The sequence below is a fragment of the Otolemur garnettii genome, unplaced genomic scaffold (assembly GCF_000181295.1).
Source record: "Otolemur garnettii isolate 467f Iridium unplaced genomic scaffold, OtoGar3 scaffold00001, whole genome shotgun sequence".
Taxonomy (NCBI): domain Eukaryota; kingdom Metazoa; phylum Chordata; class Mammalia; order Primates; family Galagidae; genus Otolemur; species Otolemur garnettii.
In genome coordinates this window covers 34,756,515-34,869,538 of record NW_003852396.1, presented here as the reverse complement: position 1 = coordinate 34,869,538, position 113,024 = coordinate 34,756,515, and the positions used below count along the sequence as shown (strand labels likewise).

At 42.4% G+C, this 113,024-nt stretch overlaps 6 protein-coding genes across 7 annotated transcripts; 2 read left to right on the top strand and 4 right to left on the bottom strand.

The window, feature by feature from the left end:
• Positions 1–16,192: 16,192 nt before the first annotated feature.
• Positions 16,193–26,881, bottom strand: CCKBR (cholecystokinin B receptor). 2 transcript variants are annotated; one of them, XM_012801736.1, is made up of 5 exons: positions 26,634–26,881; positions 17,797–18,048; positions 17,398–17,647; positions 16,930–17,084; positions 16,193–16,731 (listed from the first exon to the last, which is right to left on the bottom strand). In XM_012801736.1, the coding sequence occupies exons 1-5, from the start codon at positions 26,782–26,784 to the stop codon at positions 16,193–16,195; spliced, it is 1,347 nt and encodes a 448-aa protein (XP_012657190.1). In that variant the 5' UTR covers positions 26,785–26,881. The 2 variants fall into 2 exon arrangements, with proteins under 2 accessions (XP_012657190.1, XP_023366309.1); XM_023510541.1 differs by lacking the exon at positions 17,797–18,048 and having other exon boundaries at positions 26,634–26,784.
• Positions 26,882–39,827: 12,946 nt separating this feature from the next.
• Positions 39,828–45,049, bottom strand: CNGA4 (cyclic nucleotide gated channel alpha 4). Its single transcript, XM_003781029.1, has 6 exons — positions 44,877–45,049; positions 44,637–44,738; positions 44,328–44,434; positions 43,421–44,066; positions 42,328–42,677; positions 39,828–40,353 (listed from the first exon to the last, which is right to left on the bottom strand). Exons 1-6 carry the CDS (start codon positions 44,936–44,938, stop codon positions 39,893–39,895), a joined length of 1,728 nt encoding a protein of 575 aa, XP_003781077.1. The 5' UTR covers positions 44,939–45,049; the 3' UTR covers positions 39,828–39,892.
• Positions 45,050–49,315: 4,266 nt separating this feature from the next.
• On the top strand, positions 49,316–74,505 carry FAM160A2 (family with sequence similarity 160 member A2). Its single transcript, XM_012803860.2, has 12 exons — positions 49,316–49,483; positions 59,703–60,030; positions 60,143–60,772; positions 61,128–61,286; positions 61,479–61,565; positions 61,760–61,927; positions 66,415–66,494; positions 66,709–66,872; positions 67,591–68,370; positions 70,897–71,075; positions 71,234–71,396; positions 73,980–74,505. The coding sequence occupies exons 2-12, from the start codon at positions 59,893–59,895 to the stop codon at positions 74,336–74,338; spliced, it is 2,907 nt and encodes a 968-aa protein (XP_012659314.1). The 5' UTR covers positions 49,316–49,483; positions 59,703–59,892; the 3' UTR covers positions 74,339–74,505.
• A 218-nt stretch (positions 74,506–74,723) lies between these two features.
• CUNH11orf42 (chromosome unknown C11orf42 homolog) lies at positions 74,724–79,828 on the bottom strand. The gene is made up of 3 exons (XM_003781026.3): positions 79,410–79,828; positions 75,214–76,009; positions 74,724–74,944 (listed from the first exon to the last, which is right to left on the bottom strand). Exons 1-3 carry the CDS (start codon positions 79,479–79,481, stop codon positions 74,814–74,816), a joined length of 999 nt encoding a protein of 332 aa, XP_003781074.1. The 5' UTR covers positions 79,482–79,828; the 3' UTR covers positions 74,724–74,813.
• Positions 79,829–84,577: 4,749 nt separating this feature from the next.
• Positions 84,578–85,622, bottom strand: LOC100953707 (olfactory receptor 52W1). Its single transcript, XM_003781025.2, has one exon. The coding sequence runs from the start codon at positions 85,548–85,550 to the stop codon at positions 84,588–84,590; it is 963 nt and encodes a 320-aa protein (XP_003781073.1). The 5' UTR covers positions 85,551–85,622; the 3' UTR covers positions 84,578–84,587.
• A 25,805-nt stretch (positions 85,623–111,427) lies between these two features.
• On the top strand, positions 111,428–112,396 carry LOC100953386 (olfactory receptor 52B2). The gene has a single exon (XM_003781024.1). The coding sequence runs from the start codon at positions 111,428–111,430 to the stop codon at positions 112,394–112,396; it is 969 nt and encodes a 322-aa protein (XP_003781072.1).
• The last annotated feature ends 628 nt before the right edge of the window (positions 112,397–113,024 follow it).

Sequence of the window (113,024 nt, the reverse complement as noted above, 5' to 3'; positions counted from 1 at the left end):
ATCCCTCCAAACCCCCTCCCTCCACCCATTCCCCCCTCCCTTCTCCCTTCCCCGGTCTTTGACCTCTTAAAACTGGATAAGAGATGCAAGGAATTCTAAAATCTTAAAAGGCTGTTCTTTCTATTTTGTGAGACTTATACATCCCAGGAAGCATGACAAAGATCTTCCAAGAGAAACCTAGAGACTCTGAACCTTGAGTTGCAAGTGGGCACCAGCTAGAGCTCTTCTCCACCTCTCTGCTGAGAGTATTAAACGTCCTTAAACTTATCTCTGATACAAGTTACAAGATGAGGAAAGAATTATCTTCAAGGACCATGTGCATGCACAATTTCAATGTAAGCTGTGTCTTTTATTACTAAGCACAGTGAATATATGGATTTGTTTACAAAGTAGATACATTATAATCATTTTCCCCTCTGCAATACACTGAAATATCTTAAAGCATATTTGAAAAAGAGGGCACATGGAGTTACTGGCATATATGATGCCAACATTCCTTCCAAATGAATAGATGTGAAGCTGTTCAAATGGAATCCCTGGGCCCACCAGCCAAAGAGTCCTTGCTGACAATGAAGAATGTGGGCGCATAGGTGCAGCTGTGGTATCTGAAACTGAGCTTGAATAAGATTAACTAGGATGGGAGAATCTCAAAGTTCTGTCATATGTATCAGTACTTCTCAAACTATAATGTGCATAGGAATTATATGCGGAATCTTAATAATGTGCAGGTTCTGATTCAGAAGACATCCTTCTATAAATGAAGACCTAACATCCTTCATTTATAACCACCTCCCAGGGGACCTCCCTACTGGATTATACTTTTAGGAAGGGATTAAATTGTAGAAAAGGTGGAAAAAGAAAGAAAAATGGAATGAAGGTAGAATGGAGGATTGTAAACCCCATTGCTCTTCCACAGTCATGTTCTAGGACCACTTCCAGGATAGAACCTTTACATTCTTCAGCAACCAAATCACCTTACAGAAGTCCATTGTAGAATCCCCTCACACGAGCTGCACCACCCTACTTCTCTTGAATCTCTGTGGTTCCGTGTCTGTGTGCTGGGGGTGGGGGATGGGGTATTGTCTTTACATTTGGAGGAAAACATCATGGCTCCAGTGTAGTGAAAACCTGGTGACAAAGTCAGTAGGATAGTAGAAGTACTACAAGGAGTAGAACAAAGAAAACAAAGGCAAGAGCTTCTAGGGAGCTCATGGAGAATGTACATGAAATGTCATTGGGGATTCCTAGGAATAAACTTCTGGTCGGGATTTTAAGGGGCATGGTAAAAATCAGAAAAATATGTGATCTCCAATGAACCACATGTGTGCTCCAGAAGAGTCAGTATCTGGACACCTGCCTCAGAGAGGCCACCATGCCAGTCTTTGTTAATCAGAGAAATGGTAACCATTCACAGAGAAGGGAGCACAGTGTCACCTGACCAACAAAGGGGACACTTGTCTTTTTGCTTTCCTTCTTCTCCAACACTAATGGGAAGAATTCCAAGAGGGAAGTTATGGGAGTACCTGAGAGCCAGACTATGTCCTTATCTCTCCTTCTCTCTACTCAGATGATATATATTAAACATTTTAGAACATATTTCTTTCTGTGATTTTGCATATTTATAACATCTGCCCATTTTCCTATTGTGGTTGTATTTTCTTATTGATGTATAAGAACTCTTTATATATGATAATGAAATGAGAGCTTTCTTGTGGAAATAAAGACAAATAGCTTTGTCTTTATTTAGACAAATGACTCTGAGAGGTCATCAGTTATTAATAACACAATAATGGCAGCTAATCTTCATCAACCTCTATTTTCCAGGTACTCCAGGTACTTTATTAGCTGTTTTACAATTGGATTCTCTCATAATCCTCTTAACAATCTGACAAGTTAGAAACTATTATTACCACTTCAATTTAATAGGAAAAGGAAACTGCAGTTTAAGTAGTATAGATGATTCATCCAGGGCGACATAGCTAGTGAATAGTGCTGCAGCACAGCCAGTGCACTGGCATTTGAACTCAGCACACAGTCAGGAGGTCTTGAAAATGCTAAGCATTCTGGAGAAGGGGCTGTGCTAAAGCCGTGGTCACCAGACCCTCTTCTTCTTCTTCTTCTTCTTTTTTTTTTTTTGTTTTTCTTTTTAATTGATACACCATAATTACATGTATTTAAGGGATATACAATGATGTTTCAATACATGTAACGTATAGTATTCAGATTAGGGTAATTAGCACATTCATCATCTCAAACATTTATCATTTGTTTGTGTTGGGGATATTCAATATCCTTCTCCTAGCTATTTGAACTTCTCTTTTTTAAACAAACATTAATAATGAGAGCAAGCTCTGGGCTATACACTAAGTAAAGAGTGGAGAGGGACACAGGTCATGGGGCTTGCTGTATGAAGGGAGAAAGCCACAAACAAAAATACGTGTGTAGTGTTATATATTTCACATGCTATGATGAAAAATCAAAAGGGTATATAAAACCTAATGGGTGGAGAACAATTTAGACTAAAGGAGTAGAAAGACTTCTGTAAGAAATATTTGTACAGGCTCCGCGCCTATAGCTCAACGGGCTAGGGCGCCAGCCACGTACACTTAAGGTGGCAGGTTCGAATCCCCAGCCCGGACCCGCCAAACAACAATGACGGCTGCAACCAAAAAATAGCCGGGCGTTGTGGCGGGCGCCTGTGGTCCCAGCTACTTGGGAGGCGGAGGCAGGAGACTCGCTTGAGCCCAGGAGTTGGAGGTTGCTGTGAGCTGTAATGCCATGGCACTCTGCCCAGGGGGACAGCTTGAGGCTCTGTCTCAAAAAAAAAAAAGAAATATTTGTACAGAGACCTGACAGATGAGTATAACAAGTGTGTCAAATGAGGAGGAGGGGGAAACATTTTGGGCAGAAGAAATTGCTAATAAATAAAAAATTATTCCTGATGTAGGAAAAAACAGGACTTTTGAACAAATGGAAGATGCTGGATCAGTAGTCAGGGAAGTGTTCAAAGTCTCAGGAGAATCACAGGGTCCCTACCTATTATTAGGGTAGATTAGCAGAGAATTTTGGCATTTGGGGGCAAAGTCTCAGAATTTGCTGGTCAGCTATAGAGTCAGAGAGCGACCCTTGAAAGTGTGGGTATGGGGCATCCTGAGGCAGAAACTAATCTTGGGCATCTCTGTCTCAGGGTCTCCTGGTCTCAAAGTAGATTTTTCAGGTTTCTGTTCCCTCTTTCTACCTATTCCCTCCCCTAATTTGATCAGACCTCAGCAGTTGGTTTTCAAACTGTCTACTTATTCCCGTCCTCTTAGCACAGCATTTTCCCTGCGAGTACGGAAGAATCTTGCTTTTATTCAAACCGACTCTGGCATTTCCAGAGTACCTTATTTCTTTTGCTCAATACTACTTTCCATTTCCTAGAAGTCCGCTTTCTTTTCATACGTACCAAAAAGAATTCTAGAGCTCTAGAGAGCAGTCTATGTCAGAGAGTACTTTCTTCATAAAGTTTTCTCAGATTCCCCACCACCATAATCAAACCCCCTATTTTGCTCATCATTGCTTATTCAAGGCCAGCATGGTTTGCTTGCCTTAAAATAATTCACCTGTGTCTTACAAAAGTTTAAGTGAGCCCATCTAGGTATAGACCATGTTACATCCACTTTCACAGAAACTTCAGCCCCTTGCCTGAAGTTTCTCCTCTCCTTTCCTGTAGTGAGAAATATTTGTCCACTCAAACTGATCAGTGGCTTGGCCAATTTTGTAATTCTCACCTCCTAATAGTCCCAGTATCCATGAAGAATCACCTGAATGTTTCTTAAAACATCAGATTCTTGGGCAGTGCCTGTGGCTCAAAGGAGTAGGGTGCCAACCCCATAAGCCAGAGGTGGTGGGTTCAAACCCAGGCCCAGACAAAATCTGAAAAAAAAAAAAAAACCAAAAAAAAACAACCAAACAAAAAACCCCCCATCAGATTCCGGGGGGTTGCCCTAAACCTAAAGAATCAAATTATTCAGGGGAAGAGAACCAAAAAGTAAAACTTGTTATTACTAACAAGTGCCCTAGTTAATTTTTATCAAGGTGAAACTTTTGAAAATAAGGCTGAGTACATTTTAGGTCAGAGAATTATCAGGTGCACCCTAAGCTAGATGTTTATTCAGTGACCGTTTTTCCCTCTGTGGCAGAGCAGGTGTTATTGCAATAGGATTGCGTTTTTTCTACAGCTTCCTGCTTTTTATAATGGAAGCAAATATGTTTTAGATATGAGAAGTATTTCAAGATGGATGTTTGGAGCTGGGAAGAAAGCCTGGGCTGGAAACCTAGATTAGTGAGTAAATTTGCATAGAACAGAACAGAAGCCCAAGTTTGAAAGAGAATCTGCAAAGATCAAGAGTGCCTAATATGTACTAGGAATATTTAGGTCCTTTAGGTATAATCCAATACAAAAGTAATCCTCACAATTGTCCTTATAAAGGAGGCTTTTTATCTGCAATTTGCAGTTTAAGAGATTGACTTTCCAAGAGGTCAAGTGACACAAGTCATGGGGCGAGTAAACAGAAAAACTCCTAACTGTAGTGATTATTTACTCATTTAACAAATATTTATTGAGTACTCCCAGGTACCATTTATTTTAAAACATTATCTAACTTTTCTCTAGCAGCTCGAAAGCTTTTCTCTTTTTCCTGTTTTTCTACAGTTTCACTCTGATGGCTCCAGCTGTGTATTTTCTTTGTATTTGCTCAGAGTCATAGAGTTTATTGAATCTGTAGCTTTAATCTCTTGCTAAAAGCTTCCCTGAGTTTCTTGCCATGTGGGCTTCTCCAACAAGGTCACTTACTTTATGACTGTTTACTCCTTCAAAGCTAGCAATGGAAAGAGACGGTGTCTGTTAACAAGACCTAGTCTTTTACAACATAACCATCTTGGGGGTGACATCCTATCATTTTGTCATACTCACTGGTCCCTTCCCCCACACCTAGGGCAGGGGACCTTAGAGCCTGTCCACTACATTCTCTTACTAGACTACTATATCTTCCCATTTACAGTGTGCATCTTTTGCCCAAATTTTGGAGGAAAAAATAAGGATGTACATTATACATGGGTAGTACTATTTATTACCAATACATAAAATTTCTTGCAACTTGTTATCTGTTCTTGTGTTTTGTAATCATTTGTTACATAAAATTTCTTATACTGTGTGGTAAAAAAATAAATGTTAAAATTCCCTGATAATACCAAAAAAAAAAAAAAAACCCAAATACCTAAATGTAAACAAATAACAATTTCTATTAAAAAGAAGGATTTTTTTCCCCTGGAAGTTTGGGTCAAAAACGTGGATGCGCATTATACACAGGAATGTACAGTACTTACCTTGCCACTGAGATCAGTGGTGCTGTCAAGGATTAGAATTGGGAGAATATACAAGTCCCCGGATGGCAAAAGTGGCTTGCTTGCCTTCTTTACATTCTAAATTTTCCCTTTAATTTTTGATATAATTCCTTATTGTTTTGTCATCAATTCACTGACTTTAAGGAAATATTTCTTATGCTTTGCCTAGTTTTTATTTTTGAAGTTATTTTCAGCAGAAGGATTAATTCAAATCACCTAGTCTGCAATTACTGGGAAAAAGTATTGATTTTAGGACTTTAGACATTCTGAAACGTGGTTAGAAGTTTTCAGAAGATTCACTCAGGCTGCTTTTTGGGGAATAGCCTCTGAGGATGTGAGGAGAAAGAGAAGTCAGTTATCTCAGTAATCTAAATGAGAGATGATGTTGGCTTTGTCTAAGGTGGACACAGTACAGAACACCATACAGAAAGGGTAAATAATTTGAAAATAAGCCCTTTGAAAACAATCATCACTTTCACTTTTCTCTAAAGTCTCAAATTCAGGTCAGAGTTGTATACAAACTCATCAAGACTCTGAAATCTATGGTGTGGTTTTATCTTCCAGTAGCTTTTTTTTTTTTTTTTTTTTATCTCTTAGGACTTTATCCTCTATTGTAACCATCACACCATCTTGTTAAAACCATACATATGTGTGTGTATATATATGTTTTTATATAGAGAGAGAGAATATATATAAACATATATATATGTATATATACATACACATATTCTACCTATAAGTTTTTTTTTGTTGTTTGTTTGTTTTTGGGACAGAGCCTCAAGCTATCCCCCTGGGTAGAGTGCCATGGCATCACAGCTCACAGCATCCTCCAAGTCCTGGGCTCAAGCGAGTCTCCTGCCTCAGCCTCCGAAGTAGCTGGGAACACAGGCATCCACCACAACACCCGGCTATTTTTTCTGTTGTTGTTGTTGCAGCCATCATTATTGTTTTGTGGGCCTGGGCTGGATTCGAACCCACCACCTTAGGTGTATATGGCTGGCACCTTAGCCACTTGAGCCACAGGTGTGGAGCCTCTAGCTATAAGTTTTTAGGGGACAAATCTTGAGCTAGTGCATAATAAAATTCCACATACTGCCACCAATAAAATAAAAGGTTTCCCATTTATGTAGAGAGGACAATGGGAAGGTACATCTTCATCATCAGAGGAATCCTCTAGAGGAATCACTTAAGACAGTTTGCAGCTTTGAATTGAGTTTGTGTTGCAAACCACCTCCATTTTCTGAGTTTGAGAAGCTGGTGTGCCTCTTAAAGTTCTTTAGGCCACTTGCTCTTTGTGTTACAAGCTGGTAGTCTGTGTTCCCTTCCTACCATCCCACTTCATTTCTACCAGCCTTCTTCATTTAGGCAACTCAGCTAGGTTGAAATGAGTTTCCCCAGTCTCACCTCCTCTGCTATCTGCATAATTTAATTGGGGAGTCTAAAGGGGACATTCCTATCTCTTCCAGCAGCCTGTCTCTGCCTAGATTTCACATTCCAGCCTGCAAGACCCCTGTGGTTGAACCCTGCCTTTCTCTTGGACTTTGTATCCTGCACTCTCCCCCTGCCCATTGTGTTTCAGCTTTGCAAGGACATCTATTTCCTGAACTTGCTAAAAATCATTCCTATCCTAGAAGCTTTCCATTCCTATTTCATGTGCCTGGAAAACTCTTCCCCAAGACCTTCTGGTTGCTTGCTCTTACCCTCCAATCCAAAGTCCCCAGATCTTCCCTGAGGTTCAGCATCAATAGATTAAATGACCACCTAAGTTATATGGATTCTGCACGCCAATCAGCAGAAAAGGCTAACCACAATCTGAAATAATAAGGAGGGGAGGCAAGTCAGTCAGAGATAAGATAGAGGCCTGAAAGACTGCCAATCTCCTGACGAACAAAGGAGCGATAATTTCACCTGAGCGTATCTGACATCAACAAAGTCAGTGAGCCCTTTATGGCTCCTAATTACTAGATTGATAACTGTTTTCAGTAACGGCATGTCTGATATAGGGCTGAGGCATCACAGTGATGCTACAGGAGTGCCCAAACTTCATTTTCTCTGCTATACATGCGAAGAGTAAGAGTTGTCTTGGGCCACACAGTAAATACACAAACTCTAACGAAAAGCTGATTAGCACAAAAAAGGTCCATGCATACTTTAATGATACCCAACACCACACAGATAAGAAAAAAAGTCTTCACAAAATCAGCATGTGGCCTGTGGACTACAGGTTGGACAACCCCACCAAAGTGACCTGGAGACCTGAGGCCCTGGGCTTTGTGGCTGAAGAAGGAAGATTTTTGTGTGGGGGACATTTTTTGTGGGCTCAGCTAGTCATCACCTGTGTGTTACCTCTTGTCAGTGAGTCACATCCTGCTATAATCATTTTTCCTCTAGACCAGCCAACACTGGTTTTAATAAGGTCACCACCAAACTGTTGTGTCTATTTAGCCATTTACTTGATCTATGACTCTGGGCAAGTCGTTTTACCTGAGTCTTAACTTCTTACCCTGTAAAGTGGGGATAATGAGGCCATCCCATCATGCTCCCAGTAATTTAGGGACTGAATTAGAACTAGGGAAAGCACTTTGAAAGGGTTAAGTATTACAGACTAGGAGGAAGGATTATCATAGTTATTTGTGTTTGCCAGATTTGCAGGCAACCTAACAGTTACAGTAGTGTATGCAGGTCCTGTTGAGTGAGAGCCCTGCCTGGTCCCAGAACATGTTAGCCTCAAGGCTTACCCAGGCAGCAACTTCTGGGCTTCACAGCAACATGTGTCTTTCCTGTTCCTGGAAAGGGCCCTCACTGCTGGAGTAAGTGAGCACACTGGCTTTCCTCCAAAGTATTTTCTTTTCCCCCAAGATAAATTTCACCCTCTATTTCATTTTCCTCTTTGTCCTCTTTGCTCATCTCTTACCCTATCCCTGTGGATCCTTTCACTCAAATCACTCCTCTCCCTCAGCCTGGCCGGCTGTCATTACTCCCCCTTTGTCCCTTTCACCTGTCTGACTCCTCAGCCCTTCCTGCTCCTGATCTAGATGCTCTTCCTCTTCCTCTCTGGAATGTTCCTTTCAGATTGCTGCTCTCCTGTGCCACAGCCTGTTTTCTTCCTCTCAGTGGTGCTGGCCTCATGGTTTCTGTGTGTTGCTCCATTCTTACCACCAGGCCTTGGAAAGCAGAGCTGTAGGCATCTCTCAGCATGGGTAGGGGCCCAGAGGCATCATGAGGTGAGGGTTGGGCCATAGCACCTGGGAAGGTGCAGACTCAGCCTTCCTGCGGCTTGCCAAAGAAAGGCAACCTATCCTGGCATCGTTGCATCGTCTCCTGAGCCAGCTTGGGTAGGTCCTTCCTTCAGGCCCTGCCCTAAAGACAACTTACCAGAAGGCAAGGACCAGGCAGGCAAGCCCAGTATCCATCTGTAGTATCATCTTTTATTGTACAAAGATGTGGCCATGTTGTCTATTCTCTCTATATAAAGTAACTGCTTTTATAATTGTGTTTTGTAGTTGTTAAATTTTAATTGTTATAATTAAGAAAGTTATTTGAAGAATACACTGAACTACCAATAGTGAAATTGTACTCTGTGAACGCCCAATAAGATCCCTTAAGGGCCTAAACTTTTAACTTCCAAAGCAGCCCAGCCAGTATTCTATAATTCAATCAAAAACTAAGTAGAGGCCTAGGGTACTTCCCAGTAAAGACAGCACCTTGAACACAGTCAAAAATTTTTGCTTTCTTCTTAAATTCCACTAAAACCACCCATAGTGAAGGGATTTTTCCCCTCTCTTAATGCATTTATTTGCAATATGAGTGAAAGTGAAAAAAAATTGGGGACTCAAAATTCCTTGTATATCCTAGGCCAAAATATGTTACATGTCCTCCTTTTCTATGCTTGGTATCCCTTCTAACACCACGCCGAGGATTGCCTTGATCCCCTAAAAAAAAGGGATCCTTTTTTAGAGGTATAAATCCTCCGCATAAGAAAAAGAGGAGATATACAAAATTTTGGGAACTGAGAAATAGATGGACAGGTGGCTAGTGACTTTGTAGGCAGAATCCTAATACCATAGGGTGATGAAGGAACTGCCATGATTAAATAATAGAACTCTCAAGAGGCCTAGGAATTGGTGGTTCAAAATATATCTAGAAGTCGAGGGAAAAAATAAATGACTGCTTGAAAGCTGTTGAGAAGGTATATTTCTAGAACTCCTTCCTAAATCTACTATTCCTCTCCATAGACAAAAGATTGATGATCTCCTGGCTGGAGAAGGTAAAATAGAGTGCCCTCAGGCACAGTTGAAAGCGGGGATACCATAAGCCAACTGGAAGCATATACATCCATATGCACATTAAATGCGTAGCCAGCCAACCCCACTCCTCAGTGTGCTTCTCCTACTGGTTTCCAAATGCCAGGTCACCCTATAATGAACTTGCAAGTTGACAAGCTCCATTCACTGTTCAGAATTTCTAATAAGCTCTTAGTCTTTCACTGTTAAACTAGTCCATACCATTTTAAATAGGGCTAACCTATACATATATAACAAACAAAATTTCAAAGTTGACAATGAAGGCATACTAGTAATTAAGTTAAGCAAAAGATCAGAAGTCAAATATTTCTGGATCTCACTAGAGTAACATCTTCAAAATATTGGGAAAAAATTCCAAAGTAGAATTCTATACCCAGACAAACTATGAATCTAGAGTGAAGGTAGAATTAGACATATTCAGTCATGCAAGGTATCAAAAACTTACCTTTGATGCATCTTTTCTCAAGAAGCTGCTAGAATTTGTTAGCATTGAGACTAAGGCAAAGTAAGTAAGATGCTTCCCTTGGGGGCACAATTTAATGGACATTAAAAAACAGTAATCAAGTTTAAAAATATTTTAATGAATATCTTAAGAATCAGAATCAATGTAAATAATCTATGATAAAGTATCAAGATGTTAAAGACAGGATATTATAGGGGTGGGGTTAAGGGTAAGGTGAGTGAGGTCAAATTGTGCAAGTGTAGGGTTAGATCCTGTCTTTTTTTAATTTTGTTTTTTGTGGTAGAGTCCCATCTGTGGTCTTGGGTGGAGTGCAGTGGCATCAAACTCCTGTCTCAAGCAGTCCTCCTGCCTCAGCCTCCCAAGTAGATAGGACTTCAGGCATGCTTTATAACACCTGGATAATTTTTCTATTTTTAGTAGTGACAGGGTCTTGTTCTTGTTTGAGACTCAGACTGGTCTCAAACTTCTGAGTTCAACAATCCTTTTGCTTTGGCCTCCCAGGTGCTAGGATTACAGGCATGAGCCACCCTGGCTGCCTAAATCATATCTTTATTAAAAATTTGAATATTTTGTTGGTTATACAGGTCAGTTGTATTTAAAGTGGGGTGGAACTACATGGAAGCATGAATATAAGGAGGTGAGAGAGTGGGATTAGTAATCTTCTTGGAGCTTGGTCATCACGTTACAAAACAGAAGTTATGACATAATTATATTGGGAGGAATTGGGGAATAGGGATGTGTGTCTGGTGGTCTGGTGTTAGAAATGAAAGTGAAACCGTCATCTTCTATGGTGGGTAGTCAATATCATTTTCACTTTTGATTACACAGAGGTGGGTTCCAGGACTTTTTCAATGCTAAGGTCTCCAACATTTTACTGAGCTCGTATTTCCAGTGGAGACGGCTGTCCCATCGCATGTAATCTTCACAACTACATAGGAAGCCATGAAATATCTGCAGGTGAGAGATACTGGTAGATGGGGAAACTAAGGTTAACAAAGGAAAAGTAACCAGTTAGAGCTAGTCTTTCCATAGTTAGTAAAATGGCATCTAAGTTGACTAATACCAGATCCTTCTGGAAACCAGATCAGTGTTCATACCTGGGCACTGGTATTTGCTCCACTATAGCTGTGTATTTGTCTTCTTTGGCCAGACTTTCATTTTTATTGTCTAGTTCTGGTTTGACCTGCATTACCATTCCAAGTTGGTGGGTGCAGTTATTCCCTGATATATATGAGGGCTCTCCATCTCTCTGGATGCAGTAACTAAAAGTTCCATGCATAAAGTCAGACTTGTCCTGCCTCAACCATGTCATTACTCTTAACCTTGCCTTTTCTGGACTTATAGGTACACACATGGAGGCAGCATGGGGGGGCTGACCTTCAAATGCCCTGAAGTACTTCAAATGCCCTGATTGTTTACATTGATTGTGATTTTTAAGATATTCACTAAAATATTCCTTAACTTGATTACTGTTTTTAATGTCCTCCATTATTTCAGGGAGGGCTGATACTGCTAACTTTAGAAGGATCAGGGAGTCATCTCTGGTTTGAGGCAAGAAAGGGATTTCTTTTCCCTGCCCACAAGCTGAGTTCTACCTGGAAGGCTCTGCCCCCATCTAGGCAGAGGCTTTATGCCTGCCCTGCCCTCCCACATTCAATGTTACAATCCTGTTTCTTGAATCTTAGTTGGGATCATATGTCCTGGCAGGGAATGTCTCAGGTTTCTGCCTCTCCCACATTGCCAAAAGCCTGCTTGCTTCACCTTGGGAAATTGGACAGCCTTATCACTCAAACCAGCTTTATCATTCCCACTTTTCAAGACCCCTCCATGTCTAATCTCTTACTACTTGTATGCTTTGTGAGGGTTCTGGTGCCCAAACGTGTTTAATTAGGTCAAAGTGCTACTTCATTGGGCCTAATTGGTTAACTATTTCCCGCCCAAGCTGTGGCTGGGTCAGACTTCTGTTTCCAAAAGACTGGGCCCTATCCAGAGGGAGGTGCTAATCTTTGTGTATATTGCTAGTGATGAACTAAGAATCTGGCTGACCACATGCCTCCTAAGGTTGAGAAGCGGCCAAAGGACCATAGCTGCAATCAGCAATAAGGGCTATGGTTTCCAGGAAGGCCCCACCTCTAGGCATTGTGTCTCAGCAACAAAGCTTAGACCTCAGATGGGCCTGCTTCCCTGTAGCTTCTACTTTTGTTCCTTCTCTCCTATGTGCCCCTCCCCTATTCTATACTCCCCTGCTGGGCAGGATAACAAACAAGAAGGAAGAAAGTTTTTCCATAAAGTGTCTCTTGCTTCTTACCAGTCAATCTGACTAACCAGAGTGTATAGTCATCCAAGACTGGCTGGAGATGTCTATGAGAAGAGCCAACTTCTGGCCTAAAGTCTAGCCTAAGCATGATGGTTGTAACACCTCCCTTTGTCTGGTTTACCTTTATTTCACCCCAGAGTTTCTGAGGCCATGAAACCTACTTTCTAGGGAGGTGAGGTTTTTGAGGACAGTTGCTCCCCTTCTTGTTTTGTGGAGGTCATCTCCCGGGTCTTCCCTGCAGGAATGTGAACCCTGTGCCTGGGGCTTGTGCAAGGGTCCAAGTCTGCAGAACTATAGATTTAACATTTGTTCTTCAACTTTGAGCCCTGGAAAGAGTCTTGAGTGATTCTAAATTGCTCCCAACTGGTTCATTCCTCTCCATCCCTGAATGAGCCCTCTGGAAAATCAGTCAGGATGTGTACCGAAAAGAGAGTACGGGCTTTGGGATCAGGCAGACCTGGGTTCAAATTCACTACCTTTTAATATCCTCTTATAACAGGCCCTAAGCCTCCCCTTGGACCCAGAGTTCTGTCCCTGTTAGTTATGATAGCTGTCTGTCTTTTTTTCCTGGCGTTGTTGCAACCTCAAATCAAACTCTTCTCATGCTATGTGCCTAGTACAGCAAGAAGCACTTAATAAGCCTTGTTTTACTTAATTTTCAGCATGGCAGTATGAGATTAATATAATTATTCTTATTTTACAGCTGAGAGCGAAACTCACTGAGACAACTTGCATAAAATCACATGACTTTTTAAAGGAAGGAGCAGGACTGGAAAGGTCTTCAAGACTGGAAAGAAGGGAACACAGTATAATGGAAAAAGAAAAAGCTTTCAAGTCAGATTTCTGAGCTTAGTTGTTGGCTCTTGTCTGGCTGTCCGACCCGCTATAACTCCCTTTAAGCTTTCTTTGCTTCACTTTCCTCATCTGTTGGATGAAGGGAAATGTTCTATGAATGTGTTCTGAGAATGCAATGAATCAGTGTACACAAAATGCCGGTCACAGAGCACCAAGAAACATTAGATTACATAATCCCTTCCCAACCCCCAATCACTCAAACAAGCTCTGTTATCTTCCTACTACATCATGCTGTTCCCAGCCAAATGGGAGAAATCAGGCCAGAACACAAATGAGTATGAAGGAAGAGAGAAAGCAGTGAGTACTGCCTGAGCATACAAGCTTTGCTAGAGTAACCCTGCAGGACTTCATGGGAAGAGCCCAAGATCTCACACCTGGAAACTGGATAGAGCATAGTGGTGGATGATGGAGACATACATGTTATGTAACTAAAGGCCTGAAGCATATCTGAAATGGGCTAGGCTTGTATGCTAGGTTCTGGGCTAAACCCAGGCCATTGCATGCAGGTACACACTCCAGGCTCAGAGGCTGCCCCAGCCTTTCCCTACCCAGCTCCCTGCTCCCCCGGGTGGTCATCTGGAGTGCAGGCCCTAGCTGGAGGGCCTAACAGTGGGGCAGCCTTGGTGATCCCTTCAGAGGGGACAGTGGGGAGTGCTGGGGAGCTTAAGGGCAAGCCTACTCCTACCCTGCAGAAAAGTTGGCATGCAAGAGAAAAGCCCAATATCTGCCTTCAGCTGCTCAGACCAGCTGGGATTCTATTTTTAACCAGCACTGTCGTAGGTTGACAGCTTGGAACGCCTTCTCCCTCCTTTTCTTCCTTCCTCCTGCCTCTTGCAGCCCAGAATCCTATAGAAAGGAAGGATGGGAGCAACTTTAGCCCTGGTAAACAGAAGACCCATGCTTGCTTCTGTCCTTCGCTCCATCCAGCCTTTCTCCAGGGTAATTAGTGGGTGGATTTTAGTGGCACGTTGGCTGTAAAGCTAACAAAATTTAAATTTCAGGGCTCCTCACTTGCATAGGTTTCTTCCAAGCTCATGGTCAGGGTCCTAGCAATTTTGTATCTGTAATTTTGAGTTTCTTTTTTAAAGGGCACCCACCCAAGACTTGGATCTTCCATATCTCCAGGTTAGTGTTTACTTCAGTATGATTATTTTTGTCTTTTTCTGGGTCTCAGTTTCCCTGTTTGTCACAAGATGAAGTGTCAAGACATCCTTCTTCCAGCATGTTATGCCTCTGATTATCCATGTATGTCCCCTTGGTGAGATCCTCAGTTCCTGGTTTTCCTCATCTGCTTTTCTTTGTGTGGAGAGGTAATATTGCTGGTTTCCATCTCTTTCTGAGGCTAGATTAATCTTATAGTCAAATGGGAGGCTGAGTTCTCAGACACTCACTCATTTACACTTAGATACCTCCTCCCTCCCAGTCATTGGCCTCTTTGTTGTTGTGGCTTATAGTGTACTTCCATTTGGCAGACTCTTGGCCAGGTTCTGACATAGGGGATGATTTTTTTTATTGGAGTTTGGCCGGGGCCGGGTTTGAACCTGCCACCCTTGGTATATGGGGCCGGTGTCCTACTCACTTGGCCACAGGCGCTACCCCATTTTTCTTTTCTTTTCTTTTTTTTTTGAGACAGAGCCTCAAGCTGTTGCCCTGGGTGAAGTGCTGTGGCATGACAGCTCACAGCAACCTCCAGCTCCTGGGCTTAAGTGATTCTCTTGCCTCGGCCTCCCAAGTAGCTGGGACTACAGGCGTCTGCCACAATGCCCAGCTCTTTTTTGGTTGTAGTTGTCATTGTTATTTGGCAGGCCCAGGCTGGATTTGAACCTGCCAGCTCTGGTATATGTGGCTGGTGCCTTAGCCGCTTGAGCTACAAGGTGCCAAGCCTAGGTCCCTGATGTTTCAACACACATTGAATAAACTGGTTCTTATTATACAGTGCTTACTCTTTTATCTTTTCATCAAAATTTTAATAAAAATCCATTAATATAGTAGTTTAACAATGGGACCATTTTGGGAGAATGTGATCAGGAATCATGATGTGTCATGGATATACTACCTCCTACCCCCAGTCCCTGTTATGACAGTGGAGTGTGGGTAGGTCCAGGGTGACAACCAGAAAGAATACACATTGAGCCTCAGACCATGAATTTTTTGGCAGCGGTTGTACACACATAAGAATGGGCAGCAGTGAGAAAGACCTGAGAGACACAACACCATAAAATTCCTTGCCTCCTCACCTGCCCCCCAAAAGTCCAGGAATAAATTCCAGGAGGAAGCTAAGTCATTTATTATTCCTTGAAGAGTTTGGGTAAGGAAGGAGGGGGTAGAGCCATAGTTCTTAACTGGAAAGGGATGAAGGGAGTTTTCAGTGCAACACAGCCTGCTGGTCAGGAGGGTGTGAGATTAGGTCTGATGGTATTTTCAGTGCTGGTTGAAGAAGGGCATTGTGAAGTCAAACTGGGGTCAGACTGGAGTATCCCAGGACTCAGTCCTATGCCAGGCTTTATAGCCCCTAAAGGAATCAGTGGCATTAATCTATGTTTGTTAGAGGCAGATCAGTCCTTGTTGAAGTTCCCACTGTATAGAAATAGTTCATTGCTAGGAATGCTGTGTCTGCATCTGTCCAAGGTCAGTGCCATGTTTCTCAGGGCTGGGCTCTGTCCCATATCAGAAGTATGCCTCCTTTCCTGCATAGGGCTCCATCTTGTTTCTTTTGTGTCAGATAAACTACCTTTTCCTGTGCATTGGGGTTAGTCCAGGCTGTTTGGTATCAGTAGCTTGTGTTAGCTGTGGTTGGTGTGTTTTGTGTGTATGGATGGGTCAGTGCCTTCATCTGCCCTGCCTCAGCCCTCACTCCCCCACCACCCCTCAGCCAGGCCCCAGGGTACTGATAGTAGTGTAGCTTAGCCTGGACAGGGAAGCAATGGAGGGGGTGGGAGGGTCCTCATCTGGAAGAGGCCTTGGGCGAGCTCGTGGAGGCCGGGGACAACAGCGGGCACATGTTTCGAGGCAAGCCTGGCGAAAGCGACGGTGCATGAAGCAGTAGACCAGGGGGTTGACACAGGCCGAGGCATAGCTCAGCAAGTGGATGAAGGAGATTGGAGCACCTGAGAGTGCACGGTGTGCACCTGGGCCATCAAAGGCACGCCATGTGTTGGCACTGTACACTGGCAACCAACACAGGAAAAAGAGCACAACGATCACCAGCAACATTCGCACCACACGCTTCTTAGCTAGCAGCTTGGCCTGGGTAGGCCGTGTTCCGGATCCTGACCCAGGAGTAGGTGCTGTCAGCGCTGACAACTCCAGTGCAGGCCGAGAACGTGGAAGTTGCACATAACAGCCATCACTGTCCTCTCCAGCCAGGTTGGTCTCAGGCCGGCAATGCCCATTCTGGTGGATAGGAGCTGAGTACAGAGTGGGCAGTCAGAGTAGAAGGCAGAGTCTTCCCAGTCACCAACCCAATTTCCACCTGACCAACTAGTCTCCGCATTTTCTTCCCCTACCCCCCATTCTGGCTCTCTCTTCTGTCTCACCCACTCCAGTAGGCCGTGCCCCTTCCCAAACAACTGCCTCTCCTGGATTTTGCCCACCTGGTCCAGCACCGCCTGGCAGTCCTCCTTGGCTTCGGACCCTGCTGTGGTTCTCGCTGTCACTGTCAAAGCGAAGCCCTAAGTAGAGCTCACGGGAGATAAGCCCATAGGCCACGGCCATAACCACACCAGGGACGAAGAACAAGAGCAGGAGCAGCAGTACCGACCTGGAGACGGAACACAGAAAGCCCTGTCACTTGGGTTTCTGTCCATCTCTAATCACAGATGGAGAAAGAGCCAAGGCTTGGTGTTTCTACAGCTGTGACCAGATATCTGAGGTAGGAGTATGATTTGGGGGTACTGCTGGGAAGGGCTAGGGACCCTCAAATTGGAATCCCAGGGTGGTGGAGGTGATAGATGTGGAATGGGAATTGGCGTGATAGTTCTTGGAGCAGCTGGAGGCAGGCTTTGGTGAATGGTCATAAGCATCTGATGGAGTTGGAGAAGGGAATTGCTCGGATAGGCTGTGGGTACCCTCACCAGGTCTGGCGGACCCGCGCACTGGGCCAGCGATGCACACACTGCAGCACACGAGGCCCCACTGGTTGCACGACGGTGTACACGGGGTACGGCACCATGAGCAGTCCAGACAGCAGCCAGGTGGCCACGATCACACGAGCTGCGTGAGAGCGCGTCTGCCACACGCGCGCCTGTAGTGGTCGGCAGATGGCGCTGTACCGTTCCAGGGCGATGGCTACGAGGCTTAATGTAGACACACTGACAGACACCCCTAAGCAAAGGAAGAGAAAAGAAACATCTAGAAACGTGCACTATACACTCACTATGTGACTCCCTCCATCTCTCCCTCAACTGGGAAAGACCTCTACATCCCTTAGGAGGAGAGAGGGGCAGAGGTGGTGGGGTGGTTGTGTCACTCACCCATGAGGTAGGAAACTGCCTTGCAGATGACTGTGCCAAAGATGAATGTGCCCATGAGATTGGGCAAGAGGGTGAAGGGCATGCAGGCCACAGCCAGCAGGAGGTCGCTGACAGCCAGTGAGAGGAGAAAGGCATTGGTGACTGTCCTCAGGCGACGGCTCAGTCCCAGGACCGCGATGATGAGCACATTTCCTCCCACGCTCATCAGGAAGATCACTGCATAAAGCGTGACTCTAATGGCCAGCTCCAATTCTGACAGGAAAAGGAAGAGGTGGCAGTAGGGGTCAGCCCTTCACTCAGCCAAACCTCTATCCCTCTCAACCCCAACCCTCACTACCCAGCCAGATTCCTAAATCTCGAGCCCATACCCACATCTTGACCCATTCAATAAACAAGGAGTTTGAATCCTTTACCCCTAAGGCTCAGCCAAACTGGCCTAACTCTACCCTTCCTTAAGCCATTCTGTCTCTTCTCAAGGTTTGTTCCAAATGCTTTCTTCTCTTTGCAGCCAAACTTCTTGAAAGGACTATATTTGTGTCTTCCCATTCACTCTAATGCAATGCTCTGTACACCATCACCATTTGGATACTTCTTCCCAATGACACTAATGTTTAACTACCAAATCCAAAGGTCCTTCTTAGCCTCCTCTACTTGGCATTCCTGTAGTATTTGACACAGTGGACCACCCACTCACTACCTTTTGAACCACAACAGATCATATGCTCATTCTCTAAAAAACAAAACAAAACAAAATCCCACACTCTTCACTTACTCTTTACTGTCTGTGACCCCTTAGCATGTCATCAAGATTCTCTGAGAAGGCCCTCTTTCTCCTCCCACTTCCTCCATGCACTACACCCACTTAAGCTACTGGATGACTCAGTTTTTTGAATGCATCATGTACACTTGTGACTCCCTGCATGCTCAGGTTGGTTTTCCAGCCTGGAATATTCTTTCACCAACCCTCCTCTCCACTTCCATCTCCCTATCACAAGCTTATTTTCTGTAGATGGTGAATTCCTATTCATTCCTTGTCCATCAAGACTCAAACTGACTATTATCTCTTCTGTAATGCCTTTCTGGACATTTCATTTGGTATTAAATCTCCCCTTCCTCTGACCCATGCATGTTCCTTATACAACTATTAGAGCCCTTTTTACTTTCTGCTTTATATTTTAATTATCTCCAAACTTTCATTCTCACTCAACAAACATTTATAGAGGACCCTCTTTCTGCCAGACACTGGGGATAAAGAGATAAACATGACAAACTCCTTGTCATCTGAGAGCTCACAGTGGAGAGAGAAACTCAGACACACATACATAAAGAGATAATTGGCACATGGTGTAGTAAGGAGTGAGCTTTGAGAATGTATGAGGTACTATAGGAGCTCACAGGTGGGCACTAGTTTTGCTGGGCAAGGCAGAGGGGCTTGGAGATTGACCTCATTTGTTTGTGTCATTGACTTTTGAAAGATGGATTCATCTTTGGACTTTCATATCACAGCCAAGCAGATCTGGACTGAATCACCCACACCGAGGGCCACATATGAGGGAGATTGGTGCTCAAAAGGAGAGAGGGCAGAAGCAGAGCTTCCCAAGTTGAGAAGATGGAAGGGATCAAAGCCATAGCCTTCTCTTCCACAGACTCATACACTGGTTGTCCTAGCTCCTAAATTAAAGTGCAACCAAGAGTCTTACAATGATGCCTCAGTCAAAGATAGACTGCTTATATGACAGTGTTCTCATAAGATTATAATAAAGCCAAGAATTTCCTGTTGTCTAGTGTAATGTCAAGGACAACACATTATTCGTTGAGTTTGTTTGTGTTGATGCTGGTGTAAAAAACCTACTGCACAGCCAGTCTTAAAAAAGTCTAGCACATACATTATTTTATAATTAGGTATAGTACATAATACTTGATACTGATAATGTATGACTATGTTACTGGTTTATGTATTTATCATTTACCATTATTTTAGAACATACTCCTACTTATGAAAAAGAAAAGTAAACTTTAAAACAGCTGTAGGCAGGTTCTTCAGGAGGTTATTTCAAAAGAAGGCATCATTATGATGAGAGATGCCAACTCCATGCATGTTATTTCCCTGAAGACCTTCCAGTGGGACAGGATATGGAAGTGGAAGACATTGACTGATATCGATGATCCTGACTTTCTAGGTAGGTCCAGGCTAATGTGTGTGTTTGTGTCTTAGTTTTTAACAAAAAGATTAAAAAGTAAAAAAAAAAAAAAAAAAAAGGAAAGGATAAATATAGAGAAAAGTTTATAGAATAAGAATAGAAAGAAAGTAAATTTTTTTTTTTGAGACAGAGTTTCATTATGTTGCCCTCGGTAGAGCACTGTAGCCTCACAGCTCACAGCAACCTCAAACTCTTGGGCTTAAGCGATTCTCCTGCCTTAGCCTCCCAAGTAGCTGGGACTACAGGTGCCCACCACAATGTCTGGCTATTTTTTTGTTGTAGTTGTTTAGCTGGCCCAGGCCAGGTTCGAACCCATCAGCCTTGGTGTATGTGGCGAGTGCTGTAAACACTGTGCTATGGGTGCTGAGCCAAAAGTAAATATTTTTGTACAGGTATACCACATGTTTGTGTTTTAAGCTAAGTGTTGCTACAAAAGAGTCAAAAAGTTAAAAAAAAGTTTTTAAACTCAAAAAGTAACAGTAAGCTAAGATTAATCTATTATTGAAGAAACAAAAATACTTTAAAATAAACATAATGTAGCCTAAGTGTACAGTGTTTATAAATTCTATAGTAGTGCACAGTAATGTCCTGGGTCTTCACATTCACTCACCACTCACTCATCAATTCACCCAAACCAACTTCTAGTCCTGCAAGCTCCATTCCTGGCAAATGCCCTGTATAGGTATAATATTTAAAAAAAATCTTTTACACTGTATATTGAGTGTTCCTTTTTTATGTTTAGATATGTTTAGATACACACACACTTACCACTGTCTTAATTAATGTCTATAGTATTCAGTGCAGTAACATGCTGTACACGTTTATAGCCTGCAAGCAATAGTCTATAGCCTAGATGTGAATTAAGCTGATATATCATCTGAATTTGTGCATAAGTGCACTCTATGATGTTGACACAATGGTGAAATCACCTAACAATAAATTTCACTAACAATGTATCCCTGTTGTTAGGTAATGCATGACTGTTATTTTCTCATAACAATACCAACTTATTTAGAAGTTATAGCCATCAAAGAAGTGCTATTTATATGATATCCCTGAGCTGAAGTCAGCAGTAACCATTATTTGCTTAGGACCACATAACTAATAAAGGGATGAATTCGAAAAGAAGCCAAGTCTCTGGATCTCTAAAATGCTTTTCTTCCCATTGTTCTCTGGCTACCCTGTCATTCATTATACTTCCTCCTCCTCTCAGTCCAATCTCAATCTTTCTCCCTCTCTCTGTACTCAATCATGGCATTTCTCGTTGTATTATATTTAATTTTCTATCTTCCTCATAAGAGCATGAGCTTCTTGAGGAACTCAGGAACAAGTATTTCCCTACCATTTGATAGAATGTCCATTATATAGCAGGTAGTCAACACATGCTTGTTATTGAATATTGAGTGAATTTGCCTTTCAAGTGAGAAATGCACCTGCTTCTCCCTTTCTCCCCCATCTCTCACCTCCGTGGAGATGCTCTAACATGTTCTCTTCTCTGCTTCTGTCTCTTTGGAGATGCATGTTGGAAGGCCCTTGGAGAGTCAATGAAAGGCTATGGTTTTGGATAAATAACTTTCATATGCAAACTATTTGTGTCTTTTTGTGTGTGTGTAGGGAAAAATAAAGAACATTTGGAAGACTTCTGTCAAAGAAGTACCTGGTCTCAGGACAAAAAGAGCTGGTGGTCTATCTTGTACTTTCAGTGTCCATTGTTCTCCTAACCCCACCCTCCACCTCTTTAATTTTTCTAGTTCCATCACCTCTTTCACATACTCCTCTGTATGTTTCTCTTTAATTAATTCTTGATGCAGTTGCCACATCTTAAGTTGGTACAGCACTCCGAAATGTGTAAAGTACATTTCTCATTCATCCATTCAGTTGATGTGCCCCACGTGTGCCCTTGAACTTAGCTGTGGGGGACCAAAAGATGAAGCTAAATATTACTTACAAAGTTTCTCATCTGGTTAGGGACTTCCAAAAATTACAGGACAAAATGCCAACAAAAATGACTAAAAATCGTACAGTACTTTGCAGTCTTACTGAACATTCTTAGCTATTACCTTATTCTCAGCTACTAAAATCTCTCCAGGTCTTTGCTGTTGAATAGTTAGGAGATATGAAAAATTCTAATTAAAAGAAATTTTAGAGCCTAGGGTTTAGGGAGAGGAAGGAGGGATGAATAGGCGAAGCAGAGGGGATTCTGAGGGCAACAAAATTGTTCTGTATGATACATGTCAGTATATATTTGTCAAAACCTATAGAACTGGACAAAACAAAAAGTGAATCTTAATGTGAACTATAGAATTTAGTTAATAATATGTCAATATTGGCTTGTACTACATTATGACAAATGTACTACATTGATGCAAAATGTCACTATTAAGGTTTAAACTCTGTGTGTGTGTATGTGTACGGGAACTCTCTGTACTTTCTGTTCAATTTTTCTGTAAACCCCAAACTGTTTTAAAAATAGTCTATTAATTTTAAAAATTCATAAACATACAAAGTACATCAGAATTAAGAACCGTGTGTGTGTACATCCACGTGTGTTTGTGTGTTGGAATGTGAGTGAGTGCAGTGGCTTTAGTGACTAGGAACCTAAGGCAGGGTGGAAGGATGGGAGACAGCACCTTCTGGGGTACAGCCACTTGTGCCTTGATAATCTACCTGTGGGTAACATTTTCCTGGGGATGTATTTGTTCTGTCCAGATGATGTCAGGGAAGTATGAACACAAAAATTCAGAGCATGTGGCATAAAATGAAAGCCAGATTTTGCTAAGAAAGGACTCCACAGAACACTGAAGCTGCTGATGCTTCGAATTCTACCCTGCACTAGCATGTTAGATCTGCCACCCATGCACACAGACATTAAAGTAAGACTTATATCTCTGCAGTAATCAGGGATCACATCCAATGACTATCTGTAATAGGTGGGTGAATGGGGGACATCCAAGTGTCAGTGGATACCGATTGAGGAAGCAAAAGCAAGTTGCAAGGGCATATAAAATGAGCATTAGATAACACTTTAGTCTTTGACATAATACTTGGGTGGGCAAATGTAACACTACTATGTGCAATATTTGGAGATGTGTAACATATACATGTCTTTAGGCAATATGTAATGGAGTGTGGGTTACATTTAAGTTGAGATAATATCAGAATAAGTGCTATGACATTTGAAAGGTAAGGTAGTACCCAGCTCTGGAGATAGCATCTCACTTTTTAGGTAGCATCTTCAGGAAACATGGGTTATGTTCAGAGTTCTTTATGTGAATGGGGGGATATCCAAGTGATGACACTAACAGCTGAGTGAGTAGATATAATATCTAAGTATGCATGGGCAGTATTTAAATGAGTATTGGTGTGGGATGTTACCAAGTTAAGATGATAATCCAATTGAGCAAAATAACTAAGCATCTGAGTGAATGTAGATAATATTTGAGACTTTGTGGGCAATACCTGAATATGTGAGAAAAATATCTGTGATTTTAAGGGTCATATCTAGAAAAGGTTCACTAAAGTTGGCATAGGTAATGTCTGATTGTGAGTGGATAATAACAAGATAGAAATGGGTAGAGTTTGATGGATAGGTAACTTCTAAATGATTACAGGCAAGGTTAAAGTGAGGGTGGTAATATCTGTCCTTTTGTGGATAGCATTTGTGTGAACTTGGGTAGATTCAAACTTACATAGATTATATAAACTAAAGTGATAACATCTAAATTTCTATAACATTGGAGTAAGCTTGAGTAATATGCATCTGTGGGGGTTATGCCCGAATGGGTGTGGCAAACAGGATCTCTATATGTAAGGTCTGCCTATCTGGGTAGCATCTACATGTACGTGAGCAACAGCATCCAGGCTAGTGAGGCCAGTTCTTTTATCTGTGCTCTGGATGGCTTCACATTCTGCCTTCTTGGGGGCTGCTGTTCTATTGACTAGCCACTTTCCCATCTGTACCTTTGTATTTTCTCTTTCTTGGTCCATTTTCCAAAATATAAAGTGCTTTTGCCTCTACTTAACATACACACGCATTCAAAAGACAGACCAATACTTGCATTACCTTTATCCTCAATCCCATGCTATGCTTGACCCTGTACTGTTTTTCTGCTTCTCTCTCTCTACCAAACTTCTTGAAAGTTTTGTCTACACACCTGGTTCAAGTCTCATAATCCACTCACCCCTCAACTGCCCTAGTCTTCAACCTACTATAGTTAGGCCTCAATACCTGCAACTCCTCCTAAGAACGTCTTTGTTATTGAATCCAAAGGATGCTATTCTGACTCCTGTCCTTATCTGACTTCTTTCGGAAGCATTGGACATCACTTGTTTTACCCTGCTTGAAACTGTTTCCTTGCCCTCTGGAAGGATGTAGTCCTGTCTCTGATGGTTTCATCTGAATCTCCTTCATGAACTCTCCTTCCTTTGTCTGGCTTTTAAATATTGGTCTTCTTCAGGATCCTATCCAAGGACCTCTACTCTTTTCATTCTATACAATCTTTTATGAAATTATATATTTTTATGGCTTCCACCTTCTCTAGGAAAAGACCTTTCAAATCTGTATTTCCACCTCAGACCGCTCCTGTAAGTCCCAGATCCCTCAATTAAATAGCTTCCTGGGGAATCTCACCTGGATATCTGACCAGCATTTAAACTCAGTTAGCTCAAAACTGAATATATAACTTCCTCTTCCAGCCAGCACTTCTGCTCCTTTGTTATCTTTCTCATTATCTATAGCACCTACATTCATTCAGTTGTTCAAGTCAGAAACCTGGATGTCATCCCTTGACCTCTTCTGCTTTCTACTTCTAATCAATTGCCAAGTTCTGTCAATACCTTTTCCAGAAGTAGCTCTCAAATCCATCCACTTCTCTCTATCCCCATTGCCAATACTCTAGTCTAAGCTAGCATCATCTTTCAACCCTATCAGTGTAATATAATAAACTTCTAAAGTATTCCCCTGCCTTCCATCTCATGTCCTTCAATCCATCCTCTGCACTACAGAATTAATCCTGGCCATACCACTGAATCTTTCAGTACTTCGTATTGCCTTTAGATAAAATCCATAGTCCTTAGCCAGATCTATCAGGCTCTCTGAAAACCCTCTAGGCTGGTCTCCAGCCTGTTTATTATTCCCCTCTTATGGAACATGTTCTAGCCACTCAGAGACTATGTCATATTGGACAAAAGTGTCATAGATTTAAACTTTAGGCTTTTTACACATCCTGTCTCTCTGGCTGGGATCCTGCCCCTTCACTTGGCAGCTCTCCTTCATCTTCTTGATTTCAATTTGTATCTCACCTCCTCAGGAGGCCAACCTTAATTCCCAAGGCTGGGTTAGGCTAGAGGTGCTCCTTTTATGCTTCCACATTTCCCCCCTACCAAAGCATTTCCACTTTGTGCTGCAATTCCCCGCTTACTTGTCTGTCTTACCCTCTAAACTCTGAACTCCATGAAGTAGGAATTGTATCAATTTTCTTCCTCACTGCCCAGCACAGTCTCCTGTTCAATAAATATTTGTTGAATGATAGACTCTAAGTGAGAGTGCATAATAACTGGGCTGAGAAAGCATGGATTATTTTGTGAGGTAAATAAATACTTTGGATTACAATTTATTCCAACTTTCCCTTCTTGAGTTTAGAATAATTTCCTCTGCTTAACATCATTCCCTTGCCTAGAATTTCACTTCTTCCTTTTCTGTCCACTGAACTCTAATCTAAGTTCAAGACTCAGCTCCCAGGTTCCATCCTCTGTGAAGTTCTCAGACTTCATTTTTTTCAGGTGCCAACAGTTTAGATTCTCTCATGGGACTTCCATACTGACTGATTTTTCCATCTGCTTGTTTCTCCTTTGAACTTTACTGTGGACTAATGAGGGTCCAGACTAGAGCTAGTTCAACCCTGTGTCCCCAATACCTAGCTTAGGGACTAGTAGTCTAGGGTTTGGCAGGGACTTGGAGATATAATGAGGAGACTGAATGAGAGAAGGCACAGATTGGGAACTCCAACCTGGGAGGCAGAGAGGTTTGAGCATGAGTGAAATGGAGATAGGCAGCTCTACAGTGCTCTCCCCATTGTTCAGCCTAATTCAGATTTGAGGACCGTTTTTGAGAAGGTTAGGCATTAGGATGGAGGACGCAGGAGATTATAACTCTAATTTCCCATTCAGGCCTTCCAGAGTGCTCTTTCTGTCTATCAGTTCCCTTCTTCTCCCAGTCTGGGCTTTTTCTTCCTTCCCTTGCCAATAGTGGCTCTGTGAACTGAATCTCAAAGGGAAATAGAGGGTTGGCAAGAAGAGGTCCTTGCCTCCCAACTGTCTGTACCTAGGAGGAGAATTTATATTGGGGGTGTGTGTATGCTGTGTTCTGGGGTGAACAGGAGCTCTGGATGTGACCAGGGGACCAGGATTTAAAGGAGTTCTGACTGGGTAGTATGAAGCTGTGATGAAGTTGTAAGCGGTTGTGGGGTGGAGGTAAGGGGTGAATATATGAGGGGGAGCTCTTTGGGGGCCAAGGGAATACTAATGAGGGAAATAGGGTAGGCATATGAGGAGGTAGTGTAGGGGTCGTCAGGGACCTCTGTCAGTATTATGGGGTGCAGTGAGGAGCTTGTAGAGGGGGCTAAGGGAGGTACCCACCTCGAGTCCCGGTTCCACGGATGCGAGGGGGCTCACAGCTGAGGTTGCCCGCGCTGCTGCTGTTAAGGAGAGGGCCACCTGGGCGGCACAGGGAAGCCCCCGGCCCAGGTCCGGATCCTGGCACGCTCCGGTTCAGCTTTAGCAGCTCCATGGCCCCCGCCGAGCCCGCTGCCTTACTCAGCTCGGCCCGGCTGCCACCCGCAGCGGCTCCACCTGCTCACGCGGCGATTCCGGCTCAGGCTCCCGCCCACCCAACTCCGCTCACCGCCCGGTCCCCGCCCCCAACCCCGGCCCCTGCCCCTGCCCCTTCACTCCCCCTCGGCTCGCCACGCCTTGGTTTGCGTCCCTCCTCTGCTCTGGTCTGTCTCAGTCCCCCCAGGTGACTCTCCGCCTCCTCCTCCGCTCCGGAGTTAACACGCCTCCCTGAGTAACTGTACTCCAAGCTTACCCCCTCCCCTGACCTCTCCAGTCTTCTCTTAGAGCTTTCTTTCCTGCCCTCCTCTCTTTTACCACCGCTCCTGAGTCCTGGGAAATCGTGTGTGTGTGTGTGTGTGTGTGTGTGTGCGCGCGCGCGTTGTCAGCATAGGGAGAAGGAGCGTAGGAGGGGTGCGACGGAGAGCTGCTTGCTGCTGGATCCAGCATCTTTCTCTGGTGGGTCAGGGGACATGAGGTGGCGTAGGAGAGTAGGTCTGTATGCGTCACTCGCTGCGGCCAAGGTGCCTTAGCCTATGATTAGCGCCGCGTTTACCGTACTAGGCTGCAGGGGACGAAGTGACCGTGACACTATCACTACCATAGTACTTCCCTTAAGCTTCTTGTTGCGGGGCTGGGGTAGCCACTACATCTGTCCCCGCACCTTCCACTTACGATCTGAGACCCAAAACACAGACGTCCATCTAAGGCTCCCAGGGAACCCTCAGTAGCGGGATAGGGGTTGGGGGGCGCCGTGTACCCTCAGAAAAGCCTTGGCAGGGAAAAGGACTCCCTGAAGGAAGAGTGTGACTCGGGTGTTGAGGACGGCTGAGGGTGGTGGCAAGAACTGCCCAGGACAAACCCAGATGAAGTGAGGGTGGAGTATAGTTTCAATCCTGCCCCAGAGCAGGCAAAAGAGGCGAGGAAGCAGCTGGCTTTCTCTGCGGTCTCCAGGCAGCGCCCACCTCTATGCGACACGCTGACGCTCCCTGTTTGCTCTCAGAGCACATGGAGCCGCCTGTGTAGGGTGGCCGGTTCCCACGAGAGGGGGCTGGAACAGGACTGGGTCACCGGGGTGCAGCAGGAATAAGGCTGAATGGTGCGTGTTACTGAAGTGGGTTCAGTTTGGGGCGGCAGGACTTGCTTTCTCTGCGATTTCAGCCTTGCTGTCTGTTTTCAATTCTAAACAAACTAATAGGAAGTGAAATTCCATCTTCTGGTCTCCAGCAGTAGCTGTAAGAGGTGGGGACATTGGCGGAAGAGCAGATTAAAGAATGTGGTCTGGGTTTATGGGAAATTCAGAAAGCCCTTATCCAATCTTTTGGAGAAGACCTTGTCCAGCCAGCACTGAATTTCTAGGGGCTGAAGCACTGAGGGAGGGTTTAAGCCTGGGGTGGGTCTGGATGTCATCACCTGCTCCCGTTTTCCTTTCTTCCTAGTACTCCCTGCCTGGCCCATCAGTGAACCCTGCATCAGAGGAGCTTGATTTGCTGTTTGTTCAGCACTGGCACAGGTGGAGCCTCAGATAACCTGCTGGACTTTTCTCACATTGGATGATGGGAGGATATAGGGGAGAGAAGAGTGGAAATAGGAGACAGGCATTCACTTATTCAGCAAGCTATGTGCCAGTTATAGGGCTGTGCAGTGGTTGTCCCATACAGTCTGTCCCTGAGAAGCACCTCCCACTGTGGTGGGGATTTTCCCAAGTAAGCCATTGATTGCAATTTATGGTCACTAAGGACATCCACCAAAACACACACCTCAGAAATGTAGGGATCATCCTTGATTCCTTGTTCCCTTATGCTCTTTCACCCTTGTGACACAAAGTCCATACTCTCTTTTTCAAAAATCAAGGATTTATTCTCCAGCCTCTGAGAGTGCTGCTGAAAGATGGCCTTCAACTGTCAACCCCCTGCAGGAGCTGCCTGAGCAGAAGAAAGCCAGCTCATTCAAGGTTGTGTTCCCTTTCTGGAGCTCCTGAATCTAGTGACTGATCAGCACAGAAGTATAAAGGTTTAGTCCCCTCACCCTAATGGAGGATAACTCTGAAAGATGTTCACAACCCCAGAGTTCTTCATGGGGTTGTGAACATCGTTGGGACTGAGTCACTGCTCAGCTTTCCTTTTACCCAATCCAATTCATCCTCTCTTTTGCACAGGTGTTGACTCCGAGCGCTCTCCTTAGTAAACATCCTCCACAGTAATCTTTGTTTTAGAGTCTGCTTCCTGGGGAACATAACTACCTCACTCCTGTATCCAATCAATCATGAAGTCCTGTTGATTTTAGCTACTGAGTGTTTCTTGAATCGGTCAGCTTGTTTATCCACTGACATTACCTTACTCTTGCACTCTTCTCCTAGCCTCCTAAGTGGGCCACCACATTTTACTGATGCCTCCTTACTTCCATCTCCACCTTAGAGCCAAAGTGATATCTTCAGAATATGAATCTGATTGTGCCACTATTCTGACATTTGCTTTGGGATGAAGAAGACCTTTTAACACAGGGGTCTTCAAACTTTTTAAACAGGGGGCCAGTTCACTGTCCCTCAGACTGTTAGAGGGCCAGACTGCAGGGCCCCAGGATGAGTCGGCTGCTAAGCAGGACAGGCAGTGGCAGCAAAAACACCCAGTGGGCCAGATAAATGTCCTAGGCAGGCTGCATGTGGCCCGCGGGCCGTAGTTTGAGGATGCCTGTTTAAACAGATCTATAAAGCCCACATGGCCTGACTTCTACTCACCTCTCTAGCCATCACATTTCAAGTCACTATAGTTCTTATTCTTTACACTGCAGATTCACTGGCCTTTCTTTAGCACCTCACTTTTTTTCTTTGCTATGAATCCTCCAGTTACATGGCCTTTGCACATGTTCTCTGGAAGTTTCTCCTTTCCTTCTTTACTTAATTAACTTTTATCCATCTGATCTCAACTTAGGGATGTTTTCCCTGGCTTGTTTCCTCTCCTGGGATAGGCAGAATTAAAAGATGACCCCCAATAAGTCTTACCCTTGTATAATTTTCTCTTAAGTGTGAGAAGACCTATGAATATGATGAGAAGCTACTTCCATGATTATGTTATATGACAAAGGGATTTTGCAGGTAGAATAATGTTACTAATAAGTTGACCTCAACTGCAGGATATAATCTGACTACTTTCCAAATTACAAGTTTCCTCTGTATGGCAGCAGAAGAGGAAATCAGATCCTATTTGAAGATTGAGAAGTATTCAACACACTGTTGATGGCTTGAAAATGGAGGGGATCTTGGTGACTGTAATTGGCTTAAGGATGGAGGAGGGAACCATGCAAGTACCCAAGAATACCCTCCAGCTGAGAGCAGTTCCCAGCTAACATCCAGTAAAAGAATAGGACTTCAAGCATTCTCCTCCATGTCTCTATAAGAGAATTCAGTTTAGCTGACACCTTAACTTCAACTTTGTGATATCCTGAGCATAGAACCCAGCCACACTGTGTAGACTTTGGGCTCACAGATCTGAGAGCTAATAAATGTTTGTTGTTTTACGATATTAAATTTATAGTAATTTGTTATAACAGCAATAGCGAAATAACACACCTCCCATCTCAGGAGGCAGAAAGTGAAGACCCTTGAAAGCATACAAGAAAGAAGTGAAAGCACTGGAAATGTGTTAAAATTTAGAAAGATTTAGAAAGATTGCAGTAGCAGCTAGTGTGAGGAACAACTTAAAAAGCAGAACCAATTTGGAGTCCATGACAGTAATTCAGTGAAGAGATGATAGTGTTTTAAACTAAAGTTACGGAAGTAGTGGAGAAGATGAGTCCAAAAGCTATTTAGGAGGTAGAGAGACAGAATGTAGAGATCATTTGCATATGGAGAGTGAGAGAGGAAGATGGGATACAAATGAGTAAGGTTTCTGGTAATGGAATAGAAACTGATGATCACCTAACTATGTTCCAGGCACATTAGCTTTAATTACAAAAAGCTATAAAGTTAGGTCCAATATTAGTGATCACTAAAGAACAGTAGCTCAGAGAGTGTTTAAGTAACTTGCTCAAAGCCACGAAGCTACTAGGTGAAAGAGCCAGAATTCAAGTCAGGGATTTTGGAAATAAGAATTTCCAATATTATGCTTCTTCCCAGAATAAGCAAAAGTCTTACCAAATTTCTCTGATTACCTTATTTCTTCCATTGTACACAATATTGTTTTCAAATTTTCTTGACTCATAAAATCTCTAATTTCATCTCCTTCACACACACACACACACACACACATACACACACCATCCTTCACTCTGAATAATTAATCTAGACTCAATCTTCATAGAGAAAATAGTAACTAGCAGAGAGCAACTCCCACCAGCAAATCTGTTCTGTTTTGGACATGTTAAGTTTCAGATGCCTATTAGACATCTAGATAAGTAGAAATTTCTGTAGGAAACTGAATATACAGATGGTATGTATAAGAATGAATGCAAAGCACAGAATCAGTGAGGCTGTGTCAGATAAGAAGAAATATAGGAACAGGTCAGATTTGGAGAAGGCCCTTATTTAAAGCCTAGATAAAGAAAGAGCAGCCTGCAAAAGAGATCAAGAAAGAGCAGAGAGAAAGGAGGAAAACAAGGCAGCAAAGCATCATAAATGTTAAAGTAGAAGAAATTCAGGAAGAAAGTGTTGAACTCATTCAAATGCTGTTCCTGGAGAAGAAAAATGAAGACCAAAAAATGTGCTCTGAATTTAGCAACCTGGAGGTCCTTGGCAACCTTAGAAAGAACCATTCTGGTGAAGTTGTTGAGGCAGAAGACAGGGTAGGTGTACTGAAAACTGAATGTGATAGGAGGAAGTTGAGTGAATGATTCAGGCAAGTCTTTAAGAAGTGTAATTGTTAAGGAAAGATAAGAGAATAAAATTAGAGGAGGGTGTGGAATGATTTTTTTCTAAGCATGAGAAAACAAGAATTATTTTTTGGCAGATGAAATGACTCCAATATATAGAAAAGACTGAAGATATAGGAGAGAGACAGAGTGATTAATTAATAATGCAAGGATCCTGAGAAGGCATGGAGGTATTATCTTAAATGATAAAAGGGATATGGGAATCCACAGCAGAAGTGGAGGGTTCTAGTTTTAATATGAGTAGATATTAAATCGTGAAAAGAAATTTGTAGAAGAGGACGATTATAGGTGAAATTAAGTTATGGCCAACTGGATAACAGCTATATTTCCTCACTCTCTTTTTTTTTTTTATTTTTTGAGACAGTTTCATTATGTCACCCTCGGTAAAGTGCTATGGCGTCACAGCTCACAGCAACCTTAAACTCTTGGAGCTTAAGCGATTCTCTTGTCTCAGCCTCCTGAGTAGCTGGGACTACAGGTGCCCACCACAATGCCTGGCTGTTTTTTTGTTGCAGTTGTCATTGTTGTTTAGCAGGCCCAGGCCAGGCTCAAACCTGCCAGCCTCAGTATATGTGCTGGTGTCCTACTCACTGAGCTACAGGCTCTGTAGTTAAATACAAAATGCACTTTATGACTAGAACAGTGACTATGGGTGAAAGTGATTGTATAGATTCTAGAACAAAGTCTTCAAAAAAAAAGAAATGGACCTTCTCTTCTGCATTGTTTCTTTGTGTAAGCTGAATGTGGATGTGAGAATAAGCCACCTTTGATCATCAAATGAAGGTGACAGACTAGGGATGGCAGAGTGACAAGACACAAGGAGTCTGGGTCTCCTATACACCTATTAACCCATTTTGCCATCCTGGGTACTGCTGCATGAAAAAGAAAGAAGCTACAATCATATATTGCTACAATTTTTTCTCTATTGCCATAGCAATCTACAAATCAACTGTAAGACAGTAGATTTGTAGATTTGGTGGGTAATTGCTGTCTGATAGTTTTTATTTTCTCTATAAATTAAAGATACGGTTATCAGTGAGGAGAGAGAGAGAGGGATAGAGATTAGAATTTTAGGAATCAAGAATGGTTTAACAAAACTATATATAATGGGAGAAGGAAAGTGGAGACCATAGAATGTTGTAAGATAATAGGAAAGTATCGAGGACCCATTCGAGTATTGATGACCATGTCTTTCTAGTGGTATCAGTTTCCTGATGGTTCAGTTGATCCAAAGCTGGGATTTTACCAGATAGGTGGGATGGAAAATAAAGGAATGAGGGTCAAATAATGGGTCTTTAATTCTCAGCTGGATTCAGAGAAGAGAGAGCTATAGCTAAAGTGACAAAGCTTAATGTGAGTAATAGGTAGGCACCAGAAGGTCAGTAGTGGTTGGCAATGAGAAAAGGAAGAGGGTAGTATAATGAATTATGAATTTCAAGTAGCCCTGTCTCTATTGAGAGTGAAGAGGAGGCATCAGGGAGTGCAGGACACTAACCCTGGGACATGGTTTGTGAGAGGATGAGAAACCACCCCTTTCTGCAGAGAATGTACTATCCTTACAGGACTGCTATTTTAGTTAACACGACAGTTGAGAGAATATTCAAAGAAGTTGAAAATGTAAGAGTTTGCTGATGTTAGAAAAGCATTTACAGAGAACAAAACTCTGAGAAGCTATCCTCAGTCCCACAAACCTGGATTAGGTGTCTCTCCTGTGTGCTTCTGTAATATCCTGTACTTCTCATAGTAATTCTTACAATTATATGTCTTTTTTTTTTTTTTTTTGAGACAGAGCCTCAAGCTCTGGGTAGAGTGTTGTAGCGTCACAGCTCACATCAACCTCCAACTCCTGGGCTTAAGCGATTCTCTTGCCTCAGCCTCCCAAGTAGCTGGGACTATAGGCGCCTTCCACAACACCCGGCTATTTTTTTTTTTTTTTTTTTGGTTGTAGTTGTCATTGTTTGGCAGGCCCAGGCCAGATTCAAACCTGCCAGCTCTGGTTATGTGGCTGGCGCTTTAGCCACTTGAGCTACAGGCACCACCACAATTATATGTCCTATAGTTGTCCTTTTGCTTTTGTGGCTCCTGTCCTTATGACTGGAGATAGGGCCTTTAAGAGGGCAACTGAGGTTAAATACGGTTATAACAGTGGGCCCTAGTTGGATAGGACTGGTGTCCACATCAAAAAAGAGGAAGAAACACTAGACATCTCCCCCTTGTCCTACTGCTGCCATGCATAGAAGGATGTAGTGAGAAGGCAGCTGTCTGCATGCCAGGGAAGGAGCCCTCCCCAGAATTGAATCTGCTGGTACTTCAGTATCGGAATTCTAGCCTCCAGAACTATAAGGAAATTGTTTAAACCACCCAGTCTATGATATTTTGTTATAGAAACCTAAGCTGACTAATACATGTCCCTTTCTCCAACAGTTTCTCAAAGTACTCTCCATACTACTCTCATTATTTTCTATCTTTTCTTTATTTTCATACACAGACACTGGCTCCAGGTGGATGACCATACTTGGCTTCAGTAACTTTGAATTGCTTATAGCGTCTTTATGCATGCTGTATTGCTCATTGTCTTTCTATCTTGCTCATATTCTCTCCTCAGAGAGAATGGGTGATGGGAGGTGAGGGCTGGGAGATGGCAGGTGGAGATCGTTTTCAAGAAGATGGTTTGTAAAGAGGAAAAATCCTAAGTAATAGCTACAATGAAGGAGGGGATACGATGAGCCAGGAGAGGGAGGAAGAGGATGAAAATATAGTACTAAAAGGGTACAAGCTCATTTCTCAAAATCAGAAATTTCTTGCATAACAGAGATAAGCCAGTGTTTAGGGGAGAATGGGCTTGCTCAGGGCCAGGAAATAGGGGGGTTTTAGGTCAGAGCAAGGAGGGAACTACAAAATCAATATGGGCAGCTATAGGAGAAAGACCTGGACCCTTGTCCAAGAGCAAGTCAGAAAAATAAGTGGTCAAGAAAGCAAGTACAGGAGGGCACCTGTGGCTCAAGGAGTAAGGGCGCCGGTCCCATATACCGGAGATGGCGGGTTCAAACCCATCCTGGCCAAAAACAGCAACAAAAAAAAAAAAAGAAAGAAAGAAAGAAAAAAGAAAACAAGTGTAAGATGTTCTGCTATAGGGCCAGGCTCAGTCCTGAGGGAAGCTATCTTTAACTTAAGCCTTGACCTGCTAAGGTTGTTTTTTCTTTGGTTTTTGTTGTGTTTCATTTTGTTTCTTGGAGGGTGATTCTGGACCACCTAGTTTGACACTTATAGCTAAAACAATTTAACTTCTCCTTTGGAAAGTTTCAATCACTCATGCCACTGCCCTATTAGCCAAAGTGAGGGCACATGATTCTTCTTTCAATATTCTATATCACAAGTGAGATAAGAGGGGAACATTTAAATAACACTTCAGTAAATATTCAGGGGAAACACCTACAGAGAGCAGAATATTGTGCCTAATGCACAGCCAAATAACCTGCTTTATAAGGTCCTCCTTATTTTAGGTAGCTGACGGGTCCACAAAATATTAACACTTTTGTGGACTCAGTGTTCACACACACAGGGTGAGGGTCATGTTACAGGCTCTGACTGCAGGACCCAGGCACACACCGGCAGTGGGATCCAGTACTAGGAGAGAAACCAGCCGTGGTTTGGTCCCTGAGTGTTCAGCTCAACCTTTCCCCCATTTGCACAGCCCCTCCCTCTGTGCCTGATTAGGCTACTTTCTCCGCACATCTTTCAAGGCCTTCTTTGCGTTTCTGTGATGTGCAGATATGTTTCTGTACTGAGCTCCTGCCCACGCATTCTCTGCCCACATAGGCAGCCCTTTTGGGATAATTAAACAGAGGGAGCTGGCTGAGAAGGCAGATGAGCTAGAGCCAGAGCAGGCAGGGAAAAGAAACCAGAGCAAGGATTTGCCTTCTGAGTTCCTGGGGCTTATGCTGGGGGACAGCAGAGACACACAGTCAGGGTGACTCTGGCTAGATGGTCATATTTGGCTTTAGCCACGTGCCCTCACAGGTTGGCCACAGGGGCCTGGATTTCCCAGGTCAGGGCCTTACTTGGTGATTAGAAAAGCAGAAGAAGACCGTTTGGAGAGAAGGCTGCAATGAATGCATCCAAGTTAGTAGCCTCTGAGGCCCTGTGTGACCTGCTGGTGAAAGGAAAAACTGAGGATAACAGGCCAAGGCAGCAAAACTAGAAAGGCAACCACAGATACAGAGAGGGCCCTTGGGCCTCTGGGTCCATGTGTTCTAGAAGTGAAAAGCACAGGGAATTTTCAGTCTATGCAGCAGGCAGTCCTGAATGTCCCTCGCCATTCAGTGGTGCTGCCTACAATAGGGCTGCCTTAGGCTCTGGTTTGTTATATGCTCTTCGATAATGTCTCTCAGCATCACTACTGATGTATTTTAGTCCTTGTGAGCAAATCTCAACAAGGGCTTTCACAGACCAGTTGAGATCATGATTCCCTGATATTGTTTCCTGTCCCTACCATTCTGTTTCTGCCTGAGAAGTTCTTCCAGTTTTTCCAGGACTTGCAATCCTGAGGCCTGGGAGGGAGCAGGAAGGTGGGGGAGAGAAGTGTCTTGCGCTCTCTGCTGGCAAAACCTGGCATTGTTTGCACAATCTAGAGGCTCAGCCAACAACTTGAGATAAGCAGGGACAGTGTGCCCCAGGGCCCTCAAAAACACAACAGCTAGCAGCACAGGAGTAAAAGTCATAGCCATTATTCTCTATTAAGGAATTGACATCTTCCAAGAGTCTGAAAGTCTCCTCAGCTCTGACATCTTCCAAGAGTCTGAAAGTCTCCTCAGCTCTGACTCAGCTTGATCATCCATCTCTGATCCTCACCTCAAGCCAAACCCAGCTTCGGCCTCAAATTAAAACCCACCCACCTGGCCTCCTGATCCTGTCTCTTACTGCTTGCACTGGACCTTTCCCTGGGTGAATGGCCCCACTCCCTAGGAATCTGATTTCCTCCCAAACTTGATACTTTATTTCCATCTGTCTTCTGGGGCTAGCAGCCAAGACCTAAGAAAGAAAAGGGTGGGGTGGGTTGAAGACGTTTCTGTGGAGGAGTAGCTAACTGGGAACACTGAGAACACTGAGCACGGTGTACATTCCAAGTCTCAGCCAGGCTGAGGTATCCTCAGGGTCGTGCTCCAAGGGGAGAAGTGGGTGAGGCCCTAGATCCTGTGGGAGGAAGGAGAGCTAAGCTAGAAACATCCAGGCTCTGAGCAGGAGAGACCTTGAACAGTTTTGGAAAACCCTGTACAAGTCTAGCCCTGGCTCTCAAACCTCAGCCCTTCTCTCACTGCTGTGTGCTCAAACCCTGGGGCTGGAATTAGCACCTCTTCTCCAAAGCAGGGCAGAGCCCTGTCTTTGCCTAAAAGCAGCCCTGCCAGTGATTCACAAGCTTTGCCTGCACAACTGGCTCCTTCTCCCCCAGTTACCATAGTTACTGCCCATGACGGTCATTCTCAAGAAAGGAAAGAGCTTGCCTGCCTTTAGCTTCAAGCTGATGTAGTTTCTTTCCTTATCTCTTCCTTATCTCCCTAAAAGAAACAATATGACAGACCTGGGTTTCATTCCATGTGACTTAGGAGCCCTGTGACATTGGGCAAGTTATCTACTCCCTGGTTTTCTCATTTTAAAATGGGGTAATAATAATGGCATCTTTCTCACATAATTGTAAGGATTAATTGAGGCAATCACTTAGCCCAGGCTCAGGCAAAAGTAACTTCACAATAAATCGAATCTACTATTTTTAGTTGCTCTATAGGCTTCGGTTTCCTGATCTGAAAAAATGAGCAAGATAATAATCTAACTTTCCTAACACTGTTGTAAGAACCAAATGAAATAACATATGTATAGCAAGGTGTTATCAATGACTCTAAGTTGTGTGTGAAAAACCGGACATTTCCTTGAGTCTCTAAGTCAGATATTTCTCATCTCAGATTTTAAATAGCTACTTCATGGGAGATTGAATTACATTTTGTAGCTTTCCCCCCCACTCTCTTTCCCTCAATTTAGAGACTTGCAAAAGTCTCTGGGGATTTTGTGTTGGACAAAACCTCTGGGGCTAGGCCTCTGGTCTTCACACCATGATGGCTATGCTGGTGTGTTTCTTGTACAAGGCTGCCCACCCCTAGGGGGCACTGCTTGAGGCTCTAGTCCTGCTGGAGCCATTTCTGCATCCAGGAGATGCTAGGTAGCCAGTTATCCCCTGCTTGTGCTCTAGACAAGGGCTTTGTAGAGTAGAAGGGCCACCCATTCTAGGAGATCCTTCAATGGGACAGATCCTTTCCTGGGGCTAGCAGCCAAATCCTAAGAAAAAAAGGGTGGGGTGGGGCAAAGAAGTTTCTGTGAGGGAGTAGCTAACTGGGAACATGGAGCAGGGTTTACATTCCAAGTCTCAGCCAGGCTGAGGTATTCTGAGGGTCATGATCCAAGGAGAGAAGTGGGTGAGGCCTTAGGTCTTGTGGGATGAAGGAGAGCTAAGCTAGGTGTGCATGTTTAGTGTGTCAACAAAAAGCTTATTCTGAGCCCCCTAAATCCATCAGATACCACCAAAAATGGCCTTCACAACAGACCCACCCATTCTAATTCAACGTGATTTGAGGGCAGAGATAGTAGAAAATCATATCGAGAAACTGATATACATTTTCCTCCAATATCTGGTTTCCATCTGGTTCAACTCTCTTTCTTTGGTTAGCAAATATATATTTGGATACCTACTATGTGCTAGGCACAGTTTTGGCACTGAGGACATAGAGATGAACAAGACAGATCAAGTGCCAACCTTATGGATCTTGTATTTTATGAAGAAGATATTACAAAATAACTACATATTTTAAAATGACTTAAAGTTCAAGGCCTTTATAGCTTCTCCTGAGGGTAGAAACTTTTCACAATTAACATACGCTTACAGTTAAATCCTGAGTACATTTCAAAACACCACCTGGCACAACTCAGACCTGAAGATATGCAAGGCCCTGGAGGAGCTGAAATGGTGATCCTGGGTGAAGCTGATTCAGAGAGGACATCATATTCCTCCCCATGGACTCTACGATACATCTTATGCCCTAAACACGCAGCCCTCCCTTCCATGCACACCAAAGTTACTCTAAAACTTGTGTGTGTCTTGAGACACTCATCTCTAATTGTCCCTGATCATGATATTTTACTCTACCTAGTCTCTACTCTTTCCCCTGTATTTTGGAATACCATACAAAGAATAAAGGCTGGATTTCTGCCAGCACAAAACCCAGTTCCAATAACTGGCATGATGGGACTGGACCAGGTGAGTGGTTCTGGGCGCTATTCTTCCCTTGGAATCAGCCCCAAATGCAGGGCAGTACCAGCCCCAGCCTCCAGGGCTGGGCCAGGGGGAAGAAAAGGACACAGAGGTATCTGTTCTGGTTCACTAAACTAGGTCAAGTTCCTCAGAGCTCACAAAGTTGAGAACATGCACTCTGTGTGGGATGCAATGGCCAGTGTGTATAAAGTAAATATATCACACTCAGAGCAATATGTTGCAGAAACCTGCTTTTCCTTGGTTAGTATTGATTTTCTATTCTTTGGAAACCCCAACCACTTTGAATCTAATCCACTAGCTACTAATAGGCTCCTTTCCTCTGTGACTCAGAATTTTGACAGAATTCATCCTGGCCTACCACTGGCTTTGCCTTTTTTTTCTGGCCCTATAAATGCTTAGGGAGGGGGCAAATATTTTATTGAAGTGTAACTTTCACAGTATACTTGTGAATCACCCATATGAGGGTCATTCAAAAGGAACCTTGGACCTAGAGGGCTGAGAGTGTGCTTTTGTGTTTTCACAAGTCTGTGCACACCCATGGAGAGGTATATGTGTCTATTGGTATGTGACTGTCAGCATATGTGTGTTAAGGAGGTGTGAAACATATCTGTGCTTGTGGGAAAGCATGTATACTCTCAGAATGGAAACTTCAGAGCATTTTAGATGGAATGCATAGTCTTGAGGTCAGTATGTACAACTGTATATGTGTGTGTAAGTGGAGGATGAATATGTGCCATACTCCTATACCTTGAGCTGGGCATCTATAGATCAATTTACTCTCATCTCTGTGACCTAGCAGACAGAACGGCAGAATTTCTGCAGGCAGGATTTTCTATAAATCTGGATTCACTCAGAGATGGGAATCCTGGGGATGAGAATGTAGTCACTCTGGACCTGGGGGTCCTTCCTGGCTAACCCTGCCTTCTCTATCCTTGGAAGTTCCCTCCCCAGAGTCACCCTCATCATCGGCCTCAGCCAGGTCCTCAGGCATTGGCCACTCTCGAGTCTGCCACTCTAGTCGTTCGATGCGGTAAGCAATCTTAAGTGCACTGGACTCCAGCTCAGCCAGGAGGCGAGCAAACTTGGTCTGTAGATCATCAAGCTGCTGATCTAAGCCTCGAAGGCGGGATTCTGTGGCCTCCTGTAGGGCGATCTCAGCTGCCTCAGCATTCACATCCAACTTGTTCATTTTGAGCAGGATCTCCCGTCCCTTCTCCTCCATGACAGTCTGGGCTTGTGGATATTCACTCAGCACCTCCCTCAGGTCTTCCTTGCTCAGGCAGAACAGGTCAGAATAACCCAGACTTTTGATGTTGGCTGTGCGGCGGTTTCCAGACATGTTCCCTGTGGCCCATGGGCAGATAAGAGGATGGTTAACAGCAGGGCAGGGTGGTGACATTTTACTCTTGAGTCAAGACTCCTAACTGCATTTTGGGGCTTTTGAGTCTCTTCTTCTGCCTCATTCTTTTATTTAGTAATGTAGTAGGGACCAGGCCCCGTGCTGAGTGGATATCATTCATTGACCTGCCTCAAAGAATTCACAGTCTAGAGGAGATAAGCATAGAATATGGTAGAACCTCTGTAAGTTGACCACCCAAGGGACAAATTGGTTAACATATGGAGGTAGTCAACATAAGGAACTTCCATTGAGTATATGTGGTACATGCCCAGTTTATGAAAACTAGGTCAATTTAAGGAGATGGTCAGTGTAGGGAGGTGCTTAACTACAGGGGTTCTACTGTGGTTACATAAAGTATGGCTATTATGCTGCCGAACAGGTGAATAGCCCCTCCCAAGCTGTAAGGAAGGGAATTGAGGGAAGCCTAGAGGAAGAGATGCCTGAACTGAGTAGGAAGTAACTAGGGGAAGAGGGGGAGTGGTAAGGGAGTGCAATTTAGCCCGAGGGAGGAGAATGAATAGAGCGCTAGTGATAGAGGAGATTCAGGTGGAAGGAGTAAACAGTAAGTAGTTTAGAGTGGCTGAAATGCAGGGTGTAGGGAAAGGAGAGTCAGGTCATTCTGGGTCCTGTAAGCCATGGCAATGAGTGCAAACTTTATTCAGAGGGCAGTGGAACATTAAATATTTTAAGCATGAAAGTTATATGGTATCCTTCACCTCTTAGAAAGAGGTGGGGGTGGGAAGACAGGTTAGGCTGAATGCTACAAAATCTCAGAGCTAGAAGGGTCTTAGAAAAGGGAACAGGAGCTACCATTTCCTGAACACTTACTATGTGCCAGGCACTGCACTGGGTATCTCACCCATACGCCTCCTTTACTCTTACAAATAACTCTTTGGTTTTTTTCTTTTTCTTTTTTTTTTGCAGTTTTTGGCAAGGACCAGGTTTGAACGCACAACCTCTGATATATGGGGCCAGCGCCCTACCCCTCTGAGCCACAGGCGCTGCCCAACTCCTTGGGTTTTTAGTATCATCTTCATAGGATAGGTGAGAAAAATGAGGTCTAAATAGGGAAGTAACTTGTCCAAATCAAGCAGACAGAACCAACTACAGATAGAATGTGGAACTTGGTGGTGGGTTGTTGCTGGACAGATGCGAAACCTTTAGACCTCTGAGGATGGAACCCTCAGGCTGAGAGAGTGGGGCAAGAACACATCTATCCTTAGTCAGGGACAGTGTATTCACCCCCTTTCTAGGCTTCCCCTCTTCCATGGCCTCAGTTTCTTTACCTGTGATCAGTCATAACAACTCTTACTGCATAAAGCTGAGAAAAGGGGGAAAAAATGAGCCAGTGTATATATAGTACCTGGCCTGGCCCAGAGTTGATGGTGAGTAAAGAGGAGTTTATTCTCTTCTACCATTCTATTTGGCTGTCAGAGAATTGTTCCTTCTACTAATTCCAACTGTGTGCACCTGTGTAACCAAACCTCTTTGAATTTGATTTCCTTATGTTTAAAATGGGAATAAGAATAGTATCTACCTTATGGAGGTGCTGTGAGAATTGAATCAGTTGATACATGTGAAGCACTTAGAACAGGGCATGTAGTAAGCATATAATAAATAGTAGCTATCATTATTATCTGTCACTTTCCACTTGTCTGTTGGTGTCTTGGGACAACACTCACAGAGCATATCTATTCTCTCTTCTAAGACCCACTCTGCTCACTGACCTTGGCCCAGCTCCTTCCCAGGAATCAGATCCTCCATGTCCTACTTCTCTCCTCAGCCATCTAGTGACTTAGGTAAGGGCCAGGTTTCCTTACTGTGTAGGCCCTGAAGTACCATCTGGTCCCAGCACTGGGTTCTGCTGTTCCCATCCTCCTTCCCAGCCCTGTCCTGGGAACAAACACTGGGGTGCTCACCTTTGATGTTGATGATGCTGATCTCCCCAAAGTAGAGTCCTGCACCAAGTACAGCATACTGTGTGACACCATCATCTGCCACCACAGCCAGTTGACCCTCACGGATGATGTACATCTCTCGGCCAATGTCCCCCTTGCGACATACATATTCTCCTGGTGAGTAGGTCTGTGGCTGCAGCTTCAGCACCAGCTCCTCCAGAAGGCTGGCCTCACAGTTCTGGAAGATTTGCACCCGGCTCAAAGTAGACAGGTGTACAGACACAGCCACTTCAGCCCGCAGCCGCTCAGGCAAGTGCTGTAAGATGGCTACCTCATTGGTCATCTTCTTGTTTATCTGCAGGTGCTGGTACCTGGGCATAAGGGCAGTGCATTTCCTTCAGCTCCCTGTATGCCTCCCTCTACCACTTTCCAACAGGGCTTAGCTCAGCTTCAGCCAAGACCCCAACCCTACTGAGATCTCACAGGGGCATGGAAGTACCTGAGAGTGGGCTAATCTCCTTTCCTGGTCACAGACATGTTTGACCTCTTTGACCTCACCCAGGGCACGGCAGCCTCTATCACATGACAACGAGTAAGATCTCCTTTACCTCCTACCCCACTCACCAATCTGTGATATCTTGTACAACCACCACTGATAGCTACTTCAGTCACCAAGTTCCAGTCTTCTCTAGAGACCCTCTGCTCTGGTTCTCCAACTTTATGACACTTCCTTTTGAGCAGTCCACAGTATGGATCACCATCACACACCGTCAACCATCTTGTTACAAGGCTATCTCCTGGGAGAGGGGTGGTATTGCCTTTCCCCACCCACTTCCTCCAAAGCCTTGCAGGCCCTACTAGGCAAAGGCAGGTCTCACTCCCTAGTCTCGGGGTTATCCTTGTGCAAAAGCTGCTCTCCCTATTGGTCTCTTGCCTGCTCCTCCCCCAAGTCCCTACTTCCTTAGTTGAGGGCATTCCTTTCCATGTCCAACCAAGGAATGCCATGTTTCTATTGCGTTGCCTAGCCCACAAGCGATATGAACCCAGTTCCCTCCCTCAGGCTTTCCTGTGGACACCTCTCCCTGTTCTTGGTCTGGAACTCCAGCGTTCTCACCAGTCAATAACTCGCCGCTCTAGCCGGCGGTTGACGTGATGCAGCTTCATGTACTTCTTCACCAGAGCGTGATCTGGGTAGAAAGCTGCATCCGCAGTGTTCATGTTGTAGATGACGGAGCTCATGCTGCCCATGATGGTGGCGAAACCCATGACTGCCAGCAGGAAGTCACCCACCATGAAGAGAAACTCCTCCTCCCGGGCTGGCGGCGGCGTGTCACCCACCGTAGTGAGGATTAGCGTGGAGAAATAAAAACTGTAGAGGTACTGGCGCCGCAGGCGCTCAAAGCCGGGCTGTGCGGGGTCCGGGTACACCCACACGTCGCGCCCGAAGCCGACATACTGGGACAGTGCAAAGTACAGGCAGCTGTTCCAATGGATAACGACAAAAATGTAAAGCATCAGCTTGGCGATGCGAAAGGCGTTTGGGTAAGCTGTGCGGGTCTCTGTGCGGTCAAAGGCCTCAAAGAGGCGGGGTGCACGGAGAAAGCGGTTCAGCCTCAGCGTGGGTGTGTGCGGGCCTAGCCGGACGTAGGCTACGTCGGTGGGCATCAGGGAAACCAAGTCCAACAAGAAGCTCCAGGTGTTAACATAGCGTCGGGCGATCCTACTCTTGTCTACCACCAGGATGCCCTGTTCCAAGAATCCTGGGGGTAGGGACAGAGGGACAAGTGGGGGTCAACCTTGGTTGAGGGTGGGCAGGCCAGGGAAGCACAGGGACATAGTCACAGGGACAGAGTGGAGGCAGGCAGAACCTTGCTCCAGGGTTTCTGGGGTGAGCACAGAGATTCTGTAAGCACAGAGGCATGTGAAAGTGCTATTTTGGATGGGGACTCTTTTTTGTTACTAAGAGGCTTTCTTTGGGAAGGGAACATGGAGCAAAGGGTCAGTCCTAGGAACGCACTGACCTGTGTGGAAGCGCACAATGATGTCCAGTAGGTATAGCAGGTCACTTGTGTAGTCCAGCACCATCCAGGCCACCAGATAACCGTGCTGTAAGTCAGGAAAGCAGGCCCTGCAGGGCGAGGACATTACGGATTGGCTGGAGGTTACTCTCTGTGTGTGAGGCGGTCCCCCCAAGCCCCTGAGCACTCTGCCTTGGGCCCTCCCAAGGGCACCATCCCATTTTTGAGTGCCACCCAAGGGCGGGCCCCTCTCCACTGCCTCACTTTTTAGCCCTCTTTTGGGTTTAAGGCCCTTCAGTGCCCCAGCCAAACCTGCACACGACAATGATGAGGTTATACATTACTGGGAAGACCATAGTGTTCAGCCACCAGTAGTAATAATCCCCAGATGGGTCCAGGACAGGTAGCCACTTCCTGTGAGTAAGAAGGGAGGTCTTGCTTTATTTACTCACCAAACATTCCATGCTACTGTTGTGACTGAGGGCACCGAGAGGAATGATACTCTATGGAGTGAGGTGGATAGATTCAACCCAGGGGACCATGAGTTCTCACCTGACCTTGGACGGTGCAGGGGGGCTGGATTCTGTTGTCTTCACTTTGCTGTCCTGGCTCATAGTTCTGTGGCCTCCTGCTGGGATGTGAGATATCCAGGGCCTCTTGGCCTGTACGTGGCTTTGGAGGGTGGGGTCTAGTGCCTAACAGCCTAAAAGAGCTGTCCTTGGGCTCCAGCTGTAACTTCTCTCTCTTTGATGCTCTTGCTCTTAGCAACACAGGGCCAGCAGCTTCTGAAGGGGTGGAGACAGCGTAGCTGTGGTACTCTCCCAAGGCCTGACTTTACACCTGCCTAGCTAAACACCTCTAATGAGGTCCCTGGAGAAGGTGGGGAGGTGCATGCCTCCAAGAGAAGTCTGGACCTTGTTTCTGCCTTCCTCTTCCCCTTGCTGGACCACAAACTGAGATACATAGGGGTCCTTTAGGTCAGAGGAACCTGAATTTTAGTGTAGGCTCAGACAATCTCTTACTTTGTGTGAGTGCTCTGCTTGGGCCTCATTATTTATTTATTTAACAACTATTTAATGAATGACTCATCTGTGTCAGGTGCTAATGTAGTCTCTAGGGATATAGATGCCTTTCACATTAGATATAAGCTCTGTTTTCATTGTTTATATCCTTATCTATATTCTACCCTTATGTGCATCCACATCTGCCTTCCCTCCTTCCTGCTGGCTGGTGTGATGGAGCGCCATCCCATGGTGATTTTGACCTCATCCCTTTCTGTTACCCTAGTGCCTGATACCGCCAGGTATTCTATGTGTTTTATGGATCCTTATCCTTTTTCAACTTTTCTCTTTCTGTGAATATGCTTTAACATCTCCCATACCCAAACAAACCAAAACCTTATAAATTTTCACTTAACCTGATGTGCCTTTCTCTATTATCATCTTTCTCAGTCAACAAGTCAAAATCAGAGCACCCATTATATGCCAGGTCATTATTGTGCTAAGTAATGAAGGTTAAAGGTGAATGAGGCTTCTGACTTCTGGAAGCTCACACTCTGGCATGGGAAATAGGTAGACAAGTAATTATCCATCAGGTAATTACATAGTGGCAGTTGTTGCCAGGGTACTGATGAGTACTCTGTTAGGTGAATACACAGAGGGCTATTACAGTACATAGGAAGGGTTCCCAAATGAGCCTGGGTTTTGTAGGATAAATAGGAGATAGGTATAGAGATGGGAGGGTAAAGAACATTACAGGCAGAGTGCACAGAGTATGCAAAGGCACAGAGATATCAAAAACAATGGGTGAAATTAGAATGTGGATTACTAAGGCTTGATCCCCCCCCCCCAGGAGAAAATCATTTGGCCTATTTTAGAGGCAGTAAGGGGGTAGCGGTGAGAGATGAGGCTGAATGATAGACAGAGGCCAGCTCAGGAAGAGTTTTGTCAGCCATGTTCTAAAGCTTGGATTTTACCCAAAGGCAATGGAGAATCAGTGAAGTGTTTTATGCAATTAAATTATAGGATTGGATTTGTGTTTGGATAGTTTTTTCGAAGAAAGATCTACAGTATCCGATTAACTTTTTCTAAAAACTTTATTGTATCATGGCTTTTGTGATGCCATAATTTCTTTTTTAATATGTATTATATCTTTATTCAAAGGAAAAGACAATATTCAAAATATGCAACAAAATAAATAAAATCATTTATAAGGCCAATAATTTCTTGTCTTTTGTTTATTTCTTTTCAGTCTCTTTCTGTCCATCCCTTTTATGCAGTGTTTTAAAGAATTTTCTTTTAGGCTTTCCTCTTTTTCCATCCTCCTAACTCTTGCTGGCTGATCTCCGTCACCCAAAAGACTTCCATTCCTATCGAATGGAACCCAAAAACATCCCCTCAGGTGCAGTTATCTACATTTCTAAATGCTTCCTGGATGTCTCCACCTGGATATCCCACAGTCATCTTCAACTCACTGGGTCAGTAACTGAGCTCATTATATTACCCTACCTACTTTTCCCTCTATAATCCCCATCTCTGTCCTTTTAGCCAAAACCTAGAACTAGTATTTATTATAGTTATTGTGTAACATTCTGGCAGCTTTTAAAAAATGGTCACAAATTCTTTGACACCGGTACTTTGTGACTGTTTCAACCCATGTACTATAGTAGAAGTGATGTTGTGTGACTTGTAAGGCTACTGGTAGCTCCTCTTAGGATTCTCCCTCTCAAAACCTAGTCACCTCATTATAACAAGCTCCCTTTGACAGCTTCTGGCTGAGTTTGGCCTTTGAATTGTCCCTGCTCAGATATTGGACATGTGACTGAAGAAGCTTCCAGATAGTTCCAGCCATCAGCCTCATATCACTTTCAGGTGTTCACGGTTTCTAGATGAGGCTTCATGGTGAATACAGACAAACCATTCCTGCTGTGTCTTCTATGAATTTTCAGAATCCATGAGCTTAAAAACTGGCTATTGTTCTGTAACACTAAGTTTGAAGTGGCTTGTTACACAGCATAGTAACAAGAACAAACAAACAGAAAGATGCACGCTTCCTAAGTATATAGTTTGATAAATTTTCACAAAATCAACATATCCATGAAACCAACACTCAGATCAAAAAACTTAATCAGTGCCTCCGGAACTCCTTTCTGCCCCCTTTCAGTCAATGCTTTTCCAGGAATAATCACTGTGCTGATTTCTAATGCTGTAGTTTAGTTGTGCCTACTTTTGAATGTATATAAGCTAAGAATCAGTTTTTAATTCTTCCCCTTATATTCCTTTTATGCTCAATTATGGAGCACTAGTGACTCACATTTAATGCCCATATATCTGCTTTGCACTTTTACTACTCCTGTCTGGCCCTTGTCAGCTCTTATCTGGTCTTTTGCAAAGGTCAGTCTGGCCATGTACAAAATTCTTTACAGCTCTCTATCATACCAAGGAGAAAATCTAAATTCCTTAACGTGGTTTACAAAGCTCTCCAGTACCTGACATCTGTTTTTATCTTCAGCCTCATCTCTCAATGTTTTTTCTCTGCATCTTTCCTAGGCTTCAGATACATTGTACTTATCCATTTCCCAGAACACCCTTCCTTGTTTTTCGTTCTTGTGTTGTTCCTTTGGGCTGAATCTTCCATTTCTTTTTCTCTTTTAAAAATACTTTTTATTTTGAACTAATTTTAGGCTTACAGAAAAGTTGTGAAAATAATACAGAAGAGTTCTGGTAAACTCCTTAATCATGTTCATAGTACAGTGATCAAAAACAGGTATCAAATGCCCAGACAATTAAAAAACTCAATTCAATTCAAATTGAGGTGAGGGGAGAGCAGGGAGATAAAAGAGAGGAAGAAGGAATGGCTGAGGAAGGAGGCAGATCAGTGTGCTCCCAATTCATAGGCACATTTCCTTGGGGGTGGGACACAAGTACAACAGCGACCTCACACCTAACAAAGGAAAATATTGTAACCTAATACTTTGTATCCTCTGTTAATTTGAAATAAAAAAATTAAAATTTGAAAAAAACCAAAAACCAAAAACAGGTATTCAACATTGATACATTTTAAAGTACAGACCGTATCTAACTGAAACTTCCATTTCTCTACCTTAGTTGATCTTATACATATATTTTGCTTGTATTCCAAGACTCGGTTCTTCCTGGAAGTCATCCCTAAACCCCTTCGCCCTTCCTTCCCCTCATTCTCATCTATAATCATGCTCAGTGCTGCTCCTAGACGGTCCCCCTACTATAGCATTTATTACACTACGTTGTAATTGTCTGGGTCTGGTTAAAGGGCTGAAGTCCTGAATGGTAGAGACTGGTTGTAATTGATCTAAGTGCCTGACATGCAGGCACTTTTCTGAGATAGTGCCCAAGGGATCACACAGCAACACGGCATACAGGGGTTAGGCGAGCCAGGGTTGGTCAACCTTAATGTACTAGAGATCCAGCCATGCGCGAAGATGTGGCAAAATAAGCCGGTCTGTTTGCACTCAGCCCTCTTTAGGGATCGGATCCTTCACAGAACCTATCCACGGACTTCTGATGACTTCTCCCCTTAGACCCACCGTTTCGTACTAGCCACGCCTCCTCCAAGACTACAAGCTCCTCCCAAGACTTGTGGCCCCGCCCCTTCTCTCTAGCTTTCCTTCCGTTCCAACTCTTTCCTAAGTTCAGAGCTTTTGGTCTTTCCTCTAAAAGTCGCGTCCCTCCTTCGGTCCCGCCTTCTGCCCTCTGGTTCGACCTTTCCCTCCCAGGCTCCGCCCTGCCCCCGCGGGCCTCCACCTCCCTTGAAGGTCTTCCCCTACTACGTGCAGGAGTCCTTCTGAGGGGCGGGGTTTACAGTACGATGGGGAGGAACCTAGGGGAGAGGCAGTACTCTTCCCTCCGAGGGCTGTCAGCGACCCCGCCCCTGCGTTCGGCCGTTGCTAGGAAACAAGCGTCGGCGCTCCAGTTTTGGCCCGGCCCAACCAATGAGCTGGTACGCCATTGCTCAGTCGTGCGTCGCTGGGCGGCTACGTGTGGTGCGCTGGGGCGCGGGCTGCGTGTGGCGCGGGGCGGGGCGCGGCGGGTGAGCCTAAGGAGCGATGGCGGCGGCCTGAACTCACCTAGCAGCGCCGCTACGACCGGGCCTGGCCAGGGTCGGCGTTCTGTGAGTGAACGGTACGCGTGAGCCAGAGGGCCCGGAGAGGCGCCCGCGCGCGTGTGTGTGGGGAATGAGGGATTGGGAAATGACAGCATTCGGTTTGGTGACTGGTGGTGAGGGAACAGGGTGAGGGGCTGGCAAGTGGTGAGGGGCAGGGTATGAGTGTCTAAGGTAGCGGAGCAGGGTGAGAGCCTAGAGGTGAGTGGACAGTACGGGGCTGGTTATATGAGGGACTGGGATGCTTTCTGAGGGGCCAAGTTGAATGGAGTCCTGAACACGGCGTACTAGGGCCGGGGCTACCGAGGGCAGAGGTGAGGGACAGCCCTGGGACCTGACTTAGGTAGGGGTTAAGGTCTGTGAGGCGGGGAGAGTAAAGGAGAAGACAGGAACCAGTGGGGTGGTTGGTTACTTGGTGAGAGAAGTGAAGGCAGATACATGAGGGAACTGGGATTTTGAGACGTGGATAAGGGTGAGAGATTGGTTCTGAGGCCTCCTTGGATGGACTGACTGTCCTGCCTAGTGCAATAGTTTTAAATTAAGGGTGGGCAGTTTGGGTGGAAATGTTGTGCACTCTCCTGCTCCCATGGACTCTAGTAGACAACAGGGAAGGCTTCATCGGCAATAGTAACTACAGTAATGAAAATCTATTTGATGCTTAGTCTTCAGAGTAATCACTGGAACCGCATTTCCCTCAAGTTTCTCCTTTGGATTGCATACTTGAAGGTGGGCCTTCGTATGAAGGTTTCTGGGCTCCTTATGTTTGTTTTCTCTCCATCTGCTTCTGGACAACCTTACTCCACTGTTGCTCCCTCCCTATGCTGAATCTTTGTTTGGATTGACCACTTTCAATTGACAATTCTACTTTCATGGAGGTTACACGGTTTGTCACATACAACATTGTGTTTTGGCTCCCAGCTTATAATTAAATTAAAAACTACCTTATTGAGGTAAATTTATGTACAATAAACTGTTCATATTTAAAATGTACGTGTTTGCTGAGTTTTGACTTATATATGTGTTTGCGAAACCCATCACTTTTAAGATACTGAGTATTTCTGCTAGCCTTCAACATTTTCTCCTATCCCTTTACACCTTGTAATTGGGTTCACCATGCATTTTCAGGTCTCCTCGCATCAACCCATATGCACATGAAAATTTTTATTTTTATTTCCAAATTTTAGGGGACACATGTTTTGTTTACATGCTTTGTTTTTGTACAGACTGAGTCAAAGTTTTAAGTATGCCCTTTACCCGGTTAGTGTACACTTGGAGTTTGGCACTCAGTGATAATGAGCATGTTGACACCATGGACCTGAGACATCTTGATTCTTCCCAAACTCAGAAAGAATTTGGCCATTCTTATTTATCCAGACCATTCCCTGAGAATTCGGTAACCTCATTCTCCATTCTGTTCCAGAGACTCAGCCTCAGAGTCCACCATTCTATCCTGTGGTATATTTTCTTTCTTTTTTCCTTCTTCTTTTTTTTTTTTTGAAACAGAGTTTTACTTTGTCGCCCTGGGCAGATTGCTGTAGAGTCATAGCTCACAGCAACCTCAAACTCTTGGGCTCAAGTGATTCTTTGCCCTCAGCCTCCCAAGTAGCTGGGACTACAGGAGCTGGCCATTTAGAGAAGGGAGTCTCGGAGTCTCGCACTTGCTCATGCTGGTCTAGAGCTGGTGAGCTCAGGCAGTCCACCCGCCTCAGCCTCCCAGTGTGCTAGGATTACAGATGTGAGCCACCACACCCGGCCCCTGTGGTATATTTTCACTGCGTCTCTTTGGAGACCAAACAGGTCTTCACACTGGTGGAACACTTGGCAGCTTGCCCAGAAAGAACCCTGTAAGATCTACGGATATAATTCAGAGTTTAGAGCAGTGGTTCCTAAACACAGCCAAGGATGTGGTTTATAATAAAAGTTTTCATCCATCCATGGTGTAGCATAGTAAGTTTTCCTTGAAGATAAATTTATTTTGAGATTATCATTCCTATTCTTTTGCCGTTGAAGTGTGCTTTTTCACTGAAGAAATAACGACAGTAGATAATGTTTTTTTTTTAAAAGGTCTCATTTCCAAAAATAAAATTTGACAACCCTATTTTAATTAAAAAAAGATTGGTTTATGAACTCCAGAAATCTAGAGTGATGATGGTGTGGCTGTTGTAGTAGGTTGAGAAAGCATACATTTGTACAGTAATTCTGCATAACTTCTGACATTTGAACAGCATTCACCTCTACATAGCAATTTCAAATGTTACTAGATTTACATGGATATCTTGTAGACAAAACCAGGAATTCTCATTTTGTAGATGAAGAATCAAATTTAGAAGCCAGATGTCACATGGAATTAGCAAAGCTGGACCCAAAATTTAGTTCCCTGAGCATGAGAGTGACTTGGGGAAAGATTTGTAACAGAGAGTAAAGGTGATATGGGAAAATTTTTTATGACTTGTAATTGGTCAATTTCCAAAATTGATTTTTGGGAAAAAAAAGGGACTTAGAAGGAGACATAGGGAAGAGGGTTGTATTTAATATTATGATAATAACATTGGATTGGTTAGTTATACCTAATACTTAGATCACATCATGATAATGATAGGATGAATCAAATCAAATGTCAGAGAGTTCTTAGAGACTGTCCAAATTCTTAGTTATATTGGAGAAAGCAGTTGGATTTGGTAAACTTATTGTTTGCTGTTTGCCAACTCTTTATTGTACATTAGATTTAATGGATTTTAATTTACATTATATAGCTGAGTGGTAAGTCTGAGAGGATAAAACAGAGATGAAGATGATGATGTAGAGATAGAAACATCTTAGGGTGCTGTGTTAACCATTTATTCCATATCTATTATGTGCCAGGCACTCTTAAGTACTGGGAGAACAAATTATATATTCACTCAGCAAGTATTTATTGAGCACATAGTCTGCCTTTGTTACGCTTACATTTTCTGGCTTAACAAGGTAAATAAAACATGGTTCTCTGAGATCTCAAGGAATTTTCAGTCTTTTTGAGAGCTGTAGACACATGAAAAGATTTTTAGTTTAGAGGGAGAATATGAAATAGAAAAATATAATGAAGTGATTATTTCTGTATATAGTTCTAGTTTCTGTCTTCCAGACATACATATCCATTGATCTACTATAATTTGTCTCTACAGATATCTCAAAATTAATATTTCAAAGACAGAACTCACTGACAGTCCTGAAAGCCTGCTTTTGCACCCACATTCCCCATCTCTGTCCAGGCAAGGATTTTCTTTGTGCTCTTTCATCCGCTGCATTCAGTAAGTCACTAAATCTTAATGCATTTCCCTCGCTGTTGTCTATCTTCTCTTTATCTCTATTGCCACATCTTCACTGTTAAAGCTTTAGTGTAACTCCTCCTCATCTCACCTGACTTTTTAAAATTGTTTCCTATCTTTAAAGTTGTTCTTTTCTAGACTATCCCTAGAATGATCTTTCTAAAAATACAAATTTGATCATAGAATTTCTCTGCTTAAAAACTTTTGGCTCTTTATGTCCTGTAGGACAACTTCCAAATTCCTTAATATGGCATCAATTTGGCCTCAACTCACCTCTCTCGCCTCATCTCCTGTCCCTCCCTACTCTGTGTTCTAGCTTGAATAAATTGTTCACAGTTCTAAAAGCATGTTACTTTTTTGAGCCTTGAAATCTTTGCAGTAGTTGCTTCTACTAAGAATGCGTTTTTTTTCTCTGCCCAGTGAACTTTTTTTATTCTTTAGGATCTAGTTCAGTTTTACCTCTTTGACATCTTTGTTACCTTTACACAAAGGGAGTAGAGATAACCTTGTGTGACATGAGGATTCACTTTTGTAAAGGGGAGTCACTGTGTGCTAGAAGTTTACTTTTTGAATTATAAGGGCTTGCTGGAGTCAGATGAGGAGATCTGTGCAAGAGTGAGAGGTAGTAATGGGGAAAGGGGAAGGAATGTGTTAGCATTATACCCTGATATCCTATTTGTTTGAGGGGTAGAGAACCAGAGAGAATATGTGTAAGTAGAGTTCTAGATTGGTGGTAGGCTCCTATTAGTTGGTATTGTTTGTTTGTTTGTTTTTATTTTTCCTTATGTATTCCTATGGAGTTTTAATCAGGTCTTTGTGCTTTCATATTTAAGGTAACAGCCCATTCTTGCATCAGTCTTCTTGGCTAGGAAGCGCCATTGTAAGGAGATAAACCTCAGGACTTTACTGACCTGTTCTTGGAAGGTCATATTGGTTTCTCATGTCTGATGTACATGTTTTTGCAGATGTATCCCTGCCCCCAGCTCTCTCCTTCTCTTTGCCTCTCCCAGGGCAAAGGTTCACAAATTGCACTGAGCCTCTTCCTGCCCTGTGTGTCTGCTCTTCTGAGGTTGGTTGATAACACCTTGCAGTATGTGCCTGTAAGGCTGTATTTTGGACTCTAAGGTGAGTGGTTGACTTTGACTGTTTGCGAGTCTGAGAGATCAGTTCCTTCACCCTTTTTACACTGAAGATAGACCTGGGAAGAGAGGAGGTCTACTCTTTTTTGAACTTTGCTTATAGGAGAAAAGAACACCATAAAAGGCTAGTGATTCTACTCTCTTCTTTGCCTTGTTCTGAACTTTTCAGAGAGTCTTAAGTAGATGACAGGAACACTAAGCTGTGGCCTTCTTTTATGTTTTTGCAATATGTGAACAGGGCCCAGATTAGTGTTGGCTTTTGAATTTTGAAATGCTGATTCCATTGTGTCTCTTCTCTTTGAGGTCTTTGAAAAGGGAATGGGGAATGGTGAGAAAAGGTCCTAAAGGCCAATTTTCCTTGGGTCTGTGAGCAGTGGCTTTTGTTGTCAAGCAGTAGAGCAGTAATAGGCAACCCTGGTATATTGAAGGGTAGGAGCAGTTTGTTATACTCCTATATCAGTGACCCTATATCAGAGATGTGGGTACCTCAGATCAGCAGAGGGAAGGAGGAAAGGAACATGTAATTTACAAAGGACCTGCTTTATGCATAGAGTGCTACATGGCTTATTATTTTTAAAACTATTAATGCTTATTTCATCAGAAATTTATAGATGATGAAACTGTCTCAAATGTTTGAAGTGATTTATCTAAGGTCACACAACTGGAAAATGATGGACTGAGATTCAAACCTTTGAGGAACTCCAGAGCTCAAGCTTTACCTAATACTTTGTATTATTATTGTTTCACTATAGAGTCTCTGTTTGTTTTCAGTCTTCAGAGGAGATATGATTGAGAAAAGTGTTCTGTAAACTGTAATTTTTTTATCAGTCAGATTCCTTGAAGGTTGCATATAGCTCAAGCTGGGTTTGAGAAGAATTTAATAAACAAACTTACAAAGGTATGAGCAGGGCTTAAAGAAACTGACAAGGGGTGGTGCAACATCCCAGGGTTAATAACAGTAAGAGGGGCTAATAACTGAAGACAGTTCTTACCACTTGTCTCAGTTATTGGCCTTTTCTAATCCTTTCTTCTTTGCGGTTTTCACTATTTAAAATTGTGGTTTAGGCTTGGCACCCATGGCTCAAGTGGCTAAGGCACCAGCCACATACACCTAAGGTGGTGGGATCGAATCCAGCCCGTGCCCTCCAAACAACAATGACGGTTGCAACAAAAAAATAGCAAGGCGTTGTGGTGGGTTCCTGTGGTCCCAGCTTCTTGGGAGGCTGAGGCAGGAGACTCACTTGAGCCCAGGAGTTGGAGGTTGCTGTGAGCTGTGATGCCACGGCACTCTACCCAGGGGGATAGCTTGAGGCTCTTTCTCAAAAAAATAAAAAAATAAAAAAATAAAATTGTGGTTTAAAATATTGGTTTATCATTTGTATATGCCTTCTTGGGACCATAAGTAGTTAGGAGATGGATAAGCATTTTTTTTTTCCAGAGCATCCCCACTACTGATAGCTACTAGTCTCTGTGACTGTGTTTGATGGGTTATTGGAAACTATGTATGAATGACTGAGCATCCTTTCGGGACTCTACTGCCTTCTCACCCCTTCTTTTCTACCCCACCTGCACTCTCTTGGGTAAGTGGGGAAGGACAGGTGGGGTAGGAGTTTGGTAGATGTCAGCCTCCCTCTTTCTTCACTTTCAGATTTACCCGGAGTGGTACCTATCTTTTGTTTATTGATGTTTCTCTGCTTTCTCAGAGAAAATGGTATACTTCTTTTTCTCAGACAATACCTGATTTTTCTGTCAGTTATCCCTATCTATTTATTTATAGCCTGCCACTTTCTTCAGACTTTTTTCTCATTTGGCAGACATCCTTGAGGCTTCCCATCCTAAAACAAAACCAATAATAAAAACTCTTTCTCTTGGCTCTATCCCATCCCAGCTTCCCAGCTTCTTTAACTATCGCCCTATTTTATCCTTACCCATATCACTGACTTTCTGAAAATGCATCTTACACTTCTCTGACTCCTGTGTATTCTTTAACTAACTGCTTTCCTAAGTTTATCAAAAACTTTATTCCTGATACCAGTACACCATTTTTAGTCTTCATTCTACTTGAACTTTCTATGGACTTACATGCTGTGGACAACTTCCAGTGCCTGTAAACTTTCTTTCATTGGTGTCTAGATCATCATTATTTCTTGGATTTCTCCTTCCATTTCTGGCTATTTTGAGAATGTTCCTTAAAGACTCCTCCTCCTTTGCTTTCTTAAATCCTGTTTTCCCCTGGAGTTTACACTTAAATCCTTTCATGATCTGCAAATCTCATAGATAATTCCATCTACTTCCATAGCTTCATGGTCCCTATAAGAGGGGACCCTGAAGAGGACTCTGTCTGTCTTAGTTACTACTCTATCCTCAGTGCCTCAAGCAGTACTTAGGGACTCAAGTAAGTGTGTATTTGCTGAATGTATGAAATTGCATTTATATTTATTGCATTTATATTTCTACTCTTCATTTCATTCTTGAGTTCAAGTATATTTCTACTTGCTTTTTGGACATTGTGAATATCCTGTAAGTGTCCTAAAACTTACCATGTTCAAAACTGTATTCCTTCTCTTTTCTAAAACACAGTTCCCCTTGTTAAGTGTTTGTAGTCTGTTAATGGTATTATCTGTTTCTGAGTCTCCTATACATTCTATTAGGGTCTTTTCTCATTCCCATTCATTTGCCAGGTCTTTTTGCTTTTACTTTGTGATTAATTTAAATCTGAAGGCAGATTTTCTATATTTACATCCCAGTCCTTTCATTTATCAATTAGCTATTGGGCAATTTATTTAACCTCTCTGGACTTTGATTTCCTCATGTATAAAATGTGGGTATTAATACTTATATGGTTTTTATGAGGTTTAGATGAGCTATTTCATGTAGTTCTTAGAAGGGAGCATGATATGTAGTAAATGGTCAATGTATGTTAGCTGCTATCATTATTATTCAGCATTCAGTTCCATAGGATTTTTGAGGGCAGGCACAGTGTTGGCACTGGGATTTCAATTGAGAATGAATAGGTCTGCTTATGTTAGGGGTTTGCTATTTATTAGCAGAGACATTGCAGATATAAATAATTTCAATATTGCATGGAACATGTTAAGATAGATGTGACTCTCAGATTAATCTTTTCTAATATTGCTTTAACTACCTTAATTCATGCCATTACTTTTCAAATATGAACTGTTGAAACAGCTTTTATAAATTGTCCACTGCCATCTGTCTCTCTCTATTCCACCTTATATTACTGTCTGACATATTGTTAATGACTAATCTGATCTTAGAGTTTCATTGTTTAAAAGCCTTCTGTATCCAAAGTGTCTTTAGATAAAACCCAAATTCTTTAGCATGGTATTCAGTGATGTTTATAACCTTAAGATGTGTTTACCTTTCCACTCAACTATCATACCTTTTGTTGCTGATTAGTCTATGATTAAACCACACTGAGTTCTTTCACAATGCCATATTTTTGTTCATAGTGTTTTTAATATGAAGAAAGCCTTTCCCTTTGCTCTGTATAATCAATATCTTGTTATTAAAGGTCCAGGTCAGATATTACCTCTATCGTAGTGTTACTTAATACAGTGCTCAGTCAGTATGGATGTAGATTGAGTTATTCAATGAGAAGGCCCTGCCTCTCTTCTAGGACCAGCTCCTCCCCTGCCCCATAAGACTATCACCCATCCTTTACAAGATTTCCTTAAGCATAGCTGCTACTTTCCTTTAGTTGTAAACTGGTAATTATGAGAGAAAGTATCAGAATGAAAGGAGATGTTGGCTAATATAAACTTAGGGCAAAAAGTGGGGCTTGTGCCAGGTCTCTGGGTTCTGTTAGCCTTTGTTGACTATAAAGAGGAAGAACAATGAAACCACACCTTTCCTCTCAAGGTTTTATGCTTGTAAAAGACAGTACTAATGAGAGGGTAGTGGCTATGATGGTGAAAAAACTATGGGTCATGGCCTGGGTTATTTTGGTGCTTTTATCCTTTCTCTTGTGAGGGTATCTTTTCACATCCCTGGGAGTGAATTTTGAATGCATCTGACAGGAGTAGGGGCTATATTTGTATATGGGAATGTGTCCGTATGTTCCGTATTAGAATGAAAGTAGCTCTGCTCTATTGGTTGTCTCTGAATGCTACCTCTTAAGGGGGGTCATTTAAGGGTCTTTCTCTCAGGGACTATTGGGTAGGTTTCTAGGGAGGGACATGTGATAGCCAGAAAGAAATTTCTCCCTCAGTAGTCACAAAGGGCTAGAGTCAGATCAAGTCTGGGTTTCTTGATTGTTTTTTCATTCACTCACTCACTCACTCACTCAAGCTTGCATACATTCAGCAAATATGTACTTGAGTCCTTAGGAACTGCCTGAGACACTGGGGATACAGCGATCTGACAGACTTTGCTCTCAAAGAGCTTACCTTTTAGTCACGAAGACAGACAAATGAATAAACCAATATATAATTTTAAATAGTGAAAACTTCTAAGAAGAAAGGGTTAGGAAGCTAGAGAGTAAGGTAGGAAGATGTGCTATTTAGATAGAATTGTTAAGCACAGCCTCTCTGAGGAGATGGCATTTGAAAAAATGGAGCAATGAGCACAATGTGAAGAGCTTGAAAACATTCTAGGCAGAGGCCCTCTGTGACTAAAGTATGAAGGAGGAGAATGGTAGGAGGTTATACAGCTTAGATTGTTTAGGCTTCTAAAGGCCAAGGTAAGAAATTTGGATTATTACTATTGTAATAGGAAATTACTAGATGGTAATTCAATAGAGGAGGGATAATATAATTTAGGTTTTAAAGATATCACTCTGGTTGTTGTGTGAATAATAAATGCTATGGGGGAAAGAATAGAAGCATGGAGACCCATGGTGGAAGCTACTGCAATAGTGAGACATGTTTTGGGCATAGAGATAATAGGGTTTGTTGATGACATGAATGGTGGAATTAAAGAAAGAAGAAACAAGGATATGATGCCCAGGTTTTTATATTTTTCCCTTCATTTTCTTTCTTTTTTTTTTTTATTAAATCATAACTGTGTACATTGATGCATTTATAGGGTTTAGTGTACTGATTGGATATACAATGTGAAATGCTTATGTTGAACTGATTAACACATCCATCACAATTAGACTCTTTTCTTAATAGTTTTGAAATATACCCTTGCATCATGCACATTAGGTGAGGTCCCTGCAAATACCCTCCCTCTTCCTGTCACTCCCTTCTCCTCCCCTTTCTCTCCTCCTCCCTTCTACTTTCTATAGTTATGTTTTACCATTCGTATGAATGTGTAGATGATTATATATTGATTTCATAGTAGTATTGAGTACACTGGATACTTTTTTCCCCATTCTTGACATACTTTATTAAGAAGAATATGTTCCAGCTCCATCCTAGTAAACATAAAAGATATGAAGTCTCCATCTTTTTTATGGCTGCATAGTATTCCATGGTGTACATATACCACAGTTTGTTAATCCATTCATGTATCTATGAGCACCTGGGCTGTTTCCAAGTCTTGGCAGTTATGAATTGGATGCCCAGGGTTTTAGATTGAGCATATAGGTGAATGTTGATATCATTTATTAAAGTGGAGAAGGTTGAGGGAGTAACAGGTTTAGTGGCAGAAATCATGAGTTCTGTTTTAGACATGTTAAACATTTAGACATGTTAGGCACTGACTCTTGTGTGTGTATATGTGTATGTGTGTGAGGTTTTCAATGGACTGATAGTTCTGAGTTCTTCCTGCTGGGGAACAGAGAGAAGTTAGTTTATGTTTATCTCTTCCATTCTTTCTCTTTCAATTAGATTTGCAAATCTGGACTGGACAGTGACTTTTGGGCTTGCCATCAGGCCTGGTGTGACCTCTGGCTCCATGGCCAGCTACTGGTTCTTACAGACCGGATGAAGCAGACTGGAGCTTCAAGTGGAGAAAGCCTCCAGCTGGGAAATCCTCAGAGTGTAGCCCTCTGGCTGCTGGCCCTGCCCAGCCTACCTCATGGAGAGGATGAATTGGCTAAGCAGACTGGCTTCCCGGGGCCCTGGGCACCGTGTACCTCAAGGGACCAGTCCACAGACCCCTGTCATGCCTGACCCTGAGACCTGCCTCATGGTCTTCAAGAATCATTGGTCCCAGGTAAGAGACTGTCTGCTAAAGAGCCTATTGAGCTGGCACCTGAGTGCTCATTTTCATCATCCCATTTAGTCATCAACTTAGATTCCTCCCATTTTCTGTCCTTTTCCCTTAGGTGGTGCGAATCCTGGAGCGGCAGGGCCCTCGGGCAGCTCCTGGGGGTGCAGATGATCTCAGTGCTGTGCGCAACCACACTTACCAGATGTTGACACTGCTGGCAGAGGATCGTGCAGTTGCCACAGGCCCAGGGCCTCTACTAGAGTTTGCTCTGCGTGAAGATCTGCTGACCCGTGTGTTGGCATGGCAGCTGCAGTGGGATGAGCTTGGGGATGGGGTCGAGGAACGGCGGGCTGAGCAACTGAAACTATTTGAGATGCTAGTGAGCGAAGCTCGCCAGCCACTGTTGAGGCATAGTCCAGTTCGTGAAGCTCTGCTTACCCTCTTGGATGCTTGTGGCCGTCCTGTGCCTAGTAGCCCAGCACTGGATGAAGGCCTGGTGCTGCTTCTGAGTCAGCTGTGTGTGTGTGTGGCCCGGGAGCCTTCATTGCTCGAGTTCTTCCTGCAGCCACCTCCTGAGCCTGGAGCTGCGCCCCGACTTCTCCTCTTTTCTCGCCTTGTCCCTTTCGTCCATCGAGAGGGTACCCTGGGCCAGCAAGCCCGTGATGCCCTACTTCTGCTCATGGCTTTGTCAGCTGGGAGCCCTACGGTGGGCCGCTACATCGCGGATCACTCTTACTTCTGCCCGGTTAGCACGCCCTGGCATGGGGGGGGGTACTGTATGGCATATAGATACTGGATAGCACCTTCCTATCTAGGAGATGTGGAGAGGTTATATACCAGGACCCTCTCATTCAGGAAGTATTGTCTGGATTTGAAAGCAGCCCCCTGGAGTTGGAGTGGCAAAGAAACATGGGCTTAAATGAATAGGGCAGATACTGCGGCTTTTTGTGGGGCATTATTCTTAGGTGAGGTTCCAGCACATTGGGTAGTTAAATATCTGCTTTGGTAATAGCTTATACCTCTACTATCATCAAAAATATGGATTAATAGCTTTCCCATCCTACTTTTATATTGTCTGAGCCTTTGTTAATCTCCCCTAGGTGCTGGCCACAGGGCTTAGTGCCCTATACTCCTCACTGCCTCGGAAGATTGAGGTTCCAGGTGATGATTGGCACTGCCTTCGACGAGAAGATTGGCTGGGAGTACCAGCCCTTGCACTCTTCATGAGTTCCTTAGAGTTCTGCAATGCAGTTATTCAGGTAGGACTGGAATTCTCAGGAGGTCTAGCCCTTGGTTATTCTGGGGAGATGGGGTGAAAGGGGGTGCATTCCCTGGAGTTCTTCTCTTCTGCCATCTTGGGGGAAGGATACCTATCTATATTGCACTATTCACTCCTTTCCAGAAAGTGGTCTCTTTATAATGTCCCCCCTTTCTTTCTGATACTCCTACAGGTGGCTCACCCCCTGGTGCAGAAACAGCTGGTTGATTATATCCATAATGGGTTCTTGGTGCCTGTCATGGGCCCTGCCTTGCACAAGGTGAGAGGGGTGGCAAGGCAGATTAGGGGCTAGGCTGGTAACCTGAGTGCTAGGACCAAAATGAGAGACAGTTGGTGGGGTAGCATGTTCCCTTTTCCCTGTCTGCTCCTAATTTCTCCTTAGAACCCAGGGGAAAAGATAATGTATGTGCAGGGAAGCCCTAAATTTCCAAACTTTCCCTTCCCTTTGTCCAGACCTCTGTGGAGGAGATGATCGCCAGTACCGCCTATCTGGAACTTTTCCTACGGAGTATCTCAGAGCCTGCCTTGCTCCGTACCTTCCTGAGATTCCTGTTGTTACACCGGCATGATACCCACACCATCCTTGACACCCTCGTTGCCCGTATTGGCAGCAACTCCCGGGTATGGCCTTACCTCTGTCTTGGCTTGCCTGGGTGAGCCATCTTCTCTCTCTCTGACCTTTGTTTCAGAAAGATGTTCCTACCCTACTCTGACCTGTGTCTCCAGCAGTCACTCCAAAATTAGGTGGCATTTACTTTTTAGCATTAAACTTTTAACCATATTGGGTACAGATTTTAATCTACTTCTGTTTTTATAATACATGAATCTAGAACAGTTACCTTTCTGCTTGACTTTGGCTGTTTGACATGACTGTAGCTACCATGTAATGCTTGTAATACAGCCCTAACCTGAGCTTCTTTTCAGCTCTTTGTGCTCTGAGGACTGCTGTGGGTGACTTGAGATCACTTTAGATTTTGTATCCACCTTGATAGATGATCCTGTGGCCATTGATATGCTTACTTTCTTTCTCCTTTGGATTTGCTACATCTGAACTACAACATGGGACACTCATCTAGTTACTTACATTCCTTCCTCCTGAACATTTTTATTGAATGTTTACTATATGCCATATTATTTGTTGGTGCTGGGGATATACTGATAAGCATGGTAGATAATTGTTGTTGATTTTATAGAGCCTACTCTGTAGAAAAAGTAGACAAACAAAGACTTTAATACAATAATGAAAAATTGCTCGATGTTATGAAAAAACCAGAGTGCTTAGAAAATAATAGGTGGTTAAGGAAGATCTCTTTTAAAGAGGTGAGATTGAACTGACATAAAAGTTATAAAGGAGTTAACCTATTGATTAAGGGGAAGAATGATCCAGGAGTGTTATGTGAGGGCTTTTTTGCTTATCTGTGGTGGTGGAGATTATGAAGATTATTCAAGGACCTTTTTTTTGGCTCATCCGCTTTCCTTAATGTTTGTATGTTTAATCTGTGGCCCAATACAACTCTTCTTCTTTCATTGTGGCACATAGAAGCCAAAAGGTTGGACACAACTGGTAGGCAGAAAGAATAGCATGCAAAGGACATCAATTGGGAGAAGAGCTTAATGTATTTGAGGAAATGAAAGGCCATTATGACTGGAGGTGTAATGAGCAAAGGGGAGAAGGGAATGAAATGGAAGTAGAGAGGTAGGTAAGATTCAGATCATGGGCTTGGTGCCTGTAGCTCAGTAGTGAGGGCACCGGCCACAAACACCAGGGCTGGTGAGTTCAAACCCAGCCCAGGGCTGCTAAACAACAATGACAACAACAACAACAAAAAATAGCCGGACGTTGTGCTGGGTGCCTGTAGTCCCAGCTACTTGGGAGGCTAAGGCAAGAAAATCGTTTAAGCCTAAGAGTTTGAGGTTGCTGTGAGCTGTGATGCCACGGCATTCTACCCAGGGTGACATAGTGAGACTCCGTCTCAGAAAAAAAAAAAAAAGATTCAGATCATGCATTTCTTGGTACACCATAGTAACCAGTTTGGGTATTCAATAGAAATGTATATAAAATGGCAGAGAATAGTTTGCAAATGATAAAGACCTGACAGCTTTGTAGGAGAATAAAGGATTAGTGTAGCCATAAATTTATGGCATTTATTTTGGCTCTGAGGCCATTTTTCCTGTCTTTATTACAAATAGTCAAAGTTCCTTTAAAATCACTAAGGTTCTAGAAAACTTCTAGGTAATTGATGTACCTGGTAGTTGGGTTCCAGGTCAGTGAGGTTTCTGGTTAGCTATGTATTGTATAGGTGCAGTTTCTGAGTAACTAAGTTGGGGAATAAAAGAGATAGTCTAGACCAGTGGTTCTCAACCTGTGGGTCATGACCCACAGGAACTGTATTAAAGGGCCACAGCTTTAGGAAGGTTGAGAACCACTGATGTAGACTGACTCTGATTAGATTAGTGTTTCAAAACCAGGGATATACTTCAAAAGCATCTGGATCTTTGAAGGGGACAACAACTACGATGACAGATTCTAAGCTTCATCTTTGCTCTCTTGAATTGTAATTTTTGCTCAGGGCATGTATACTTTAAAAATATTCTGAAAAGTAATTATGATACATGCCTTAGGTTAAGATTTATTGATATAAACCAAAAGTGAATAGATGTCAAAGCTTTAATTTTACAAAGGTACAAAAAGTTTATTTCTCATTATGCTAAAGTTAGGCCATGATCTTAGATCCATTTGGCCTTATAGATCATCCTGTTCATGTGTAGACAGTTGATTTTTTTTCTTGAGCTTGATTTCTCCCAACCTTGTGTTAGCTTTATTCATCTTACTTTTATCTTAATCTTATCCTAACCTAGGGGTCCTCAAACTTTCTAAACAGGGTGCCCAGTTCACTGTCCCTCAGACTTCTGGAGGGCCGGACTGTGGGCCCTGGGATGAGTCGGCTGCTAAGCAGGACAGGCAGTGGCGAAAACACCTGGCGGGCTGGAATGTCCTAGGCGGGCCGCATGTGGCCTGCAGGCTGTAGTTTGAGGACGCCTGTTTAACCTTTTTGATTCTCCCTCATTATCTTTAGTCCTTAGTTCTTATACCAAATGGTATGTCGCCCATTTGGTCCCTTGGTCTTTGGAGCCTTTCGTATTCTGGATTTTTCTTTTTGGTTCCTGGTTCTTAGAGGAACCAGAACTCTTTCAGTTTCAGGATGCCTTATATTAAATATGTAGATGCTTTTCTATCCACTGTCTGGTTCTTTTCAGCTTGATTCTTTTGCCTCACTTTGCAACTTAATGTATAGCCTGTCTTTTGTGCCTTGAAGTGAATCATCTGTATTCACATAATGTATTAGTTTCCTATTGTTGTCGTAAAAACTACCAAACTTAGTGGCTTAAAATATATTTATATTTATTTTATTTTATTTTTTTAGTGCTGTGGCATCACAGCTCACAGCAACCTCCAGGTCTTGGGCTTAGGCAATTCTCTTGCCTGAACCTCCTGAGTAGCTGGAACTACAGGCACCCATCACAATGCCCAGCTATTTTTTTGTTGCAGTTTGGCTGGGGCCAGGTTCAAACCTGCCACCCTCGGTATATGGGGCCGGCACCCTACTCACTGAGCCACAGGCACCACCCTTAAAATAGATTTATTATCTTAACAGTTATGTAGGTCATTCATCTGACATGGATCTTACCAGGCTAAAATAAAAGTGTTGGGGGGACGATGTTCCTTTTTGAAGGCTGTAGGGGAGGATATATTTTCTTGCTTATTTATGTTTTTGACAGAAATAATTTCCTGGCAGTTGTGGCACTAATATCTCTGTTTTCTTATGGTCAGCTGAAGACCATTCCTAGCTTCTTGAGCAGCCAGACTCTTTGGCTTGTAGCCCTCTTCTTTCATCTTCAGAACTAGCAATGATTGATCAAATCCCTCTTATGCTTTAAATTTCTCTTCTTTTTGACCCAACTGGAAACAATTCTCTGCTTTTAAAGAATCATGTGATTTGATTATATCCACTTAGCTAATACAGGGTAATTTTCTCATCCCAAATTCTATAATCTTAATCAAGTCTGCAAAGTTTTTTCTGTCACATAAGTTGAAATATTTGTAAGTTCTGGAGATTAGGATGTGGACATCTTTTTTACCTACCATACTACTTTTCAGTGAGTTTGAATTTTTTCATTGCTAGTTAAAGTGGTTATTAAGGATATTTTCCTAAACATCCATGCTGTTCAATATGTGAACTTATATTTTCATTCCTTTCCTGCTTACGTTGTTGACTTTTAATTCTCCCATAGTCACTTATCAAATAATGAACATCTAGCCTGCAGGTAGTGCCCTAGACTAAGACCTATTAGTTGTCTTCAGGAAGCTCAAGGTATCTGATACCCTTCCCATAAGGGATGTATAGAGAAAGTGCTATGAAGGATTTAGGTCAGTGAGAGAGAACGTACATGTGTCTGGTCTCTTTGCTTAACCAGAGATAAACCTCCTTCTTCCTTTTCTAAAACTAAAGGTTTCCCTTGCACCCACCTCCTTTTTCCTTTTCCTGTCAGCTGCCTTTGAGCTTTTCTTTACCCTACCTTCTGAGAGATATACTATTAGAGTTGTGATGCCATATTCATAGCCCCACCCACTTCTCATTGGGATTCTTTCAGGTTCTCTCTGGTTTCTTATTGGTAGGCATTCAGTTATTTTGTTACTACAGTCCCTGCTGACCGGATATTCTCATAATTATCATGTTGCTATCGTCTTATGTTATTCATTTAGTCACAGTCTTTCTTAGTGTCTCTTTTTGTGGGCTTTTCATTCAGATATTGCCCCTCTGCTGACAGATATATATAACCAGAGTCTGCTGACATGTATCTAAAGTCTGTAGAAATCCATTTGGTCTGACACGTGGTTAATTCCTATCTGTGAACAGTGAAGTCTTGTCCACAGAGGTCGTGTGATCATCTAGTTAATCCTTGAATGACTATTATGTGCCAGGCCTGGTGCACATTTGTTCCTCTAGGAGTAGGTTGGGCCTGGGGGTGGGGTTCCCATTTGTTAAACAGGTTGGAAGCTAGGGACCTCTTATAGTGACTCCCTCCCTTCTCTCCCACTTGCCCAGCTCTGCATGGTCTCTCTGAGTCTCTTCAGGACCCTTCTGAACCTCAGCTGTGAGGATGTCCTGCTGCAGCTGGTTCTCAGGTACCTGGAGGGGCAGGGCTGAGGGACGGCTGACTCTGAACTCTCAAGGCCATCAGGGCCTTGTACATTGCTGTAGTGATGAGTTATATTGGGGTTGCTCATGAGTATTCACTTGGAGCCCAGCTTAGCTATATTGTTCCATTGGCCTGATGGTCTCCTAGGCTCTGTTCTTCCTTCCTGATCCACTCTGTCCCCTTTCTGTTATCTTTCTCAGGTATCTCGTTCCATGTAACCATGTGATGCTGAGCCAGAAGCCAGCTGTGCGTGATGTGGACCTATATGGACGAGCAGCTGACAAGTTTCTCTCCCTAATCCCACGCTGTTGTCGTCACCATGCCCCAAGCCCACCTCATCCAGAGCATGCCTCATGGGCACGAGGTGGGCCTAACAGAGAGACAGGGAGAAGGGAGGACATCATGGGTATGGCCTGGGTTCTGGGGGAGCCTAGTAAGATGGTGGGGCTAGGGTGAGGGGAGGAAGGTAGCCATGAGTGGCATTCTATCTTTGGGGAGGTTGATTAGGGCCCTTGCAGGGAGGATCCTTAACTTCACCAAAGAGATTTGGAGTGGGATTTCTGGGCTCCGTGCCTATACCTCACTGGTTAGGGCACTGGCCACATACACTGGGTCTGGAGGGTTTGAACGCAGCCCATGCGTGCTAAACAATGGCAATTGCAACAAAAGAATAGCTGAGTATTGTGGCAGGCACCAATAATGCCAGCTACTTGGGAGGCTGAGGTAAGAGAATAGCTTAAGCCCAAGAGTTTGAGATTGCTGTGAGCTGTGATGCCATGGCACTCTACTGAGGGCAACGTAGTGAGATTCTGTTTCAAAAAAAAAAAAAATAGAGTGAGATTTCTGGACAGAGCTGTTCCTCTTCTTCACTCTGGTCCTGTATTCTTCCTGTTTTCATTGTTTCTTTGTTGGTGAGAGGAGATAGTGGATGAGGATAAGGTTAATTTGAGGATTGAAGAGGCAGCTGTCTAAATAGGTTCCATATTTCTGCTTTCTCATGATATTCTCACTTAGTCTCCATAGTTATCTCTTCTTTAGGACCTCTGTCTCCTTGATTTCTCTTATATTTTGTCTCTCTGTAGGCCCTGGAAGCCCAAGTGTTGACTCCTCTTCTGTGGTAACAGTAACCCGGCCCTCTACACCATCTCGTCTGGCTCTTTTTCTGCGGCAGCAGAGTCTGGGTGGCTCTGAGTCCCCAGGTCCAGTCCCTCGCTCACCAGGGCTTGCTGCATCCCCAGCTTCCAGCCCTGGCCGACGGCCTAGCTCTGCGGAGGAGCCTGGTGAGCTGGAAGACAATTACCTGGAGTATCTGCGTGAGGCGCGCCGTGGTGTGGACCGCTGTGTCCGAGCCTGCCGTTCCTGGTCTGCCCCCTATGATGGCGAGCGGCCCCCTCCTGAGCCCAGTCTTTTTGGCTCCCGGACTAAGAAACACAGCTTACTGCCTGAGGAGGACAGGAACAATGTGGGGCAAGGAGAGGAGGAAGAGCTGGGGAGTAGAAGGGTGGCTGGGGGCACAGGGGAGGGCGTTGGCCACCTGCCCCCTCTGCAGCTCAATGGGGTGCCAGGACCATGGCATGAGGGTGCCAAGAAAGTTCGTCTGGTGCCACAGGAGGGAGCTGGGGAACTGCTAGAGGGCACCTCTGAGGGCATGGCAGGACTAGAGGGCTTTGGGCAGGAGCTTCGGGAGCTGGAGGTGGCATTGAGCAATGGGGGAGCTGGCTCAGAGCCTCCACTAGAGCCTCCACTACCTCTTGAGGAGGAGGAGGCCTATGAGAGCTTCACCTGTCCCCCTGAGCCCCCTGGCCCCTTCCTCAGCAGCCCTTTGCGGACTCTCAACCAGCTGCCAAGCCAGCCCTTCACTGGTAAGCTACTTAGCCTAGGCCTTCTCCTTTGTGTATTCTTTGCATGTTCTCAACATGTTTGTGCTGGTTTCTGAGACTTCTTGGGCATGTCATTTCTGTGTACTTGCCTAGCCCCTCATTCATCCTGCTTGGGTTACTTCCAGATATGTGTCATGTCATACTTATGTCCCTGTGTCTGTACATCCTTCATGCTTGTGCTGGTTTGAGTGTTGACTTAGATCTGAGCCTTGTATGTCTGTCTTATGTGCATGTTCCTCCTCTTCCCCTAGTCTGGCTATTTCTTGAGATTTATGATTAGGATATTCTGTGTTTGGTGTTTCCTGGTGAATCACAACAATATTTCTAAACCATATGGAAGATATATGTGCTAGCCTGTACGAGAGGCACCTGGAAACCCTCTGTTCCTTGCTGTTCCCACCAGTTTATCTGTCTGGGCATTGTCTTCTGTTAGCTCTCCTGTGCCCTAGGGTCAACTATTCAGGTGCTTTTCCCTCTACTTAGCTTCTTCTGCTAGTCTCTTCATAGAAAGAACCAATTTCAACTTTTTCCTGTCTACTGTTCTTGTACCTTGTTGGTTGGCAGGATTGTCCAGTGAAACTATCTTAGAGAATTAACAGTTTGTTTGTAGTAAAGATGGAACCCCAATGAGTGACATACCTCTTTGAGGGCAAAAGACAAAGCGTGATCTCAGGCTTCCCAGCTGGGTAATTTTGGGCTTTTAGAGATGCCTCTGGAGCTAGACCGATCTGAGTGGTTGTGCTAAATCCCAATTGTTGGCCAGCCTAGCCTTCTTCTGGCTCTAATCCTCATTCCGTACCCCATACCAGGAAAACAAAACAAAAACAAAATCACACCTTTGGGAAGCAGTGTAGAGGCTAAGGTTTTGGACTAGGCATACCTTAAGTTAGTATTCCATTTCTGCCATTGATGCATATAAGTCACATAGTACAAAGCTAGCACATTGTGAGAAGGCAGTAGGTGGTAGCTTTTCACTAGGATATCATTTCTGGGTACAGGGCAGATTTAGGTTGAACAAGACAACCACCTATCTTCCAGTGGATAGTCAGGTTGTCATGCCTTGATCAGTTGTTGGCCTGACTGTGCTTGGGATATGCTGGCCATCCTGCTTGCACAGTACCAAGGCTTCCTCTTTGGAGTAATGCCAACTTCCTCTTCTTACAGACTACAGAAAATACATCTCACTTTTTATCTAGTCTCTCATCTGTTCCTTCCTGCTTAATACCAGTAGGAGGTAATATGCAGGTCTTACCACAGTCTTAAAGTATTAACTGAAGCTCTTTTCCTTTTTCTTCTTTGTAAACAAACTCATTTGAGCTTTTTAAATTGTCTCTTGCAAGAACCAGGAAATGAGGGGAAGTAGAAGGAGTAAATTAGGGAGAATCTTAGAACCTTGTTAAGGTAGAATTGTTTTGAAGCAAATACTAGTCATGTGCACCTGGAGTGGAAGATGTTTAGGATCATTTTCAGGATTCACTGTTTCCTGCCCTTCATCATTCTCTTGTCTCAATCTGTAGTTCAGTTCTTAGATACATTCCCTTTCTCTTGATCAGGACTGTGATCGTTCTATAGTCCTAGTGTTGGTGATCTGGCTTAGATGAGGCCAGTTGTCCCAGTAGAGTATGTTAATTAATCCCTTCTATTATCTTCTCTTCCATCAAAGAGTCTCTCCTGAGTCAGTTTTCTTTACCCTTGAACTAAGCAATGCATTTACTGTATATACCAGTGGTTCTCAATCTTCCTAATGCCGTGGCCCTTTAATACAGTTCCTGTGGGTCACAACCCATCAGTTGAGAACTGCTGGTATATACCATTCCACCGTCTTGGTTCTCAGCTTCTGAAAGACAAAATGATGTCTTTCTCTGCTTTCTCCCCAAAGATTTCTCCTTTTAAAATTTGCTCACATAGTCACTTTCTTTGTAACCTTTCTTGCTTCTTTCTAACTAGATTTAGTGTTATCCTATGTCTTATGTGAAACCTAATTCTTCTTTTTGGTTTTAATCACTTTCTCTGCCTGTTTGTTCTTCTGTTGTGCCTCTGGGTGAAGTTTTCTTAAAAAGTGAGAAACATGTAGCTTATGATTATAATTGAACACTTAAAATTCATTAGATCTTAGGCTAAATGCTTTATATTGATATCACTTTGATGATCTTCATCACCTTATGAGGTAGGTATATTTTTTTATTTTAACTGAGAAGGAAACTAAAGCTTGGAGAGGTTTGATTTACATAACTAGTAAAGAGTTAAACTGAAATTTGAAACCAGATCTTTGTGACTCCAGAGCCTAAGATCTGGCTGTTCAGCTGGAGTGTGAGTAAAGCTGGCATATGGACTCTTATGGGTCCATATGGTGTCTGCCATCTTATTTCTTCCAGAATTGGTAGTCATGGTATATTTAATCATACCCAATAATTTTCATATAGTGTGGGGGTCTCTTGGTTTTGGGAGGAATGTGTACAATGTGCAATGTGTTCAGGCCTTGTATCCTTGTGCCCACCCCTCCCCCAGGCCCCTTCATGGCTGTGCTCTTTGCCAAACTCGAGAACATGCTGCAGAACTCCGTCTATGTCAACTTCCTGCTGACAGGGCTGGTGGCCCAGCTGGCCTGTCACCCCCAGCCCTTGCTCCGCTCTTTCCTGCTCAACACCAACATGGTCTTCCAGCCCAGTGTCAAGTCCCTGCTGCAGGTGTGCGATGCATGCATGCATGGATGCGTCCAGGCTCCATGGTGGGCCAGGCCGGCAGCTGGAGTGACCCTGGGTGGGCTGGGAACAGGCCCAGGGGGACTAGAAAGGACATATCAGACTAGAGCCACCCAGAAATGTCATGGAGTTGTGCTTCATAGGTTCTGGGCTCTGTGAAGAATAAGATTGAGAGCTTTGCAGCCTCCCAGGAGGACTTCCCAGCACTGCTATCCAAAGCCAAGAAGTACCTCATTGCCCGTGGCAAGTTGGACTGGGCAGAGGGCACTGCAGCAGGACCTGCCCCTCGCCGCGCCGATCCCCTAGGTGAGGCTCATTCCACAAACCCTCTCCCTACCCTTCTAGAGAGATTATTAGCCCAGGTTTCCTGAGCTCCTATTAAAGGTGAAACTTTGTGCCAGGAACTGGAGAGTTATAGAAAATTGATTCTAATTATTTGTATTTAGGCTTCAGTTAGAGGATAGAAGAAAGTTCTATCTATTAAGAGCCAAATCAGCAGTGTCAGCAAAAATAATGCTGTAGGATTTCTGGATAGGCAAGGGGGCAGGCAAAGTCTCTAGGCTGAGATATTGTTACAGCTTGGTAAAGGACGTGGCATTTGACATGGGCCTTGAGAGATGGGTAGGACTTAGGTAGGCAAAGGAATAGGAGGTCTTTATTCTTTTGTCTAGAGACATCCTGGACTATTTAGTTGGAGAAAGGAATTTAAAGGGCAGTGGAATAGTTGGTGGTAAAGCTGGAGAGATTTGGCTAGAGCAGAAGGTTCTGAGTAGAAGATAGACTGGGTAGAAGTTGTGATGTTTTAGGTCTTGAGAAACCACTGGAGGTTCTTCAGTCTTTCAGTGAGTATTTTAGCTCAGGTGAGTTGGAGCTAGGGAAAAAGGTGTCAGAAGGGGCAGTCAGGAGGCTTTTGCCATAATGTGAATGTTACTAGGAAGGCTTGAATTAGAATAGTGGAAATAGAAAGAAAGCATTTGATGAGGTGGAAATAAGAGTGTTGGCAGAGTTTGGTGAGTGGTTGGGAGTATAAGGAAGAAGGAAGAATTAAACATGGCTGGTAAGTTTTAAATCTAGATTTTTCATTTAACAAGTATCGGAGCACTTGCCATATGTGCTGGACATTGTCTTTGGTAGAGGGTTTTCAGGGTGGCACAAGATAGGATTTCTGCTTTAAAAGAATTTACAATGCAGAGAATGACTAGAGGAATATAATAACAGAGAGCAAGGTCCCAGAGGTGTTGGAATAATGAGATCTAGAGCACCAGAAAAGAATTAACTTGGGACAGGACAAGACTTTTTGGTTTTTCTACCTTTGAGGCATTTGAGAGAGAAAGCAAGAAGGAAATGACATGTGCCGATGGAGTTGTGAAGTGTGGAGGGGAAACTTAGAATTTCATAACATCCTTTATTTGCTCATCAAAGAAGGTGGCAAAATGATGTGCTGAAAGTACAGATGAGAGCAGAGGTGAAGTGGAACTTGAAGAGAAAAGTATATGGGCTGGGTAGAGAGTGCCACAGGGATTATTGCACAGCTGTGAAGACCCAGCTTGAGGGTCCTAACTTGATTTCCTCATGATCTAGTGCTAGGAATATTTTTTGCTTCTACAGTTTTGGCACTGAAGAGACTGTGGAGGAAGTACCTGTGGTTTATTTCTGGCCATTTTGTAGTTTTTTTCATTCCCTCAGAACACTACTAAAGAAGTCCAAGAACCTAGGGAATATAAGGGTAGATAAGAAACAGTCCAAGCCCTTACTTGGATTAGTGCATGAGATAGAAGACATAAAAAAAAAATTATTAAAGTATATTGAGATGAGGGAAGGAAAATAGGAAGTCAGTAGAAGTCAAATCTGATGAAGTTTTCCAGAGAAGTAAAGATAGTAATATTAAGCCAGGGAGGATTAAAAAACTAGAGAGAGCAAAATTTAGGCAGAGGGAACTATGAAAGCATGAAAAGTATCTGGAGGGTTTCAAGAAGGGAGGTGTGAATGTATAAGGTAGTTGAGGTGTGGAGAGTTTGAGAAGAGGTTGGAGTGTTAGGTGGAGCTTTGAATGTCAAGGTTAATAGATCTGTATAGCATTTCTGTAGCCAATATTCAAGGTAGGGAATGGGAACCATAATGATTTAGAAGATAGAGTCTAGAGAGTGGATGTATATCCAGACCCAGGAATTTATGCAGAAAATTAGAGGAGAGAAAACTGTTTTAAATGGCTCATTTGAATATAAACTGACATGAAGTTGTCTGGTCACAACCAGTGGGAGGGAGGCTTTGGTGGTTATAGGACAGGAACTGCTAAATGATAGTATAGGAGAGCAGATCTTGAGGGACAGTGATTGTGACAGAAGTGAAATGGCCATGAACTATGCCATATGTAGTCCCTGTGGGTACTGAAGAAGCAGAGGATGTGGGTCAGGTGTTACAGATAGGGGAAGATGGAAGTGGTTGATTCTAGTTCAAGAAGATGATGGGAAGCATGAAGTAAGGACGTTATGGATGAGGAGAATATCTTGGTGGTGTTAGAATAGTATGGGAAATGGGAGAATTTATCAGGGTGAGGGGACATGGAGAAGGAAGAATCTTGGCTGGGAATGAAGCGGCTAAAGTGTTGACTGCTTAAGACTGAGGGTGATAGTTGGCTGGATAGAGGGAAGAAACCTGAGCAGTCGGTGTTATGGTGTTAGAGTGAAAAGGAATCCTTCGCTACCCTATTCCTCAGAGTCATGTTTAGGGTGGGGCAGGAAATAGTACCTGAGGTTTATTTCTGGCCATTTTTTTCATTTCCTTAGAATCCTAGTGAAGAAGTCCAAGAACCTAGGGGGTGGTTCCTTTCTCAGACCAAGGGAGGTTCCTTGATCCCAGTACCTTCATGATACCCCTGTTTATTCCCAGTGAAGAGCCGGAGGCCATCCTTGGGGGAGTTACTCCTGCGACATGCACACAGTCCAACCAGGGCCCGGCAGGCGGCACAATTGGTCCTTCAGCCTGGGCGAGACGGAGCAGGACTTGGCCTAGGTGGGGGCTCCCCTGGGGCTTCAACTCCAGTTCTACTCCCACGGGGCGGGGGCCCTGAGCGCCAAGGTGAGGCTCTTCGAGTCAAGAATGCTGTCTACTGTGCAGTCATTTTCCCTGAGTTTCTCAAGGAATTGGCGGCTATCTCCCAGGCCCATGCTGTCACTTCGCCTTTCTTGTTGGATACTGAGGAGGGAACTGGGCCTCCCATCTCAGGCTTTGGGTCCCTCAATCCTTAACTTTCTTCCATGGACAATCAGGGACATGGGTGGCCTGGGCTGGGACTATGGCACAGGCTCCTTTTTATGTTTGGAGGCAGTGGCAAAAGGACTTTTAATTTATTTCAGATGAATGTTTTATGGAGAACTTGTTGCAATATGTATAAAAGGGAAATCTCTATTCTGTGCTCATTTTTCTTTCCCACCCTTTTTCTATGGGGCTGGGGCCCCCAGAAAGGTTGTACATAGATGGGGAGGTGGTCAGGGGTATTTTCTCTTTTGTGAGGACATTAATGTCAGGGTTTCAAAGTACCCAGGGTGAGGGGACTTGAAGTCTAGAGAAGATAGTGGGGATTCTCTTCCTTCTTGGACCCCAGAAGGAATAAGCAGCATGGGTTCAGGATGGTTTGGGGGAGCAGCAGCTGATGTTTATTGGGGACCAGTATCCCTATGCCAGATGTTGGGGGCCTCGCCCCCTGCATCTCTTGCTTCAGCTTCACTCGTCGCTGTCGAACTCCGAGGACAGACCCTGCAGCAGGGGCAGGGACATGGAGTGCCGGTCGGGGTCCCCGGGGCCCCCACCCTGGGCTCCTGGTGGGGGGCTGCGGGGGCTGAAGAGCCAGTTTTCTGCCAGGGTTGGGGATAGTCACAGCTTGACTCATGCCTTGGTCTTTCTGCCTCCCTAGTCCCACCCTCTGGTCCTTTGCCATCCCCACCCCCTCACCAGGGCTTCTTCATTTCATCTCATCCTCCCCTAGCTCCCTCATTCCATTTCCCTCACTAAGGTCCTGTGCTGAGTCATGGATTCCCCACTTATTCCTAGGCTATAATGCTCATGCCCTCTCCCTCCTCTTTGTGCCTCCCATTCCTCTCATCTTCATTTTCCCTAGCAGTACCTGACAGCATCTGGGGTCCCCTCCGGAAGGGATTTCGGCCCTTGTAGGAGAATCTGGTAGGTCTTCCCTCTGGCCCTTCCTGGGGAGGTGGTGTAGGTGGGGCAGGGACAGGTTGGGGCACATCAGCAGCTTCAGGGATATCAGCAGGTGCTGATGTAGGGGCCAGAGGTGTGATGCTGAGGTTTGGTCTGACCCAGTTGGCTCCATGGAGCACTGGGTCTTTGGTCAGAGGCTTCTGTGGTCCCAGTACACCCTTGGGCTGCAGTGAAAACTTGAGGCAGGAGAAGGCAATAGGCAGTGACCGCTGTAGCCGGAGCAGCTGGGGTTCACGGGCTGTTGGCATTAGACCCAGCTGCAGCCAGGAGCAGGAGAAGACCTGGTAGATGACATAGATGCTGTGGGTGCTTCGGAGCCAGGGAAGAGTCTGCTGTAGGCTCACCTGCCCTGGTGGCAGCAACAGGAAGGCTACCTTCTTGCGCAGGCCACCCATATGTAGGCGGATCCGGCAGGGCTGCCCATCCAACAGTCTCATCTCTTCATAGGCTATCTCTGCTCGGCCATTTGGTGAGTATTCCCGAGTGCAGTGGGCAAAGTTATCCTCGGACCCTGTCTGCTCCAGGAGGTTTGGTAGCGGCCCCACTGGTTTCAGTGCTCTCCGGCCCTGCCGACCTGGTAAAGTGAGGCGGGTGTGGGCAGGGCGGGACTGTTTCACTAGCACACCCAGTAGGTCATAGCAGGCTGCATCCGACAGGAAAGGTACTGCCACTACGTTGGACCCAAAGCGCTCCTCGATAACCTGCAAGAGAGAAATCAGTGACAGATCAGTTAAGAGTATGGCTGAGAAGACATAATGAAGCCCTGAGCTAAAATAATGGGGGAAGATATTACAGAGATTTAAGTTACAGAATTAGTAGAACTTGGTCACTTTAAGAGGTACGGGAAAAGAAATCCTCAGGATCATTCCTAGGTGACCAGTTACATAGTAATGTACGAGGTAAGGTACAGAGAAGTAGGTTTGAAATGTCCATTCTTAAACTGTGTATCACTTTTCAGTATACCTTCTGCCCTAGCTGCAGAGGGTAGTTCTTTTAGGAAATTTGAGGCATCATTTCTGTAATATTACAATGTGCTTTTAGAAATTTTAGCTCCCTTTGGTTTTATCCTTTTTATCTTGGCCTTTTTGGGCTTTGCAATTCTAGAAAGTTTATTTCATGACTGACTTTGAAACCCTGTAAGATCTTCTCTAGAAATTGTACTTAGGTATTAAGGATCTTCACCCATTGAAGATTTTATTGGCTGAGACTTATGGGTCTCACACAGAGGTTCCTCTTTTGGCCTCTTTCATATTTAAGCCCTCTGCTTAAAGAACTATACTATACTCTCTACTTCTAGCCCTAAATCCCATGAGTCTGTGCCCCTACTGATGGCCTTGCCCACTTTGTTGGCTTTCTGGTAGAATTCATCAATGGCCCTTTAATGCTAATCTGCCTTTTGCTACATAAAGCTGTTTTGGAAGTGCTGCCCCCTAGCTCCTTAGCATAAGAGGAGGGTAGCTAACTCTGGAGTTTTTAGGGTTTTTTTTTTGGTGTGTGTGTGTGTATGTTTTAGAGACAGAGCTCTGTTGCTGTGGGTAGAGTGCAGTGGCACCATTATCACTCACTGCAACCTCAAACTCCTGCGCCCAAGTGATTCTCCTGTTTTAGCATCCTGAGCAGCTGGGATTTCAGGTGTGTGCCATCACGCCTGGCCTAGAGTTTCATCTGTACTTTGTATAAACTGAGGCAGCTTGAAGGCTTCTACTTTTATTACCAAGGCAAGCAAATGACTGGTGTTCTTTCTTGGTTTGCATGAAACAATTCCTCATTTCTTTTCCTTTGCTTTACTAAGACAAGGAACATTTTCTTTTGGGTGGGGACATCAGGCTGAAGAAGAAGGTTCTGAGAAGGGCTAGTGGGTTTCCAGGGATGAGAACAGAGCACTGCTGGGTTGGCATTTTTGGATGGAATGCTTTGTCTCATGACCATGAAAGCATAGTCACTAAGCATAATTTCAGAATTTCACCCTACCTGCTCCTTTGGTATCTAGGAACTTATACAAATAAGACAAATGAGAGTGTCTTCAGGAGAGGTCCTTCTAACACAGGGGTTCTCAACCTATGGGTTGAGACCCACAGGAACTGTATTAAAGGGCCATGGCATTAGGAAGGTTGAGAACCACTGCTTTAACAGGATTGTAACATTTAAAATACCTGCTTTTTATCCAAGTTTCTGGTTTAATTGGAGGCTTTCCCCAGCATATAGGCATTAATTTGCCTAACCCTAATTCTAACCCTAACTTTCTTTCTTGTTCTTGAGGGTTCCAGTAATTATCCTAAAATAGAAAAAATAAGGCACTCAGTTGCTTGGTTAGGGTGACTGTGTTCTTGGTAAAGTCACCATTTGAGACTATTATCTACTACTATTAAATTTCTGCTTTTTTTGGGTAGAAGTTATATGGACCTTAGAAGCCAGCAGATTTAAGTTTCCCAGGGGCAACCCAGGAAAGTGATGGTGGAAAATTATCTTCTTGGATTTACCTTAGTTACATTGACTTATGAATGGGGAGCTCTTGAGCCACATCCTGTTGAGCCAAGTGTTTTAAACAATATCAGTGGTTCTGGAGACAGGAAACCAGGTCACTTAAAGGTGTCCTATTGAATTTGCCCTGTTCTACCAGTGATTTATCCTGCACATCTCTACTCTGATTTTTCTTGGCAATTTTCCATTTAAATAGGTTAATGAGTTTTTCTGCTCCTCACATGTACAGCTTTCTCATAATGGAAAAACTTCATTTACTTTCATGCTAATTCTGATTGATCTAGTCCAGAACCAACCTTCTACACTGCTGAAACTCTAATACTTGGGGAGACATTCAGCTCTCCTGATTTTGCTTCCCTGGAAAGTTGACTTTTGTCATGAGAAGCTACCCCATTTGGAATTGGGAGCTATGTGCTGTAAAGGCTGCTTTGCATGTGGTAGGCATTGCTTTAAGGTGTTTTTTTTACAGCTTGGTAGGGTGCTTTCTGTGAGTGCTTTACAAATTCACTTTCCTTCATATCTCTTAGCCAGAAACTTATCCCTAAATTTTCTTTTTCTTTCTTTCTTTTTTTTTTTTTAGAGACAGAGTTTCACTTTATTGCCCTCAGTAGAGTGCTGTGGCATCATAGCTCACAGCAACCTCCAACTCCTGGGCTTAGGAGCCTGAGGAGGCTCTTGCCTGAGCCTCCCTAGTAGCTGGGACTACAGGCGCCTGCCAGCATGCCCAGCTACTTTTTTGTTGCAGTTTGGCTGGAGCTGGGTTCCAACCCACCAACCTCGGTATATGGGGCCAGCACCCTACCCACTGAGTCACAGGTGCTGCCCTTTATCCCAAAATTTTCTAATCTTAGAAATTTGCTAACATCTAGCCTGCAGCAAGTGATTTGATAGGATTTGTTGGACAGCTGCAACCCATACACATGTGATCTTCCTTCTCCTTGAAATCTACATATTTGACTCAAAACCAGAATTTTTCCTTCTGTGGAAGTTAAGGAAGAGGGAATGTAGGTAAGGAGGTTGAATGTAAAGTTCAGGTTCTATAAGAAGCCTAAAGAGACTTTCATTATTAGCCTGTATACAAACCCTTTGGACTAATTTTCACCCCTACTTCTGCGACTCTTCTCTTGAGGGCTATTTGCAGTTTATAAGAAAACACAGTTTTTTTTCTCTCTTGGCTTTTGTGTATACTGTATTTTAAATTAATATCCTGTACACTTATCCCCCACCTAGTTATTAACTCATTCAGGTATTTATTAAACACCTTTTATTCCAGGTTGCTCCTCTCATTTGTGTGAATAACTTCTGTTTGACTAGAATGTTACTCTCCAGCAATCCTTCTTGACCTCCTAAGTCCTATCCCTGTCTTGGTGTTTCTCCCCTGCTTTCATAGCTCCCCATACTTGGATTTCAAGGAACCTTTCTTACTGTTTTTTGCAATTGTTATTAAATGGGACAGTTGATATTAATCACTTTACTGCAGTGCCTGGCACATAAGCTAGCGCCGAGTAAATGTTAGTTATTATTGTCTTCAGGCTTCCTACCCCTTCCTACTCACAAGCTGCTCAGACCCATCCAGGCCACACTTTGTTACTTTCTCTTTAGACTCCTTACTTTACCTACCTTATCCTTGATGAGGGTCCAAGTGGCATCGGCTTCATCCAGTGTTAACAGGTGGGGGGTACCAACCAACATGGTGGGGTGTGGGAGGGATGGGGCAGGGCAGTGGCTGCTGCAGAAACCCCAAGCTGCCCAGGGAGGTGAGCCCCCAGGCCTTGGGCTCTGAGCTACTGCAGCATGAGGTCATAGAGGTCCTGCTAGGTAATGGTGCCTAGTAGAGAAAGGACAATACCTTTTCTAGCCTTACTACAGCTTGTAATTCATATTCTGAGTCACCTATCTATCCTTCTGTTTTAGAGGTGGAAAATATAGAGAGCATTTGTGTGTCTATGAGTGTGTGTTTGTGTGTGGTTCTTGGTCTGAGCTCTTTAAGGAGACGGAATCAGGTTTCTCCTGCTTTCAGTAGCCTCCCAGAAGTAATTTGCTATCTCATTAGCTGCAGATGACTTCTTTGTGGGGTTGGATTGAGGTCCTGAAGGATGTGGGACCACATAGTCATGTGCCACACTATGATGTTTTGGTAAACAATGAACCATATATGATAGTGGTCCCATACCATAAGATTATTGTATTGTGTTTTTATAACATCTTTTCTATGTTTAGATACGTGAATATTTGCCATTAGTTGCCTGCAGTATTCAGTACAATAACATACTCTACAGAGCTGTAGCCTAGGAGCATTAGTCTATACCATATAGCTTAGTTGTGTCATATGCTGTTATCATCTAGGTTTGTGTGAGTATACTCTGTGATGTTTGCACAACAATGATATTGCCTAATAATGTATTTCTCAGAGCATTTCCCCTGTTGTTAAGCAACCTATGATGTTATAGTCCAGAACTTATACTGAAAACCAGTGGTTCTCAACTTTGGCTTCACTTTGGAATTAACTGGGAGCTTTAAAAGTGACTGGATCCTACTTCTAGAGATTCCGGTATAATTGGTCTGTGTTGTGCCTGGGCATCATGATTTCTAAAAGTTCCTCAGGCAATTTTAATGTGTAGCAAAGGCTGATTCCCATTATTAATTAATGAATTAATTGCAATGAAAAGTAGGTGTATGTGTAGGAGGGTGTTATGTTAAGCAGTGACAATGCGGAGAGTAAGAATCTAATTGGGATGTTGCCTTAGTAACTGGAGAGATTTTCAGGAAGCCAGAATTACCCTGATAAAAGACATTTTTTTTATGCTTCATTCCCTGTCCTATCTGATTTGTGCGTATCAGCTACTTTCCCACTCCAGCTCTTATCCTCATGTCTACAGAGAGTTCACCTACTGTTTTGCTATAGAAGACTGGTTCTTTGAAGAACCACTGTAAAGAGGTTTTTCCAGTACTTACTTTCCCATTCTGTCTAAGGAGTCCTCTCTTTGAGTTCCTCTGCAGTCTCCTTTATGTCCTGAAAGATTTCTTGTGTGTACCTCCCCCAGCCCAGCCCAATGTGTCGATCTATCCCACAAAGTTGGCTTTCTTCTGAGCTGGCTGAGATGGTATGTTTAGGGGAATGGGGAAGGGTGGGAAAGAAGGTTATCAAGAAAATTTTCCTAAAGGAGAAGTAACTGGTCTTAGGGGTATGCAGGTCTTCTGAGGCAGAGCTATGAGTATGGGTGCCAGTTTGACAATGGATGTCTTCTTATTTTCCAAGAGAAGAATTAAGATGAAATCTTCTGTGCTAGGAGCTGTGCCAAATACTTTGAAATTATTATCTTAGTTAATCCTTTTAGTAATATCTTGAAATAGGTACTATTTTCCCATTTTACAAGTGAAGAAACAGGCTCAGAGATGTTAAATAATTAACCCATGGCATATAGTGAATTTATAGAGGATCTGGGATTCAGGAAAAAGCCTCTTTAACTCTAGTTCTAACCATTAAACTGTATTCCTCTGTTGAAGGGTGAGGCCAACATGCCTTCTGTTCAGTTAGTGTGTGGTGGTAGGGGTGCATGCTAGGTGGAAAGTATAAAGTTTAGTGAGAGAAATGGGCACAATGAAAGAGAACCCACAATGGACTAAGTCAGAAACTCCAAGTTTCTTGTTAAGATAAGTGAAACCAACCAAGTTCTTTCCTCCTAATGCTCTGTTAGCACATTTTTTATTATGGTTGACAGGAGAGGTCACTGGTTATAGTATTGTTGGCACCTCTGTGCTCTCCAGGTAGGAATCCTGAATGAGACAGATGAGGTAGAGCAAGAGAGACATACGCAAGGACAAGAGTTTTACATAGGGTACACTGGTGAATGGTGCAAGGAGATAGAGGGGCAGTGATACAGAGACAGTGAAAGAGATTGATAAGTAGAAACAGAATGGTGTATATCCGGATCCTGAGGGGACTCCAGCTTGAGGTGAATGAGGGAGGTACAGGGTGGTGGCTGTTGGTGAGGAACATGAGGAGGGTCTCTTTACATCCTCAGTAGGATGAGGAGAATCTCATTAGGATTTTTCTTCATGAATAGGGCATAAGAGAGGAACTATAGTGATGAACTCCTCAGAAAAAGAAGCCCTTACTTTCTGTTTTGTCTTGCTATCTGATAACCATGATTCTTTAGGCTCTCTAAATTTCATGTAGCTGTACCCTGACATTAATTCTTTTTTTTTTTTTTTGACTCAGAGAGTCTGACACTGAAAGGTACTGAAGGAAAACAGATGAAAACTGCTATCTGGGCCATATCCTGCTCATAGGGTTTCCCTTTGGTGTGGCATGTTCTGGGTTCTCCCTGGGAAAGAGGTACAGATCATTAGCAGGATATCTGAGAGTGACCTAAGTGGAGAACATAAGAGGAACAAACAGATGGGGCTGTTTATCTAGCGAACATGAGGTTCTCTATGGAAACTTCTAGGGGAGTACAGAATAGTGTTGATAGCAAAGACTTGATAACCACCTGTAACAAGAAGTCTTTTCACATTTGTTAGGCTATGGGGATAATCATACAAGTCTCTAATACCTTATTCAAAACTTTTGGGGACATATGTTTTAGAATTCAAAATATTTCAGATTATAGAAAGAGAATATAGTACATACTTAACAAGGAATAACCCAGTGGGGTTCAGAACATTTCCCTATAGTTAAGTGCACCAATGTTTCTGCCATTAAATATATGTATGTTCATACTAAGTGAGGTAAATTCTATAAATAGGATTATGGTGGTTAAAGTTAGGTTTTGGGCCAAAGGTTTGTTTTGTCAGAGACTTTCTATTTTGGAATTATAGATAAGGGACTGTGGGCATATGATTAAGTCTTCTCAGGTTGTCATGAGGAATGAAAAAGTGCGGTAAAGCTTTCTAAACACATCACATGGTAAGTATGTATGCAGTCTCATTTTGGATGGAACAAAATACAATGAGGATTTTTGGCGTGAAGAAATAAAGTTCTTAAAGTGGACAATGTACAGCATTGGAACCAGCTACCTTGGGGAATTGTGCACAACCAGAGGTTAAAGGTGCCTTAGAAGAGTCTTCCTGTGGTGGGAGGGTGAGAGAATTCATTGGTTATGATCATTGGCTGCACATGATTTCCCTTTTCATGTATCAGAGGGGAAAGGCAAAAAATGGTGTGTATGTATGTATGTATGTGTGCCACGGGATTATCATATATTTCTTTATACTGTTGTAATAAATATCTTACTGTATACATCTTTGTTCACATTTTGATTATTTTTCTTAGATTTATTAAAGGGGAATTACTAAGAGAAAGATATGAATATTATAAAGATTATCACAATTGTCACAGTTATCCACAAAATCATGCTTGGAGGCATTTAAATTCAGAACCTTATTAAAAAAAATTAGTCTTGAGAATGACAGCCCACATTTGCGTATAGGTTTTCTATCAATCCACTTGGGTTCAGTGTGATGACACTTCTGAAAAATCAGAGCTTCTGGGCTAACTCTTCATTTCCTTGTTTGTTTTGTTTTGTTTTTGTTTTTTGAGACAGAGTCTCACTTTGTCACCCTCGGTAGGTGCTGTAGCGTCATAGCTCAAGCAATCTCAAATTCTTGCGCTCAAGTGATTCTCTTGTCTCAGTCTCCCAAGTAGCCGGAACTATAGACGCCCTTCACAACATCCAGCTATTTTTTAGAGACAGGATCTTGCTCTTGCTTAGGCTGGTCTGGAACCCGTGAGTTTAGGCAATCCACCCCCCTTAGCCTCCCAGAGTGTTAGGATTACAGACATGAGCCACCACACACAGCCTCATTTCTTTATTAATGAGGACCTGGTGGTAGTACTCACCATGTGGCAATGGAGATGGCATCATTTGCTTTTTCTCATTTGCAGTATAGAATCCTTTTCTGTGTGATGTCCCATGGTGCCTGGTCCAGCTATCTGTGCTGAGTGGGCTGTGTTGCTCCTGGCTTCAAGTCTTTATGGCTAACTCCAATACCTGTGCTTATGATAGTTTTCCTGGACAGCCTGGGTTTGCCTATGCAGCCTGTAGCTTTCTTTGACCTCCTAACAGTTATTCCTTTCCTTCTGAAATTACACTCATATACTGAACTCCATTCTGGTGTGAAAGACATTTTGTTATGCAGTGTCCCTTCCATTGTGGTATCTTAGCTGAAAATGAATCTCCTTTGGGTAACACCATGATACTTCCTGTTAATACATTGCTGACTGGTCATGAATTATCCGGTAACGCGGATAGTTTCTGAATAAAATTGTCAATCAACAATATGTTAAAGTAGCAGCTGTTCTCTGATTCATTTTGCCCAGTCTCAATTCCCTGTTATCCCAAATTCAGCCTATTTTATTCTTTCTCCCCGCCTCATCTCTCAGCTGCTTATAGTATAGAATCATGTAGGTTCTCTAATATCTTAACACATTGTTGACTGGCAATTTTATGCAGAAACTATCCAGGTTACTGGGTAACCCCTGACCAGTACAGTGTGGTAATATCTCTACACTGTTGTAGCTGCAGCCATGTGAAATATTCCAATTTTATCACATTGTGCTAACATTATGTGCTTCTAGCGATGACCACTGCTTTCTTCCAAGGAGGCCACATGGTTAGGCCAAAGTCTACCTGTGCTAGTGGTGCACATAGTAGGGGCTTCAGAGAAAATATCTATTGAGTATTATCACAGTCATATACAGACAGTGGGACAAAGATGACATAATCCATACCCCAAGACCCCAGACTCCCTGAGTAAGGCTTCTTCCACCTGCACCTCAATCCCTAGTTCTGTCCATTAGAACTGGCTTTTTCTAAATGTGAGTGTTTCCAGGAGTCTGTCCCTGATCTGCTTGGTACGGATCCCATAGATGAGAGGGTTGAGTGCAGGTGGCAGCAGCAAGTAGATGTTGGAGAGAAGAATGTGTACAGGCTTTGGGACGGTGTGGTGGCCAAAGCGATGTGTGAGGTAGGAGAAGAGACCAGGTATATAGAAGGCCAGAATGACACAGATGTGAGAACTACATGTACCAAAGGCCTTGGCACGGGCTTCCCGGGTAGGCAGCTGGAGCACAGCATGGGCAATGAGTCCATAAGAGCCAGTGATGCCCAAAATATCCACACCTGAAACGGCCAATGACAGCGCCAACCCATATAAGTTGTTGGCCCGTGTATTACCTACCACCAGCTCTACCACTGCCATGTGTGCACAGTAGGCATGGCCTATGGTCTTGGCTCTGAAGTGCTCAAATCGTGCCACCAGCAGAGGGAAAGGCACAACAATAGCCACAGCTTTCAGTGCCAGTGCCAGGGCTGTATAGCCTACACGGGCTTTGGTGACTAGGATAGGGTAGTGCAGTGGACGCCCTACTGCCACAGCACGGTCACAGGCCATGGCCAAAAGCACACCAGATTCCATGGCAGTCAGTGCATGTACAAAGAACATCTGGACCAGGCAGGCAGCATATGGCACAGGTTGGGGTCCAAACCATAGCACAGCCAGCAACCCTGGGGCTACAGATGAAGCTAATCCCAGGTCTGTGGCTGCCAGCATGGCCAGGAGTAGAAACATGGGCTGGTGCAGCATGGGGTCTACCCGTACCACTGCCAGCAGTGCTCCATTGCCCAGCAGGGCCAGCATATACATGGGCCCAAAGGCCAGTGTCAGCCAGGTCTGGGCACCCCTTAGCCCTGGAATGCCAGTCAGTATGAAGAAGGTTGGGTGTAGGAAGGTGCAGTTGAGCTGTGGTGGTTCTGGCATTTTGTGGCAGGCAAAGCTTTAGAGATCATGGGAGCATGACTCCTGACAGGGAGGTACAAGGGGAGAGATTTTGAGGGTGTCAATTGGCACAAACCCATCCATTCTGTGTGTGTAGGGGATCACAAGGCTATAACCTTTGGGTGGGGGTTTTGGATGGATAATTAAAGTTACAACTCTAGCTAGCATGGGAGAATCCTTTGCTTCTAAAACCCCTTGAGGGTTGTAGAGGGAGGAAATAGGGAACAGAGGTAGTGAGGCAGGGGTAAAGAGGTAGGGGGTGAGGTGGTATGGCCAGAGCCCTCAAATTGGAGGTCGTCTGAGGGTGGACCTGAGATAAATGCTTTTCTTCTTCAGAGTCCAAGTAAAGTCATCCTCAGTCTCTGTATATGTGAAGAAAGACAGTGCTGCCTGAGGATTGTGTCTCTGACAGCCCTGTTCCTGATGGCATATGTCTTCCACGGGACCCCTGGCCTCAGCTACTTCAGCTCCACAGTGTGGATGGGCACAGTTTTCATAAGTGTTGCTTAGCTCTAATATCTAGGCACCAGTCCTCTAAGAAGAATGGAGGCAAAGTAGAAAAAAAGGGAGTATCAGTAGTGGGAGGTGGATGGGATCTGGAGTGAAGGTGGGAACATGATTTAGCAGAAGAAAACTGGTGGGTTTTGGGCAATATGGGGTGCTTACGTTATTCTGAACTTGAAGCAGTGAACTTGAATGCTAGCTGGAGACTTGAAGTTGGGCCTGGGGAGCCACGGATAAAGAGAGATGCCAGCAAGAAAAGGAACTTTTTCTATCTTCTTCACAGTCCACAGGGGGGAGGTCCTACAATCCAGAATGAGAATTCCTGGGGTGCCAGAGGAATGGAGGTGACATAGGGGGAGAAAGTAGCACTCAATCCACGGTCGCAGACATCTAAGAAAGAAGGATCTTTGATGTTGGAAGAGGCAAGGCGAGTAGATGGACTCCTTCTAGAATCTCTTGCCTGTTGAATAAATAAATAAGGAGTAAATCTCCAGCAGGAGATTGGACTGGACTCAGGAAAGATCTTGAGCACTGTGTGTTGGCAGTTTCTCTTCATCTTGCCCAATGCCTGTGGGGCCCTTTATGAGGCTGTTCTGTCTGCTTCCCTCAGGACCCTTCTCCCTCCCACCTGTGCCACATTAACTCTTCCCTGTTCTACTTCTTAGCTTAATGCTCATGGTCCAGTAACTGAGGACATAAAGAGGCAGAGACGGGGGCAAGCAAGGAGAGAATGGAGTTGAAAGATCTGGGATAGAAAAACACTTCTTCTGGGATGTCTTTGCTGACTACCTGATGTCTGGGAGAAAATTAATTAATTAATTACGGAAAGAAAGAAGCTATCTGTTGCCCAGGGCAGAGTGCGGTGGTGTCATTATAGCTTCCAGCAACCTCAAATTCCTGGGCTCAGGTGATCCTCCAGCCTCAGCCCCCTGAGTAGTTGAGACAATAGGCATTTGGCTCGTGCCAAGCTAGTTTTTAAATTATTTATGTATTTTTTTTTTTTTTTTTTTAGAGACAAGGTCTTTTTATATTGCCTAGGCTGTTGTTGAAGTCCTGGGCTCAAGTGATCCTCCCTAAAGTGCTAAGAGTATAGGCATGAGCCACCGTGCCAGCCTGCATTATTCTTTAATAGCATCTTTTGTTCCACTGAATTGTAATTATTTGTCTCTCCCTCTTCCCCACTAGACTGAAAGAGTTATAGGCATTGCTTTTTATTAATCGTATCTCTACTGATCATCACAATGCCTGGCCTGTAGGTGATGAACTGCTAGCCCAAACAGCCTCTGCTAACAGGGATAGTTTTAGGAGCCTTAGTTATCCATGGAGAAAAGAAAGAATTATTTACCATCAGTCACAAGTCTACTGAGTACAGTTCTATTATAAGGAGACATAGCCTTAAAAATCACCAAACTATGCAAAATCATGGCTTGTTGGGAAAATGGGGGCAAAGGAACAACGTTCAAAAACTTAACATTAAAAAAAAAAACCCAGGAAACTAATAAAATGGTAGGACTAAACTGCATAAGTTAAGTGGTTAGAAGCACACACATACTGCAACAAATATGACACTTTATCTTGAAAAATGTCTGGAATTTTTTCTGTGGAAGTGAGTTTTGGAAGCAGCTTGTGAATTATTGTAAAGCAGTGAAAGGAGGCTTGTCTGAAATTGGATGAAAAGTTGTAACACTAGATGTGGCTTATAACTCAAGTGAGTTACGAAGTAAACTGAAGTATGGATATTTATGGTATGTGCATAATTGGCTTTCCTACCAAATTCAGTTCAAATGAGTACACAGTTTCCTGTGTTCCTAGTTTCTTGAGAATGGAATTACATAGAAGCAAACACAAAATTCACATCATGCTCAGTTCCTTAATGCACATTTCAATTGTGTTTGAAAAATTTTTTATTTTAAAACCAGTATTATAGCAGAACTGAATGAATCTCTTTTGTGCCTGGCCCAGTGCCATGCGGTGAGGATATAGTGGGAATACCAAGACCCCCTGCTGCCTTCAAGGAGTTCACAGTCTAGTGAACACAGTAATGTGAACAGTAATCCAAGGACTACTAAGGTAATTGTATTAACTCACGTCAATATCAGATATGATGGTAGTAAAGAAGCCTTTTACTCCCTAGAGGAGCCAGGGAAATCTCTGGATCACTGTAATGGCTAATAGTAACCATGGAGCATTGCTCTAAGCTCTAAGCTCACAATGACCTGTTGAGGTGGGTACAGTTCTTTCCCTCATTTTACAGACAAAACAGAGATTGCCCAAGGCCACATAGCTAGTAAATAGCATAGTTAGGATACTCAAACAATCTGGCTCTTCTTGATCTTAGTTACTTTAAACATTTCAGCTGAGATTTAGCACAAGTGGGAATTTATAGAATAGTAGGAGCAAAATGCACCTGTTCCTGGTAGAAGGCATTCAGGAGACTGCAGGCGGTGCTAATATTTTTGAATAGGGAGATGTAGAAAGAGCTACAATTACTTGGCAGTGGATAGTGATCTTTCATCCATTGAGGGAAGAGAGGAGCTCTTGGGAAGTGGGAGCAATGGTTTGAATGGCATGAAGGAGAGGGCTTTGAAGTTCTCTTGGCCTTAAAAGAATGCTAATGAGATTTTTGGCTGTCTCAGGCACTTGCTCTTTTGTGGATTTTTATAAGCTACATCACAGAACCCTTAAGCCCAAATTCCACTATTGGTTCTTCAGACCCCAGTCCATACTTATAGAAGCTCTCTGAGCATGTGGGAGCCAATTGGCTGGTCTTTTCCTGTGACACTGGGCTATTAGAGGAGAAGACTTAACAATACACCTATGACCTCCTGGGGCTACATGCCAGCTCTGTGCAAGGAGTATGGTGGGGCTGGGGGGCAGAAGGGAGGCTCACTGAACCTGTATGTTGTTTCTAGACTGGCATGGAAAATAGGATAGGAGATTGACTATGCTTTTCTCATTTGTTTGGCTAATGAAGCCTCCACCAACATCTTCTATAGCAGTGGTTCTCAACCTTCCTAATGCTGAGGCCCTTTAATACAGTTCCTGTGGGTTGCAACCTACAGGTTGAGAACTGCTGTTCTATAGAATAGAGTTCTCAGTAGTCAACTTGTATCCTTGTGGATCTGTTTTATGGTTTTCCACTTAAAAAGATCCATAAGCAACAATACGTTATATATTGAATATATAATGAATATGTTATCCATTTACATAACAGACAATATATTATAGATTAGAAGATCTTGGGTCCTAGTGGTATCACATAGCACTGAATCCTCTTCTAGGAAACCTTCTGAGGAAAACTCTAAATTCTCAAATCTCAGTTCCCAGGTCACTATGAGTCCTCTTTGTGACTTGTGTGGCACCACAGTAATGTAGGCATCACCTTCCTTCAATTTCAGGGGAGACAGAGGGACTCTATGAGATTAGGTTGCCCTCCCCTATGGAGATGTTGAAGGAGTCATGGAACCACCATACCAATTCTGTCTTCTAGCTTTACTTTCTCCCTTCCACCTCAGGCTTCCCAGTCTTTCCATGAGAAGGTTATTATTCCATAAAGTTCTGGAGCACTGAAAGTCCCCAGTTCCTAGGATAGTAGATGTGCTTGCACAAAGGTTGTAGGTTTGAGAGAACTGTTCATCCTATCCATTATAGTAGGATCTGGTAAAAGTCAGGTTATGGCAGGGGTATGGAATAGATCACATCTAGGTTATTATCAACCCTATTGTAATATCATCTGTCTTCTTATTCATTTCTCTTTCCTCTGCAATGGGATCATTCTTTCTAGTCATAGTATCTTTGAGACTGACACCATTTTTTGACCATATATAGCAGTGACTCTATTGTCCTGCTTAGTGAGGTCATAGTAGCCATCCTTGTCTCCAAGGCAACTTTTTACCCGTAAGATTGGGTTAGGACTCTCTGAAACCTTAACTTATCCAATCATTCTTTCAATGCAAGGCATGGAAGAGGTATTTTTTGACTCTGACCAATAATGGCGGAGGAGAAGAGTTCTGGGATGGTCTTCCAAAGCCTTTAAAAAAAAAAAGAAAACAAGTAGTTCCCTGTAAAGGTTCTCTAGCATTTAGAAGAGGGCTCTTGAAGTGGCTCTCTTTGTTGAGATTGGGCTGATGCCATTTCTCAAGAGATAGGTTCCCTGATGTTCTTCTCTGAGGTAATAGCACTTTTATCTTTTCAAACCTTTACTTTCCTTCTGAGCTCACATTCCATGAATGACTCTCACCACCAGGAACAGTACTAATGTCATTTAAAGAATTTAGCTAACATTATTAAGAACTCACTGGCAAAGTACTATAGATGAATAATAAACAGCTTCTCTTATCACTACACTTGTGTTTATGTCCTCCTGCCCCTGGTCATATGTTGCAGTCCCATAGTGGTATCACAATGTGGTAGTAATAGAAATTAGGCTTTTGGAAGGGAATTAGGTTAGATGAGGTCATGAGCGTGAGTCGCTAATGAATAGTAATAATGTCTTTATAAGAAAGGGAAGTCAGGACATGATGAGAAGGCAGCTGACTGCAAGCCAGTAAGAGAGTCCCACTAGGAACCTAATCACTGGCACATTGATCTTGGACTTCTCAGCCTCCAGAACTGTGAGAGAGATTCTCTCTTTTTTTTTTCTCTCTTCTGTTCCTTTTCCTTCCCTTCCCTCTTTTTTTAAGAGTTCATGTACTTTAATATTTTTTTCTTGAAATTGTGTGTGTGAATGTGACTTCTTTGCCCCATGTTGCATGTCCTGAGTGTACTGTAATTTGTGAATGTACCGTAATTTGTCTTATTGGTGATTGGTGGACATCTGAGTTGTTTCTAGTTTTAACTACAATGAACACAGCTACTGTAAACTTTAAAGTATGATTGTTTACATGGCCATAAGTTTTCCTTTTTGTTGGGTAGGATTACTGAAGGCCTGTTTTGCTTCTGTGTGGTGTTGGCTATCATAAAATGTATGCATGGACCTTTTTTTTTTACTCATCAGCTTTTATTAGTGTTTGTGTATTTAATGTGTTGCCCAAGACAACTCCTCTTCCAATATGCAGCAGAAAAGAAAAAAGGTTGGACACTTCTGGTATATCTAAATTTGAAAGAAAATGCAAACTGGTTTTGCAAATTGGCCACACCATCTTGTCTTCCCACCAGCAGTGGGTGAGAGTTCCTGTTACTTGAAATGGTTTCTGGTGGAAGCAGAGGAGCAGCATGTAAGCTGCTGTTCATAAGGATGATTTGCTCAACTCCAGATGGGCGGTGTTGCCAACAACAATCTCTGAATGTAGCAGCCCTATGCAAGCTGAACCTTTATCACCACTGCAACATCTGCTTACAGATCTGTCCTTCCTCCTGAACTGAGAGCTGCTTGGGGCCGAGGGTCAGGTCTTAGCCACTTTTATTGTCTCACCTCCCAGCAGTATTTGGGTGGAGTAGGCTTCAACCTAACCTTCCCTTTCCCTTCCCTTCCCTCACTCTTTTGCCAAGGCTAGCATGTCATCTTAGCTCACAGCAATCTCAAGCTCTTGGGCTACAGACATTCTCTTGTCTCAGCCTGCCAAGTATCTAGGACTGTAGGCACCCATCACTATGCCTAGCTAGTTTTTCCTATTTTTAGTAGAGATGTGGTCTCACTCTTGCTTAGGTTGGTCTCAAGCTCCTGAGCTCAAGTAAGCCATCTACCTTTGACTCCTAGAGTGCTAGAATTACAGGTGTGAGCCAAAGCTGAGAAATTTCTGTTGTTTAAGCCTCCCAGTCCATGATATGTTGTTATAGCAGCCCAAGTCAACTAAGATAATATTTAAATCTCCTTGAGAGCTTGGGTATCTGACTCCTCTTTGTCTTCGCTGAAGTATGTTCTATTTTATACCTGATATCCTTAGTTTAGAATATTGTAACAGCCTCACTACTGATCTCTTTGTCTCCAATATGATCTTTTGTGTTTTATTTTTGTCATACTTTTATTTAAGAAGTGGCTAGTAGATATAAAAGTATACAAAATAAGAACATTTACAGCTATCAACATATCCAGAGTTGAAAATTGTTAAAATTTTTTCCCTCTTGCCTTTAATTCTATTTAATAAAGGCAATAAATTAAAAATACAATTAAATACCTCTTATCCCCTATAGTGCCCCATTTTTTCACTTTAGAAACAAAAACTATGAATTTTACTTTTTGAGACAAGATCTTGCTCTGTTGCCCAGGCTGGAGTGCAGTGACGTCTGTAATTGTAGTTCACAGCAACCTCAAACTCTTGGGCTACAGATATCCTCTAGTCTCAGCCTGCCAAGTATCTGGGACTGCAGGCACCCATCACTATGCCTCGCTAGTTTTTCCTATTTTTAATAGAGATGGGGGTCTCACTCCTGGGCTCAAACAATCTTTCTATCTTAGCCTCCCAAGTAGCTGGCACAACAGGTGTGCACCACCACCCTTGGCTTATTAAAAAAAGGTTTTTAGAGATGGGGGTCTTGCTGTATTGCCCAGGATAGTCTTAACCTCCTGGGCTCAAGTGATCCTCCCACCTGGGCCTCCCAAAGTGCTGAGATTATTGGAGTGAGCCACCATGCCTAATCCTTAAATATAGAGCATAGCTTTCTAATTCAGTTTTTAATGCTTTTTGTTAGTTGGTGCTTTTAAATATTTATATAAATCATTTATTTATATATATAGGAAATTATGGTTTTGAGTTCTGTTTATGAATATAAGCAAATCCTTATCATCCTTTTAAATTGCTAGATAGTTTAATAGCATATGATCATTCCAAATATTTATTATCAATAGATTAAAATTATTTCTGATTATTTTGCTATATATATTGCAATTGATGTCTTTATGTATTTCTCCATTTTCATGTGTAACTATTTCTGTAGAGAATATATCTATAAATGAAATTGGTGGATCATGAGGTATGCACATTTTTATCTTAAGTAGATATTGTCAAATGTTCTTCAAAATGATTTTTCCAATTTGAATTCCCACTCGCAGCTTTATAAAAAATTCTGTTTTTATAACATTCTTGAAAATACTTTATATTATCAGACTCTCATATTTTTATGATTTTGATTAATAAGTATTCTGTTGTTTTAATTTATATATTTTCATGTTTATTGGTCATTTAGGATTTATTTTCTATAAATTTCCTGATCATTTTCTTTCTCCATTTTTCTAATAATTTCTCTCTTTCCCCCACATTTATTTGTAAAAATCCTCTATGTATACTAGATACTAATCTTTTGTCTTACATTGGAGATATCACCTTCCAGTCTGTTATCTTTTAATTTTATTTATAGCATAGTAAAATTTGAATTTTAATCAAAAGCACATCTAAGACATGTGTTCTTTGTGTATTACTAAGTCATTTCCTATCCTGAGGTTGTAAAAACCTTATTATAAATTTTCTTTTTCTAGTGTACAGACCTTGAAAACATTAATGCTAAATATCATCTCTCAAGTTATAATTTATTAGACATCTACTGTAATCCTGGGAGCACTCTACATATATCATCTCATTCAATCTATTAAAATACCCCTATGAGGTAGGCCATATTACTATTTCCATTTTACAGATCAAATAACTGAGGCATAGGTAACTTCTGATCAAAAAACTTCTGGTGAGTCTGAATTTGAATACAGATCAGTGTGAGTTCAAAACAGATTTTCTTAATGGATATTTAATTTCAGGATTATGCTTGCTTCATAAAATTAGATCAGGTGGGTTTTCATCTCATGAGTAATCATATTTCTCCTCAGACTGAATTTCCTTTCCCTTCCCTAGAACAATGTACCATGTAGGGTTGAAGGAACAGCCACATTGCTTTGTCTAGAGTCTATAGGTAAGTAAGATCGCTTTTCTCCTGACCTATGAATTTACTTGACTACTCTTGCATCTACCCAGATAATTATCTTTTATATCTTTTCTGTTGTAGCATTTGTCCATAATACATCTAGGACTTTCTACTTCCCCTTTATAGTTGCTTTTGTGAATTCAACATCACATAATCCTCCTTACCAAAAGGCTACAACTGTGACTCCCAGCTTCCCTGCAGACACATCTAATCTTCCATAATTCCCTGGCTAGCACCTTTCTCTTCTCCCTTCCCTTGTGTACTGACAGTAGTGTAAAACGCTCTGTAGAAGTTGCTACACTGTGAGTGTGTCACTTGATGGGGCTGAGGATTCATTAAAAATGTTAGTTTTTTCTCAGTTTTTGTATTACTTAAGTCTGCCTCTTCTGAAATGTACCACTGCCACATTCTGGGTTGGCCAACCACCATGGGTATACTTTCTTAGTCCATCCTTCTCCATTTTTCTTTTCCATGTGTTGGGCAATGTCACAGAGTTGTTTGGTAGTCTGTGGAAACTGGGCATGGACTGTCTCTTGAGTTCTGGCCTGTATGTCATCACAGAATTTTCGTTCTCATTCTTAAGTTTGTTTCTTCCGCTTAGTCTATTGTCATGGTATCACTCAGCTTTCTTCTCTCCTTTGGATCAGAATTGCATTTGCCTCAGTTTACAAATTTTGTACTTTCTGACTAGGACTTTGCTAAAAGTCATATTCGTACCATTCATATTTTTTGCTTTTCAGGTTATTAGGTTGTTTGCTTTTTCCTAAATCATCTAAATAAGTCTGAAAATATAATTGTCTCTTACAAAAATACAAATTTTGTAAGTGTATACTATAACCAAAATATAAAGATATATAAAGAAAAATTTAATAATCTCTATCCTGTCCTTTTTCTTTTTTTTAAACTTAATTTTTATTAATCATAACTGCATATATTTATGGGGTGCAATGTGATGATTTGGATATATAATGTGGAATGCTTAAATCATGGAACTAATTAAAATAACAATTACCACACTTATTTTTGTGGCAAGATATTTATAATATAATCTTAGTTGTTTTGAAATTTACCCTTGCATTGTGTATATTAGGTGAGGTCCCACCAAATACACTTCCTCCACTTGCCCTCTTCTCTCCCCTCTTTTGTTCAGGACTATCTTTGTGTTTTATTATTCATATGGATGTGTAAATATTTATATATTGCTTTCATAATAGTACTGAGTATGTTGGATATTTTTTTCCCCATTCTTGAGATGGGGAATCTCATCTCATTTACTAGGTGGAATATGTTCCAGCTCCATCCAGGTAAACATAAAAGATATAAAGTCTCCCTCTTTTTTATGGCTGCATAATATTCCATGGTATATGTGTGTGTACACACATATATATATGTAAAGTTGTGATATATCTATATCTATATCTATATCTATATCTATATATCTATATATATATCTATCTCACAATTTTTTTTTTACCCATTCATGGGTTGATGGGCATTTAGGTTCCTTCCATGACTTAGATATTGTGAATTAGGTTGTAATAAACATTCTGATGCAAATGTCTTTGTTGCAAAATGATTTTTGTTCTTCTGAGTAGATACCTAGTAATGGTATTGCAGGATCAAATGGTAGGTCAACTTTTAGTTCCTTGAGAATTCTCTATACTTGTTTCCAAAAAGGCTGTATTAGTTTGCAGTCCTACCTGTAGTGTAGAAGTGTTCCTTTCTCTCCACATCCATGCCAACATCTGCAGTTTTGGGATTTTGCAACGTGGGCTAGTCTTACTGGAGTTAGGTGATATCTCAAAGTTGTTTTGATTTGCATTTCTCTGATGGCTAAAAATGATGAGCATTTTTTCATGTGTTTGTAGGCCATGTGCTTGTCATCTTCACAGAAGTTTCTGTTCAAGTCTCTTGACCATAAAGAAATGGGGATGTTAGTTCTTTTTTTATTGATTAGTTTGAGTTCTCTGTGGATTCTCGTTATCAGACCTTTGTCGGAAACATGACCTGCAAAAATCTCCCATTCTGAGGGTTATCTGTTTGCTTTCCTTACAGTGCCCTTAACTGTGTAGAAGTTTTTTAGCTTGATCAGATCCTGGTAGTATATTTTTTGTGTTGCTTCAATTGCCAGGGGATTCTCATAAAATATTCTCCCAGGCCAATATCTTCAAGCATTTTCTCTGCACTCTCTTCTAGTATTTTTATAGTTTCATGTCTTAAGTTTAAATCTTTATACAGTGAGAATCAATTTTTGTTAGTAGTGAAAGGTAGGGGTCCAGTTTTATTCTTCTACAAGTCACTAGCCAGTCCTCCCAGCACCATTTGTTAAATAGGGGATCTTTTCCCCAGTGTATGTTTTTGTTAGGCTTATCAAAGATCAAATGATGATATGTGCTTGGGTTCATCTCTAGGTTCTCTATTCTGTTCCATAGATCTACATCTCTGTTTTTGTGTCAGTATCATGCTGTTTGTTCACTATAGATTTATAGTATAATCTGAAGTCTGGCAAGATGATACCTCCTGATTTGTTTTTATTTCTGAGTAATGTATTGGTTATTTGAGTTTTTTTCTGATTCCACATAAAATTAAGTACTATTTTTTCAAGTTCTTTAAAGTATGATATTGGTGCTTTGATAGTGATTGCATTAAATCTGTAGATTGCTTGGGTAGTATGGACATTTTGACATTGTTAATTCTTCCTGGCCATGACCATGGTATGTTTTTCCATTTGTTATCATCTTTAGCTATTTTTTTTTTCAGGGTTTCATAGTTCTTGTTATAGAGATTTTTCACTTCCTTTGTTAGATAAATTCCCAGGTATTTCATCTTCTTTGACATTACTATAAAAAGGATAGAGTCCTTGCCTATATTTTCAGCTTGACTATTGTTGGCATACATAAAAGCTAGTGATTTGTAAGTATTAAGTTTGTATCCTGAGACTCTGCTGTATTCCTTCATCACTTCTAAGAGATTTGTAGTTGAGTCCTTGGGGTTTTCCTGATATAAAATCATGTCACTGGTGAAGAGAGTTTGACCTCCTCTGAACCCATTTGAATACTCTTGATCCCTTTTTCATGCCTAATTTCAATGGCTAGGACTTCCATTACTATGTTGAATATCACTGGTGACAATGGGCATCCTGTCTCGTTCCAGATCTGAGTGGAAATGTTTTTAATTTTACTCCATTCAATATGATATTGGCTGCGGGTTTGCTATAGATGGCCTCTATCAATTTAAAAAAAATGTCCCATCTAAGCCTATTTTCTTAAGTGTTCTATCATGAAAGGATCCTGGATATTATCAAAAGCTTTTTCCACATCAATTTATAGAATCATGTGCTCTTTGTTTTTATTTTATTTATGTAGTGTATTATATTTATAGATTTACGTATGTTGAATCAACCTTGTAACTCTGGGTTAAAACAAACTTGATCATGTTGTATAATTTTTTTTATGTATTGTTGAATTCTTTTTGCTTGTATCTTATTAAATATTTTTACATTTGTATTAATTACTGATATTGGTCTGTAGTTTTCTTTCTTTGTTAGGTCCTTTCCTATTTTGAGGATTGAGGTGATATTTACTTCTTAGAATGTGTTGGGGAGGATTCCTTTTTTTCCTATGTATTGGAAAAGCTTCTGTAATATAGGTACTAGTTCTTCTTTGAAGGTTTAGTAGAATTCTTATGTGAAGCCATGTGGTCCTGGACTTTTTTAGGGGGGAGATTTTGTATAGTTGGTGCTATTTCAGTGCTTGATATAGGTCTATTCAAAATTTCTAATTCTTTCTGGTTGAGTCTAGAAAGGTGGTGTGCTTCTAGGTCCATTTTCTCCAGAATAGAGTTTTTTTATAGTAATCATTGAGGATTTTTTTTTTTTTTTAGTTTCTGAGGTATCTGTTGTTATTTCTCCTTTATCATTTCTGATTGACATCATTAAAGATTTTACTTTTCTTTTTTCTCGTTAAGCTAGCCAAAGGTTTATCAATTTTATTGATACTTTCAAAGAACTAACTTTTTGTTTCGTTGATCTTTGAAATGATTCTTTTGTTTTCAATTTCATTTAGTTCTGCTTTAATTTATTTCTTTTCTTCTGCTAGGTTTGGGGTTGGAATGTTCTTCCTTTTCTAGTTGCTTGAGATGTCTCATCAGGTTGCTGACTTCCTCTCTTTCTGTTTTTTTGATAAAGGGTTCTAATGCTCTTAATTTCCCTCTTAGGACTGCTTTGCAGTATCCCACAGGTTTTGATAATTTGTGTCTTCATTATCATTTTGTTCCAAAAATTTGATGATTTCCTTCTTAATCTCATCTTTGACCCAGCTATCATTCAGCCTAAGGTTATTTAGTTTCCATGACTTTGTTTGAGTATGAAGATTCCTGTTGCTTTTGAGTTCAACTTTCATTCTATGATGGTCCAAGAAGATAGAAGGAATAATTTCTATTCTTTTAAGTTTGTTAAGATTAGACTTGTATCCTAAGGTATCATCCGGAGGATGATCCATGGGCTGATAAAAAGAAAGTGTATTCAATTTTATTTTGACGAATTGTTCTGTAGACGTCTGTCAAGTCCATTTGTTCTAGGGTCACATTTAAGTCTATTATTTCTTTGTTTAGTTTCTTCTTAGAGGAGCTATCCAGAACTGACAATGGGGTGTTAAAATCTCTAACTATTATAGTGCAGGAAGATATCACATTGTCCATATCCCTTAGGGTTTTCTTTATAAATCGAAGAGCATTTAGGTAGGGCGCATGAATTTTAATTATTGAAATCTCTTCATGTTCAGTGTTTCCCTTGACAAATATGTAGTGTTCATCCTTGTCTTTCCGTATCTTCATTGGTTTAAATCCTATTGTATCTGCAAGTAAAATTACAACCCCTGCTTTTTTCTGATTTCCATTTGCCTGTATTATAGATGTCTATCCCTTCACCCTGAATCTTTTTTAAATATTTTGAGGTAAGATGAATCTCTGGTAGGCAACAGATACCTGGCCTGAGGTTTTTGTATCTAGTCAGCCAACCTGGGCCTCATTTTAGGAAAATTTAAGCCATTCACATTAATTGAGAGAATTGATAGGTTTGGTAGTGTTTTTGCCATCATGTTTTTTAAAGGTCCAGTGAATATTTTTATTCTTTCAACATTGTGGATATTAGGTTTTGTTTGATAAATTCTGGGTGAGTTTACTTAGATGGTAGACCATTGTGCTGGTCATTATGCAAAGTGAGTTTGAGTATTTCCTGGAGAGCTGGTTTAGTTATAGCAAATTTCCTCAACATGTGTATATCAATAAAGTATTTGATTTTTCCATCACAAATGAAACTCAGTTTAGCTGGATACAGGATCCTGGGCTGAAAGTTGTTTTGTTTTAGGAGATTAAAGGCTGATGACTATCTCTTGTGGTTTGAAAAGTTTTGACTGAAAAATCTACAGTCATTCTAATATTTCTCCCTTTGTAGATAATGCTTTTCTTATGTCTGGCTGCTTGCAGAATTTTCTGCTTTATAGTAACTTTGGCAAAGTTAATTACAATGTGTCTAGGAGATACTTTGTTTGGGTTGAATCTTGCTGGGTTCTGAAACCATCTACTGTCTGTATTTCTGTCTTTCAATGGTTGGGAAATTCTCTTCCATAATAACTTAGAATAGAGCATCTCTGCATTTAGGAACATCTTCTTCTTCAGGAATTACTATAAATTGGATGTTTGATCTTTTGGAGTGATCCCACAACTCTCTCAGGAAATGATCTGTTTTTGCTTTCCATTTTTCTGCCTCTTTGAGCACTTGGGATCATTCAAAAGCCTTGTCTTCAATTTCAGAGATCCTTTCTTCTGCCTGCTCAACTCTCTTACTGAGGAATTCTACTGTATTTGGAAGCTCCTCAAATAACTATTTTGTTTTCTTGAGCTCTGCTATCTCTTTTCCCATTATTTCCATATGCTTGATGATTCTGTCTTTGAATTCATTGATTTCTTGAAACAACTTTTGAAGAACTCTTCATATATCTATTTCCATTTTCCCCTCTATTCTATTTACTTTATTTTCATCCATATTCTGAATTCTATTTCTGACAATTCAGCCATTTGTTTATGAATGGCATCCTCTGTCGTATCTCCTTTGTCATTCCTTGGGGAGTTGTCTACTCTGGTTATTCATTTTTGCCAGAGTTCTTCCACTGGTTCTACCACATGATTATTTTCTGTAGTTTGGCTAGTAAAACTGATAGAGTGAGATTGTATTGAGGGCCCCAGGAAGTGGAGTTAAACAGCTCTTTTCCAATGAGATGGGTCTGGTGATTGTGGCTTTCCCCCTATAGCTTCACAAAGGTCCCTTTCAGAGCTGCAGCCAGAGACTCTGCAGATCTGCTTGGTGTGATAGTGTTAGCTGGCTCTGTCTTGTGGTCATCCAGTCTCTATCCAATCCTAATAAGTTGGGGTATTAAGTTAAAATCTCAGCTAAAGAGAGATACAAGCAATTATGCACCCCCCCCCAACTGCAACAGCTGGACGAGGAGAATCACTCCCTCCTTCTACCAAACAAGTACCACTCAACCTTCGAGGGTCCACAGGTGGACAGCCTTGGTCAATAGTTCTTGTTTGATTGTTCTGGGCAATACAATCACTGCTCCAACAGGAGAGTTCAAAGGGTCTCCAGTGATCTGATAGTAGGCTTCCACAGGTAGTCCTGTCATGAAAACCTGAGGGGCTGGAGTATGGTTCCTTCCAGTGAGCAAGGTCAGGAAGGTGCACCCCGCCAAAGAGTCAGACCAGAGGTATCAGCACCTCCACCCCATGCCATGCTCTGCTGCCAGCAACACCACTATTCTGGAGACTGGTTCTCTCCAGTTAGCAATGGAGTCAGGGAGGTGAGCCCACCAGAGTCAGCACCTCTTCCCCCACTGCACACTGCCACTGGAAACCCTGAGGCGCTAAAGCCTGGTTCCTCCAGTGAGCAATGGGATAAAGGAAGTGTGCCTCCAAATTCAGTCCAGAGGTATCAGTGCCTCTGACCCCCACTGCACACCAGTATGTTTCTATGTACCACACAGTCAGTGCCTCATCCTGCCTCACACTGCCACTAGCAACCTGGAGGGGCCCAAATATGGTTCCCTCCATTGAGAAATGGATCAGGGAAGTGCACCACTAATGTATAACCTGGGATCTAAGCACCTTCATGTGCCACACTGGATGGAGCATGGCAGGTATATCTTTCTCTCCCACATGTCCCTCTCTCCCCATGCCCCTCAACTTCCACTTGAGTTACTGTTTCTTCTCTGATGTCCAGCAGCCCACACAATGCCCATGCCTCTCAAGGAATTGCCAAACACTCTGGGCTCTGCTGGGGCAGGAGGACTTCACCAGATTTTCCACTCAACTCCTAGTTTTCCCTCGAACAGGAAATTGTTGTGGTCCCTGGGAAAAGGGCTGGGTGCTTTTTATGCCTGCCGGCTTTAGTCTGTTTCTGCCAGGGGAAGGGGCTGGTTACCTCTGGTTCCCGCTGTGGCGCCCACAGAAGACTTTTTGGTGTTTGTAGGAAGGGAACCAATTCCCTTTGTGGGTCACCACATCAGTGCAGCTCCACACAGACTTCCAAAATTACAGGATGAATCGGTTCCTGAGCAGAGTCCCTTCCCCTGAAATTTCTGTCCAAACCGGTTCAAATGGCTCCCATTTCTGGCTGCCAGATTCTGCTCAGGAGTCCACGCCTCACCACTCTCTCCGCGAAACACCCAAACTCCCCATGTATTGGGCACAGAAGTCCTTCATGGGGGAGGGATTGGTTTTTGCCTCTCAGGGCACCAGCTGCAGACCTGGCGCTGCCGGTCGCAGCTGCCACTGGTGGTAGCTGGCGCCGTTTCAGTTGCTGCCCTGAGTTTTTTCTGGCAGACACTGTAGTTCTGGGCTACACTTCCAATCCAGCAGTTCACCTCCTTGCTGCATGCCCTGTGCTGCTTGTCCGTGCCAGCACTCCACGTGGGGAAAGATCCAGCTCCCCCCACTCTCACCTGAAACCATGAGGAGAGTTGACCCAGGGATGCATCCCCTCCGCCATCTTGCTCCGCCTCTGCAAAAACCATACTTTTGTGTTTTTAAAAAAATTCTTTTTGGCTGAGGCAGGTGGATTGCTTGAGCTTGGGAGTTCAAGCCTGAGCAAGAGTGAGACCTCTGCCTCTACTAAAAATGAAAAACTGAGGCAAGAAGATCACTTCATCCCAAGAGTTTGAGGTGGCTGTCAGCTATGACATCATAACACTCTACCAATGGTGGCAAAGTGAAACTATTTCAAAAAAACAAAAATTCTTTTATGATTTTTTTCTTTGACCCATAGTTTATGAGCAGTGTATTATTTAATTTCTCGGTGTTTAGAGATTTTCCTATTTTCTCTCTGTTACTGGTTTCCAACTTAATTCTACTATGGTTAGGAACATAATTTGTGTGATTTAAATTTTTAAAATTTTGTTGATGTCTGTTTTATGATTCAGGGTAAGGTCTATCTTGGTAAATGTCCATGAGTGCTTGGATAAAAAGTATCTTTTGCTGTTTTTGTGTGTCCTGTGTGTGTCAACTAAATCCTATTGGTTGATTGTATCAGTCATTTCTGTATCCTTGGTGATATTCTATCTTATAGTTCTTTCAGGTGCTAAGATAGAACTTTGACACCAAGAGGACTATTAATATCACAAATCTTAATTGTAGACTTTTCTATTTCTTCTTTCATTTTATTTGTTCATTTTTGATTCATTTGTTCTGGTGCTCTGTTGTTTGGTGCCTACATCTTTGGGATCATAATGCCTTACTGGTGAATCGCCTCTTTTATCATTATGTAATGTAGTGTGTCACTTTGTCACTAGTAATTTTCTTTGCTCTGAATTACAGTTTATCTAAAATTAATATAGGCACTTTTTGATAAATGATTACATGATATATATTTTTCAATCCTTTTATTTTTAGCTTATGTCATTGTATTTGAAGTTAATTTCTTATAAATGGTATATGGTGGGTCATGTTTTCTTTTTATCTATTTTGTCAATCTCTATTTTTTAAATTGGAGTATTTAAATCATTTACATTTAAGGTGTTTATTAGTGTGTTAGGGCTTGTCTGCCATTTTATTATTTGTTTTCTCTTTGTTAATTCTGTTCCTTCTTACTCTATGTTTTCTTGACTTTCTGTGGGTTATATGAACATTTTTAGGATGTAATCTTGATTTATTTATAGTATTTTTGAGAGTATCACTTTGTATAATTTTCATAGTGATTGCTTTGTGCATTAAAATATATGCACATGACTCATCACAGTGTGTTAGAACCAACATTTTACCAATTTTAGCAGAAAGTTCTACTTCCATTTAGGTTTCTTTCCTCCTTCTACTTTTTTTTTTTTTTTTGAGACAGAGTCTCACCATGTGGCCCTTGGTAGAGTGCTGTGGCATCACAGCTCACAGCAACCTTAAATTCTTGGGCTTCAGTGATTCTCTTGCCTCAGTCTCCCAAGTACCTGGGACTACAGGTGTCTGCCGCAACACCCTATTTTGTTGTTGTTGTTGTAGTTGTCATTGTTGTTTAGCAGGCCCGGGTTGGGTTTGAACCCATCAGCCTTGGTGTATGTGGCTGGCGCCCTAACCACTAGCTATGGGGGCTGAGCCCCTTCTTTTACTTTTGATTATAATTGACTTGATTATCAGATAGTGCTACAATTTTTGTTCTAATCATTGCATATGTTATAAAAAACTTATGAGAAGAATGTACTGACATTTCTGCTTCTTCCATTGCTGTTTATTCATTATTGATGCTCAGAAAAATTCTTCTTTTGACAAATACAAACACTCATGTAACTCATGCCATCATAATATTTAGAACATTTTCATCAAAAATACTCTTTTGCTTCCCCCCACCCAGAGGTAATCACTATTTTATATTCCATAGACTAGTTTTTATCTATTATAGAACCTCATAAATGCAATCATAGTATGTAGACTTTGTGTGGGAATTCTTTCACTTGACATAAGAATCTTGGATTTAGTCTCTGTTGTTGCATGTTTTAGTAGTTAATTAACTTTAATTGCTGAATAATATTTTACCTTATGAATATATCATAGTCAGTTTATCCATTCTTCCGTTGATAGACATTTGAGTTGCTTCTAGTTTTTGGTTACTGCGAATTAAGCTACAGTAACATTTGAGTATGGGATTTTTGTGGATATATGTTATATTTCTTGGATAAATGCCTAAGACTGGGATTTCTGATTTATAACATTCCCCTCCCCCAATTTGGATTCCTAGTAATTTCTTTGCTACAAAAGCTATAAGGTAGGTGAATTGGGAAAAATTATTCTCCTTCCACCAGTGTTAGAGTACTTTAATTAAATGTTCATATAAATAATTTTGCCTTTTTCCCCTAGCTGTTTATTGTGGTAAAATACACATGTCACAAAATTTACCACCTTAATAATTTTTAATTGTACAATTTAGTGATATTAAGTACATTCAAATTTTGTGAAATCATTACTACTATCTCCAGAGCATTTTTCATCTTGCCAAAGCAAAATTCTGTATTTACTAAACAACAACTTTCCATTGCCTCTTCCCCTAGCCCCTACCAACCACCAGTCTACTTTTTGTCTCAATGACTTTGACTACTATAAATAGCTCATGTAAGTGGAATCATATAGTATTTATCTTTTTGTGACTGGCTTATTTCTCTTAACATGTCCTCAAGGTTCATCCATATTGTAGCACTTATTAGAATTTTTTTTTTTTGGACAGAGTCTGAAGCTGTCACCCTGGGTAGAGTGCTGTGGTGTCACAGCTCACAACAACCTCCAACTCTTGAGCTCAAGCGATCCTCTTGCCTCAGTTTTTCTATGTTTAGTTCACTTTTACTAAAAAGTCTTGAACTCATGAGCTGGTCTTGAACTCACGAGCTTAAGCTATCCACTCCCTCGGCCTCTCAGAGTGCTAGGATTATAGTCGTGAGCCACCACCTGATCTGACCAGGATCAGATTATTTTTTAAGGTCAAATAATATTCCATTTTATGTATATACCATATTTTCCTTATACAATCATATGTTGATATACATTTGGGTTGCTTACATATTTTAGGTATTTTGAATAATGTTGCTGTGAACATGAATTTGGAAATATCTCTTCACAATCTGGCTTTCAGTTCTTTGGGTATATCCTCAGAAGAGGTACTGTATCAGATACTAATTTTATTTTTTATATTTTAAGGAACTGCCATACTCTTTCCTATGGTGATTAAATTATTTTACATGCTTAGCAACAGTGTACAGTGTTACAATTTCTTCACATCCTGTCTAAAACTTTTTATTTTCTGTTTTTAAAAAATTTTTATTTATTTTGTATAGTAGCTATCTTAATGAATGTTAGGTGGTATTTCATTGTGGTCTTGATTTTCATTTGTCTGATAATTAGTGTTTAGAATCTTTTCATATGCTTATAAATTTTGCTAATTAATAGTGCTAATATTTTAAGTACTCCATTCCTTTTTTTCTTGAACTTACATTGAGGGATTGAATCTGTAGGCTTGTTTCAAAATTATCCATGCTAAATTATTTATTTTACCCTGTAGGGTTGCTTCAAAATTATCTATCTTAAAATAGTTGCTTATAGTTTCTGAATAATTTAATCAATGTTTTTGGTGGGAGTCTGAACACTTTGACATATTCATCTCAGGGTTTTTGTTTTTTTATCAGCTACTTAGTCTCTCTAAACCTAATTTTTTTCTTCTGCAAAATGGCTATAATAATAGTACCTTTTCTTATTTGGTTGTTCTGAGAAGTCAATGACTTAATTTGTTAAAAACTTGACCTAGTGACAGGGTGTGTAGTAAGGGATCAACAAATGTTTTCTGTTTTATTTTATTGCTGATATTTCTGTCACTGCTCTTATGCTATGTCTTCAAATACTTTATGTGCTTTTGTCTGAACTACAATTATCCCTACAGTTAGTGCTCCCTCTTGGCACTAGGGGAAGGATTTCCATTCCTCTCTTGGTTCACTGATTTCATGCTCAGTGATCCCAGGGGTGACTCTGACACTTGCCTCCAGAAGAAGGAAACATATGGCTTCTGAGTCTCTAGACATAAAAGGGTCCTATACAGGGCAGAGAAAGCTACTTCCCCCATACCAACACGAGCAGTCTCTAGCCTCTTCTTTTCTTATTCCTTTTCTCTTGAAACAGGCCAAGTGTCTTTACAAGCTCTTCCCTGCCACTTTCTCAGTCTCTAAGCTGATATTGTGATGTAGTAGGTGAGTTTAAGAGCATTGGTGGGGGTGGGGAAGCAATTGGTAGGGGTGTGTGTGTTTTTAGGAGTATTTGTAAAGGACAAAAAGTGAGGCTGGGAGAGAGGAAGTGGATAGTGTGAGGGAGGAAAGGAGTCAAAGACAAAGGATGAAAGAGGGATGGCAGCATGATGGAGAGCAGGGTGTGGAGTATGGGCAATGGGAGAGACATCAGTGGGACTAGGTGGTAGACTAGGAAGATAGGAGCGGGAATGCCGAGAAGGGCCAGGAAAAGAGAAGACTTCTCAAATAAAGTTTTGAGGACAGTTTATTGAGCTCTCAGAATCAGACTGTACCAGGAAAGGGGACATTAGTGGGAGCTATTCATGAAAATGGCTCAGGTTGATCACTGCACCTTGTGTTGGTGAAAGAAACAAAGCTATGAGAGAAGGATGAATTCACTAATTCCATGGCGTATTTATTTATATTTGCTAAGTGCCTACAAGGTGCCAGACTGTTAGTGCTATGAACTCCTCATTCCCAAAGTAAGGAGCACACTTGAGGAAAGTCTTGGTAGCCTGGGTGTTAGGAATATCTAAACCTTAAAAGTTCTCCTCATTTTGTTTTCTGTTCTGCATTTTATAGAATAGATACAGACATTGGGAGAGGAAGAGGTTGTGTCTAGGAGCTGGGATTCTCCACATTTTGACTACCACTTCACAAAAGCATGGGAGATCATATTTACCCCTGATGTATCACTATATGCTTACTCAAATTTGGACAAGATCGCTAAAATGTTTGTAGGGAGTAAAACAAATGGGTAAGTGGGCATTTTTCTTGAGGTGTTTATTCATTAAAAAATATGAGTCATAGTGATTATCAGAAGCTGGGAGTCTGGGTGGGGGCTGAAGAGATGTTGGTCAAATAATATAAAATTTCAATTATACAGGAAGAACAAATTTAAGGAATCTATTATGTATCATGGTGGCTACAGATGATAACAATATTTCATATCCTTAAAGAGTACTTAGAGAGGAGATTTTAAGTATTTTAACCACAAAATAACTATGTAAGGTAATGAGCTCATTAATTAGCCTGATTTAGCCATTCCACAATGTATACATAAAACAAAAAATCATGTTGTATATCTTAGATATATGCAATTTTTATTTTTCAGCTAAAACAATAATTAAAAACTCCATGAGTCACTACAAAGGATTTGTAAGTGAATAAGGGGAACCTTAGTGCCTTTGCAGCATAGATAACACTGGTCTTTAGATTATGAAAACATTTCACATGTTGGCTTTAAGTGTATGTGAGCGAGAGTAAGGTTATTAGAGGTATAAATTTGAATTTGCTGTAATATATTAAAAGGACAAGCCATTTACAGATTTTGATACCTTATACATTATTAGAAGCAAATTTCTTGTGACACATTTCCTAAGTAATCCTGCCATATGTTGTGGAGCAAATAGAGACTATTCTTATAAACAGGAGGGCGGGTGTGAGAGTGGAGGGGTTGCGGCTATTTTATTGATTAGGGACATAGCTTTAAGGTACAGATCCTATGCATTTTGCAGAATCCAAAATGATGAAAACCGCTTGACTTCTGAAACACATGTGTAAGGAAAATGGCAACGTGAACTTAATACTTTATAAATAAATGTTTAGATAATAAAACTAGGCAAAAACGTAACTTATCTCCTACATAGTTATCCAACAGTTATATCCAATGAGGTTGATGTGTATATTTTAATATGTTGTTATGAAATTAGGAGAGTCTTCTGGATTAAGATTGCATACAGACATAAAAGGCCTTAAATAATCGCTGGCCTTGGGAATAGGCATTATCAAAAATGGTTGATTTTGAGAGCTGGTTAGGACTCCCAGGAGGAAAAGAAAACACTAAGAAGAAAAGTGAGTACAGGATCTTGTCAGGAGCTGCAAGGAAGAAGTGGCTCCATTTCTCCTTAGACAGGACCAAATCTCTTCCTCATTCCCAAACCTTGGTTCTATTGCTGAAGCTGACTCCCATAGTTTTGCTATATCCCTGGGGCTTCTGTAAATGACAGAGATAATTTCTCTTCATTTTCTGTTGAGCTAGGTGGGTGTTTTTCAGAGCATTTGAAGGAAGTCTGCCAGGTAGTTCTGACCCAAGCTAAGTCCATGACTGGTGGGCCTGCCCAATGTTCCACCCCATAGCCCTCAAGTCAGGGGTTTGAGACACCAGATCCATCTGATAGACCTGGTCAGAGCTATCTTCCTCTCCTTGGGCATGTCAATCATCCCTTTTCCTCCTTGTTCTTCCTGGGCAGGGAATTTAGTTTGATCATATTTGTATGAAGAACGAGACTTTAATGCTGGCAAATATCCATTAAGGTATTTGCCTTTTGGAAAAAATACAATAAGATAATGGCCAAACAGGTATATTATTAATAATAAAAAAGTAGTAGTTTCTTTCAAAGAAACTACTTTTCTGAGCACTTTATATGAATTAAGTCATTTTATCTTCACAGTTAACCTCTTGAAATTTATTGTTATCCACATCTTCCAAATGAAAAAACAGCCATGCAGAGGTGAAGTGACTTGCCCAAGATCATCTAGTTAGCCAGGGAAGAATTGGGAAATGAACTCAGGAAGTCTGGTTCCCGAACTTACCATCCTTCTGACTTACCACCTACTGACTATACTGTGTTCTTTCCCATTCAACATGAATCCTTGTCCCCTCTCTATTGTTCTGACTACTTTTTCTCACTCAGATGCATATTTTCTTACAGCTTTAGGAGGTATTTTCTGTAAGACTTTGGATATGCCTCTTTGTGCTTGTGAGTTTCCTTTTTTGTCACCCCAAACTCTTTCCTAAATGAGCCTAGAACCCTCCAAAGATGCTTGACAGAGAAGTAGCAGGGAACTGATGGAGCCCTCAGAAGCCACTGAATGGAATAAAAGTGCTTCTCTACATAGTGAGTAACCTCTTTCCTAGAACCTCACTAGCAGTCATCTAGGCCTTACTGCCCTTTCCCCCACCCTGCCTTTGCTATTTCTGCAAATACCAGAATTGCAGCCAGAGAGCAAGAGTTATTTTTATCAGGACTTGTGCCAGGTGTCTGTTTTATTCAGAAGGGATTGTGTTAATAACTGGAGGGGTAGGAGAAATAGTGAGGAAATAAATGTCTAATAAATTTCCTTCTAAGTAAAAATGAGTGTGTTTTGTGTTGGAGTTTTTGTTTATATAAATTTGAGGCCAATGCTTTTTTTGTTTTTTAAAAATAAAGGTAGAGAAATGTTACCAGTGGCCCTTCTTTGTGCTTATCTCAGCCTTTCTTCTAAGAAGAAGTTGGAGGATGTCAAATATTTAGACAGTTTGGAAACTTTACTTGCCTAAATCTGGCCTGGTACCTACCTGGAGTCCCATTGCTCTGTCCCCATAGCCCATGTGTTCTGAGCAAGTGAATGTGCATAGAGGCAGAAGGATGGACTCCTGAACTAAAGATTTCATTCCTCTGCATGCCTTCTTCTCTGGGGCTCTCTGAATACCATTATCACAAGATCCATTTAGTATTTATTTGGTACTTTTATACCCCTGATTCTTGCCTTACTCTCTCTATTGACCTTTTTCTTCATGTTCCATTCTAGACTAATTGCTCATTCTTTTCCTAGTTCTAATAACTAGCTGACAGATGAGAACTTCAAAAGGAAACAAATATTACCCGAGAGTTGCAAAAGCTAAGACAAAGAAGAGCTCTACATTTAACCTTCTTAGCATCAGGAAAAGCTGATTCTTTCTGAGGGTTTGGGAACTGGAGTGAAGAGGGCTGTATTAGTGGAGTCAGTGAAGTGTGGGGGTGAAGGAGGTCTAGACATAAAATCAAGAGTCCCCTGATTGTGGGAGAAGCATGACAAGTTCATGAGGAGTAGGTGGTGAAATCGCCCCTGCTTACTACCTTTAGAAAAAGATATGAATCTGGGACAGGGAAATGTAGGCTTTACCCTTCTTCTGGATTTCCACTTGGTACTCTATTTCTATGCACAGGGAGCCACAAGTGCAAGTATCCTGTGAAAAGTCACAGCAATAGCCAGATAAACTAAATATGATTAAATATAATTAGGTTAAAATATAGTCTACTAAATAGGTCTTAAGGAAGGAGATAGATTGTTAGAAACACAGGCTATTACAAAGTGGTGTGACTTGAGTTATTTTAAGATTAAATTTTGGAAAAATAGAAGTGGAAGGGAATGGAAATTTAGGTGAACACAGGAAGAGCAAAATTGTGAGGGAAAGACAGGTACAACAATTGTAGGGGCAATGGTGTTTGTGTGGAAACGATAGAATGAGGTCAGAAAGGTAGGGTGGGGCCAAACTCTGGAGCAGGGTGATTGGGGGCAGGTGCAGCCTCTATTGGACCTTGAAGCATTATTGTCATAGAAACTCTATATGTAAATAAAGCAGCAAGGGCCAGAAGCTGTTCCTATACCCAAGTGAGCATTCTCTGGGGGAACTTTCCCCTGAAGAGTCCAGCAATTTAGAAATCCATGCTCTCTCTCTCTCTCTCTCTTTTTTTTTCTTTTTATTAAATAATAGCTGTGTACATTAATACTATCATGGGGTATAGTGTACTGTTTCTGTATACAATTTAAAATACTTTCATCTAACTGGTTAACATAGCCTTCATGTCTTTTTCTTAGTTATTGTGTTAAAATATTTATATTCTACATTTAGAGAGATTCACATGCACCCTTATAGGATGAGCCATAGGTGTGATCCCACCAATCACCCTCCCTCCACCCACCCTCCCCCCTGCCCTCTCCTCTCTCTCTCCTCTCCCCATCTTCCTGGGCTAAAATTGGGTTATAGCTTTCCTATAAAAGCTACAAATTAGTTTCATAGTAGGGCTGAGTACATTGGATACTTTTTCTTCCATTCTTGAGATACTTTGCTAAGAAGAATCTTTTCGAGCTCCATCCATGTAAACATGAAGGAGGTAAAGTCTCCCATCTTTCTTAATGGCTGCATAGTATTCCATGGTGTACATACACCACAATTTATTGATCCATTTGTGGATCAATGGGCTCTTGGGCTTCTTCCATGACCTAGCAATTATAAATTGGGCTGCAATGAACATTCTGATACAAATATCTTTGTTGTAGTGTGATTTTCCTGCTCTCTTTTGTAATCTCTGCACATATTCAGAGGTGCCTTTTATTCCTATCATTTTCAGCTGACTCATCAGCTTCTAGGTCATTACAGAGAGGAATATAAGGTGCATCATGAGTCCCACCAACCTTACCATCTTCCACCCTGCAGTGTTTGTTCTCCTCGGCATCCCTGGGTTGCAGGCTTACCACATTTGGCTGTCAATACCCCTTTGCCTCATGTACATCATGGCAGTCCTGGGGAACAGTATCCTGATCATGGTTGTCATCACAGAACGTAACCTCCATGAGCCCATGTACTTCTTCCTCTCCATGCTGGCCTTTACAGATATTCTGCTGTCCACCACTACTGTGCCCAAGGCCCTAGCTATCTTTTGGCTCCATGCCCATGACATTTCCTTTGATGCCTGTGTCACCCAAGTCTTCTTTGTCCATGTGATGTTTGTGGGGGAGTCAGCCATCCTGTTAGCCATGGCCTTTGACCGTTTTGTGGCCATTTGTATTCCCCTGAGATATACAACAGTGCTAACAAGGCCTGTTGTGAGAAGGATTGCTCTGGCCATTGTCATTCGAAGCTTCTGCATCATCTTCCCAGTGATCTTCTTGTTGAAGCGACTGCCCTTCTGCCGAACCAACATCATCCCCCATTCCTACTGTGAGCATATTGGAGTAGCTCGCTTGGCCTGTGCTGACATCACTATTAACATCTGGTATGGATTTTCAGTACCTATCGTCATGGTCATCTTGGATGTGATCCTCATCACTGTCTCTTACTCACGAATCCTCCAAGCAGTGTTTCGTTTGCCTTCCCAGGATGCTCAGCATAAGGCCCTCAGCACTTGTGGCTCCCACCTCTGTGTCATCCTCATGTTTTATGTTCCATCCTTCTTTACTTTATTGACCCACCGCTTTGGGCATAACATTCCTCAACATGTCCATATCCTGCTGGCGAATCTTTATGTGGTGGTGCCACCAATGCTCAACCCACTTGTCTATGGCGTGAAGACTAAGCAGATCCGGGAGGGTATAGCCCGCTGGTTCTTAAACATCAAGAATTGGTGCTGTGCCTCCCCTCTGGGCTAATGAGTCTGCATAAATTTCCATGTCCAGCTTCAACAAAGAGGCTCGATGTGAAAAATATAGATTTCCTGAACTGAGAGGGCTTTTCCCCCTTCTCTTCTTTCTACTTCATCCTCTTTCCTCAACTTTTCTATTTTTATCTTCTAGCTCTTCCTCTTTGTCTCCTTCTACCATTTCCTTGTTTTCTCTATCCTCTTTACACATTCCTCTCTACAAACTAGAAATGATGAGTAAGTGTATATGCATCTGATATGAGCCTTTGTTATCCTCAGTAGACTAGATGTACTCCAGAAACACAGTGGGCTGAATAGCACATGAAATGAGGTTATAAACAAATGAATAAAAATTATTGTATATTTAACATTTGGAAGGATTCCATTTTTTAAAAAAATCCCCGAATGTACATTGATTCCTTATAGAGAACCATGTAACTTGCCACTTACAATAGCAGCTGTTTTTGAAAAACAGCCATCTATCCCTTCAGCCATCTGGAAAACTCTTCTTTCTTCCAATTTCAATTCAAGTACTCCTTTTCCTGGCAGTGCCTGTAGAGGTTGGTGGCCACATACACCGAGACTAGCAGGTTTGAACCCAGCTTGGGCCAGCTAAAACAACAATGACAACTGCAGTA

Excerpts from the sequence above, each read along its gene's own strand:
- CCKBR (XM_012801736.1), bottom strand. The coding sequence starts at position 26,784 with ATGGAGCTGCTAAAGCTGAACCGGAGCGTGCCAGGATCCGGACCTGGG. Across the intron at positions 18,049-26,633 it reads CCGTGGAACCGGGACTCGAG|AATTGGAGCTGGCCATTAGA; the intron begins GTGGGTACCTCC and ends TTTTCCTGTCAG. Across the intron at positions 17,085-17,397 it reads GCGCGGGTCCGCCAGACCTG|GTCGGTACTGCTGCTCCTGC; the intron begins GTGAGGGTACCC and ends TTCCGTCTCCAG.
- CNGA4 (XM_003781029.1), bottom strand. The coding sequence starts at position 44,938 with ATGAGCCAGGACAGCAAAGTGAAGACAACAGAATCCAGCCCCCCTGCA. Across the intron at positions 44,067-44,327 it reads CATTGTGCGCTTCCACACAG|GATTCTTGGAACAGGGCATC; the intron begins GTCAGTGCGTTC and ends CCCTACCCCCAG. Across the intron at positions 42,678-43,420 it reads GAGCGGCGAGTTATTGACTG|GTACCAGCACCTGCAGATAA; the intron begins GTGAGAACGCTG and ends CCTTATGCCCAG.
- FAM160A2 (XM_012803860.2), top strand. The coding sequence starts at position 59,893 with ATGGAGAGGATGAATTGGCTAAGCAGACTGGCTTCCCGGGGCCCTGGG. Across the intron at positions 60,773-61,127 it reads ATCACTCTTACTTCTGCCCG|GTGCTGGCCACAGGGCTTAG; the intron begins GTTAGCACGCCC and ends AATCTCCCCTAG. Across the intron at positions 71,397-73,979 it reads TCGCCGCGCCGATCCCCTAG|TGAAGAGCCGGAGGCCATCC; the intron begins GTGAGGCTCATT and ends GTTTATTCCCAG.
- CUNH11orf42 (XM_003781026.3), bottom strand. The coding sequence starts at position 79,481 with ATGTTGGTTGGTACCCCCCACCTGTTAACACTGGATGAAGCCGATGCC. Across the intron at positions 76,010-79,409 it reads GGACCCTCATCAAGGATAAG|GTTATCGAGGAGCGCTTTGG; the intron begins GTAGGTAAAGTA and ends TCTCTCTTGCAG. Across the intron at positions 74,945-75,213 it reads GGGACCCCAGATGCTGTCAG|AAAACTGGCTCTTCAGCCCC; the intron begins GTACTGCTAGGG and ends CAACCCTGGCAG.
- LOC100953707 (XM_003781025.2), bottom strand. The coding sequence starts at position 85,550 with ATGCCAGAACCACCACAGCTCAACTGCACCTTCCTACACCCAACCTTC.
- LOC100953386 (XM_003781024.1), top strand. The coding sequence starts at position 111,428 with ATGAGTCCCACCAACCTTACCATCTTCCACCCTGCAGTGTTTGTTCTC.